The 114,873-nt window shown below is 32.9% G+C and overlaps 2 protein-coding genes across 2 annotated transcripts; both read left to right on the top strand.

Annotated features, from left to right (window-relative positions):
• The first annotated feature begins 21,592 nt into the window (after window positions 1-21,592).
• Window positions 21,593-77,728, top strand: LOC145320036 (uncharacterized). The gene is made up of 23 exons (XM_080162475.1): window positions 21,593-21,665; window positions 23,639-23,719; window positions 27,155-27,203; window positions 48,421-48,485; window positions 50,680-50,768; window positions 51,638-51,727; window positions 51,915-52,002; window positions 53,360-53,540; window positions 53,733-53,889; window positions 54,309-54,421; window positions 54,903-54,997; window positions 55,288-55,373; window positions 59,335-59,454; window positions 59,728-59,818; window positions 61,447-61,527; window positions 63,518-63,610; window positions 65,266-65,328; window positions 68,851-68,955; window positions 69,167-69,225; window positions 70,757-70,842; window positions 76,994-77,107; window positions 77,401-77,533; window positions 77,650-77,728. Exons 1-23 carry the CDS (start codon window positions 21,609-21,611, stop codon window positions 77,726-77,728), a joined length of 2,175 nt encoding a protein of 724 aa, XP_080018601.1. The 5' UTR covers window positions 21,593-21,608.
• A 146-nt stretch (window positions 77,729-77,874) lies between these two features.
• On the top strand, window positions 77,875-114,414 carry LOC145318887 (uncharacterized). Its single transcript, XM_080160557.1, has 24 exons — window positions 77,875-77,955; window positions 78,340-78,446; window positions 78,601-78,787; window positions 79,224-79,263; window positions 79,820-79,914; window positions 80,198-80,251; window positions 80,497-80,538; window positions 81,677-81,737; window positions 82,279-82,327; window positions 83,034-83,162; window positions 83,487-83,589; window positions 83,944-84,021; window positions 84,579-84,627; window positions 103,934-104,047; window positions 107,371-107,452; window positions 108,327-108,436; window positions 108,799-108,861; window positions 109,066-109,127; window positions 109,277-109,362; window positions 109,674-109,732; window positions 110,114-110,185; window positions 110,417-110,646; window positions 112,626-112,670; window positions 113,104-114,414. The coding sequence occupies exons 2-24, from the start codon at window positions 78,342-78,344 to the stop codon at window positions 113,220-113,222; spliced, it is 2,034 nt and encodes a 677-aa protein (XP_080016683.1). The 5' UTR covers window positions 77,875-77,955; window positions 78,340-78,341; the 3' UTR covers window positions 113,223-114,414.
• Window positions 114,415-114,873: the final 459 nt, after the last annotated feature.

A 114,873-nucleotide genomic window follows, 5' to 3' on the forward strand; every position in this document is an offset into this window, starting at 1 on the left:
TAATCTTAAAATGTATGGTTGCATAAGCATTTTTGAACCGATCTAAGATTTTAATTCTAGTATAAAGTGGGTTGAATTGCTACCTAATCATATAGCTTTACAGGATTTTAGGCATTCTCATTTCCTGATTTTCCTAGACTCATTGTTGGTATTGCGATTAAACTAATAAGATTTATTATATTTTAGGCGACCAACTCAGTCAATCTGGAGGAACACTATACAAACATGCTAAGGTTTAGCCCACCCAATTCTGGAGGGTCTGCAGAAGGATCCAGCTATAGTTCATCCCTATGCTTGAGTCGAATTGATTCCCCATCTGCAGCGGACCTTTCAGCGGTAAGTTTGCTACATTCGTTTAATATTATTAGTCGCCAGAACTACGTGACATGAGGTAAAGAAGTTGGTGACTTTAGCTATGCGTATTTACAATAAGTTATTTTAATCATGGTGCTATTTCCGTTCCATTGGTTAGCATCATGACTTTAGCAGAATTAATAAAAATTTTCTAAAAGTATCAAGGCTGCTCAATTATCTATATGGGTAGACATTATTATATTTCTCCCTGATTATTTGTTAAGATTTTCTATTTTCACTAATATTTACTTCCCTATTTTAGGAAGCGGAGAATACCCTTCCTCTGGTGAACGTGTTCGAGATCGATATACCATCCAGCCAGTTCGGTTCCATGGGTAGTGAGATTCGGTTCCCATTGCCAGAGAGAGTGGTTGGAGGTTTAGAGCGGCTGCGTCTTACAGTCGAGACTCCCACCCCATCTCTTCCACCAGAGACTGCCTCAGAGACTGCTAGCCTGACCTCAATTGTGCGTTCGTCGGATAACAGCAGAGAGGAGTCCGATGCTGAAGGTGTCCCTCGGCGACGGGGTTCTGCTGGCCCTAAGCGTACGCGTTGAAGTGGCGAATGTTAGCTTGGTCATAGACATTGTAAATTTTATTAGACAAAGACTGCTCAGACACGTGTGACAAAATTCTTAATCTATGTAACTAGTCAAAATAGTGATTACTATTCAGTAAAATATTAGACGTTATGACTTTCATACTGTACAAGACCAAATAATTTACACCATTGTTATTTTGTTATATCATTACACGTTAGCTTGTAAGGAACTTAGTATGTAAGGAAATAATGGTATAAGGTTGTATTTTCTTTCCCCTAATTTAAAACTTCGTGTAATCTCAATTACTTTCGTCATAGTCGAACTAAATTTCTTTTCTCAATATTATATTTACAATTTTAATTTTCAGCCTTATATCACAATTTATTCATTCTTGTTAGCTTTAAGGGTTATGTATATAGATATTTTAATCGAACTTGCGCCTCAGTACCTTTTCTCTGATCTTTCATTTATATCCATCCCTGTGCATTAATCGTGAATTTTAATTGTGCTGTGATATATATAGAGGACCTGTAAATAGCGTATATTTTTTTGTAACCAATATCTAAGTAGACTGAAGGACTGACGTTAGACAGAGCTTATTCAAATATGCTTATTCAAGTACTTATAAGAGAGATATGTAAAGACTGTCTGTAAATTTTAATATTTGAGCAATTAGAGTAGTTTCATTGATCGGGTAATTTTATTAAGGAAGATTATTTAACTTATTAAGGTTTAGAATATATATCATTCCTCTTCAAAACTATAGAACTTTACATCCCTTTAATTCTTACTACAATAACCGTAAAACTTAAGTTTCGGGGTAAAATTTTCTTAGGCCTGTCATTAAAGTTAAATCTAAAATTTTTTATTTCCACTAAATAGAATTTTCCTAATTCAAGTAGAATCGTTGACAGGCTGTGTGCCTATATATATGTATATAAGTTTTTGCATTTATTGCTCAATTATTTTTAATGATCTCGGAATTTTTCTTATGTGCCAATATACAGCTTAAGTCCAAAAATTATTAACTAAATTTGTTAAAACTTGTCAGAAATCTTTCGTATTATCACAATTTTGTTTTCCAACGATTTTTGTTAAATGAAAGTTTATATTCTGTTTTCAAAATTGTCTTAACTTTATAATTTTCACCAAAGAGAAATATTTGTCAAATTTTTATACCTTTTCTAAAGATTATCTACTTTTGTTAAAAAATAAATATAGAGATTTTTAAGTAACATACATAATTTGTTAATTACTGGTTTAACATATGTTGTATAAAATTACGTAGCTTACTCTATAAGCGTTACTTGTTTGTTTGTCACGTTAGTAGTGATAATAATTAAATTAGATTGTTACCTTTAGGAAGCATTTAGCCTAGTTTTTAAAGCTTGCTTATTTTATGACAATTAAAATGAGTAATAATATTACCTACTATGTTCTTTTGGTATCATAGTTACTATATATGTGGTTTATTTTCTTACCGTTTCTATCATTACCCTTTTAGATAACTCATATAATAATAACGTGGAGATTTTTATGAGAAACATACAAGAATACAAGTACAATATTGTATAGGTAACTACGAGAGTATTATATTTTCCGTTTGGCAAGGTCTTTTATATCATTGGGAATGTCCGTTAGTCTTTCCATCTGAATGCCTTAGAAGTTAAGTCATAGGAAACATGTCAATTTGTATATTTATCTAACTATTCTGTTTGAGTTTCTAGGTCGATAACTAGCGGTATGCGCGGCGGGGTGACCTCTCCTGCCGTAGATTACCGTTAGGTTATGATGATGTGCGTCTGGTCGTTGAGGGACAAGCGTTCTACCGCGTATACGCAAACTCCTCTGAAATGCTCTTAATATTCTTTTCAAGAGTCTGACTAGGAATGTAGTGATCCTGTCTAATATTATAACCATGATAATTGTTATTGATACGTATATAGCTATTTCTTCTATGTGAGCGAAGATAGTTCTAATGGTCAATGGTTCTTTAGGTTTTGGTGGGCACAGTGCTTCTGACGCAAATGGTAAAGTTCGTGCCGTGGTCTGTCGGTCATATCCTAATGCGAACTGTGCTATTGTATCTCCTAATGTGAGATTATATGATCCTCCTGTTATAATAAAAGGAGTGGATGTAATAGTTATTGATGCATTCTCTAAACTGCGATTAGTATTTTCGCTCAAGCTAGTAAAGACAATTCCATCTTGCACATGAGTGTAGGGATAAGTCTGTTTTGCCAAAGGGCAGTGCTTGGTTATCAATGTTTCATTAACGCTAAGTAGTCCTTTAAGGCACTGGTCAGCTTCAACCGGTAGATAAGCGTTATAATAAGATTGTCTGTAAACTCTTTTGGTTTTATCCAAGTAATAAATGGAATCGATATAGCACTCATCAAAAGGAATTGGTGCGTATCTGTAGATTTTTATTGGCTCAGAACTTAATTCCATGGATAGGATAGTGGTGAATGATGTGGTGCCACCACTTAAACGACTTTGGACTTCTAATCCAAGATTATGAGTATAGTCCAAGTTAAGTTCTTGCCTTACAAAAGTTTTAATAGAGTCTGTGATGTCTGTCTTTGCAAGATCTTGAATTAGAGTAAGTCTGAAGTTCAAGTCTGCTTTAAGATCTTCTAAGTTCGTGATGGCTAAGTTGCTCAAGCTATCAACATAAGAGTATTCTGCTGTTTGCACAAAGTTAGCTGCTTTGGCATGAAGGATTATACCACTTACAATTTGTGGTACTATCTCCGCAAGCAATAACTGTGTAAAGTCAAACTTATCATGATCTAGCTTATAAGAAAGCTTATTCACGTTATTAGTCACTTCAATGCGGTTAGAACTTATTAAAGGAGTTATTGTTTCAATAGCTTCCTTGATGTTGCGAATAAGTTTTATTACTTCATTAAGCAAGTCCTTAATCTTTTTGGTATATAACTTGCCTATAAGTTTAGTTTGTGCTGAAGTGAATGTGCGTCCATCGTAGCTAATGTCTAATTGATTCTTCAGGCCATCATAGATTGCTATTTCAGGCGCTGTATTGTCTACAGATATATCAACTTGAATGGATCGAATTGCTACAGCTGTGTAGCCTATATATTCTCCACTTTGATAGTGAGTGGGTATCAAGTCTGTCATTGTGTCTGCTGTTGTACTATAGTAGTACATACTTAGTATTATTAATATTATCTTAGAATACATTGTTAAACAGTTAAGTTTATTTACTAGATGCTTATATCCACAATCAAAAGCTATTTTTCTGACTGGTACACTTACACTAATAGTTAAGGTCTTCACTGCTTGGAGTTCTATGATAAACTGACTTATTTTTCCAAAATCTATTTATTATCCCACTTTCGCTACTGCTAGATCCTGAGTGGGCGTTTCCGGTTTCAAACTATAATTAAAGTTTTTGACATATTTTTTTTTGTATGTAGATTGGTTATAAGCTTAATAACTAATCAAGTTCATCTCAATTCAAGGCATTTATATATAGGTTGTCTAATAATGTTTTTATGCTTGTGTGATTTACATAGAAGTATTAGATATTTTAACTTTTAACTCAATTTTGTATATTTTGGGTTACGCAGTGACATGCGTATATTTGTACAGTTTGTATTACTCGTTTGACTCTGTTTAGATTATACAGATTCAAAACTTATACATATACAATTTTCCTTTTTTATATATTTTTGTGTATAAAAATTTTTGAAGGGATCGACTCATTTAGTCGACATGTATTGTATATGGTTGGTCTCCCCCTGTCAAGAGAGAAGACGGAAATATTTTACCACTGGATATATAACCTTGAGTGGGAAAATTCTACATAAATTATGATATCTCTGTTATCAGATTAGAATAACATACTATTATATTGTTCCCGAGTTTACAGGGTAAACGGAAATGCAAGTGATTGTTATTGGATTTGATTTATATCTCTCGAAATTTGATATTATAATTTATGTTTAATGTTTTATAGATATGAATTCTGTACGTGTGCAGAATTATAGGCTTCGTATTAATTAAGTTTGCATTTTGTTATGATGATAGTCATTATGTTGCTTATTTGTGCATAAAGGAATGACTTGTGCACATATTTTATTTTTTTTGTCGCAGATTTTGCTTTGGCCAAACTTATAAGCGGAAGCGTCTCGCTTAGTTAGTTATCTTTTAGTCCATGACTTTATTGTAAGACTTTATAATTACTCTTTTGTATTCTCTATGAAAGTGTCAAAATATTAGCCAATTGGTTTGAAACTCTTTGATTTTGAAAGGGTATTTAACTTGTCTGTATTTATATCAGATCTCCTTTCAACCATGTTTATTTTGAACACTTGCAATTTATTAATATGTGAGAGGGTATGTGTGATATTAGGATTGGTCTCACGTGGAAAGTATTTAGTTAATTCCATGAATTTTCTGTAAGTTTACCTTTATATATATTTTTTTTTATGTGATTTTTAGTTGTAATCTTATCTTTAATTAGCAATTAAAACAGGTTTTGGCATTTTTTTTTAAAATAGATATAGGGGAGTTTTATTATTTAAACTTTTAAATATCCCTGTTTTATCAAAAATTGCGTACAGCATATAATATTGCGTAAGGAAAGAAGAGTAATAGTGTTCCCTTCTTATAGTATGAGCTATAATTAGTTCATATGGTTTATAACTTAAATATTTTATGGCATTATTATTAGTTGTGTTGCTGTTATAACAGTTCAAATCTACTTTGGTTAGAATTGTAATATACCTGTTATTCATTTGTTGACAAGATGCATTGGTATTTGGGTTATATTATAGTTCTGAAGGAATTTTCGCTTGAAGTTTTAAAGTTTTAAAGAAGTCTGAGTACAATATGCAAGAAAGAAAAACTTAATTTTGTTTTGACTGAAATTTTCTTTAAGGGTAGGCAATGGTTTTTGCTTAATTACTAGATCTTTAAATAAAATCATTGATAGGTGAAATTGTGGCATATCACAATATATACTGTTATTGTGTTTTCATAATAAAAGTATGAAAAGTATAGTTTTGTTCGTACAGACCTTAATCAATTTTGTCTTTATCACTATTATATACAAATTGGACATACCTTTGTCGCAATACGGTTTTGGGCATATAGTCATTATTAAAGGCTGATGGGTTAAGTATCCGAGATGTGTTTCTTAGACTTAATATTAACTGCAAGGTTACTTGGGAATTATAATTCATAGGGTTTTCGAGATAATCAAAATTTAAATTCAAGCGATTCAATACTGTTTTTCCTTGCTTGCAAATGCAATGATAAGTTTGGTATCTTATCACCAGGGGTGATATAGTATTGTATGCTTATATAAAGATTAGATCAGGTGGTAAAAGTGGTTTGTGAGTTCTAATAATGCAGTTTATAATAAGACTATTACATAAAAGCTAGAGGTGGTACTAGCTTTATTTGACAGGGTTATTTTACATGTCAATGTGCTAGTTAATTCTACCAAAATTGGTCCAATTGCCAAACTTTCATAGTGTCCTCTAAGTTTCACCGTTGTGCTAGGATTGAGACAAAAGTTCATCCAACCCGAAGGTATAAGTGAGATCGAATGTGCTATTGGTTCATTTATGCCTATTGTTATGAATATGCACATAAAAAGTTTTTTTTTTGTAAAAACTGTAAGTTCATATATCTTTTGAAAACTGCTATGCTTGTTTCAATTTATACTGCAATAGACCTGTAAATCTAGAGCCAAGGAAAAATTACAACTTCTCAAGGTAAGTGAAATTTTCTCAAACTAAATTTTCTGTCTTTTATGTGCGTATTTTCCACAACTTTCTTCAGAATATTCAAAATATATGTTCAGTAATTCTGACTTCGTTTTTAGATAGTTCCATCAATTTAATGATACTCCCTAAGCATACTGGGCTCCTGGGGTGGAGTGTACTATCTAGGTCATGTCCTTAATATATATTTTTGTTTTACAATTTTGTCTTGTCTGTCTTAGGGTGAGTCTTAGTGTAAAGTTTGCTTCACAAGTAATGATAGTCTTTTAGACAAAGTCCCAGTGGTATTTTTTTGCACTGTTGATTGTTCAGGACTTTTCTGTCTACATGTGAATGTATGAAGATTTTAGAACTATGCCATAAAACATTAGCTATATTACTATTCAAGTTTTTTTTTTCTCTTTTTTTTTTTTTGAAATAGTATTGTGTGAAATTTTCAATCTTGACCATACACCTTAACCTAATTTCTACATCATCATCTATATGTTCAATGAATTTACTGTATTCAGGCGTAGATGAGACTGGAGTTTTTATTTAGCTTTAAGATGATAATCAGATTAAGATCACTCATGATATGTGAGTGCCCTGTTTGATAGCTGTATGAATTAAAGTGTATCTATCAGCTTAATAAGTTAATCAATGTAATAATTGATTTTGTGTTTCAAATTGGTATAAAAGTATTATTGGGTTGGCTACTAGTAACTAGAGTGATCTAATTAATAGCTGGCGTGTTTCGTGCTATGGCAAGTTGATCCAATTCATCATCAGATTCGTTTACTTCTGGTAGCATAGGTAATCCATATATGAATGATCCTGAGAAGTCAAAATCAACGACTACCTCCCTGACAATAGATTGGTCGCTGGACTCTATGTAACCAGTGATAACTGTGTTGGTGATAGTGTGATCGGAGTTGTTGATTATTAAAGCTCTGCCACTGAGTTGTCCATCATCATTGATAATGAGTTGTGTTTGTCCAGGTAAGATTTTGATGCCTGCATTTTCGTTTGAAATATGATCGTCGCTGAGGATTACTTGTGTTCCAGGTGCTAGGTTGAAAAAGTGGTTGATATTCATTACTATCACTTGGGTTTCTTTAGCTTTGATCTTTTTAACTACTCCTGTACAGAGCTGGAGCTCAAGTTCAGAACAGAAGATACTGCTCAGCGGTCCTTCAGGGTGAAGAATGGAATACAAACACGGTGCTAACCGGTATTTATCTGTGACAGGCGTCCATGTTAGCTGTAGGCTTCTAATACCATTTAGTCCAATTATCATAGGTGCGACATCCTCATGGTTTTCAGCTACAATTGAGAAGGGAATTGGGTAGTGACGGCTTGAGAATGATGTGGGGCGAATCATGAGAGTTACTTCTCTGGGTTCGGGGATCTTGTGATCTGCACGTGTAACTGGTAGATCATGACTTTCTTCCAGCTGATTTTCATCATCGTTCATTACTATACCGAACAACTTGCTATAGTTCCTGGCTGATATGATGTTTTTATCTGTTGCTGAGTCAAGTAAAGCTGTCATGCGTACATCATAGTCATATTTACAATCTATTTCTTCTGGCATACAACCAGAGCAATGGAGGTACAATTTTCTTTCTTCCTCTTTTGCTGGTGTAATGTTATCTCCTACTTGATCTTTAGGCTCATTGGGAACTATTTCTGCTGTGGCAGCTGTGATTCCACTGAGGTTACAATCTCTAGATGATTCCTCAGCATTGGCTTTAGCCCAGTCTTCATATGTTTGCCTGAAGACACCACTAGGTCTCACCTTACCACTATGGTATAATTCCATCATGGCTGGCCTTCCAGGACATAAGTGTCGAGAATGGTATAACTCTTTACCATATGTCTTATAACAGTTTGTACAGAAAGCTGATGTCAATACAGTTGGGTATAATCGCCCTGTATCATCACATAATAATCTACATCCATCAGATATGTCGTGAGAATATTGTCCACATGCTACACAGTAGCGTCCAGGTGATAACCTATAAGAAGCCTGATAATCCCGTTTGGTATTCCTCTGTGAATGCCTGTCCCTGTTATCCCTGTGATGAGGTTTGGGATTGGGTGACTTTGTAGCCATTTCTTTAACGGTGGATTTTCTTCTATGATAATTTGAGATGGCCTCTATTTTGGCAATTTGTCTGTCTCTATAGTTAGCTCTTCTCTCTTTAGATTTCGAAGTGTTGGTGGTGTGGATTCTCTTGTGTTCTATACTCGTTGTACAGTTTGTGCAGAGATGCCTTCCAACTTCAAGTGAACCACTCGTATTAGGTCTACCAAGTTGTATTGTGTTCAGTTTCTGCGAGAGTAGAAGTTCTTCTGCTGGTTCTGCTACTTTTGTCCGCCTGTGGGAAACAGTTTTCCATGAGTCTGATAAGTTAGCTTGTGTTGCTAGTGAGGCCAGAGATATCGCATTCACCTCAGGGCTCATATTCCTTTTGTCAATTTGTTCTGACTCTTCTAAATTGGATATTTGTATTTCCTCATAAGCATCGGAGTCTCTAATGTCTGTATTAGCTGAAGGGGTGTTCATACCAGGTGTTGTCGAGCGTCCCCGACAAGGAGTGGTTTCCTTACCAGCTTCATCATCCTGCTGGCCTTGCTTGCGGGCAGATGACATGATAATAGTTGTAAAGTCTTAGAACTAATTATAAGTTCTTTTAGATGCCAGTGGAATGTTGTACTATTTTTATGATAAAAATAGCGGAAGTTCGAGAGGAGTACAAATAATGGTTATAGTTTAAAACAATCAAGAATTTGTTTAAGTTAACAGTTCTTTGCTTTAAATTGTGTTTAGCTATAGATGGGTATGATATATGCTTCACCTATAGTTGTTTCTACGTCGTATATACGTACGTGTGAGCTTTTGATTGATATTCTAAAGATGTGCGCTAATGCACCCTTATCCTAAATTAGGCTCAACTGTAGAAACACTCCTACTTAACTTTTATATAGTTTTATTTATGGAGTCAATTTGAGCTAGTTAGCTATTCAAATTGGTTATTAAGTTAAGTAATGTTTGCAGCGGAGTTAATTTGGGTATGCTTATATACTATCACAAATTAACTTTTAGTTTGCTCAGGAGTCGACTTTCCTAGCAAATTATGGTTGTCGAGAAAAGAAACAGCAATTTATAATCCTTGTCGAACTCTTACTTCACTCCAAGGATATGTGTTTATAGCTTACGATCTACTTATTCCTGTAAGGCTATTATGAATATAACTTACTAAGGTTCACTCCCAAAGGATCGTCTATATTCTAATAATATTGCAACAATTTTGCCTGAATGTCAAAGATCTCGCCACCTCTTACTTATAGTTGTATTAGGGGTTTCCTTCCAATCCTATAACGTAATTTGCGCAAAATTGGGGCTTCACTTATGACTTCAATTCTTATAACTGTAGTGGGATATACAATTTAGATATACCTATATTTATATATGTAAAGATTGTTTTCAAAATTACCTGACCGGATGTAATCTAATTATGATTAGTAGTATTACAATATTCAAGTGCAAGTTTACTCTGAGGAAGTGTGAGATCCTACACTAGGTGGCCAACCTATAATGTGGAGGTTGTCAATCAAACTTCAAAGGAGCCTATCAACTTTGAATTACGCAGTACTTATACTTTTTTTTTTCTGAGAACTAATCTGACTGATTTTTGTGCACTTTTTTTTTTCTTAACTTATCTAAAAGTAATTTGTTAGGTTATAAGAATTCTGGGCTATATGTAGACACACTTTTATGTTACTTGGTTATAGTCTATGTGCTAGTAAGCCTAAGTAAACATACGTTTCTCGATATAAAATTTTATGATTCCGGATATTTAAAGACAGTAGGGTACTTTTCCGTAGTACTTCTGCTACTTCTTTTAGAGACGTCCTACTCTCCCAAGGTAGGCTGCTGCAACCTCCTGCTGCGTTTGGTGTATAGAACTTTGTCTCTTAAAGTGTGCTATTCAGTACATATAGGGCCTATATTGTTGACTATACTTTTATATCACTAATGGTCACTATCACTAGTAATTAACTTGTCTTTACTTTCACTGCTGAATCCTGGTGGTACATGAAATAGAAATTTTAGCATTAGCAAAGCAAGTAAAAATTTAGTTTTCATGTCCTACTTATTGTTGAGTGAACTGTTTATTGTATCTATGTATGTGTTTGTAAGGAACATACAAACAAAAGATTTTCTAAGTTAAGATTGAATTAAAAACTTTTTAAGTCAAAATAAAATAGAATCACTCTAAGTCCAAAGTTGGAAAATTTTGACTAAGTCCAAAAAGTTTCTAATGAAATTATTCTAAGTACAAAATCAATAAATTTTGGCTTAGGAAAAAAAATCAAAAATTATCTTAAGTACAAAAAGTTAGCAAATTTTAACTAAGAAAAAAAAATTTTTTTTGAAATTATACCAAGTACAAAATTAGTGAATTTTGACTAAGTCCAAAAATCTTTCAATGAAATCATGCTAAGTACAAAAATAGTGGAATTTTCTTGAGACAAAAGAAATAGAATTACTCTAAGTCCAGACGTGGAATATTTTGTCCGAGATGAAATTTCCTAACAGTTCATTCACAAAGCTACTTTAGAGATTGCCTATAAGTCAAAAGAAGTAGAATCACTCTAAGTCCACTATTGGAATATTTTGACTAAATGCAAATCTCGCTAAGTTAAGGATTTTAAAATTATAAAGTATTAGAGTGTTAGAATTATCCTTCACCAAAAGAAGTAGAATCTCTCTAAGTCCATAATTGGAATATTTTGGCTAAGACAAAAATACTCTAAGACAAAATTTTTTTTTTTTTTTTTTTAAGTGTGGAAAATGAAATTTGTTAATCTAGTTGGAAAAATCGTAATTATTACAAGTCCGAAATTTTGGTAAATTTCCAACCAAGTTCACAATTTCATAAAAATTACTATAAGTCCAGAAATTCGAGATTCTCTCTGTAACAAAAGAAATAGAAACGGTGCTAAGTCCAAAAGTGGAGTATTTTGCTCAGAGTCTCAGGAATTATTTCTCTGATTGCATACAGCAATTTGTCTACACTTATATCATTCCAACCGATCGATGTTGAGAATATCTTTGAGACTTTGAAATATTTTGTTTAACTCAAAAAATTTTTTTTTTTTTTTTTTTTGGAGGCTATGGTTATTTTGATACATCCGCGTATAAATCAGAATTGCATTAAGAATATAAGTCCTAGGCATGTATAAGTAAGTGCAAATCTCAGAAAATCGGTTCTAACGGCACCAAAGTATTAGTACAGTTTAACTTGAGTATAAATGCTACAAGTTTGTAATAATCTTTTGGCCCTTTACTACGACTCAAGAGTACTAACTGCTTTCGGCATATTGTTTCAGAAACATGGCTCCAAAGACAATATGTATCCCAACTAACAGCGTTTCCCGTGTTCTATAGGATTTGCTCCTAAGTTTTCATTTAATAAGGCAGTTCAAAATGGTCCTTTACAAATAGTATTTTGATAGCTTATAAATGAAAAGTTACTCCATGCTTGATTCTTAATAAGTTCTGGTTTAAGTATCAAAGATTCAAGTATTTCAACACTTAGAGAACTTTCGAATAAGTAAAAATCATACTAAGTCCGAAGATTTATATATATACTCCGCCACCTAGCACAACTCCTAAATTTCAAAATTCTGACTAAGTCCAGAAATCAAAATTTTGCACATAGCTCAATCATAGATTATTCCAACCCAAGTGTTTTACTAAAGAGAGGCGGACATGGAGGTGCCGGTGTGCTGGTATTCTCTAGGGCCTCTAGAGTGTCAACCAGTGCGAGTGTCCTTATAGGGCGGCGACCAATGGCCACAAATATGCTAGCATTCTCTAGGGCCTCTAGAGTGTCAGCTAGTGCAACTGCTCGTACACGAGGCTCTCAATTGCATTTGTGTCGTGCCTTTCAGTCCCTATCTCTTCAAACGCCTCATAGTCCTAACCTTGCTCTCAAATAGTATCACAGGTTTTGGTAAATCCGATTTTGCCATAGCTACAATTATTCGATTTTGGTAAAAATACCTGCCTTAGGCGGTTCGGGTACGGTAAGGAAAAAAGAAAAAAAATTATGAAGTAAAATTTTTTCTAAGATACAACCGGTAAGTTGCACCATTGTGTGTGCGAATGGGGCGTTTGTCCATATTTAGGTATGGAGACCGCTCTTCTATGAGTACTACTAAAACCTAATTTTAATGCAATACACATAGACATTCTCATCGTCGGTTCGCTTATTTAGAATGCTTAACCCTCTATTCCCACAAGTATAATACGAATTTGGTTGAGCTGGTGGAAGCTCAACAAAAGACCCACGCGAAGTATTATGTTGCTTTAACCTAAGAATAAATGGTTGGTTTTGATATTCGATCGGAATCATATAAGTATATTGAGTATTAAGGAAGGAAAATGTTTTTATAAAGTGTATTTATATCACAAGTGCATAAGTTAAGTATGGAAATATTTACAGGATAAGTGTTAAAATTATAAGTAGAGTAGGACAGAAATGTGCCCTAAGTCCCAAGCAGTGAATTGTGCTAAGTGTTAGATTTCTATTATAAGGCCTGAGCTCAATTCATGCTAAGTACTAAGGGGCCTAAATTTAAACTACAATGCATGCCAAACAACTAAGTCATTACCTTTTAAAGCCAGAAAGAGAAGTTGATGGTAGGAGAGTTAGTAAATAACTGAATAAATTCAAGAGGTACATGCTATAACATTAGCTCTGGACCAGGATTTTAGTGTTTGTCTGTGCAATTAAATATCTGTGTGTTAATATGTGACGTAAATCAGGCATAGTTGTAGGCATACATATATGTACTGGTTGTTTATATGATTACATTAACTATAAACATAATATCTTTAATAAACATATACTATTAGCAAATCACATACAGATTACCATGAATAGGCTTTCGTTACCCATATATGGTGTCATATAGGTAGAGACAGGCCTATGAATGCATAAATTGATACAAATAATGCCTTGGGCCTAGCTAAAGTAATTGTGTCTTGCCCCTGAGTGCTACTAGTTAATTGCAGGGCACGTGTCAATCAAAGGTTCATAATATGATCTATATAGTGTTGATTTTATATCAAGCATAGATAGATAGTTGTGGATGCGAAGCATTTCTGTAAAAGTCTCATATGTACGTTCAAAGAAGTTGAAAATTGAGGATCGCATCTCCAAAAGTGTCTATCGAGCACAGAAAGTTCCCCCTTTCATTTTAAAATAAATAAAAAGTAAGGTTGGTAGTGTTTCGAGTGTTATTTTTTTACATTAGGTTAGGTTAGTTAGGTTGTATTGGGTAAAGGGTAGCCCAACAGTATTAGGGCGCCAAAGGTTAGGCGGCCAAGCAAAGTTAGCACCCCTCCAACATTCACAGGTAGTGGGCATAATTATTTTTTAATATATTTTCATCTTTTGTATATATCAATTTGTATAAAAAGAAATAAATATAATTATTTGCAGTTTTTTTTACAATTGGACGACAAATTTTTCTAGTAGCTAAGCTTCTCTATAGTCCGTTCGTTTTTCTATATCCTTGATCATGTATTTGGCTAACAAAACAGACCTTTTTCGAGTTACCGAAATAGTTTCTTTACAAGCCTAAGAAATCTATAGAAACATATTTTTATTTATATTTTCTCTTATTTTTAAATTTTGACCCTGTTCAATTAACTGTTTTTAAAGGGATTTATGCATTGACTGTAAAATAACAAAATATTTGGTAGAGATTAATTATATTTTCAAGGAAGAAAATTCATAATTTTAAAAAATAAGAAATTCGACCCCTATCACTTCAGAGGACGGCTGTCAATCTCCAGATTTCAGGATATACAGTGTGTTTTTTTTTATGAGAACTTTTTTGAAAGCAATTTTACCCCACTTCTAGTTATCAGAATTTAATGATTAATGACTTATTTTCTTCGTTTTTTATAACCATTTATAAAACATCAAAAAAATATTTTAGTTTTTATTAAAAAAGTGCAGCAAAATCAAAAATTCAAAACCTAGGTGTCAACATCTAAAAATAGTTTTAGCGCATTTTTCTCATGCTTAAATCTTCTACCTATTGCAAGAATGGCTGCAAAACGCTTCAAAGTAGAGTTATAGAGGTAAAAATTTATACAGATACTTTTGGAAACATGTACTAGAATATATCAAAGTTTGAAGGTAATATCTCAACCAGGAAGGGAGTACTGGTCCCCCCAAAGTCACTACTGAAAATCCAATTTTTTTCTTGCAAAGGGTAGAAGATTTAAGCTTAAGAAAAATGCGCTAAAACATTTTTAGATGTTGACACCTAAGTTTAGAATTTTTGATTTTACTGCACTTTTTAAATAAAAACTGAAATATTTTTTTGATGGTCTATAAATGGTTATAAAAAACGAAGAAAATAAGTCGTTAATCATTTAATTCTGATAACTATAAGTGGGGTAAAATTGCTTTCAAAAAAGTTCTCATTAAAAAACACACTGTAGTTAAAACATATATGTATATAGTTAGATAATTTTTTTTGTATTTGTAGCATTCCTTTAAACAGATACATACTATCAATCTTGTAACTATAAATAAGAGTTAATCAAATCACTTGGAAATATATGCTCGCCCTGTCTTTAGAATATTTCCTTGTCTATATATTATTCATGAGCTTGGTTTGTAGAAGAGATAATTATTCTGAAATAGAGACTACCTAGTAAATTTACTTGTCAAGCTGACATTGTAACATCAGATTCAACTATAAAAGAAAACTAGGGTAGTGTCTCTGTTTACGCGTAATCCAGAATATTTGGAAAAGCCTTTGTTAGCAGGACTATTGTCTAAAATTCTTGATTTTGTTTGAAAATGTATTAGGCCTAGGCATTTCCTACTGTTTTTAAGTGCACTTCCTGCAATTGAAGTCTTAGACTGAAGTAGAGAAGGTACCATTTCTAAAGTCTCTTAAAGTAGAGCAGAAAAGACCAAAATAATTAAGATATAATTCCTGTTGTTATGCCAAAAGAGTGACTTCAAGGGGAATGACGTAGAAAGGGAAATTAGACTATATATTATGCTTGTCCTTAAAGTTTTATAACCACGTTCTCTCATGTGGTGGTTAAGAACTTTGAGTCCTTTTATCATAACTTGATTTGTTAGTTGCACAAACTAGCAATGTCCAATCTTTTCAACCGAAGATTTTAATCTTAAATGATTCGTTTTTGTTGATCATAATTATTTTATTCCGTAGGATTCCGTCTTGCCAGCAAAAATTTTACAATTTTAATTATTCTAACCTTTATCTGCATTGTTTTCCAGAAATCTTGTTCCATTCTTGAGTTGGGTTAGGACTCTAACTTTTTAACTTTTAAGGAAATGCCTTTAATCTATAATGCAATTTTAGATATTATTCAGAGTAATAAACAGCCAAGATTTGACATCTTTAAAATAAAGTAATGGAAGGGGGGAGGACTTTCCTTTCCTCAGCATTTCCAGGACCTCTAGAGACCTCTAGGGGCTTAGCAGCTAGGGTAGGGAATTTAAAGGTCATGAAGCTTCCCTGAAAATTATAAAGTACAACCCCTTCGGATCAGATAATTCCGAGATTAGGATAATTGTGTGTACATATTTTTGGCAAAGTAAAAACGTCAAATACCCAGGGATAGGGGAGAAATTGGACTGTAAATTACAATGGTTCCCAAAGTTTTACAATCTTGCTCTCTCATTCAATGGCTGAAATACTTAATTCTTGTACCTACAGTTCTAATCTACAGAATGGCTAATATCTAAATTCATTTAGGATGCATATCAATTTCTCGTTTATTGTCTTATTCCTAAAGATCTTTTCATATACCCCAAAAAAAGTCTTAGGGAAACCGCTTCTTAATTATGACGGGGGTAATTACACTTAACCTTATTACTCTTTTCAAAAACTCTTTCTTTGCACATGGAATTTGCACTATAGTGTTAATCTGATGATTTACCTTGACTACATGATCAAGTAGGAAAGAGTACAATTACCTCCTCTTTTTTATTATTCATAAAAAATATACAGATAGAAAGAAAAGGGGATTAACAGAAAATCACGAAACCTTTATACATAAAAATATGTCTTAATATACTTCCGAGTAAACCAACAGACCAATTAAATTTAATACTGGATGCTCATTTTTTCGGAAAATCTTCACAAAAATTTCAGCTGTTTATCTTAAAGGGTGCCTACAAAATCAAGCTTCCCCCAAAATTGTTTTAATCTGATTTAAAGCCTTTTCTTTTCAGTCCATATCAGCTTTAAAGCGAAAGATTTTTTAAGAAGATTTTTCTTGTCTGTTATTACTGCAATTGGCTCATTTCCGCATGTCCGTCTGTCTGTTCATACTATCATGATGGAAAATATTAAGTTGTTATAAGAGCCTTCTGCATCTAAACATATTGACAGAAGATATCGTCTAAATAAACTTTATTTTGAAGCAACCTGTACATGAAAATGCATTCTCGCCTACTCTCCCCCCTACCCCCTCACCAACCTCATGTCAATTTAACCTCATGTGGTAATCTTTATATTCTTCGAGGCCCAACAAATAGTGTGTGTTTGTGTTTGTACTGTGCTTGTGTTGTGTGTGTGTGTGTGTGTGTGTTTATTTGTTAGAATAAAGCTTTCTACACCTCTTATTATTTCCTTTAATATGTTTATCAAAAAATCATTTATTTGAGTTTTTTTTTATTTATAATATGTTTAAATTTAAAAGATTTATTTAAATACTAATAAGATAATAGCATAAATAAATAATTAAAAGAAGACCTACATTTCAAATATCCCCCTCCCTTCAATTAAAGAAATCCTCTCAAATATTTGCCTTCCCTTTCAATATATTACAATACCCCAACTTTTGGTTAGTATTAAGTCCCTTCCATTTTCATGTATTCAATGGTATTTAATCACTTAAACAAAAAAAAATAATAGCAAGCTAAACATTTTTTAATACAAAAATGAAACGAGATCAAGACCTTGGTACAAACAGACATAAATCCCACCTCTTTTCTGTTAGATCTAATTATTATTCTATTTAGGAAAACAGTAAAAGTGTCTGACTATGAAATCAGAATAAATTAACAATTAACCAATGAGAGGCCGCTATATATTTTACCATTGTGAATACTGGCTTCTCATTGGTTAATTGTTAATTTTTTCTGACGTCATAGTCAGACACTTTTACTGTTTTCCTATTTAGCCAATGCACGTATTTCAGTATTTTGTAGCATGGCTGAAAGATCAACGGACAAAGTAAATTACACACTGTGTGATCATTTGAATAGAATATTTCAAAAAAAAATTCAGCCGTTTATCCTTAATTGCAGATAAAAAAATTTATGGTCCGACAGACTGAGTGAAAGATCACATCGATATACTAAAAAAGTTTACAAAAATTACATTTCTCTACTTGTTTAAAATCTAAAAAATTATTCCTAGCTGTTTTATACTATTATTTTTCTTGACTGCAGGATAATTTTTCATATGAACTTTTGAAGTAATGTTTCAGCTAATTTTATTTTTCCAAATTTACATTTAGTTGTATTGTATTTATACACACCTCTCTACTTTTGATTTAAGGCCTTATCTTCTCTCTTTATCTTTCTTTCTCTCTCTCTATGTGTGTGTCTCCTCTTTCTCTCTGTATCTCTCTTTCTTTTTTCTTCCAAATGCAACCATCCTCTACTATAAGGCCTTTTACAATCTCTTTTCATATCAATTTCTCCCTTTTCTATACCTTCCCCTTTCAAGGTTGGTATAAGCTGGGATCATCTGATTTCATGCCCTCTATTTCCTTCCTTTTATTCCGTCTCTCTTAGTGGCTGTGTATAATATAGAGAGAGTAGAGTAGAGTATAGTTGTACGATGTCAGTTACGAGGCCTGGAGTAAGATATGAACCCACCCACAATATTAGTACAACAACAACAATGTTAAATAAAAGTCAGCTGATATTGTTAAAAAGTCACAGATTTTCGAGAAAAAAATCATGTTAAATCAAAAAAAAATTAGTGATATTAAATAGTGAAAAATGATTAGAATTTATTACAGAAAAATTGTATATCTTTTGGTGATAAAATATTCGGCCATAAATAACTTGCAAAGATTTATTTGTGAATTTTTTTTTGTTTTTTTTAGAGCTGTTAAACTATACTTGCATTGCATCCTCCCTGTATTCTGTATTAGTATATGAAGACAATTACAATTAAGTAATAAAGGCTTTATAAAATATTCCTTCATAAGAAAATCTATTTTATAGTAATATAAGGTTATATAACTTCATAATATGATTTCATTTTGTTAAATTTTCCTATTTTCAATGTAAAATGTAAGGCAAGCAATTAAACTAAAATAAATAATAAAATAATCAGAGATATGGAAGCAAAGTAGTTTACAGGGAGAGAGGGGATAATTTTGTTTATTATAAATGGAAATCAATTTATTATCCAATACCATACCCATTATGATTACCGAAAGTCTAGAATAGTATATTATCTAAAAGGCGTACTTTTGTTATGGATTTGTGAGTTATAGTATTTTAAAATTTTTGTTTATTTTAACAACACTTTGACATTAAACGAGCATTTGACAGTCACGCGCCAATTTTGAAATATATGTATTTTGAGAAATAATTACTAGAAATTTTATCATGCAAGTTTGATAGTATTAGCGGTTGTTACCGTAACATCTAGGGGATAAGTATTAGAATAGAACAGAAAAATAGCTTAAAACCACCCAAGTACTTTTGTGAAGCTTCAAAAAAATGGAGTGCTATATAAGTTCAGAAGTTATCGAAATCAGAGACTACAGACAATAAAAACCTTACTACTTAATGTCAATATTTACTACGAATAATTTTAGTTTGAAAAATATCTCAAGAATTTCTTAATTGGGCATTCAAGGAGGGTATATAACCAGGAACTCAGTTATGGCCATTTTATAATTAATTTTAATGTTAAACTGTACCAATATTCTTATGTGTATTTGTTAATTGTGTATTATCCAAGCAAATTAGCTTGCCAGAAAGGGCGTTTACATTCAAACTCCCCTTAGTTTCAAATAAATTGAAAATAATAAGAGGGAAGATTTTTTCCATTTTTAGGTCATGTTATATTTTAAACTTTGTAGCCCCGAAGGGTTAGGGCACCGCAGTTACATGCCTCTTAGGGCCAGGCCCCCTCGTAAAGGTTAGAAATAAAATTAAAAAGTATGATAGATATTATATGAATACGTAACCATTTTGTGCAGACTGATAAACCTTAATTATAAAGAAGCATATATGTCCAGTGATTAATGTTAAAGTCCAAAACCTTTTCTATTTATATGCAAACTAACTTTGTAAACTAGGAGATAGAAAATAGAATTATTAATTATAGAGTCACATTGCTTCAAAGATCTAATTATTCAAACTAAGTCTTTTCCACTCTGGCTTAGCGTCCTATTTTCTGGATTAAAACCGGTTCTGAACCATACTGAAAAAATATGTTTTGATTGTGTATATGGCTTGCAGTTGATAGTGAATGCCTTAGCCCATAAGCAGGTGCAAATAATTACTACGCATAGTAACATTAGAGTTCTAACATCAGACCTCTATTGATAAAATCTTTACTGTTGTGTTTGTGAGTTTGTGTGTGTGTTGAGATCAAATTCTAGGATTATAAAGTTTTAAGTCGATTCAATTTAACGAATTCATACGAATTATTTTCAAATGGGCAAAATATTTAGGTAAATGAAATTTAAAATATACAAAAAATTTCCAGATTTTTCAGCTTTTTATCTTCACATTTTGGCGTAATATGTAAACCCTTCGTAACAGAAAGAGCGATTTTCAGGGAAGCTTAAAACAGTCAATATAAAAATATGACAATCCCCATGAGTCTATGAAAAAAACCACCCACTTGATTAGTAATATTGTCTGTAATGACTGATCAAGTAAAAAAAAACCCTTAGATGTCATCTAAGAGTTTTTTCACATGCTTGGGTGGATTAACTGAAATGAATCAGTTGAGCTTAAAAGAATAAGTTATGCATATATACATGGAAGTACTTATATTATCACCTTATCTTTTTCATAACACTTTTTTCCAATACTAGATTCTTCTCCCCATTTTCTTGGGGTGGAAAATAATAGAAAAAAAACAACCTTAAGAAATTTATAAGGCTAACCTAAAGATTACAATCAATTCAGACCATCAATTTTTTAGATCTTTAGCTTTAGATAAAAATAATCTTTTAACTTAATAATACAGTGTGTTTTTTTTTATGAGAACTTTTTTTGAAAGCAATTTTACCCCACTTATAGTTATCAGAATTTAATAATTAATGACTTATTTTCATCGTTTTTTAGGGCAATTAATAGAACAACAACAAAAATATTTCAGTTTTTATTTAAAAAGTACAGTAAAATATAAAATTCAAAACTTAGGTGTCGACATCTAAAAATGGTTTTAGCGCATTTTTCTTATGCTCAAATAATCAACCTTTTGCAAGAATGGCTGCTAAATACTTCAAAGTTGAGATATAGAGCTAAAAATGTATACAGATACTATTAGGGACATGTACTAGAACATATCAAAGTTTGAAGGTCATATCTCAACCAGGGAGGGAGTACTGGCCCCCCAAAGTCGACTACAGAAAATCTATTTTTTTAAGAAAAATGCGCTAAAACCATTTTTATATGTTGACACCTAAGTTTTGAAATTTAGATTTTACTGTACTTTTAAAATAAAAACTGAAATATTTTTTTGGTGTTCTATTAATTGCCTTAAAAAACGAAGAAAATAAGCCATTAATCATTAAATTCTGATAACTATAAGTGGGGTAAAATTGCTTTCAAAAAAGTTCTCATAAAAAAAAACACACTGTATATTATAAAAAAAGCATGTTAATTTGTTTTCCAGATGCCAATGTTAGTGACAAAATGACGAAGGAGTTGGTTATAGAGAAACGACTCCGACACCCGAAGGGTGGGGTCCAGGTATGCAGCTACGCACTTCTTCCTTCTTATTTTATTTGTGATTAATGATACGTAAACTTTTGTTATTGATACACAATCGAAATCAGAAGCGTGCAGGAGGGGGGGGGGGGGGGTTATATATTCTTACATCCCCCTAGCAAATTTAAGAGGGTTGGATATGTTCTCCTTACCCAAACACACCTGTAACACACCACTATCAAAGGACGCATTTTCGACTTTAGAGAATTATTGATTATGTATGGGTAAAAACCTAGGGAGGTGTATTCACCATCCTGACAATTAAATAACACCCTCCTGTTGTCTGTATTACACCAACTTAAAGTTTACATCCCCCTTGGTTTGGTTTAATGGAGGTGTTAAAATTTTCAAGTGTGCTTCACGCGCCCCCTGACGAAACCCTGTGCACGCCGCTGTTCTAAATATAGTAACAGCACAGGAAAGAAAGAAAATTATAAATAGAAAAATGTTACCGGAGTTTTCAGCCATCAAGTTTTTTAGTGTGCCATTCCTCTAGAATGGGTCATTTTTAACTATAAGTGACCCAACCCCCTCATTTTTATAATTTTTAAAATTTGCATTTTGAGCCTTGGCAAGGGGATTTCTTAAAAAAAAACTTACTTAAGACAAAAACAATATTTTTTAAATGGCTTGTTTATCAAAAATTTCAAAATACCACTGTTATATTAGTCCTACCAATTTGAAACCTCTTTGCTTGATAATTTTCCTTCAGAATTTCTCTCTTGCTTGTAGATAGTGCAGACATACATTGTTATACTTTGTTTTATACTAGAGGCCTCTAGGGGGACTTGAGGGGAGGGGGTTGCTTTTATTTTGGGCGGAGGGAAGTAGTCGAACACCCCAAGACTAGCTTAAAACCATCACAGGACCAGTAGGTATATTCCCTGAAGAGTAGGTCCCAATCGGTTGAGTGGTTACTGAGATCTTAAGCTTCAGAGACAGACAGACAGACATCGTTCTACTTTATTTTTATAAATTTCAATCATTTTCAATATTATTTTAGCTTATCTTGTCTACAATTAGGAAATAAAACCTATGAAGGGGAAAAGGTATATCTGAAGCAAAGCATGTGGGATTCTTTTTCCATTCATTGTTTTCTCACTAAAATATGTAGAGAGATATGTGTCTAAACAAGTTTATCTTGAGTTTTGGATAATAAAGTAAAAGAATGTTTGTTTGTATATTTATTGTACCGAATGGAATTCGCTAACTGCTGAACCGATCGGGTTGTCTTTTATAGGGTAGATTCTCAATGGTCTTGGGAAGGTTTATAACTATTTGGGGGATTATTCCACCACCCTCCGAAGAGATATCGCCCCTAAAAGAAAATAATCCCATTCCCAAGATTAGGAAGATTACAAATTTAAGTAAGTGTGTCCAAACTGTATGTCTTTAAATTTACCTGATTAACAAAAGAAATGTCGAACCATCCAACAATCTTAAAAACATATCAACTCCATAATCTTGTGAAGAATATTTCGTTTTAATTCAGAATTACATATGCTAAGAAATTTTACAATAGTGTTTGCTTTGCCTTTATGTGTGTTCTTATCTTTGTTGTCTATCGATGAGATATTAAATAATACATTTTCATTATTAAAGTTTTTGCTGAAAAATAAAAATTTTAAATTTTATATTCAAATCTATCTTATATAATAATATTCTTTTTTTTTGGAGTGAAAGAACACAAAACTTTTATCTTTTGAATATTTGTTTCAAAATTTAAACATTTTTGTTTGTTTGTTTATTTCTTCAGGTTATGTTAGGTTATATCGAATACTAGGGAGCCCCGCAGGGTTTAGGCAGGTATAAATGCAGCATAGTAAGGGTCCCCCACAGGGTGAGAATAGGAAAAAAAACTACTCACCTCCCCCCCTTCCACTTTACTTTAATTTTATTTCTAGACTAAATAAGCACTTTGTAAACTCTATTGACATATTAATTCTTGTTTTTAGATGAAGGACAGATGTGTAGATGATATAATTTTATCAAGAACATGGCAGCTAGGAGGCGGAGAAGCTGTTACTAAAGAACAGGTAGATAGTTTACCTCGTTGTTGCGGGATTCTCCCTCAATTTCAAGAGATCAAACATCATCCGCTTGTAATGGGATGAGACACTATAACGCCCACTATGGGATGTTAGGTTAAGTAACATTCAACAAAACAACCAACCCTTTGATTGCACGATCGCTGTCTAGAAGTCCCAACTGTGATGACTAATGAGTTTTGACTGTTTATGAGCCAATGTATTTCCTGTACTTTCACTAAATTAGTGTCACATGTCATACATAGAAACAGTAGGTGCCATTTTAAAATATATAGAATGTCGCTAAGTGGACCATACACGAACCCGACACCTTCCCGACACATAGCAGATCATTTACGCTAATGCTACGGGATTTAGTTAGATACATAGATAGATCTTACGTTAAAGTAACAAGAGTTCAACATTGTTGAATTCAAATGGATAGAAAGATAGATATTGATGACGTCGTACAGAAGGAAATGCAGCTTTGTGGTGAAATTCATATGACCTTCAGCTTTTCTATCATACTGTAAAAATCCTAAATGTATGTTTGGTAAGATCTCTTGAATCGCTTGAAACATATCCTCATTTTAATTTTGTATCGATGTTTTTCGGAGGTAAAATTACTCTTCAACATAAAAAAGTTAGATACAAACACAATCCCCATCATTCCTCTTGTAGCCAAGCCCTGTAAGCCAATAGTTATCAAATTACAAGGACAAGACAATAGAATATCAACAACAGAACACCAAACAGACATATCTGAATCAAAGAGCAGCTTTGCTACGAAATAAATTGCTCTCTATTTTTGTCACAGTTTTTGGTTAATAGTATATTAAATGTCTGTTTTTGATTTTTTACAGTAAAATTTATGAAAGTGTGTTTGTCTGTGTGTGTGTGTGTGTGTGTGTGTTTGTGTGTGTGTGAGTGGTTTTTGCAGAGTAATGTTAACAGGAATAGTAGTGTTAGTAATCAACTTTAAAACTAGCAACTTTAATTGGTTAGTTTAAAACTAGCAGTGTCCAAACGTTTCAACCAATAACTAATCTAAAAAAGGGTTAATCTTTTTTAACATCATTAGGTATGTATTTAATTTATCGTGCATTAAGACTTAAAATCAACAATTAATTTTCTAGGGGTTTAATTTATTGAATTTTATATAAATTACAATTAGGCTTTCAAAGACCTGTTTCTATGAGGCTTTTATTATTGGATTTTTCCTTAATTCAATATTTTCTGGTAAAGTAAATACTTTTTTTGTACTACATATCTACGAAAAGATACTCTTCTTGTTCTCTTATTCCTGAAAATAAGAAGCATATGTAGAATATTTGTTCCTACTTCAACCAACAAAATTGCATTTTTCTCGCTGCCAAAAAAAAAGAAATGTTAATGCAGCTAAATTTTTATAGCGCAGATACTTTATGATTAATATGTATGTGACGTTTTATTGAAAAGAAAAAAGTGTACTTTATCTAATCACTTTTTGATTTTACCTCAGCCTCTAGGGGCTATGTAATATAGTTTTGTTAGGTGTTCGAGTTTAGCTACAAATAAGGTCGATGACAAATTAATGCCACGCTGTATCATGGGATGGGGGCGTGATTGAAATGTGTAGTATACTCCTTTGATTAAACTCAATTTACGGGTTTTTATATAATTGCAACGTAGTTATAAGACTTTTGGTAGCAATAAATTGAGACGTTGGGTATCCCTCTAACTGAACCGATTTTTGATTAGTCAACGGTCTAAATTTGTCTCGGCCAGGATATGATTAAAAGCCTAAATCGGCCAAGGAATAGCCGAGTACAATATTTTTAAACTTAAAAAATTAAAAATAAAGAGCTAAATGATTTATTGCGTCTTTCTCTTTTTATCGACAGACGCACTTGGATATATTATTTTCATAATTAATTATATGTATTTCCCATGTTAACGTCACCTTATGTGTAAATTTGGTGAGCTACATTATTGAATAGCGTTGTTAAGTTAGGATGGAAGAATTTTGTAATGAAAGCAAAAGTGGGGTAGAGGATAAGGGATGGGGTAAAACGGGTTATCATAATGTTTTATTTTCTTGACTTTAAGTTAAACTCTATCACAAATAAGAAGATACAAATTTATGGGGTAGAAAATTTGTAGAAACAATTTTATTTGGGGTGGGGTTGAACACCTACCATACCCCCCCCCCCCCCAGGGGCGTCCAAGCTTTTTATTTTGGGGGGGGTAAAAATTTTTTAAGGGGGGGGTAATTCGGTTTTTTGGGGGGGGGGGTAAAATGGCGCAAATTTTTTTTACCCCCCCCAAAATTTTTACCACGGGGGTAAAATTTGCTTGGGGGGGGGGGGGGGTAATTACCTCCCCCTGAAATCTGTTGGCAGGGGTAAAATTTGTTTACCCCCCCCAAAATTTACCCCCGGGGTAAAATTTTTGAGGGGGGTAATTTAAATTTTATCAAAAATTTAGTATTAAAAATGCGCGCGAAGCGCACAAAAATTTTTTTTGTTAGAGATTTGGGGGGGGTATTTACCCCCACAAAATTGTTTGGGGGGGGTAAATACCCCCTCCTAAATTCCTTTGGGGGGGGGGTAATCGCCCCATTACCCCCCCCCCCCCCCCCCCACCTTGGACGTCTATGCCCCCCCCATACATTATAGCCTATAACTAGTCAAATACCAGTACTAAAAATTCGAGTGATTGGTCGAGCGCTTTACGAGCTCTTAGAGTACATACTTACACTTATCTATCAATATGATTGAATAATTACACTTTTTTTTTGGATTTTCTTATTCTTGTTTATTTCTATAAAACAATTTAGAAAATATGATTATAACAAATGCATTTTTTACGTGCAAAGAAAATAAAACATAAAAATAAAATTTATTTGTAATAAAATAATTTTTTTGAGAGGTTGGAAGGTTCTAATTTTAAATTTTGAAGATATCACAAAAATTTAGAGTTTAGGGGTTTATTAGACGCATTTTTAATAGAAAAAATATCCAATGAACATGGCAATCCAGAGTCAACACTTTGAAGACTTTAAGACAAAGGTCATATGATCAAAGGATCAAATGTTTTAAGCGTAGATTGCATAGACATTCAAAGCGTGTTTTATAAAAGTTATGGCCTATAATCTAGGTAAGTAAGGCATGTTTTATTTTGTTATTATCGGTTTTAATTATGGACTGAATATTATAATTTTTATATTGAAGTTGAAGCGATGGAAAGTGTCATGTGTGACGTCTTCTTTCCACTTTTCTTCTTATCCCTTCTTTCAGGCGTATTTTTATGACGTAACACATGACACTTTCTAGAGCTTCTTGTAGTTACAACTTATTATCGGCTATGGATTCCGTTTAGTATATAAAATTATTTTATCTTTGCGTGTTTAACCGTTTTCGGTCTTAACTATTTTATTTAAAATGATAATTTTACCGTTTTCAGGCCTACCAGAGCTTACAGCGAGTGAAAGAAATTCAGAGAGTAGCTTCAGGTTCACTTTTTATACATTTTTATGCAATCAAGGAGTTACAATTGACTGTATATGTTGCTGTTGTTGTTGTTGTGACTGTATATTATACTGGTATTCAAAGTTCTTTCTTTTATTGTTTTTACACCTTGATTGGGATATACAAACTTGCATGGTACGAACATTTACACCGATAACTTTAATGTGCAGAAGCTGTAACAGGGGTTATACATTAATTTATTTCCATGGTTTTATCCCTTAGATCACAGATTTTTTTAAAGTTTGCGAATTTCAAACAAAGGGAAAGAAGATCCCATTAACCATTAAAGTGTATGTTAACATAATAATATCAAAATTAACAGGTACAAATAGATATAAAAAAACCTTTCTTGGTGTTTAGCAAGACTTAATTTAAGTTCATAGAATTAATTGGCTTAATTCCAACTACTCGAGAAGTTAGAACGAGTGTCTAAAAGATGACAACATTCATAAAAGCGAAGCTCTAAAGAACAAGACAGTCGAACAAACATAAATTAAAACCTATATAATTTCAACACATAAAAAACTGGAATAAAATTTAATTTTTAAACGATGTTAATCTATCTCAAAATTGCATTTATAAAGAATAATGAAAAATATTTTACATTAAAAAAAGATGCTTTGCATTTCAACTAATCCTCAAAAAAATATCCTTAAAATTAAAATGATATGTAAAACGTTGGTCTTAAAATAACAAAAAAATTTACATGAAAATACTGATGGATGGTCTATTAATGGTTAGTTAGTTGCTAGACTTTCTTGATTTTACCTCAATTATTATGAACTATCATGCAATGTTTGAAACCAATAGGACGATTATAATATGCACGAATTAACGAAACCATTTTGGAAGTATGAATTAACCCTAAATGTAGAAAAGGTACGCTTTACAAAATAATTATTACAACTAATCTGATTTGATAGAATAAAAGTCGTGAAAATATTTTGTACTTGTTAAACTTATCTTTTTAGTAGCGAAGCTTTTCTACATGTAAGGAGGCGTTGTACGTCCTTTCCTTTATAACGGATAGCGCTGATCGTCAATTTAGGAAAGTTTTTATTATTTTTATTATTAAAATGTAATATATAATATTCACTGTTTAAAATACAAAAGAGGACCAAGCTCGCTGAAGCAACCTTGTATAAAAAAAGACAAATCGTATAGCTGTTTTAAGATCTTAACTGTCAGACAGTCCCTAAACATTACAATGATTGTAATAGTAATTTATGTTGTGACAACCTGTACGAAATGCAATATTTGATTCCAGGTTGTTGAACCCTTTTCTTCATTCCATCTCTCTTTCCTACAAATTTTAGTAGCGCCGCTGATATATAACTATGTAGTGTCAGTACTTTATACACTTTTGACACGCAAAAAATATTTATAAATCTTACCTACCCTCAATCTGTTTCTATGTATTTTTTTAAAAACCTCTTTTTTGCTTCTCAAATTGTATGAATTTTTGAGTACTAGCAAAAATTTTCAGTAAAATTTTGTCCCTATCTATTTTAAACTTTGTATGATAATTCCTAGGACAGTTAGGTACAATCATTTTAAATAAAAGTATTTTTTTGTTTTTGAGGTTTTAACATAATTTTTAAATAATTCTTTCTTATTCCTGTGGCTTTTGGGGATTCTTAGACAAAAAGGCACCTTGTTAACATAAAAAAGTACAACAAATTTAATATTCTAGTTGAGTTTTATTATTTAAATTTATTTAGGCGAACTTGATCAGAATAGTTTTATTGAAAAAAACATAAAAAATAAATTTTCGAAACCCTCTACAAACTATAGACCTCAAAAGTGAGATAATCGTATGTTGTGCAAAATTTTACAACATTCTATCAAGTTAACTTTGTCCCATAGAAATCTGTATCTTAAAGAAAATTTAGCAGAAATGTATTAATTTCAAATCATATCCTGCTAACGTAAAGATATTGTATTAGTTGTTTATTGCATAGAAATATAGACAGCTTTCCGCGGATACTAAAATGAAAAATTTTATGATTAAAACCATTTTTGTCAGACCTGGGCTAAAATAACTAGTTTTAATCTAATGATTTTTTATTTTAGTTTTCGTGAAAAAATTCTGTAATATGTTGCTATACATGGTTTTTCAGTATTGCTAAGAACCGGTTGTAATCCTGTGGATTTGAATTGGTTTCGAATCCATACTGGAAAATAGGTTTTTAAATTGTTAAAAGTACTCATTACGGAGATTTTAATCATTTTGGTTACAAAGCTTGGATACTGCTAGTTTGAACCACCTAATCAATATCTAATAAAAATAAAGTTTTTTCTTATCCAACAAAGACGAAATGTTTGGGAAACAGTATAAAACCAGTATGATTTACAGTCTAATGTCCCCTCCCTTCTTGAAAATATCTGACCCGATTTATATTTTAATAGTTTGGCTCATATTAGACTGATAGGAAATTGTGAAGTTTTGTAAAATTTGTAGCTTATATTTGGTGATAAATGATGTCAATTTGGGTTCACCAACTTACAACATCAGATGGATAGATATAAATATGTTTGTTGACTATACAGTATACATTTTGGGTTAGGTAAACAAATGATTTACTGTGTTTTAGGAGTGTTAATGAATAATTATATCAATTGATCTTGGTTTTAAAGATACACTTTACTAAATCTTGTTTTACAAACGAATTTGGGGGTGCTGTAGGCACTTTAAATTTACCCCTACCCAGGGGTTCCGTAAGCACTCCCAACCATTTAGGAGGGGGTATTTACTCCCCCCAAACAATTTTGGAAACCCCCCCAAAATTAAATAATAAACAAATTTTGGGGGGTTTAAAAAAAAATTACCTATGCCAAAATGTTTACCCCCGGGGTAAACATTTTTTGAGGGCAAAAAAATTTGCAGCGCGCTTCACGCGCTATTCCCCCCCCCCAAAAAAAACCCAAATTACCCCGTTTAAAAAAATTTTACCCCCACCCCAAGAATGTAAAGCTTACCTATCAGTGAGAAATCAATCGGTTCAGTCGGTTTTGAGATCTTTTGTTTTAAACAAAAAAAAATTTATACAACTTTATAGTAATACTAGCAGCTTCGCCCCTAGCCTCTAGGGGCTTTGCCCCAAGAGGTAATTAAAAAGATGTAGTACATGTGGTGGATCTTCATCATATGCATTAAAAAAAAAAAAAAAATTAGGATCCTCATCTTTATCATATTATAATTATACATCATCAAAAAAGAAAAGAAAAAAGAAAAAAAATGAGGGTAGAATCCAATCGGTTCAGTGGTTACCGAAATCTTAAGCTTCAGACGGATGGACGGACAGACAGACAGACAGACAAACATCAAGCGGGTACATGGCGTTCCTGCAAATGGCCGAAATACATCTGGATGTATTTTTGTCAAAATGTAAAAAACTCTGCCAAAAATACAGTCATACTTAAAGTAACCGCCATAAATACATCTAACACAGGCATTTATACATCCAAAATTGTCAATTTTACATCTACTTCTTGCCAATTTTACATCTAAAATTTTTTATATGTCATAAATACATCCTATACAATTTAATTAATAATAAACAATAGTGAACTGTATAGTAGACATTTATTATCAATACAATACAGCAGGGCTAGGAAAATGCAGCAACCCATTTTTAAAAATATGATCTTCCTCTATTGGGACTGTACAAAAATAAAGAATTTAAAAAGATAGTTAGATATTTCTTTAATTCACTGATTAGATTTTACGTAAGTATTATCTATAATTCTTACACTTTTGATAACTATAATTGTAACCATAATACAAGGAATGTACATACTATTTGTTGCACATGATATATTTTACTTCACTAATAAACTTTTACCTTAATATCAGACTTTATAATAAACTAAAGAAAACTATCATAATCCTAATTATATATAAATTTTACAATTTCACCGCCATAGAGTTTAATATATGAGTAAAATATTGTACAAATTATTGATGTTTCTTACAAAAATGTTTATTTCCATGTAATTTTTAATATTATAGAACTATAACCAGCCCTATCCCCCTTGTAAAATATATTGGATGTTTTGTTTATATATTTTTGGTTTTGCAATAAAATATTACTTTAATTAAGAAAATTTAAGGAAGCTTTTATTAAATGATGTACCTTTTTCACAGTAAATAACGGAGCCAATTAGTAAATTTGATTTTAACTATCCTGTTTTTTATTCCATGGAACTTTGCTTTTCAGTTTGTACAAATATTTAATTTTCTTATAGTTTCTTATATCAGAGTTGTCCCCTCTTGATTTTCAAAGATCTAATCAGTGTGTTTTCAGTGTTAGATATGCACTTTATGGGAAAGCATTCTATACCTCACTTTTTCCATCCATCTGTTTTCCTTTCCTTGCTTTTTATTAAATATTTCTTGTTGAAGTGAAGCTATTGATTAATTAGAAAATCTCAGGAATCTGTTATTTTTACTTTCTTGATATTTTGCTAATGCTAAATGATTATATTTATCTGTGCTTCGCTACTTCGATCTTGACATCCTTGTTTATTACAATACATAATTTAACATTATGCTTAAATATTTTCTTTGGTTTTTAAAGATTAAAGGTCCCTCTCTCTCACTTCCCTTTTCTTCTGTATTTTTTTTTAATTTCAATATTTTTATTTAAAAACATAATTATAATTTTGCCTATCTTTCTTTGAAATATTATGGGATCCAATATTTTTTTATTTTAAATTATCGTCCTGAAATGTACAGGATGATATATAATATGACATATAAAAAAGTTTAGATGTGAAATTGGCAAGAAATAGATGTATAATTGACAATTTTGGATGTTTAAATGCCTGTGTTAGATGTATATTTGTCAGCATACCTACGATATATAGCAAATTACTGTCAAATTTACATCCAGACAAACAATTTTGACAAAAATACATCCACTGTATTTCTGCCAGTTGCAGGAACGGCAACGTCCCCATCAAGCTACTTTGTATTATAGAGGATATTTCACACAATTAGTACGCATAATTGTGCAGTGGCGTGTACAGCCCCCTTTCTTCACGCTTCTATTGTTTAGTTATATAAGATTCCAAGAACCTTATATCATGTAACAGAAGGGTGTTGATAAATTTTTATGTAAAAAAAAGAAGGACCCCGAGGATAATAATTTCTTGTGATTCTTAACTTTAACAATATGAATTTAAGCCTGTTTTTCATAAGGTGTCGTTTAGACCCACAAGATAAAGTTACCTCATCCAATAGAGGGTCAGTATACAACCTAAACAATATTCTTGAGGTGGAGCTTTTGATGGTCTGCCCATTAAAGCATTTTGCAGTTTTCATTTAACAGGCCACACTTATTTATCCCTCCTTAACAATTTTAAGTTCAGCTGTGTATCCGTTATACACAATTTAATCAGAATGTATTATTATTTTTATCGTAAATATTTTATTTTACTTCTCAATGACGATTATTTTGCTTTCTGAGACTTACTGAAGTTTATTTTTTTTCTGTTGTTATGAAGAAAATGAAGTCATTCCTAAAAAGGACAGAAATTCCCTTCCTTGGGTATAGGAAGGCTATTTACTTTCCTTTTTCTTACAAATTCTCAGTAAGGAAGGTGATTTCTGTCCACTATCTTACAAATTCTCACTAAAGGAAGGTGACCTCTGTCCACCATCTTACAAATTCTTCCTAATTCTTAGAAATTCTTCCTTTTCCTCACTATTACAACTATGCTTAATAAATCTACCCTATTTACCCAAATTCTTACTTATTCTCAGAAATTCTACCTTAATTACACAAATTCTCCCTTATTCTAAAAATACCTACCTTATTCTAGCAAATTCTTCCTTATTCTAAGAAAATCTACCTTTTTCCCTCAAATTCTTCCTTATTCTAAGAAATACTTCCTAATTCTATGAAAATCTACCTTATTATAAGACATTCTTCCTTATTCTAAGAAAATCTAACTTATTCTAAGACATTCTTCCTTATTCTAAGAAAATCTACCTTATTCTAAGACATTCTTCCTTATTCTAAGAAATTCTTCCTTATTCTAATAAGATCTACCTTATTCTAAGAAATACTTCCTAATTCTATGAAAATCTACCTTATTATAAGACATTCTTCCTTATTCTGAGAAAATCTACCTTATTATAATAAGATCTACCTTATTATAAGACATTCTTCTTTATTCTAAGAAAATCTACCTTATTCTAAGACATTCTTCCTTATTCTAAGAAAATCTACCTTATTCTAAGACATTCTTCCTTTTTCTAAGAAATTCTTCCTTATTCTAATAAGATCTACCTTATTCTAAGAAATACTTCCTAATTCTATGAAAATCTACCTTATTCTAAGACATTCTTCCTTATTCTAAGATAATCTACCTTATTCTAAGACATTCTTCCTTATTCTAAGAAAATCTAGCTTATTCTAAGTAATTCTTCCTTTTTCTTACTAATTCTCTCTTGTTTTCAGATAACCTAGCTTATTCTATGAAGTTCTTCCTTAATTCCCCTAATTCTTCCTTTTTCTCAGATAATTTTTCTAATTTATATTGGGATATCATAACTGAAATAGAGGTATAGAGAATATATAAATTCTGCCTTTTCACCTTCCTTATTCTCTCAAAATCTTGGTTTTTCTCACATATATTTCCTTATGTTTGTTGGGATATCAGAACAACATGTGTAGGATAAGTTTGGGTTGTATCTTTTGACCTGAAATATTTGTTTGTACTTTAGAGGTGGAATGTTCATAAAGTACATTTTAATAGAAGGAACCACAGTCTGTAAAACAAGTATGAAATTATCTTAAGAAATAATAGTACATTCAGTTTTTTTTGGTTGTATCTTTTGACATTTAGTGTTTAGAATCCTTCACTAGCCAACACATACAAATATTAGACCAAGACCAAAAAAGCAATAATTTCAAAAAAATTTAAATATTTTGTATATTTTACTGATATTTTTTTCAATAACTATATGTAATTATCAATCCTTTTATAAAAGTAACAGGATGTTTGTCTGGGCTCCCAAGAGAAATTGCTTAAAGAAAAAGTTCCTCCCCTACCCATCAGAAGAAAATTAATTTCCTTGTCAAAAATAAAATCTCAGGCTTAGAGTCAGACATTTTTATTTGATTAATTACCCTAAGTGTCCATGGAAGCCTCTAGTGGCGTAGCTGCTAGTCTCAACCAATGTAATGTTTTTTTTCACATTCTTATTTATGTGGTACAAACTCTATAGAAGGTTGGCAACTTATTTTTTTCGCCAGAAGTGTTTGAACTCAAACAGCTGATAATTATGAAATCAATTCAAGGGCGTACATTGAAGTTTTACTATTTAACCAAAATGGGGGTAAAAGTTTAATACATAGGTAATAGAAAAAAATAAATAGAAAGTAGTAATTAATTAATTAAACTTGGAAATTAAAATCATTTTACCAGCCATTATCTTATCCCTTAGATCTTGAACTCTGGTTTTCACATATTATCCACCCCATAAACTGCATACAGAAGCAAAGGTTTTCTATAATTAGGGTCGTTCCGTCCATGTGTTAGCTTTTTTCGTTTATTTAGACATTCAAAACATGCGGATTTTTTTACAACTTTTTGTATGAAACTAGCGGCTGCGTCCCTAGCCTTTGGGGGCTTTGTATTTCAATGGGTAGAAAAGAGCAGAATAGACTAAAACCATCCCTAGACTTAAATTAAAATTAAAAAGTTGCCTAAAACCATCCTGTACCTATGTAAAGGTTCTCTAATCGGTTCAGCGGTTAGCGATATATTCTTCTTTACTTTATATACTTGGAATAGCGGCTGCGCCCCTGGCATATAGTAGACTCTTTCTGTTGAGGGGTAAGGAGGTGGAAGAAAAATAGCCTAAAACCATCCCAAGGCTTAAATATAAAATAGCCTAAAACCATCCCGGGACCTATGGGAAGGTTCTCTACAATGGAGAACCTAATCGGTTCAGCGGTTAGCAAGATCCTTTGTTACAGACCAAAAAAAGCTTACTACTTTATATAATACTAGCGGCTACGCCCCTAGAAGCCTCTAGGGGCACTGCACTGGTAGGAGAAGGAAAAGTCGACCTCATCCTATTTTAAATTTGAGTTTCCAAAGAGTTATACAAATATTTTTTTGGGGGGAGAGGGGGGTTAGGACACCCTCTCGAAAAATAGTTTAAAACCTTCCCAGGACCTATAAGAAGCTTCACTGTAAAGGAGAACAATATCGGTTCAGCGGTTAGCGAGATCCTTTGGGACAGACAACAAACGCTTACTACTTTATATAATAGGACTAGCGGCTACGCCCCTAGAGGCCTCTAGGGACACGTAATTTTTTTTCTCTTATCAATCTATTTTAAAATCAGCTATTTACCAAAAGTATTTTTTCGCTGATAGATTGTGTTAGTTATGTTTTTTTCCCGGGATATATGAGAAGCTACCCTGTTAAGGAGAACCCGATCGGTTCAGCAGTTAGCAAGATCCTTCGGTACAAACTTACAAACACAGAGACATCCTTTTACTTTATTATAAGGATTTATTTATATATGTAACATGGGTTATTTTTTTACATTTTATTAATGGAAGACAATTGTTTCACTATTAAACAGATCATCGGTTCCAATTAAAATGTATTGTATAAAAAGAGTTACATCTTTATATAATAGGATAATTATCCTATTCATCATACTTTGGGAATAATGATTCCTAGGACAACAAGGTACAATATCATATGCAAGGCATCTCTCTAATCAAATCCTAATAAAAAAGTACATATATATAAACAGTATCCTGTATTTAACAGTTTAAACATTTTTACAGTAACACATTTATAGTCGGATTATTTAGTTCTGACACTCTAAAGTTTCAATGTTCTTCTTTCCCGCCGTTTTAGAGCTTCGGTTTTATGGATGTTGTCATCCTTTTTAAAACTAAAATAAGGGTTGTGGGTTGACCTCCCCTCACCTTAGGTGCCCTTAAATGCCTTGAGGAGCGCAACTACTAGTCAATATTCAAAATTAACATTGTGTGTTTGTGTATATCTGTCAATACCTGGATTATATATGTATATCGAAAGATCTCGCTAACTGCTAGACCAATTTCTGGTTCTCCTTTGCATAAATTGGGGAAGGTACCCACACTCTCCCAAGATAAATTACTTAGAGAAAGAGGGTACAATGGGCTGTTCAATAATAGTCCCCAAAGTTTTATTATAATGATTCTTATTCGTTGGCTTATTAACTTTGTGGAATATAGTGAATTTTGATTTTTTGATTTTTTGTGTTCAAACGTTTCAACCACAAATTTTTAAGGAGTAATTTTGTGTATCATCATTGGGTTGTACATCAATTTAACGGCCATTGTATTATCCCTTTACATCCCTGGAAAAATCAGAGAAGAAACAACTTTAAAATCAAATTAACCAGCATAAAAACTAAAGGCTTAAAAATAGTTCCTACTATGTCAACTGCGCGACATTAATAGTTAAAGTATGTAGAATGCCTTGGCCCCAAACAGTCACAACTCATTACCAATCCCATTTAGGACTTCTCCGACAAAGGTTTTGCAATCAAAATGGTGGTTGTCTGATGGGTGTTAGTGTTACTTAACCTAATACCTCGGGTGTTTGGCCAGTTATTTTGGTTTGTTGGACCTGGCGTTTGAATTAATTGATAATACCCAGGGATCTAAAGGGATAAGATAATGGCTAATAAAATTATGTAAATCTCAATGTTAAAAAACAAAATTACCCCTTCTGTAGATTACAATTCGGGGTTAAAACATTTGGACACTCAACTTAAGACACCAACCAATTAAAATTTATTAAAAGTCCACAAAGTTGTTAAGCCAACTAATAAGAAAATGTTATTGTAAATATTTTTGGACTTGTGTAATTAACAGCCCAATGTCCCCTTTCTCTCTCTCTCTCTGCAAACACCAATATTCTCTGTTTATGTAATACTTTTTGAACCACGGTAGCGCGTAACTCCCCAATGATGATGCACAAAATTATCCCTTCTATAGATTAAAATTATTGGTTGAAACGTCTGAACACTTAATTAACCAACCAATAAAAAATAAAAAAGTGCGTAAAGTTGTATAAACTTACAAATAATAAAACATTATAATAAAACTTTGGGGACTAGTGTAATAAACAGACCATTGTCCCCTCTCTCCCTGAAATAATACAAGTATAAACAAAATTAAACATGGATGACAGCATCCATAAAAGTGAAGCTCTAAAACGGTAGGACTTACGGACACTAACACATGTATAGTGTCAGAACTGAATAATCAGAATATAAAACAAGGATGACAACATCCATAAAAGCGAAGCACTGAAACGGTAGGACAAACGGACATTAACACTTGTATAGTGTCTGAACTGAATAATCAGAATATAAAAGTATAAGAGTCGAAGCAAAAGTGTAAGTAAATTTTTTGCTAAACTGCTTGATACAGGATAATGTTTATGGACATACTTTTGCTAAACTGCTTGATACAGGATAATGTTTATGGACATACTTACATTTTGATGACTTGATTATAGAGTTGCTTCGCTTATAAAATTGTTCTTTGTTGTCCCAGGAATCAATATACCAAAAATCAGATCAAACGGATAATTAGATCACATAAAAATTTGTTGTTAAAAAAGTAGAAAAATCAATATGTTTAAAATGGACGTACGGACATTATGGTAATGATTATAGAGTTGCTACGCTTTCTAAATCGTACCTAACTACTACAGGAATCACCATGCAAAGTTTGAAATCGATAGGACAATTCTAACATGCCTAAATTAACGAATAAAAGCTATCTATCTCGGACGGACGTACGGACGGACCGACCCTAATTATGGAAAAGCTTCGCTTTTAAAAAGGAGTCAAAGCAAAATTGTGAGTAAATTTGTTGGAAAAACTTCTTGATAGAGGATAATGTTTATGGACATATTTAATTTTTTGGACTTGATTATAGAGTAGCTTTGCTTATAATATTGTACTTTGTTGTCCCAGGAATCACTATACCAACAAATTATAACAATCGGATTATTAGATCACATAAAAATTAGTTGTTAAAAAAGTAAAGAACCAACATGTTTAAAATGGACGTACGGACAATCTGGTAATGATTATAGAGTTGCTACGCTTTCTTAATCATACTATCTACTAAAGGAATCACCATGAAATCAATCAGGATAATTCTAACATGCCTAAATTAATGAAAAAAGCTATCTCTCTCAGACGTACGGACGGACGGACGAACGGACGGACTAACCCTAATTATAGAAAAGCTTCGCTTTTTAAAAAAATGACAACATCCATACAAATGAAGCTCTGAAATCAGAAGGACCTCATTGTTATAGGAATCATCATGCCAAGTTTAAAATTGATAAAACAATTTTAACTGTTTAAATTAACGAAAAAAGCTAACTGTTACATACAGACGGACCAACCCTAATTATAGAAAACCTTTGCTTCGACCACTTTGAAGTCTCAGGGATCTAAAGGGATAAGATTATGTGTTCAATTTTTCAACTATAAGTTAAGTCAGTATTTAAATTATGTATCGTACAGACTTTAAGGTTAAAGAAAACATTCACATTTTTAAAAGAAAATATACAATTTAACATTAGCGATTGGGTGTGGGTGAGGGAGGGTAGATAGATAGATAAATACTATGCTATTTTTTGTACAGTTTACATGATTTGTAATTTACATAATTCTAATCTTACGTAACTCCAGTCTTGTATATTTTAATGTTTTTATTTGCAATCTTAGTTCGTTATCGATAAATAATTGCTATTCTGAATAATTTTACACATTGCTATCGTGTTATATAAAGATAAATGATGATCACTGTTCAAAAAGTTTAATTTTAAATATTTCTGGAGAGAACAACAAAAACTTTCTTTATACCCCAAATAGTAAAAATTCATAGTACGCCCTTGCATCCATTACATAATTATCAGCTGATTTATAGACAGACTGAAAATTAAGTTGCCAACCATTTGAGGGGGGGGGGGGGGTTGTACTTTTCATTATATACAAATATCTGACTCTCTGCCTGGGTTTTTATTTTATTATTGTAAAGAAAAAATTTTTTTCACCCATTTTTTTCCATTTTGGTCTAATATTTGTATCAGTTGGCAAGTAGAACAGATTATTGATACAGCTAGTGTGTTCTTTAATCCTGATTATCAAGAATTATAACTAAGAAGTTTATGTAGTATGCAGCTGTTAGGGAGATCCTTCAGTGCACACAGATAAACAGACAGACAGAGATTTTGTTTATCTCTAATGACTGGGGTTTCTAAATTTTATTAAATGTACTTACACTTACCTGTCCAAATGACTGGGGTTTCTAAATTTTATTAAATGTACTTATTACCATTCTGAATGTACTATTTGTATGTAGGAAATAATTTCTTATTCTTGTTCTGATATCCCAATATAAAAGGATCAAAAGGTCAAAGGATACAACCATAAATGCACTGTACAAATCCTACTTATTATGTACTTATATATTCTCTATACCTGTATTTCAGTTCTGACATCCCAATATAAATTAGGAAAATTATCTGAGGAAAAGGAAGAATTAGAGGGATTAAGGAAGGTGTTGGTAGAATTTGAGGGAATAAGGTAGATTTTCTTAGAACAAGGAAGAATGTCTTAGAATAAGGTAGATTTTCTTAGAATAAGGAAGAATGTCTTAGAATAAGGTAGATTTTCTTAGAATAAGGAAGAATGTCTTATAATAAGGTAGATTTTCATAGAATTAGGAAGTATTTCTTAGAATAAGGTAGATCTTATTAGAATAACTAAGAATTTCTTAGAATAAGGAAGAATGTCTTAGAATAAGGTAGATTTTCTTAGAATAAGGAAGAATGTCTTAGAATAAGGTAGATTTTCTTAGAATAAGGAAGAATGTCTTATAATAAGGTAGATTTTCATAGAATTAGGAAGTATTTCTTAGAATAAAGTAGATCTTATTAGAATAACTAAGAATTTCTTAGAATAAGGAAGAATGTCTTAGAATAAGGTAGATTTTCTTAGAATAAGGAAGAATGTCTTAGAATAAGGTAGATTTTCTTAGAATAAGGAAGAATGTCTTATAATAAGGTAGATTTTCATAGAATTAGGAAGTATTTCTTAGAATAAGGTAGATCTTATTAGAATAACTAAGAATTTCTTAGAATAAGGAAGAATGTCTTAGAATAAGGTAGATTTTCTTAGAATAAGGAAGTATGTCTTAGAATAAGGTAAATTTTCTTAGAATAAGGAAGAATGTCTTATAATAAGGTAGAATTTTATAGAATTAGGAAGAATTTCTTAGAATAAGGAAGAATGTCTTAGAATAACTAAGAATTTCTTAGAATAAGGTAGATTTTCTTAGAATAAGGAAGAATGTCTTAGAACAAGGTAGATTTTCTTAGATAAAGGAAGAATTTCTTAGAATAAGGTAGGTTATCTGAGAATAAGGGAGAATTTGTAAGGACAAGGAAGAATTTCTTAGAATAAGGTAGATTATCTGAGAATAAGGAAGAACTTGGAGGTATTGGATTAATTTTCTTAGAATTAGGAAGAATAAGTGAGATTTAGGAAGGTGATTTTTATCCTCTTTTTCAGATATGTGAGAAAAAGGAGAGTGATTTTTGTCCTTATTTGAGATATCTGAGAAAAAGGAAGACGATTTCTGTCCTTTTTGGAAGGGAATTTCTGTCCTTTTTAGGAATGACTTCATTTCCTTCATATGATCCGTTTTAGACTGCACTTTAACAAGTTATATTTTCCTAGGGGGTTAGAGAACCCCTTTGCTTAGAAAAGGATAGGAAAAGTGTTTTTGAAGAAAAAATGGCCATCATATAAAAGCATCCAAGTAATGTTCTGTTATGTCAAACTCTTTCATGAAGAAAAAAAACATTATCATCAACATTAATAGTGCCATTTAATAACAGCATGTTGATAAATAACAGCCAAGATATTACTAACTTAGTCAACACATTGCTACTAAGTATAACAGAGTGGAAGTGTTGAATTGACCTAATTTGATGTTTGAAAGCATCAAACATGCATTGTGGAGATTTGTATTTGAATAAATATGGATAGACAGATTTATTATATGTATATAGTGGGGAAGTAGAGTTATTTATGTTTACTTAAGATGCTATTTTACAAAGATAAAAATATTTAGAATATGTTATTTATAGTGAGGGTCTTGCGTTAATTTAGTTAAGCTGCTATCTAATTAAGTTAAGCACATTTATAATAAGATACAGCAAAGGCTATGGGTGTTCATTTTTTAAAAGCGAAGCTTTTCTATAATTAGGGTCGGTCCGTCGGTCCGTCCGTCACGGATAGCTTTTTTCCGTTAATTTAGACATGTTAGAATTGTCCTATTGCTTTCAAATTTTGCATGGTGATTCCTTTAGTAGTTAGGTACGATTTAGAAAGCGTAGCAACTCTATAATCATTACCAAAATGCCCGTACGTCCATTTTAAACATGTTGATTTTTTTACTTTTTTAAATAGCTTTTTTCGTTAATTTAGGCATGTTAGAATTGTCCTATCGATTTTAAATTTTGCATGGTGATTCCTGTAATAGTTAGGTACGAGTTAGAAAGCGTAGCAACACTATAATCATTACCAGAATGTCCGTACGTCCATTTTAAACATGTTGATTTTTTTACATTTTTAACAAAAAATTTGTATGTGACCTAATTCCGATTAGTCTGATTTTTGGTATACTGATTCCTAGGACAACAAAGTACAATATTGTAAGCGAAGCAACTCTATAATCAAGTCCTAAAAATGTAAGTATGTCCATAATCATTATCCTGTATCAAGCAGTTTTTCAACAAATTTATTTACAATTTTGCTTTGACTCTTATACATTCGCATTCTGATTATTCAGTTCTGACATTATACAAGTGTTAATGTCCGTTTGTCCTACCGTTTCAGAGCTTCGCTTTTATGGATGTTGTCATCCTTGTTAAATAAAACTTTGAATTGCTATTCTTCTTTAAAATTAAAGATAATGATAAACTTTTAGGATAAGAGTGGATTATATTTACTTAAGCTACAAACATTACATATGAAATAAAGATCTATAGCAGTAGGTAACGTTGCCGAAATAAAGGCTTCTTTGAAGAGTCGAAACTAAGAACTTAAAATATTGGCAGCTAGCCATAAAGCTGAATGTATAAGTTCTTTTCTTCCTGGATTTATGGATTAAAATAATCTGTGTTAGCCAAGGTTTATTAATGCACCTCATTAATCTCATAAGACTCACTAAAATAATCTCAATTTAATCATGTTTTCTTAATTGTATGTATAGACCTTCTTGTTTATAAGTTCATACTTCTGTCCAATAATGGCATATAAAGTTCTCAGTTTCTAGACAAGAACCACAGTATATTCACTGGTCTTTACTAAAGCATGTGAAGACTTTCGTAGTTGTCAAACTGTTTTATTTGGATTTGAAAGTAGGATATAGATATAACATTTATATACAATATGATATTTTATACAAAACTGATGGCTTTGCCCTATGAATACCACAAAAAGAACACAAAATTACAACCTCAAGGAATTACATCATTTCATAAAATAGCCATTATATAGCTGGGTTAGTAATTAGGTTTGTTAAGTTTTGTTTCACTTAATGCTGGTCTAGGCTCCCTGTAGAAGCTAGAGGTGTGTATAGTTTGCAGAAAGTGGGGGTTTTAGGTTGGACTATTGGCAATAACAAGACTTTTGGTCTAACTGTGTGTGGGTCTTAATGTTTATATTTCTATGTTTATACACAGAATTAGATTGTGTGTGGGTATGTGTGTGTGTGAGGAAACATAAAAAGTGCATTATATCCTAGATTAGGAACAAAATTAGTGCAAATTCCATGCAAGGGCGTGTTTTAGGGAAGATATCCCCCATCCCGTCCAACGATTTAATAAGATTCTAAACCTCTTTGTATCATGTAGAATATATTCTGATGAATTATTAATTTACAGCACCCTAAGCCATTATGAAACACCCTTACCATTATATTTAATTGAAATTTCTTAAATTGTAAAGAAGGCTTTACAATTTGTTTACGCTTTGCAAGTCCCCCCGGTAAAATTCTAATTATCGCCTTAACCTTTTGGACATTATAAATCTCGAAAAAGACATGAAATGCCTTTAAGTTTGTTATTATACTTCAACAGAAATTTTTTTAGATATATCATTTTACATAAATATTTAGATTATTTGTCCATGCGCTCCTTCCTTTCATTAATAGACATTATATCAGTTCCAATTTTTATAACATGAAAAATTCTTATAAGATATCATATTTCTTTTTCTATTTTCTTCTTCCATATTTATTTCTAAGTATATCAAAAGATTGACTACTCTAAGTATTTTGTTTCCTTTATATGTAAGGTTTTTAACAAATTGCTCTTAATGTATACAGTCAAATGCTTTCCATATATCGCATTTCGTTCAAATCGTTTTTTTTTTGGTTGACTTGAGGTTTTTTTTCAAAAAGAGGTGCATCTTGTAATAATTTAGTTTACAGCTACCCTACTTGTTCAGTCCGAAACTTGATTACTATAAGTGCATAATGCATGGAAAATCGCTATTAGAAATTATCCGTAGTAATCAGGTTATGCATATAATAAACGCAAAAACTGAAAGGTACTTGACTTTAAAGGAAAAACTTTTTCAGTAAAGTCTTTAGATTACTCATAGGAAGCATATGTATACCATAAAGATTAAAAGTAACTTTGGATTTTAAATATAAAAGTAGTAAATTTCAGCTCTTATAATAGTCCAATTTTTATCTGAACTTATTACCAGAAAAAAAAAGGAAATATCTTATCAAGAGTCAAAATTTTCCAAAGGGTCAAAGTATGTGACCATATATTCATTAATCACAGATGTTTGGGTGTTTTCTTAAAACTACACTAAGATTTTATAATTAAAAAATGTTTTTTTATTAGTTTCATAAAAACAAAAATTTCATTTAATACAATTGTTCTTTTGTGTTTTATGTAAATTGAAAAAAAATTTAGCATTGTTTCTATTTTAAAAATCTGTAATTTGAGGAAATTGTTGAACACCAAGAATATCAGATTAAAAAAGGGGTGGGAGAGGTGTAAACTAACAAACAAGAATGAAAATATCTATTAAAAGGAAGCTTATCAAGTCATGCGACAACTGATTAACACTGACTGGCATTATCAACTTGAATTTAGAGATGCTTCATTCATAAGGGTTGTGCCCAATGGTTATAGGAATCACTATTTCAAATCATTGTAGGAAATCTACACAATGTTGAAATTGTACAGTAAGATGTCTAAAAAGCTAAATGTTTAAATAGACTTACAGAATTTCAACGCTTTCAAAATTAAACCAAACCTTTTAAAGAATCATAATGCAAAGTTAAAAACTGATGTATAGTTCTAAAAAGCCTAACTAAATAATCAGATCTGATAATGTGGATGGACAGACAAACGCTAATTGTAGAAAAGACTTGGCTAATCTAATGAACAGATGCATAGTAATGTTAGCATATTTCTATTTATAGGTTTATCTTCTCCTTAACAAGGATGACAACATCCATAAAAGCGAAGCACTGAAACGGTAGGACAAACGGACATTAACACTTGTATAGTGTTAGAACTTAATTATCATAATATAAATTTATAAGAGTCAAAGCAAAATTGTAAGTAAATTTGTTGAAAAACTGCTTGATACAGGATAATTTTTATGGACATACTTACATTTTTAGGACTTCATTATAGAGTTGCTTCGCTTATTAGATTATACTTTGTTGTCCCAGGAATCAATATACCAAAAATCAGATCAATCCGATGATAAGATCACATAAAAATTTGTTGTTAAAAAAAGTAAAAAAAATCAACATGTTTAAAATGGACATACGGACATTTTGGTAATGATTATAGAGTAGCTACGCTTTCTAAATCGTACCTAACTACTAAAGGAATCACCATGCAAAATTTGAAATCGATAGGACAATTCTAACATGCCTAAATTAACGGAAAAAGCTATCCGTTACGGGCGTACGGACGGACGGACCGACCCTAATTATAGAAAAGCTTCGCTTTTAAAAATGGGGAGGGAGATGTTGTAGAACAATTAACACCCCAAAGATTGCTGGCTGGCCACCCCTTTTGCTCTGTCCATATTATTACTACTTGGAAAGTATTCCTTTAAAACTTCTAATAATTTGCAATAACAAATTTATATTTGAACAGCTGTCTCTTACATTAGAAACATTTTCCTTTAATTAATAAAACCTGACTGTAATCTAAAATTTTGGAAAATAGATAACCTAATTGTTATGTAGTTAAATAGTTCTTAAAAGATAAACTAAAATGTTAGCTATGTCTGTTATGGATGTATGCTTATATTTAAATCACCAATATTGTGGTGTTACAGTGCTTCGATTTTTGTTATATATTGTACTTTTAAATTAGCACTTTAATGTGTTCAGTGTTACTAATAAAAGCTTCTCCTTATACCAGATTTGTCATATCAATAATATTAAGGATAATACATATGGGCATCATGCTTAAGAAACAGGGTTTAACTAAATGTTTTATTCTAATAATTTGCAGCTTTAGAAAAACGTTTGAATATTTGACTGAGATAACATAATCCGTTACAGTTTGCTTGCAGACATTAAAGTGATAGGACCTGGACATTTGAACGTCGAAAGAAAACTTACAAACAAAGAAATTATGAATATCAAGAAACTATTATGTATATGTCCAAAAGTATGAAATAAACTATGATTTCTTTTAATTGTAATATTAGCAATTAAGAGGAAATTCATATTTGTTTTATTCTTTTGAATTTCAACGAATTAAGATATTTATTTTGATTTTAAGGGTTAAATGAATCATTTCAAAAAAGAACTCCTCCTTATTATATTATTCAGATATTGATTTTATAATAAGTATCAGTTCATTTACTACAGAAGTGAATTTTATTTATACCTGATTAAAAGATAAAGAAGAAAAACTTGAAATTTGGCCTTTTAGAAGCAGTAATCTATAATTTTTGTGTTTATTATATTCATATCGTTAATATTGATTGTTTTTATTTATATGATAGTATTTGATTCAAGATAGTTAAAATAATTTTTGAAAAAAATGTTTCTATAAATTTCTTTGTTTTTTGTTAAAGACATTTGAAAAGTGTTAAGAAGAATAAAAGAATAGATAAAATGGAAGGGGTTAAAGGGAGGGAGTAAAAATGAAAGGGATTTACCAGTAGGGGAGGGACATTGGTGTGCATGGTGATTTCCCAGGGGATGTGAAATTTTAGGGGAAGGAAAAAGGGGAAGGTGGGTTTTTCTATTTTAAGAGGTGGGTTTACACCCCTATATGCTCCACCACCGCAGGCCACTATGAGGGGGGTAGGTGAATCTTAAGGGGGTGTAATAAAGTGGAAGGTAGGTCTCCCAAATGTGTTTATAAGGGGGATGAAAACACCCCCCATTTAACCCCCTGGAGTAAAATCTGAAAAAGGAGAAGTAAAAAAAAAGTGGTAGGTGGGAGGGAAAAAAGGGAGGAGAGGAAGGGATGGAGAGAGAATAAAATCTGTGAGAAAATGACAGGGGGTCATTTTTGTTTCTTAGGGGAATACATTTACTACTAAATATTTTTATCATAACCCTAAGGATTGAAATCTGAGAATACTAGGTTTATATATGAAATAAAATTATATTCCTTTTAATAGAGAGACATTGGGGAACATTGGCTCCCTGCTGGTCTCTTAAATAAGCGTCTTACACTACATCGGCGTAATATTAAAAAAAATGACTAGTAAATTTCTGAAACTTGATTACTATGTTCATCTTTAAAGATTATTGTTAAAGTATTATACTAAATTTCTAAATTCAAATGAGTAGGGAGGAGATTGATTGAGTTTAAGTGTAGATAATATTAGTAAGGGGAATTAGCATGAAAATTCAGAAACCTATCCTAAAATGCAGCAAGCAAACCTTACTTCTCAAAATCTATTTCCTATTTGCTGTATGAAATCCCTTTAAACCCTATTTCCCAAACATGAACATACTGACAAAGTAATTTAAACATAATCATAGTTACTTAAGGAAAATAAGTAAAAGTAAACAATTCTGAATGAAGAATACATAACAAACATAACTATCTTTTAAAGTATTGTTCCTAATATTTTTTTCTTCTTACAATATCTCTATAATTTTTATATATCTATATTTAGCTTTGAGATGTTGCTGGGTTGATAAAGTTGTGCTTTTCAGAAAAGCTTAGTATGGAATGATGTCTCCATAAATATAACAAAGATAGCACCATTCCAGGGGCGTCCAAGCTTTTTTTATTTGGGGGGAGGGGGTAAAATTTAGATGATAACAATTTTGGCTCATTTTTTTTTGGGGGGGGGGGGGTAATCTTTATTTCATTGAGGCATTTTTTTTTATTTATGGGGGGGGTTAAAAATTAAAAATACATGATTTTTTTTGGGGGGGGGTAATCACCCCATTACCCCCCCCCTCCCCCTTGGACGTCTATGCACCATTCATCTAAGCAAAAATAAAACAAAGGATGACAACATCCATAAGTAGGAAAGCATAAAAATCGTGAATGGGAATACGGACAGGGAGATTTTAAGAGCATTTGTTAAAATTAGGAATCACGAAACCTTTCTCTTTTTTCATATCTTTTAATATTTATATTTTGTAGCATTACTGACAGACTGACGTACAAAGTAAATTGCATAATGAATGCTAGTAATATGGAAATATTTAACAACAACAAAACAGCCGTCCATTTTAGAATAACATTTCTCACACAGCGTTACGAGTAACTGACTGACCGACGGACTGCGTTTCTACGCAACTAAACAGTACACATACAAAGTTGTAATGATTGAATAGTTATTTCTTGCATTATATTATAAACAGCTTTCTGCGAATGTAAAAATGTAAAATTATAAGATTATAACCAGTTTTAACTCTAAGCTGCTGAAGGCTCTGGTAAAAAAACTGGTTTTAATCTTATGATTGTACATTTTTATATTCGTTGAAAACTGGATATAATACGAGGCTAGACATAATTTTTCAGTATGGCTAAGTACCGGTTCTAATCATTCTTTGTAAGAATATTTTCCGTTGTGCCCCTTTCCTTTGTCAATATCTGATTATTACAATATTTCAGGATTGCAAGCTCCTGTCTCTCTTCTGAATTCTGGCCATGGTGTCCCACCTTTCAATAGAAATCAGGTATTCAAAATTCTTTAATTTTTAATTTTTTTGTTTAATCCTTTGTCTTTAACATGAAGTTCAAAATATTTACCTGCTGGTCATAATGCAGCGTAATTCAGCACTGTCTATCAGTGTATATTTTAGCGGGTCATATCATATCACATGCCTAAATCACCCCCCCCCCCCCTAGATATACCACACTTTTCTGGGATCTTGCCAGATCAAGTATCAACTGTGGGGAATATCAAAGGATGACTCCATGCAAAATTTGAGCCTGATCCGGCCAAAACCGGCCGTGATTTTTATAAAAAAACGTTTTTTTTTAGGTTTTTAGGGGGTATCTGTAAATCGATTTAGCTGGAGCAAAACCGGTTAAAGATACAAAAAAATTTACTACACATGAAATTTAGCCAATGTAATTGCCTACAAAAATGTACTTTATCATCAACTTGATTGGACAACTCTTTCCCCTCCTAAATGTCCAATAAATTCTCGGAAACGGCAAAAATCGCCAAAAATCACGCCTTCGGCGTCGAATAACGGCTAAACTGTCAGCCGGAGGCGAATCAAACATAAGTAAAGAAATGTCCGCCTCAAAAAGTTGTTCAACATCAAAGAGATGCTTAAAGTCTCTAAAACGACTCCTTCCCCTACTATAAGGGGAAAAACTGAAAAAAACGTGATTTTCAAAAGTATGCCCACTTCGTGGGTGTGGGGGGCACTGACCCCGTCACCCCAGGGTCACCAAATATAAAGTCTAGGCGGCCCACAATGCTGAATTTTCACCAAGTGAAAGTCTTGTGTCATTATCTCTTATGAGAAAAAAGTTATTAATTAATTAAAATTTCAAAATGTGATTTTTTGATGGATTTCTTTGATGAAATGACAGACCAGTCAATTTTTAGGCCATTTTTTGCAGTTTTTGGCCCGTCATGCCCAAACGGTTTGAGATAATCTCATGGGACCTTTTGCCCAACCTAAGTCTGGTTATTTGTGAGGTCTAGGGAAAAAAATCAGACTTACGCAAAAGATTATAATAATAATCTTTACACAGAAAAATGGCACAAGGTGAGGGTTTGAGGGGGCAAAATGAGCCGACCAGCGATTTTTGACGGTGCGCAGTGACGTCGTTCTACATCCAATCCGGGATTTTTTTTTTTCTCAGACCTCACAAATAAACAGACTTAGGTTGGGCAAAAGGTCCCGTGAGATTATCTTAAACCGTTTGGGCTTGGCGGGCCGAAAACCGCAAAAAATGGCCTAAAAATTGACCAGCCTGTCATTTCATCAAAGAAATCCATCAAAAAATCACAATTTGAAATTTTAATTAATTAATAACTTTTTTTTCATAAGAGATAATGACATAAGACTTTCACTTGGTGAAATTCAGCATTGTGGGCCGCCTAGACTTTATATTTGGTGACCCTGGGGTGACGGAGTCAGTGCCCCCTACACCCACGAAGTGGGCATACTTTTGAAAATCACGTTTTTTCAGTTTTCCCCCTTAAAGTAGGGGAAGGAGTCATTTTAGAGACTTCAAGCATCTCTTTGATGTTGAACAACTTTTTAGGGCGGACATTTCTTTACTTATGTTTGATACGCCTCTGGCTGACCGTTTAGCCGTTTTTCGCCGCCGAAGGCGTGATTTTTGGCGATTTTTGCCGTTTCCGAGGTTTTAATGGACATTTAGGAGAGGAAAGAGTTGTCCAATCAAGTTGATGATGAAGTACATTTTTGTAGGCAATTGCATTGACTAAATTTCATGTGAAGTAAAATTTTTTGTATCTTTAACTGGTTTTGCTCCAGCTGAATCGAATTACAGATACCCTATAAAAACCGGTTTTTTATAAAAAATCACAGCCGGTTTTGGCCGGATCAGGCTCAAATTTTGCATGGAGTCATCCTTTGATATTCCCCACAGTTGATACTTGATCTGGCAAGATCCCAGAAAAGTGTGGTATATCTACCCCCCCCCCCCCTCCTACTATACTTTAAACCTAATTTGAAATGAAAAAATGTTTGCATCGCGAAGTTTAATAATTCCACCTAACTGTCCATCTATCTATCAATTATATAGGAAGTTGACTTGCATGGAGCTTTGTTCTTAGCCCAGCTAGAACACAAATTCTCTTTGGTTAACCATACTCAGCTATCTATCTATCTATCCAAATTTATTTCTATCAGCTATCTATCTGACTATCTATGTCCGTAGGGTGTTGACTCGCACGGTGCCCTGTTCTTGGCCCAGCTAGAGCACAAGTTCTCTTCTGTTAACCCCACTCAGCTAGATGATATTCCTAGGTGATTATGTTTTTTATATCACCACCCAAAATACCCATAATATACATATACTGTATTCGTTATATCAAAGCTAAATGTAACAGGGATACACTTGTTCATAAGTATCAGAAATATGTTAAAAAACAAAGAACTGTAAAATGTAAAAATATATGTATAGAGTAGGCGAACCAGTAAAAATGCGGTTTCAGTGTTTACTACTGATATGCTAAAATTTTCATATCATAATTTAATTTATGTAATAAATTACTTTACACAGAGACAATGTATTTTAAAATTCTTAATATTTCTACAAGGAATTTCTAATAAAAGTTTAGAAAATTGATTTTTCTGTAAATTGGGGTCATGTAAATTGAATTATGCTTGTGTGTTTGTGTGATTGCGTGTGTGTGTGAAAGTTGACATTTAACTTTGGAATTCAAACTTTGCCTTAGAATAAAGGTATAAGATAAGTATTAATATTAATAATATTTTCATTTGTTACATGATTCTACACCTTACACACATACACAAAATAAAACCCTCTCACTCTAATTATTAGATAAGTGAAATATGAAATTTTTTATGTAAATAACGGAAAAATCACATTATTTATAATTAGTTTTGTCCATATGTCATACAAAATTTTAGGAAAGTGGATGTGCCTTAATTCAATTTCTCTGGTACTTATCTATTTCAATTACTTAATCCCTCCTCCCTGTTTTTGCTTGCTTGGGTCTCGTTTAATTTGTAATTGTATCGTCACTAAATAGATAGATAAATTGTACTGTAAATGAGTAATATGTATTAATAAAGTACACGACAGACAGACAAATTAGTCTTGTATTATAAATAGTTTCACTCAAAAGAATGTTCATTTTCTTTTGAAACAGGTTGCCAACAAAGAAATTACGCTTGAAGAATCGAAAACCGGTTTCCAAATCAGCTGATTCATCACCCCCTGCCCGAGTACCTGCTATTAGGTAAAATAAACCAACTTCAGTTAATAATGAGTTAAGCATATTCATAGCCGGTTAGGGAGGTGTGGTTTGTTGCAAATTAGCAAATTTATCATAGGTGGGTTGGGCACTTGAAAATAAGTTGGTTGGGGAGAGTAAAGATTGTCATATGAAAAGGTTTGAGGTATTAAAATAAAAATAATTTTTAAAGCTTGAATGGTGAGATGATGAGTGATGGAAGACAAGAAGTATCCAAGGTTGTAAACAGATCTACCCACAGTCAAAACAACATTAATTCAAGGAACAGAAAATATCAGATTGTTGTTATGATATGCAAAGAGCGTTTGACACACTCACACATAATACTACAAGAGAAAATTGTTTTCTTGTTGATATGGAAAAAAACACCAACTTCTAAAATTTTGATTTTAAAGAAAAAATAATTGATTTTGTACATATGCCTGCCATATTCGTACTAAGCCTGCTTTTAAGTAAACATAGGTTTACTAAAAATACTTTAGCCTAAATCCGTGCCAGGTTTAATGTCTAAAGAAAAGCTTTACGTAGATATTATGTCTCATTTTTCTAATATTAAACTGTTTTGTCGATGAAATGAATTGAATTAAATTCTTAAGTAGTAATTACACTTGGCTGTAACCATTAAATTCTTTAAAATTTTTACTTTCAGACTTCGATTGCTAAATTACAAATCTTATTGCAAAACACTAAGTAATGTTTTTGCTTAATCTTGTCTCAGATGATACATGATGAAGAACTTATCTTTTTTTGTAAAACTAAAAATAACTGTATTATTTGGATTTTGATGACTACTGTAGCCGATAGTGCTCAAAATCGATTAATGCAAATGTTTTCTGGCAAATTTTTATCAAAAGTTTAATACTTAATTTTGCCCCCTACCCCGCCCAGGGTGGTGTAAAAAGATCACTTTATTACAAATGGGAAATGTAAGTTATTATTCACACTTTGTTTACATATGTCAATATATATTAGCATACATAATTAATTTCCATAATATATATATTTTTTGATCATAGATATAAGGAACACCGAAAATTGGGCATATTGGAATTGTATATTAAATTACAAACACAATTTTACGTTTTAGTTACTTAATTGCAATGATATTAGGCAACTTCTTGCTGAATCATGTCTTTATGAGTAAAATATGAATCTCATATTCTAGAACTAGGTTTTTACTTTTTAGGAAATAACCATTCGGGTAATACCACAGTTATTTTCTGGAAGATGATAATACCTCTCTTCCATCACAAAGTAAATGTAGGACGAAAATCCACTAGAAACTAGTGGCGAATTATACATTTATTGATTTTCCTATTCAATTATTGAAAATCTTTTTTTGATGAAACTGCATACATATCATTTCTTTTATCCGTGTATTCTACATTTAATATGATTATTTATCATTAATGCTTATTTAGAAATAACAATGTCTGTAGTAATTTTGTATTTTATCTATCCACCTGTAATTGTTAGTTATGTTGGAGAATTGTGAAATCTAAAGTCTTTGATTTCAAAACCTTTGTCTAGTAGTCATAACGGTACATGGTAATGATTTTTGCAATAAGCTAGCGAGACAAAAAAATTTATATATCTGAAAATTTTGTTTTCGTCCACAGTAGGCTAAATGACTTTATCATGCGAAGTGGTTCCCCGACCGCCTACCAAAACTCTGGGTCCCCAACTGCTTATCAGAATACAACTACAAGCTACCAGAATGTTCAATTGTCCCCAAAGATTTTGAGGATCTTTGACAATAATTATAAAAGTTCTGACCACCAAAATTCTCATCAACATGGTAAGTAACTAAATTGAATTTCTAATAATTGTTTTCAATATTAAAGTAAGATTTAAATGAAATTTACGGAAAAGGGCTCAAATGTTATATATCAATTGTTTTTTTTTATTACAAACAATTAAATTCTTTTCGTTTAATAATTTAAGTTTATTTTTCTCATATTCTCTGGTTTTAAATTGTTTGCTTTTCTAGGAATGTCACGTGGTATGTCTGGTGACATAAACAACATAAAGTCGTCTTCACAACAACAATTTGGCGGGAATATGATCTCCAGCCATGAAATTGTTCAGAATGGAAAACATCTGATCTCAACAGGCCAAAGTCTTCTACAGAATGGCAGTGATAGAAGGTAATAAATTTATTTTGTATTTGGTGTAAAACATTGTAAAGTTTCTTTATTGCTAGAACAATATTATTCTCATATTAAAGTAACATGATGGCTGTGAATCTGAAAGTATGTCTATATGGACCATAGGATCTCGCTAACCGCTGAACTGATATGGTTTACATTTACATAGCAGCTTCTCATGGGCCACTAAAAATAAACCCTACAAAAATATTTGTCCTTTACCTTATCTTTTTTAGAACTTAAAGGGCATGGGGCACCTTCCCCCTCCCTCCCTATTTCAGATGACAGGCCTTTATACGCAGAGCAGCTAGAATGTAATAATGTGGTTGGTTTGCTGCTTCATAAAGATTTTTTAGATCAAAACAGTGACACATTATTTTTTATATTAATATATATTATTATAGACATATAATATTTAGAACCCCAGTAAGATTCCAACTACCTGGTACCTATATTTCCTCTGGTGGCGGGGGGAAGGGAAGTGGTGGACCACCCCATGACCATCATCATCAAATTGACCAACGACTAGGAGGCAATGACCAGTATATATTCAATTTTATAAAATAAATATCTATGTATAACACCTTTTTGGAGATATAATCGTATTATTCTATCCAAAATTACATAATGACTTTTCCGGTCATACTTAAGACTTTGTTAAAGAGATGCGTCGCTTATAAAATGCCTAATATTCATAGGAATCCATATTCAAAAATAGAATGGTTATTACTCCAAACAAAATATGCTTATAAAAGTTGCTAGAAATGTTTAAGTTTAAAATGTACATATTCTGATAATAATCATATAGTTACTATGCTTCATAAATCGTACCTAACTTTTAAAGGAATCATCATGCAATGTTTGGAATCGATAGCACACATAAAATATGCATAAATTAACGCAAAGAGCTAACCTTTACTTGAAAAAAGCTAACCGTTACGGACGGACGTACCGACCCTAATTATAGAAGCTTAGTTTTAAAATGATATAATTATAATGGTGATTCCTAATAGGAAGTAGCAAACAGCAAGCAACCATGCTACCTAGTCCGAGACAATCTGAAAACCTGCTTCTTAATGCCCAAAAAGAGCTCGAAGTCTTACTCAAGGTTTGGATCTTTTTAGTTGCGCAGCTACACTAAATTTTTATCATGAAAGTCAGTCTGTTCATTTGAAAGCTTAGTTAAAGGAAATGTATGTACTATAATCTTGTTTTTATTAAATTCATATAAATTTACTGATTAAAATAGATTGAAATAAAACATTTTACGTACTGCTGAGGCCTCTCGTAGTCGTTAGTATGATAATGTCAAAAGGGTTTCCTTGTTTATAAAAACATAAAAATTTATCTTGGGAATTTATTTGTCAATGTTGAAGGTAAATAATAATGTCTTTTTAGGGATGTGATAATGTTTGGACAATTTGTCCTGAACTTCTGAATTCAAGTTCCATAGTGACCCTACAACTGCTGGACAGTATTCTAAGGTAACTTTAGAGAAGCTTTGCTTATTTTGGAAAGGACAAGTTCTTTGTTCAATCTTTTTTCAAAATAATCATAGAAAGAATGTTTTGAATAAAATAAAATTATATACCTGGAGTAATAAGTGTTTTTTGTTAGCCTGTTAAGATTTTAAATCTTAATCAGTGGCGTGCACAGGGTTTTTCCACGGGGTGTATTTTTGAGTGAGCGAAAAGGGGATGTCAGGACTTCTCAATGTCACGTTTGAGGGGGATGCTGACACCCGGCCCACTCCCGCACGCGTATGTCTTCAATTCAGGGAAGCCTTTTTATTTGTTCTGGGCAGCTTTTGGTTTCCACCATTTGGTTTTTGGTGTGGGGGCGCATTATTTCAAAATGAAGATAGATTTTTTGTTCTCTTAAGAACAATATCTAGTTTTTGATTATCTATATTAGTTGTAAAGAATTCAAAGCCTTTTTTATTAAATACAAATTTTAAAAGCCCTTATAAACTCTTTGTAGTAATAGATACAGGAAAACCGCCTAAAAATTATAGTTTTTCTAGAATTTTGTAATAGAACCATTAATTATTGATCATTAAAAGTAAAGCTTCTAAGAAAAGGATAACTGAAGCAAACTTAACAGACAAATAGGTAGATAGGCACACTATGAAAATCGATTTAAAAAAAAGTAAAATGCCTTTCAGTTGTCTTTGATGTTAAAAATGAAAAATTTGCTTACAAGCCTGATCTTTTACCCCTGAAGTTTAAACAAACATTAAGGCCAAGTACTTTAACAACACAAATTTAAATTATCCTCTTAGAACTATTTGAACAAACTCAGCCCCCCTTCCCTTTCTCACAACATCCTATTAATTTTTTAGTAAGAAAGGGGTATTGTTTTCCAAAGGAGATTTTTCTTGGAAGGGTTAACCTTTTTAAAATAGCTATAATCCTTTCCTGGACCTAAAAGAAGCTTCACTACAAAAGAAAATTTATCGGTCTAGTGGTCAGCGAGATCTTAAGCCTCAGACACACAGACAGACATCCTGAACTTTTATAGGAGGTTATACCGAAAATGATTGATGTCTGTGTGTGTGTTCATTATGAGATTAAATCGAAAATTTTAGAGAAGCTTATTATTGGTTCTTCGCAGTATGTAAACTATACAGGGATCTTAGGGGATAAGACAATGTACGATAAATTAATATACATCCCCAATTACCATAAACGAATAACACTTTCGGGTATAGTCCTTTCCACGACATCCCTCCATAAGGAGCGATTAGTCGCATTTCTAAAATGACTTTTTATAGGTTATTTTAGGTTAGGTTAGGTTATATTGTGTTAGGTGATTGCCCCACAGGGTTAGGTAATTGGCCCCGCAGGGTTAGAGCCCCCCACAGGGGCTAGAAATAGGAGAAAAGCTACTGTGAAAAATACGAAGAATCGCTCCTTATGGAGGGATGTCGTGGAAAGGACTATACCCACACTTTCTATAGATTGAAATTATTGGTGGAAAAGTTTGGACACTAAATGTGTCTACCATTTAATTCAGATTTATCAAGATTCAGTCAACGAATGTGTTTATAAAACTTTGGGTACCATTAAAATTTATAGTCCAATGTCCCCTACCTCCCTGTATAACATACCTCTGGTACCCAAAGTTTTATACTGGTAACCAAAATTTTACTCTGGTACCCAAAACCAGAGAACATGTTTGTGTGTATTGTTCTTTATAAATTGTGTTCATTTTAAATTTGTTTGAAATTATTGAAGTACCAAAATTGTGTTGTGTGTTTAAAATGAATTGTCTAAAAGAGGCAAACATTATCTAAAGGCACATACAAACATTTTCACGGATATTCCTATTCTAACCCTCAGAAAGAAAAGTACCTATTTATCAATGACTTAAGTAAAAACCAAGATAACATCCTTCAGACAATAGTAATTTTTGTCATAAATTTAATTTGTCATAAAGGTACGTTAGTCATAAAATACATTTGTCATAAAGTTACGTTTGACATAAATTACATTTGTCATGAAAACATTTGTCATAGGTACAAGAATAAAACTTTCGGTACAGGTATAAAACTTTGAAATTAAATTTATGACAAAAATTACTATTGTCTGAAGGATGTTATCTTGGTTTTTACTTAAAAGGACTCTCCACAGAAAAATCAACTTTGGATTTTTGAAAATCTAACCTGAAACTATTATTCTCTGTTCAATTTTAGGCATTTTTTGTTTTTGTGGCATCGTGATCGAAGCCCTTTGAAAATTTTGTCCGCCACCTATTTGTACTGCCGCTATAACAATATATACTACACTTTCCTCCACTCAATATATGTTCGCCGCTAAAGAACATTTTCTCCATTGCAACCGGCCGCTCTACGATTTATCCTCTTCCTTGACTGGACAATCCTGCCGCCTCCATTTTGTGTTCGCCTCCGCCAAATATAACCATCTTTTGCCGCAGCTGCCGCATTCATCGCCCTTCTCCGCCGCTACTCCGCTATACATTGCGTACGTAGCTATACACAACACCCCCAGCCTCCATTTAATTTCTGAACAAGGGAGAGGGGAGCATGTATTAAAAAGCGACGTACAGCGGAGTAGCGGCGGAGAAGGGCGATGAATGCGGCAACGGCGGCAAAAATAGAAGCTAAAAATCACTAAAGCAGCACAAATTAAATGGCGGGAGGATTCACTTAAAGGAGGTAAAAAATTTCAAAGGGCTTCGATCGCGATGCCACAAAAACAAAAAATGCCTAAAATTGAGCAGAGAATAATAATTTCAGGTTAGATTTTCAAAAATCCAAAGTTGATTTTTCTGTGGAGAGTCCTTTTAAGTCATTGATAAATAGGTACTTTTCTTTCTAAGGGTTAGAATAGGAATATCCGTGAAAATGTTTGTATGTGCCTTTAGATAATGTTTGCCTCTTTTAGACAATTCATTTTAAACACACAACACAATTTTGGTACTTCAATAATTTCAAACAAATTTAAAATGAACACAATTTATAAAGAACAATACACACAAACATGTTCTCTGGTTACAGAGTTGCAGAACTTTAAATAAATGAGCCACTAATAAAGCATTAAACAAAAAGAAAATAACATGAGTAAATCTATATTATGCTGGCGGCATAAACATAAAATAACAACTGACTAATTCAATGAGAAAGCGATCTTTATACAATAACAAGGATGACGACATCCATAAAAGCGAATCTTTGAAACGGTAGGACAAAAGGGCATTAACACTTATATGGTGTCAGAACTGAATAATCAGAATATAAATGTATAACACTCGAAGCAAAATTGTAAGTAAATTTGCTGAACAATTGCTGGATGCGGAATATGTTTAAGGACATACTTACATTTTTAGGACTTGATTATAGAGTTGCGTTGCTTTTAATATTGTACTTTCTTGTCCCAGGAATCAGTATACCAAAATTCAGATCAATCGGATAACTGGATCATATAAAAATTTGTTGTAAAAAAAGTGAAAAAATCAACATATTGAAAATGGACGTACGGACATTCTGGTAACGATTATAGAGTTGCTACGCTTTGTAAATTGTACCTAACTACTACAGGGATCACCATGCGAAATTTGAAGTCGATAGGACGGACCGACCCTAATTATAGAAAAGCTTCGCTTTTAAAAATAATAAACATAATAGGAGAAATATTTATGAATTAAAACAACATTTAAAGCTTTACAGACAGAAATAAACCTAGATAAACAAAGTATGTGTTCGAAGCTCTGAGATGAAACAAAAATAGTAGTTGTATTCAATTGATACACCAATTATTATTTACACATATATAAATACCCCACGGACAGAGTGAGAGAGGTGAAACTCTATACAATATATTGTATTTGTATTTGGGACTAAGCGAAATCATTCTCGATTTTTTTTATTTTAGAAAGAAAGAAAAATATTACTTATTAATATTATAGGTTACACTCTATTTTCAGGACTGAGCTAAAACAGGCAGAAGAAGCAGATTCTGGACTTGATAGCACCGATATCAACATCAAATTAGACTTGAGAAGACAAAAAGAAAGTAAACTGGCACATCTACAGTCTTTGTCCAGGTATACTTTTTATGCTAAGTTGAAGAGATATAATTGCTATGAAAATTATGAATTTAAATTGAGAATGTGAAGCTTATTTTATAGTGCCTGTAAAAATGATGTCATAATGGCCTAGCATTGGTCAATTCAAATTTATACTGATGATCTGCCATTAGTAATGTAGTCTGTGTATTGACCTATCATTGGTAATTTGTATTGTATGACGTAATTAATGCATACAGAAAAGTCGAAGATTATAATGTGAGACATTTTTTGTAATATTTTTGTTGCTAGGTTGGTAGAAGATATGTGGAAGATGCGAGAGTTGTATGTTACAAGCTCTGGTCAGTCTGCTGTCAGTCTTGACATACAACATAGGATACAGGTATGTAACAACCTCTGGTCAGTCTGCTGTCAGTTTTGACATACAACATAGGATACAGGTATGTAACAACCTCTGGTCAGTCTGCTGTCAGTCTTGACATACAACATAGGATACAGGTATGTAACAACCTCTGGTCAGTCAGCTGAGCAGTCTTGACATACAACAATGGATACAGGTATGTAACAACCTCTGGTCAGTCAGCTGTCAGTCTTGACATACAACATAGGATACAGGTATGCAACAACCTCTGGTCAGTCTGCTGTCAGTCTTGACATACAACATAGGATACAGGTATGTAACAACCTCTGGTCAGTCTGCTGTCAGTCTGCTGTCAGTCTTGACATACAACATAGGATACAGGTATGCAATAACCTCTGGTCAGTCTGCTGTCAGTCTTGACATACAACATAGGATACAGGTATGTAACAACCTCTGGTCAGTCTACTGTCAGTCCTGATATACAACATAGGATACAGGTATGTAACAACCTCTGGTTAGTCTGCTGTCAGTCTTGACATACAACATAGGATACAGGTATGTAACAACCTCTGGTCAGTCTACTGTCAGTCCTGATATACAACATAGGATACAGGTATGTAACAACCTCTGGTTAGTCTGCTGTTAGTCTTGACATACAACATAGGATACAGGTATGTAACAACCTCTGGTCAGTCTACTGTCAGTCCTGACATACAACATAGGATACAGGTATGTAACAACCTCTGGTCAGTTTGCTGCCAGTCCTTACATACAACATAGGATGCAGGTCAGCTACGCCACACATTCTATTTTATAAAGTTTTATTAAAGGTTATTATTGTTTGTTCATTAAGATCTGGCTAATTATTTATATTGAAATGTTTGTATTCTCCGATAAAAGGAAACCGTGGAAGGTTTTTATGATATCTATCTGCAATATTTTCTTCCGTACAAATACATATACCATGTATACTATCCTGATGAAGTAAATAGTATTTTTGATAAATTTGAGTTAGTTTTTGTATTCTAGACTAAATCAAAGGGTTTGATACATCTGCGATTTTGAAACTTTGCTATAATCACCACAAATATTATTAATATGATAAAGTTAAAGAAACTTTACTAGAATTAAAAATATAAAATGTAATGGAAGCTCTATATTATTTATGCATCCCTAGCATATGAGGGCTATCTATTAAAAAGAAAGGAAGGGGGGCAAAAAAAACCTAAAACCATCCCCAGGATTATATATAAAAAAAATGTAATAGCCTTAAACAACTCTGAATCAGTTCTCTAGTTATTGAAATCTTAAGCTTCACCTAGACAAAAAAAATCTTATTGCTTTATTTAATAGGATGTATAAAATGAATCCTTAAAGAGATAAAAAGATGTTACAATTATATTGAAAGGCTTCAATATTTAATCAACAGATTAACATGTAGATAAAATTTAATATTCATATTAATTCATATATATATATATAAATATTTCTAGCCTAGCCCCTAGCTTCATTGATTTGGATTCACATTTATTTTCTATTTTAGAATTATCTAAATTTTTATTTTTATCTAGGGCGCTTTCAATGCTCAGTAGGTATTTTTATTTAAAGCACCAAAATTTTATATGTGTTGCTTAACATATTTGTTTTAGAAATTGTTGTCTACCTTGTATGGATTTGATGTGCAACTATCAGAAAGAAAACTCGAAACCAACCTAGCCATCATTCAAAAGGTAATTTTTTATGCTACAAAAAAATTAAACATTAAAAATTAATCTTACTAATGTTCTTTGCTTGTTTTAACGCATTTGAAAAAAAAATAATTGCAATTGTGTATTTTAATGGATTTGTCGACAATATTACTTTTATAGAAAGTGGCTAGGGGTGACATAATATAGACATATCGACTCGGACAAACTAAAATTGTGAAGCTTTTTATAGTGCCTATAAAAAATGATATCATACTGGCCTACCATTAATCAATTAAAACAAATTATGGCCCGCCATTGGTATTTTAGTCTGTGTATTGGCCTATCATTGGTCATTTCTACTGTAAGCTGTCTTTTTTCATATGTACACCATAAACAGTTTCTAAAATTGGGAATAAAAATACCACGTACCTCTGCTTAATATAAAGCATAATATTGCTATTAAAACGAAGCATAAAGGGTTGAAAATAGCACCATAAAACAGGTAGTTTTTGCAGTTTTATGATATCTATTTCCCTTTCCTGCTTGGTCTTGTTTACACAAAGGTTTTAACTTTCATATTTAACTTTACAGCTTTTTCATATATTAACATATGCTTATATCCAAATTCTCATTTTTAGAACCTCTTATAATATCTTGTTTAAATAGCAAATCCAAAATAAGTATGCGACAGACAACCAAGAAATGCAAAATAGCTTCGCCAATTTAAATGAATAAAACGAACTATTTTATTTTCATAAATTTTATGTCATTACTTTTTCCAATAAATGACAAAAGGATTTGCTCCAATTTTAGATTGATACTATCTTATTTTACTTTTTGCCATTTTTTGTACTTTTTAAATTTTCTGATTTTTTTAAGAGTTTACAGATGTATTAGTAACGAAGCTACTCTCTGTCTGTCTCTCTTCAACGCCAAATTATTTTGCTTTTTTTATTACTTCGCTATTTCTTTATCTTCCTCTCTCTTACTCTCTCTCTGTTTCTCTCTCCCCCTCTCTATCTATTTCTTTAACTCTCTTGATTTCTCTCTCTATCTCTTTTCTGAGTCTTAGTGTATTTGTGTTCCTTTTCATTATGCCTTTTAAAAAGGCATATAGTTTTTAGTTCTTTCACCAATTCAAACATTTTATTTGGACATCTAAAATAGTAGTCTCCATAAAATTTGTCTGTCCGTCTGTTATCACTTTTACGCAAGAATAATTTGTGTAAATTAGTAAAATTTGATTGTGAATAATCCATTTGTCTGTTTATTGTTAATTTCCACTTTATTTTGAATAAAAGATAAAAACTCATTAAATAACCAGGTTTGTTAATAGAATTTTCTTGTATTAAAACTATCAAAGTTATCCCTTATCCTATTGTATAAAGTAGTAAGGATTAAGCTATCCATTTAAGGGAAGGTATAAATATTGCTTCTGAGTTTTAATCTATTTTTCTACATCCCCCAGTTCTCCTAAATGTTAGGGGCGTAATATTACATGCCACAAAGCAATAAAAAAACAAAGAGACAGACAGATTGATTTGTGTTGTGAATTAAATAAATTAATCGTCTATTTTTACATACTCTTTATCTAAAAATTCATTTGAACTAAATAGTTAAGAGTTTTATTATGGAACTATGTATAAAAAGTTCAATAGAGGGAGATATGTATATAATTGATGAACATTGTAAAGAATAAGCTAAATTGAATAAAGAATAATACACATTTTTGAAACCTGGACTTACAATTGTAATATATTACATTGATTTATTGCATATATTACTACTTTTTATAGTTGACTTACTATCGCGACATCTAACTTTGGTTACTTTTTTTCAATCTTGATTGGGTGATACAAACTAGCAGTTCCAAACTTTTCCACCAATAATTTTAATCTGCAGAAGGGGTATTTTTGTCAATATAAAGGGTATAAATCATACATTTTCCCTTAAGATTTCTTAGAATTACTAAATAACAAGTATCATCATGGTTCCCAGAAGTATAGCTAAATGTTAATACAATACTATATAGGAAAGTATCCAAGCTAGCGGGCTTTGTAACAAGGATGATTCAAGAGCTTTGGAGCTGAGCAGAATAACAACTAGGATTAAAGAGATTCACGAGGTAATTTAATACTATTTTTTTTCGTTATGACCTAATTTTTCATATACATGAATGAAATCGCGATATGTCTGTTTTGATAAAAAAAGTCATGAAGAGTGTGAAATAGTTTTCTTTTTCATGTATTATCCCCTATTTCGGATAATAAGATGCAGATGTCTATTTGTGCATTTCAATATTTAGAAGATCCAAATGATGAAATAATGTATTTTGTGAAGTTTTTTTGCAACTGGCGGCTGCATAACTTTTCCATTTTTAATTATTATTCAGATTAGAAAAGCAAATTTTAAAAAATCGACAGTGGCCTTTTTTCTTTATTAAAGGGGTTGTAAATGATCTGAAATTTGGCCAAGACTTATTTAAACATACCCATGAAATTTTTAGAATTTCTTTTTTTTGAAATTAAAATGAAAATACAGTCACATCAAGCATCTTATGTCAAATATATCTCAGGGGTTTTACTTTTAGGGTCTTTGTAGATTTACCTCTTCTATGAATAGCATAAAAACCACCTTGTAACAATGCACAGTACAAGCTACCTGACTCTCAATGTACAAACAATAGTTTATAAAACCAAGAAATAATGTTTAGAAGCAACAATAAGAATTTTCAACAGAGAATTTCTTTGCCGTTCAACGACCCCGTTTTCATTTCAATTTTCCTTCCAACCAAATTGCTGAACATATTCTAAAAAAAGCAAAATATTAAGTTACTAGTAAGGGAGTTCCTAGATGCCACTAACAGTTTCTTTTAGATCATATCTATCCCCTAAGGTTTAACTTAATAATTTCATTGGGTAGCTTCGTCTTAACTTACAGAAATACAGACAAACATCCTAACTCTAATCAATTTATAAACTAAATTAAAACTTACCTTATAAACTTAAAATAGGTACTTAGATTTTCTTATTTGTATTTGCTCATTTTTTCTAGCATTTAATCCATATGAGCTGGATGTTAATCACCTCAAAGATTAAAAAAATAAAAGATATTATAAATTAACAATTTTATTGGTTAGTTTGAAAACAATGCCAAAAATTGTGAAGAATTAAACCAAAAATACTTTGAATTAAAGTTGAAAATATTACAGGAATAATGGAAAAGGTCACAATTTTAACTTACAAACTTAGCTAAAGTAACAATCCTTTATTTTAACAGGAACTTTTTGTGATCGCACCTAATATGCAGACATAGGCTTTAATGCATATGACTTATCACTTAATTTAAATATTTTCTGTTAAATCACTAACTTGTAATTTTCGGAAAATTTACTTATTGCTTCAACTCTAAGATAATGAGGAATAACAATTCTATCAAATTGTTGAAAGTTTTTATTTCTTGAAATTAGGACTACTGCTTCCTGTGAGTCCTGTAATTATAAGGGAGGGAAATAAACAGGTTTAATATTTATCCAATTGTAGAAGATAACTAAAGAGCTAACAGAAAACTATCCCTTTGGTTACAGGACCTTTTTAAAATCTGTTCCTTTATTTTTTTGTTTTAAACAACCACAGAAATTACAATTTTGAGCGTCTTTAGTGTGTAGCGGAATGGTCCAGACTCGAACCCGACACTTTCTCGACGTTATACTCTTACGCCAGTAAAAGAGCTCTTTTCATTGAAAAATATAATGTAATGCTAATTCTTGCTCTGTTTTAGGAATTGGAAGATCTGGGAAGCAATCTTGCGGGATTCGAACATGATCTACTTATATTAAGACAGGTAATATATGTACAACTAGCGGATACATCCCTAGAGACCTTTAGGGAACCATTGATGGTTGGGAAGTCGATCCCCCATTTTTTATTGTAGTTTTAAAAGGAAAAGTAAAAAAAAATATTTGAGACGAGGCCAGGGGTCACTTTTTCTAGTGGCAATTTCTCTAAAATAGTTATAAACCTTCCCAGGACATATAAGAAGCTACCATGTAAAGAGAACTAAATCGGTTCAGTGGTTAGGGAGATCCTTCGGTTCACACAGACAGAGATTCTTTTTCTTTGTTATAAGGATTTTCTTTTGGTATTGAGATATTACCCGCCAAGAAAACATGGATTAGTTTTTTGTTACAGGAATAAGGTGTAGAAACAAGTGAAATAAATCTGAAATTATATTTAGGGGTAAGTTAAAAGGTCTTCTTAACTTCGAAGTGTTGCCCCTAAAAAAAATCAGCTGAATTTACTAAATATACCTTCGATTCGAATTGATTTAGTTGTTGGTTACATCTATAATGGTTAAAAAATTCTTTAAAAATTATGCAGTTTTTAAATAAGTAAAATTGCACATTTTGTTCAACTTACAAGAAAATTATTATGATATGATCAATACATTAACGTAGTTATACTGTACATTTAAAAATAAAAATAGCTTTTTAAATTTACTATATTAACTTTCACAAAAGAAAAAAATATTTCGAATAATGTAAGATATTTAATAATAAAGTAGCTTTACTTTTAAGGACCATATAAACATTTGTTTTAACCTGTAGTAAATGTATTTCTAGCTCCTGTACTCATCATTGTTAAAAAAACACTACTAAGAAGCACATAAAAACATTTTTGAAATCTTCTTTCTGCTGAATTGAAATTACTAAACGTTGTGTACTTTTCTCCCGAGTCCTATTCTTGAATAAATTAAAGAATAAATCTTACACAGCAAAGTTTCGTAGTCCAGTGAACATGATATTATCCCTAATATAGCTTAACCCTTAACGGTCGGGGGGGGGGCGTTGAACGCCCCCCCCTCCGGTTTTTTCTATCTCATTTTCTGTGTGTGAAAGATGAAGAGCCCAAACTGCTTGACTTTTTAAGTATGGGTATGACACATAACTGAGAGTTGGAATTTTTTGAATATCTCCATCCTGGCGGGCACAGGATGCCAGCAAACCTGGCAGGGTCATCCAGGTAAAGAGCAAAAATATTTTTTTGACTAAAACAAAGCATTTTATCATACCAAAATACTAAAAAATCCTCTAGTAGTACATCCTTATATGAAATACAGGTGTTCAAGTCACTTTCAGGTTCCAGGTATGATCCTGCAGGTCCTGATCCTCCAGGTCTCCAGAAATCTTTAAAAGGCTTCTGTGGCCGCAATTTTTGACTTAGAGACTTCAAATTTTAAACTTAAGCTTTTCTTAGATGTCTACATAACATATTAAAATTTCATGAAGATCCGCCGCCGTTTTCCCGCCGACCGCCGACTGCGGCGGCTGGCAGCTGCCAAGTACAGCTGCGGCCGCTGAAATTTATATTTTGATATTTCTAATGTAAAATTTACATAAAGATAAACATTTTCTGGAAAAAAAATTTTCTTCTAGCTTTAAAAATAAGAAAATTACAGTCGTTTGAAATTTTTAAGTAAAAAAGGACCTAAAAACAAAGGTTGTTAAATAAAAGGGTGAAGGAAGCGAAAATTGACTTAGACTTATAAAAGGTCGGAAATTCATTATCAAACAGGGGACTTGCACAAAAAAATTTAGCCCTCTAGCTCTAATAGGAACTGAGATAATAAGGGGGGGCGTTGAACGCCCCCCCCCCCCCGACTGATTAAGGTGCGGCAAGGGGCCCGACTGTAAAGGGTTAATAGACAACCCCATACACCCCACCCCCTCTTTCTTATTGGGAGCAATGTTGGTAATATAATTTGGTCATTTTTATCCTCTGTTAAATAAATTTTTTTGTACCTTTCCTATATTTAAAAAGCACCTTTTGACAGCAGAAATTGACGCTTTCTTTCTTTCAATAAGTTTTCTTGTGGTCCATTTAACGTTAGATGGATGTTGCTGTGAATATTATGTATGTGCAGAAATGAAGAAATAAGTAAGATGGTCTATATCAAATATTTGATGTGTGTTATCTACTTTATATCTTCGTTTTATCGGTATATCCGTCCGTACATTAAAATATTATAATTGTAATCATTAAGAAAGTTTCGAAAAGACTTATTTTTTCGCTAAATCTTCGCTCCTTTTTAATATCAATGTGGAAATATACAGAGAACGAGAATTTATTTCTATACCCCTGTTTGAAATTTGTGCCATACATACATATTGTGCATTCACTTCTGCATAATCAAAAAATCATTCGATCCACGTATTATTAAAACTGGACTTTTTGGTCCATATGCCTCACCTACATCAATAATACCCCCCCCCCCCCCCCACCCTCGCTGTGATTTATTTATTACTAGTGGTAACGCCTAAAGATGCCTCGAGAGAGATTCTTGGGGCGATTTGTCTTGGGATGGTGACAGTAACCTACCCCAAAGTAGTTATAAACTTTCCCTAGACATATAAAAAGCTATTGTTTAACGGAGAACTATTCAAGTTCGGCGGTTAGCGTGATTTTAAGCTACAAACACAATTACACAGACAGACATACATCCTACTGCTTTATAATGATTTTGTCTCTTACGATGTTGAAACTTTTTTATTTTGTAATAATAAGTAGAACTGAACATACACTTATATATATATACATATTACATAGTTGTGAAAAATTTGTTCACATTATCATACTGAATATCAAAATGTTATACCTACAAAACTTTCATATATTTTATTAACACAGCTATTTCCTAAATGTATTTTCTACCTAATAATATTAATCTACAAAAATTTTAATTATGTTGGAGGAAGGGGTTTATATGTTTATCGTCCATCGTTCTATCCCTTAAAGTTTTGTTTTTAAGTATTATTTCGGTATTATAGTTTAAAAATGTCTATTTGTCGTACTTTTTTACCTATGGACATAATCATCCTTCTTTATGATTTAAATTTGTAGCACATCTTTAAAGTACAAAATATATACAGCTGTAGTAAGGATAAATTTTGTCCTAATTTTCTGAAAATCTTTTACAATATGTATTTACCATAAGAAAAGGAGTAGAATGTATTTATGTGAAATTTGCGTATCTTGTCTTTTTGATTGAAATATTTTTAGCTTAAAGTATTATATTTTTTTCCCTTTCCCAGTAAGGTTTTTAAAACCGATTAATATCCTTCGGCACATCAGGGCTAACAAATTTGGTTGTAATCTTATAATTTTTTATTTTGATATCCGCGGAAAGCTGTCTATAATACGATGCAATAAATAGGTATTCTAGCTGTTCTACTGAGAAAAGGCAGTAACTTTTTTTTTCATTTTAAAAAGTAATCAGTTTAATTTAAAACTGGTCTTGTTTCATCAACACTATTTCTGCGCCACTTATTATCGTATTGAACCCAGTTTATAATTTTAATAATTTTAGGATCTCCAAAAGACTGCTCAGCAATGTTTGGAGAATCCAGATATGACCTCCATCCCATCCCCTTCCTCCCAGCAAGTTCTGGCCATTGAAAACTCGCTTAAACAGGTATCATAAGATCTCAGAAACGGCAAAGCTATTTAGATAAGAAATAAGTTTACTTTCTTATTAGTTGTTATCATTCTTGAAAATATAAAATTCGCAAGTAGATATTCGATATGTACCTAAATTTATTAGACTAGATTACAAATATGCTTTACTTATTGATTTGAAAAGAATAGTACTAGGAATTTCCATTTAAAAAAAAATATATTTTTAGGTTCAAAAACGAGCAGTTGCCCTTCATACACGAAGACAAGAATTATTACAATCTTTAAGGTAAACTAAATCTAAATGTATTACAATTGGGTAAAAAGGGCTAAAATTATTCATGCAAACAATTGGACTTTAAGTATGCTGTCAAATTTGAAGGATATGTTTTTTGTCACTTTACAAGATATTTGTAGTTTAAAAGTTAAATTAAAAAAACATAGGTTGAAAATTATTGTGTCATATACAAAGACTTATTTTCAATAACTCCTAATTTTGAGAATAATTAAACTGTTTTTAACCTATTTTTTTATCATATATCAAAAATATACTATGACACCAGTAGAATCAGACTGCAGAGCCCAAATTTGAATTAAGTCCCCAATAAACTTTTTTTGGGGGATTTAAAAATCAATTTTATATGTTGCTGTGATCATTTTGATGGAAGCAAAAGCATTTTTTAGTTTGGGGTTAAATTGTTTCTTACAGAACAATTTGATGTGATTCAGATTATATCAATACAATAATAAAAACTCTACTCTGTTCGATGCAAATAATTTTTTTCTAAAACAATAATTTATATAGAAGAAATTTAACATTAAAATAAAACATATTATTCTGAAGTCTGAACCAATTAAAAGTCTTGTTTCATTTCAGTTTTTTACAATTCAAAAAAGAGTGTTTTCACAAAGTGACTTATTTCCAATGTAGTTAATTTTTATTTAATTAAAATGAAAAGAATGAAAACTATACACATAAAAGATACATGCTTTTTAAAAATATTTTAAAAAAATAAGTTTGAATAATCTTATATTTTATCATATTTGTATATGTGACAAAAAAAATTTGTTGTATTGCGTAAACGTTTGTTGTCATCTTTCACTATTTAACCCTTTACAGCCAATTTTTTTGTGTTTTAAATAAGTGATGGAAAACAAGCACGATAAAGTTAATTCATTGATATATTGTAAAGAATTAAGTTTTTAATGAATTAATTTAGATGAAATCAAAAGGCCTAATTTTACTCTATACCAGAATACTATATATATGAAGCAAAACACTCTAAAAGCTACGAATTTTACCCAAATAAAAAAAGACCTTTTGCTCTGATCAAAAAAGACCACAGCAACAGTAAAATTAATTTTTAAATCCCCTCAAAAAAGTTTATTGGGGACTTAATTCAAAATTAGGCTCTGCAGTTTAATTCTACTGGTGTCATAGTATATTTTTGATATATGTTTTAAAAATAGGTTAAAAACAGTTTAAAATCTTTAAAACAATAAAAATCATTTACGTTTTCTGTGATAGGATTAAATGTTAGACTGTGAATCATAATGGTCCTTAAAGTTTTATTAACATATTTGCTAATTCGTTGAGCTAAGTACTTTGTAGACGTTTGCAAAATCTTAGTTAAATTTTACAATAACAAAAACACTTATAGTGTGGCTTCGCTACTAAAAATCTGCTTAAAATAACTATTTTTCCGTATTGCTTCGTAACCTATTAATAATAACATTAAAACCAGTTTTTTTAGCCCCGAGATGCTGATTGTATATTTTATATCCGCGGAAAGCTATTTATAATAACCATTAATTTTCAGTCAAATGAGAAAATCACCGAGTTTTTGGGATTTTGATTCACTGCTACAGAGTTCCATTCTGAACAGACCAGTTCAACATTTACAAGGTTACTTTATAATTTGTTTGTTCTTGAACTCTATGTTTCATGTTATAATAATGTTAATTGATATGTTAAGAACCATTAACTATAAAAAAATGATATTGTACATCGATGATCGGAATGTAATAACTTGTTCAAATTTAATTTTAAATGTTGATCAAGTTAGTCAAACGCCTTGTTAAAGTTAAAGTATCTTAAATTGAGAAAAGGAAAGCACCCATGTCCCTTGCCTCTAAAGGAAGCCTAAACCTTGCATGTACCTAACCACTGCACTGGACTTACCTTAATTAACTATTGTCTTCACTAAAACAGCTAAATCTTTGATTGCAAGACCTTTGCTTGGAATTATTTTATGGGTGATGCATTCACAATACTTTTAATATTGATGCTAGGTGGTATATCTAGCAGCAGTAAGTACATTTTTATATAAAAATCTAATTAGTATGAAGTTTATATTATTATTTATTGTTCACTGGTTATCCTTCCATATATCTGCGCTCCTAGCATCTAGAGGCTCTAAATTAAAAGTGGTCAGAAACCTTTTAAAAATAAAATTTCCTAAAAACCATCTCTGTAAAGCTCCCTACATAGAAGAACTCAATTCAGTAGATATCGAAATCTTAAGAAAAAACTTTAAGTAGTACAATTTGTCATCTATTTTTTTAAAATTTACATCTATCTATATATCTATTCTAAGAATTGTAAAGTGTTTACTCTTCTCTCATTGTACAAATACAAAAATGATCTCAAAATTGCAAGAGTAAACCCCATAATACCCTCCATCCCTAATATTTCAAAGGTTTTATATATTACATCTTCAGTGGTCATTTTATTTCAATTTGGGTCCTGCAGATTGCCAATACTACCCACAAAGGTTCATTTAAAGAAATATAAACATTTATTTTTTCAAGGGGGGAAGGATTGTTTTTCTCCACTTGTAAATTACTAGATATTACCGACAAATAAATTGAATTTGCAACATTTTGTACTGTTGAAAATTAGATATTGCAAGGTTAAAAAATTTCCTTACCTCAAAAGAATTTCAAAATTGATATATTGTAAGGTGGCTAAAAATTAAGATTTTTCAATGCCACGCAATCAAACTATCAGGTTTAATATATTAAGTTTAAAATCAATTTATGACTTTTCAGGATATATTGATCTTGATATAAATAATAGAGCAACATGCATCAGTATTCATTCACTAGATTAAATTTTGATTAGCAGGAGGAAGCAAAAATTTAATAACATAAAGTTTGTCTGCAAGTCCTAACTTCGCATATTGATAATTATTCTATCTAATAAGTTCTTAACTTTACAACAGTATTTACAATTTTTAACATCACTTAAAAGGTCCTCGCTCGAACTAACAAGTCCAAGATACAAACTGATAGCCAATTACACATTTACACATTTTTAAATATTTCAACCATATAATATATTTTTGAAAATGTTATCATGACAATAAAGTCTATATCACTGAACTGTTTTATTTGTTCTATAAACTTTCAAAGTTACAGGGATGTAGATAATTATTCTCTAAAGATAGAACAGGGTTAGTACAATACAAGATAATAATTTTGTTGTGAAATATTATTAGGTTACTATATGGCTATTCCCCTACAAGCCTCTAAAAGGGGGGAGTACAACAATCCCATTTTTAATTTAAGATTCAAAAAGAAAAATTTAGCAAAGAACTTTTTTTGGGTGGGGGGTTGGTGGTTTTTTTGGGGGGAGGCTGGAGATACTCTCAAAATAGTTAAAAACCTTCACTGGGTCTCTAAATAGCTTCACGGTAAATGAGTAAACATACAGGGAAGTATATCTGCAATTGTCCTATCCCCTCAACACGAAACAAAAATTTTCTTACCTATTAAATTAATTTTCAAATTATTTAGCTTGTTAGATAATTCTTACTTCTTGTTGTTTTGTTTTTCAGAAAGTTTGTACGTTATTTTTAGAATATAATCTTCTTTTCATCTGTGTATAGAAATATATAGACTTTCAAACATTCAAAAAGGTGTCCAAACATTGTTGGGATATTTGATAGAAATAAAACTTATTTTTGGAACAGCCAATAATTATAAAGCAAAATGTTATAAATATTATTGTACAATTTGATTCTGATAGATATCACCTTACATACTAAAATATTTTTTATCATTAACATGAAATTTTTTGATGGTGATTTATCTTGTTGGTTGGATGAAACCCCTTTTATTTCTTTTTTGGGACCTATAAGAAGCTTATCCATATGGAACCATATCGATTGAGCGTTACATTTGCTACAAGCAGACATCCTGTTACTTAAAAAAAAAAAAATGCAATGAAAAGAGTTTTATGTTCATGAAATATTACTAGTTAAACGTAGGAACTCTAAAAATATACTTTGAAAGATCCATAGATAGGATAAACTCAGGGATATAGTATAGAGACACCCTTCCTTGATGAAAATAGCTTCAGCGGGCTCCTGAGATACGGAAAGTGTCATTTGTGACGTTATAAAAATGCGTCTAAATCCATCTTTTAGGGAACTAATAATGTGTTTATAAAACTTTGGGTACCAGTGCAACTTTTATTCAAATGTCTCCTCACCCTCTAGTCTTAAGATTATTTTAGTTTATCTTCTAAATATTTTTCCCTCCATCTCTGTTTGAGAGATATGATGGAAAATATGAAATTCTATTTATCTCAAACGTTTAGAAAGTCAACACTATACAACTCAATTCTCATAAACATACCCTTCCTGTAAAAAAAATAAGAAAAGTTTCATTAGAATATTATTTATAAAAATCTAATATTATGTCATATTTATGAAGGATACTAGAATTCAGATATCTTAATAACAAGTTATCAATAGTCACTTTAATTTAATGCCATATTATCATCTTTAATAATAACAGTATAGAACACCAACTATTTCTAAATTGTAATTTATTGTTAAAAAATCTTCATGCAAAATTTGAAATCGAAAGTACTATAATGTCATGCGGATGCCTATATTGTTGTTCAAAGAAATTCGGGATCTACTGCAGTTCACGGTAACAATATTGCTGGTAACGAATATTGCCAAAAATCTATGAATTTTAAAGGCTGCTAGCTGCCAAACGGCTGAACGTACAGATCATACCCGCACACCATTTTAAGCGGTATAAGAAGGCCTACAAATAATCTGGAATAGCCAAGATCTAATGATGCACAGGGTAAGCTTCACTAAAGAAAAAACGCGTAAAATAGGCCTTTTTCGCGCATTTCTCTGCATTGCGAGATAATTATGCATTATTGATTTATGGCTATTCCAGATTATTTGTAGGCCTTCTTATGCCGCTTAAAACAGTGTGCGGGCATGATCTGTACGTTCAGCCGTTTGGCAGCTAGCAGCCTTTAAAATTCATAGATTTTTGGCAATATTCGTTACCAGCAATATTTTACCGTGAACTGCAGTATATCCGAAATTCGCTAATAACATACGGACGGACTATAATTATAGAAATTTTTTTTTAAGGTCAGTAATTAATAGAAAAGGAAAGACAAATATTAATTGTATAAATAAGTAAACTGTAGATGAAGTAACAGATCTAAAGCTGGGTAAATACTTTGATATTCCTTCAGAGAAGGGTTCAATCCGGGGATAGGTTTTCTGAAGATAAAGGGAAGGACTAAAGTTTTTCCTTTAGTTCATAGAATATTTTCAGATTATAATTTTGTATTTAGGAGGTCGACCTACTACAACCTCCCCACCCCTATGCCGAAAACCTACCAAGGATCATTACAAAGTTACCATTACAAATTTTGACTTGTCAGCTAGTGGTTCTGCATACCTTACTAAACGAAATCATTAAAGTAAATAAATTAAATTATGATTTTTTGAATGATCTTTAAATAAAGTTAAAGATTCCTTCTTATTAGCTTATCCTTGATTAAATTGAGTTGCAAATCTTCCAACCCAGGACGTCTAATGGGTTTTAAAGTATGATGTTTTTCCCCTCTCCCCCCAAAAAATAAAAAAATAAAAGCTTGGACGTCCTTGCCTATATGATATATAGAATAAGATTACACCTCCCCCTCAAATGAATTTGGGGGTAAAAAACTTTGAATTTTGATTTTTTCCCCAAAAAATGAAAAGCTTAGACGCCCTTGCTTCCAACCTAAGCTAAAGCTAGATATATTGTGTCCCTCAGTTTCCAACAAAGTAGTTAAATTATCAATGACCTTTAATTTATTAATTTATTATTCTCATTAAGCCTTTGAAACAATTCTTTAACCAATACAAATTGTTTAGTCATCGTCATTTCTATACCCCTTTGGACTTTCAAAATAGAAGTCTTCAAAAAATTGTCTGCTTGTCTGTCCTTCCCAATGTTTTATTAAAACTTATATTTACGTGAACTTTTGTTTAATGAAATCTTCAAATTTTCAACATTTACAAAACATCAAGATCCATGACAGATCTATATAGGAAACAAATGTCTATATATGAGCTCAAGTTTTCCAAGCGAAAAATGTTTAAAACTCATAGTGCTCCAATAATCCATAATAAACTCTCATTGACCAGAACAATAAGACCCATTAATTTTCTGTATGAAGAATAAATTCATTTTTTTTATTTCATGTTCTATTTGAATTATATTGAAGTATTAAATTTCTATCCATAAAACAGAAAATTTCAATTTATAATATAGTAAATAAAAGAAAACTTAGTTTTAAAATAATTTGATACTAGCGATATGTTCGTAATGTTGTCAGATATTGAACTAAAATTTAACAGTTAACTAAACATTTTAACTCTTTCAGAACGATAATTTGAAATAAAAAATATTAAGATCCTAAAATAGTTTAAAGAAAGAAATCGTCAGGGACATGATAATGGAAGAATAGGGTTACTAGTCAGAATTCAGATAACCAAAAGAAAGTAAATGAAACATTGAATAAACCTAGCCAATAGCAAGATAATTATATCGAGCCCAACTCTAGTATGTCATATAACTAACTACTAAAGATAGAAGAATGGTACTTACAGTTTAAAATCGTCTAATGGAGTCCAAGAAATCTAGGACACTAAAGGGCGAATATAGGTTCGATATGATATGAGCTTATATCAAAGGTGCAATTCCATAGATTATAAATAACTTAAAAATATTGACATATTCAATTGTATAAGTCTGTTTATAGCTTAAAACCCGTCAATCTCGAAGAAAATATTTTGTAATTAGTGTGGTTCCCTAAGAACTCAAACACCCTAGCATCACACAAGGCTTCGTGGCAAGGTTGAATTAAAAAGCTTTCGTTAAATGATAGTCATAATAACGTGGAAACCAATTAATCAGGGGTAAATATACCCTCTTTCTACCTTCATAAAGTAAATTATTTAAAAGTTAAAAAAAAACATCAAATAATGTAAAAAGTAAAAAAAAATAATCGATAAAATTTTCTTGGAGGAAGAATGATTTCAAATCCCTGTTTTTTTGTGGCTGTGTGTGTGTGTGTGTTGAAAATGCGTACACAAGGGTTGTTTATATCATCATGAATTAATCAAAGATCTCTGTACAGGAAATAAACTTTAAGACGTATTATTTACCCTGTCAATACTCCTGACGCCCTTCTACGCAAATTATTTTTATGCTTTTTAAAAAATTAAATAAACTAGTATATAATCTAAAATAATAAACATTTAAATTATCTTTTAAGGTGCGTGCCAATGTAATAGTCAATCAAACTTAAGCAAAATAGTCAAAAAAAAGTCTTGTAAAGGGCTAAAATAAACGATTTTGTCGGCAATCTCATTTATTATATGTTCAATTGAAACAGAAAATTGCAAAATCTACTTAAGGATTTTTTTGAATTTTTAAATTTGGCATAGATATTCTAAAAGTATGTAATGGCACCTTTGATATAAGCTCATATCATATCGAACCTATATTCGCCCTTAAGGACGTCGGCCGCACGTCCGTTTGAATGTAGGCCTGTCCGTCTGTCCGTCCGTAAAAGTAAGTTAACGCAAAAACTCTAATTTTGGCTTTCGGAGAAATAAAAAATTGTTAATAATCAAACACATCCACGACATGAATTGCTGCGGAATTGAGGTCACATACATTTTTAAGTATGATTTTAAAAATTTAAACAAGTTCTCATAGTATTTTTTTTTATTTTGTTTCAGATAGTCACAGGTTGACAGGGACCATGGGTTCTAGCTCCGCAGTAGTTAGTAGTAGTTACCAACGACCAAACTCCCCAAGCATGCACCAAACTACCCGTCCTAATATTTATACAGGTAAAAAATTGTAGAATACACAAAATTGTAGGGAAAAATGTCGTCAATTTAACTTGCTAATATGGAACTCGTTTATTGGTTAGTTTGTTCGTTTAGTAGGTGTGGAGATGATGGGTTAAATAGTGGAATTGTTTTTTTAGCCTGCTGCATGTATCACTTTATTAGAGAAAATGAAACTGTGGTGTAAAATTTCAGTAATAATATGTCCATATGTGTCGTGCTTAAGATTTAGTTAGTTAAGCATAAAATCAATACTCATTTTCTTATTGATAAAATTGTTTTTTTATTTTTAGGACCAACTACTCAACAACCACCAACTGCTAAAAAGGCTGTTGACCCCCAGCAGCCCACAACAACAACAACCTTGACCAAGACACAGTCAGCCAACTTATCTGCACAGAGTATCCTGGCAGATCTAAAGGCAAAGTATTCCTTATTTTTAAACTTTCTAAACTTTAAATATTTTTTTTTAATTTCTGTCCGAGAAGAGAAAAACGGTCAAAATTGGCCCAAAACTCCTACAAATGTTTCATATTTTACAGAATGCCTAGTGAAAAGAAAAGAATTTCATTGACAATTTGTGACAATGTTATGCTCAAAATTAAAATTGATAAATCTTGACAAAATATTTTGTTTTCATTTATATTTTGTTGTAGTTTGTTTTATGCTTTGATGGGAAAAAATAAATTAAATCCAAAACTAGTTTGCAATGGGAGGGGGATGTTTGCCATATTAGTTCATTACTATAATTTGAGATTATTCTAATTTACAGAGTCAGTTTAATCAGCTGGAATTGGACATCAGCCAAACCCAGAAGGCCAACGCATCAGCTCGAATCAGCCGCAATCAGGAATGGCCTCTTAATTAGATTTTTATGTTTTTTGAATTAGATTAATCTACTTTATAATCACATAAAATTGAAATTAAACTTCAAACATTCAAAGTATTAGGTATGTTCCAGTTGATATGGGGTCTTTGGACTATAAAGTATATATTGGTACCCAAAGTTTTATAAACACGTTTTCTCATTCTTTAGCTTCATAACCTGGAGTCCATTGATAAACCTGAGGGGTTGATTCAAACTATCAGTTTCAAACTTTTTAACAAATTATTTAACTCTATGGAAGGGGTAATTTGTGTCTCATCATTGGGTTGTACATCAATTTATCGAACATTGTCTTATCCGTTGATATCCATAGTAATCTTTAAGAAAAAAATTAAGACCAACTTTTAGATGATGGCGTCTGCAGCAGCCACGAACCCATTTTTGACTAACTCCACGTTGGCATTGGCGGCTACAACGAATACTGACGCTGCTACTGGCAGCAGTTGGCAACAGGTCAGCTGCTTTTTGCTGTTGTCATATCAAAATAAAAAATGTGTACATTTGCGATTTTTACGTCAAATATAAATAGTCATAAAAAACAAATTATAAAATAAATTGGTAGACGAAAACTTAGAAAAAAAGTAAGTTCACAAATGTAAAATTTTAGGCAAATGTGATAACCAACCCTTTCCTTCAAACCACGTGTACAACCAGCCAACAGCTTCTAAACAGCAGCCAGCCGCTACAAATGAGCAGCCAACAGCTACCTGTGTCTGCAAACCCCTTTGTCCAAAGCACCCAAAGTATACAAAGTTCGAGCCTCGCAAATGGCAGCCAGTCTATGATGAAAGCAGGCAAAGATGATATTAAATTCTAAATTAAAGATGTCGTACTTAATTTGTCCTTAAAGTTGTTGAAAACTCCCAATCATTTTGATTTTAAAAAGGCTTGAATAAGGATCTGAGAGTGTTTTAGGCTATTTTGATTTTGGTTTGTTAATAAATAAAAGTGACAAAATTGTAGAAAGTGTGTAATACTGTCTGTTGAGTATGATCTTAGAATAGGCAGGATAAATTAAGTTTTACTTAGAAGTAGTTCAATTGCTTATAGATTTAATAGTACAAATTTTTCTTACTATGGTAGATTTGTATTGGTTGTTTGCAGTTCTATTTGCGAGAACTTATCAAAAAATGACAAAATAAATGTTCTCAATATAGGTAGATCTATATAATTGATTTTTTAAATTATTGATATATTTTCTATGTTTACATAATTCATCTTTGATGGTAGGTTTACAGAATAATTCAACAAATATTTCAACAAGTTCAGGGAAGATCAAACTTGGATTGATACAAATTTAAATAATGATTTAAAATTTTTGGTGCTTTAAACAGTGCCCAGCTGAAGTTTATTAAATAAAGACGAATCTGTTGCCTCAACGAAATGTTGAAGTAAAAAGCAATCTCTATTACATAAATATTGTAGCTCATCTGTTTATACGGATACAAAGGTTTTAGACCATTTCGTTAAAGGTGAGAAAAGTTGTTACCCTTCCTCCCAAACAAGTTAGGAAACCCACATGCTTTCCCTCTAACTCAATTTATATATGAGAATTTTACATTTTTAACAATTAATGATTCATACCACATGTTCATAATAATATTATTTAATATTCCACTTTGTACAAAAAAAAATTGTACATTGTATTTGTGTTGGATCCTGCCTCTAGCCAACATATACATTGTACAATGTCGCAGGTTACCTTCTACCCTCTACCCTTCTAACTTTAAGAGCCTGCAATATAACAAATATGTATTCGTCTGACACCATTTAGTGCACAATTACTTAAATGTGTTTATCAATCTGAAAGTGAATCATAAAATAGAAAATACATATTTTACAGCCAACAAAGGCAACCCTTTTCTACAAACACTGGCCGATACTGGATCTGTGAATGGACAGCAGCAGTCAGCAGTTTCGGGTTAGTTATCTTACTGGTTACTCAATATTTCGATGTCTGTCTGTCCGCACACATGTAAGGTTTTGAAATAATCATCTATCTATCTAATTTTTAATAAAAAATCTATCAGTCTGCTGTTTATTTATTTATATTTATTGGGGGGGGGGGGGTATACAAATTTTCAAAATTGAAAAAAATATTTCTATCAATATCACTATCTATCTATCAAACTACCTATCTATTTACCAATCTTCCAACCTGTTTATAAACCTGTCAATCTATTTATATATCTATCTATGTATAGGTGCAGGAAGCCATCAGACCATAGTGACAGGTACAGCTGGACAGATTATGGTCACAGGAAAGAATTATTGTTAAAAAACTTTGAAAAAAGAGATACAAATTTTAATTGTTCTTTATAAGTAATCAAGCTCTTCTCTTATTTGAATTATGGAACTAAATGGTATTACTAGAAGCCCTGAACCTCTGATAGAATTTCAAAAAAATTGTGGATACCTACAGATTGCCTACTGTTAATATAAATGTCATGTTAGAAATATATTGCAATACTACATTTATTAGAAAATTAATAATCCTTGTTGCCAGGTCATGGAACTGGTCAGCCTGGACATACTATAGTCACAGGTAAGTAAATAATCCTTGTTACTAGGTCATGGAACTGGCCTGCCTGGACATACTATAGTCACAGGTAAGTAAATAATCCTTGTTACTAGGTCATGGAACTGGCCTGCCTGGACATACTATAGTCACAGGTAAGTAAATAATCCTTGTTACCAGGTCATGGAACCGACCAGCCTGGACATACTATAATCACAGGTAAGTAAATAATCCTTGTTACTAGGTCATGGAACTGGCCTGCCTGGACATACTATAGTCACAGGTAAGTAAATAAACCTTATTACCAGGTCATGGAACTGGCCAGCTTGGACATACTATAGTCACAGGTAAGTAAATAATCCTTGTTACCAGGTCATGGAACTGGCCAGCCTGGACATACTATAGTCACAGGTAAGTAAATAATCCTTGTTACCAGGTCATGGAACTGGCCAGTCTGAACATACTATAGTTACAGGTAAGTAAATAATCCTTGTTACCAGGTCATGGAACTGGCCAGCTTGGACATACTATAATCACAGGTAAGTAAATAATCCTTGTTACCAGGTCATGAAACTGGCCAGTTTGGACATACTATAGTCACAGGAAAGTAAATATTCCTTGTTACCAGGTCATGAAACTGGCCAGCTTGGACATACTATAGTCACAGGTAAGTAAATAATCCTTGCTACCAGGTCATGGAATTGGTCAGCCTGGACATACTATAGTCACAGGTAAGTAAAAAATCCTTGTTACCAGGTCATGGAACTGTCCAGCCTGGACATACTATAGTCACAGGTAAGTAAATAAATCTTATTACCAGGTCATGGAACTGGCCAGCCTGGACATACTATAGTCACAGGTAGGCTATATTTTTACTCATTAAAGATGTTACTTTTAATTGCCAATCAAAAATTGTTCAGTTTATTCAATTGATGACTTCATTTTAAAATAAAATATCCCTAGTGTGTCCTCATTAAATAAAAATCGTTCAGTATGCCGCGTACTTCTAAACTTGAAAAACTAGCCAATAGGAAGCTGGCAAGCTATTCCGCACCAAATATTTAGTTAAATAATGTTGACGTTTCTATGCAGCGCAAATTCAACGTTTTGCAACATGTCTTTTATACGAAAATTTTATGTGAAATTAATTCAAAAATATTGTCAGGGACTGCAGGACAAACCATGGTATCAGGAACTGGACAGCCTGTGCAAATACCTGGTGATATCAGGGATAACATGCTTTTTATATTTAATTCTGATTGAAAACTGTTAGGTACAAGCTTATATGCCCCTAAAGGCCTCTTTGGGAACTTGGTGGAGGGAGGGCCAGTCAATCCTTCATTTGTTCAATAAATTTTTCTTGTAAAGTGAAGAAATAAGGAATAAGGATTAATTTTTTCCAGTGACTAATCCCTCTTTGCTTATATCTAATATCAATTATATTAAACTATTACAGTTTACTGTTTTAGCTTGCTTTTCTTGAGAAAATGTATGCTTATTGTTAATACGCTTCTTGTGGATTTAATTGTTCTTGTTTTATTCAAAGAATTTGCAATTACAAAATAAAATTTTGAAAATGAAAATTTTAAATCCGGATTTAAATAAATGAAAAGAAAACTCATTTTAATATAAATTGAAAGTTTTATAATAGTTTTTCTTTAGTTGCATTTGTATATTTTATTAAGAAAGTTTAAATTCTATATATTTAGATAAGTTAAAAAGTTCATATTTATTAATATAACAAAAATAAAAGAAATGTTAAAACTACAGGGAAGAGCCAACCATTCGACCATCTGATATTGTTAGGTTGAAAAAGGTAAGGCTAAATTTCTATATTGGTGTTTTTCATTTTAACTTTTTCAACTTTAATCTTCTTTTAAAAAGCGAAGCTTTTCTATAATTAGGGTCGGTCCGTACGTCTGTCCGGCCTTTACAGTTAGCTCTTTTTGTTAATTCAAACAGGTTAGAATTGTCCGATCAATTTCAAACTTTGAATGGTGATTCATATAACAGTCAGGTATGAATTATAAAGCGCAGCAACTCTATAATCGTTACCAGAAAGTCCGTACGTCCATTTTAAACAAGCTGATTTTTTTACTTTTTTGACAGCAAATTTTTGAATGTTAAAAGTATCCTATTCATCTGATTTTTTGAATACTGATTCCTATTGCAACAAGGTATAGTGTTATTCTATAATAAAGTCCTAAGAACACCAGTATGTTCTTAAACAGTAACATGTATTTAATCAGTTTTGCAACAAATTTACTTATAATTTTATATAGATAGACAATAGACATATGCATTAATATTCAGTTTAATCAGCTCTGACACTCTACAAGTGTTAATGTTCGTTTGTCCTTCCATTTTAGAGCATTGCTTTTATGGACGTTTTCATCCTTGTTTTAGTAAAACTATATTATACTGTTTGTCAGCTTTTAATTGCTGTGAGAATAAAAAGAATAAAAACAAGTTCATAAAAATGCTACTATTATTGATTGTAATCGTTCTTGCTATTATTCTAGTTTGAGACCTCCCTTGCTGAGCAAACGAAACAAGTGCCTGCGCCTGCTCCGACAGGGACCAGACCTGGCAATAACACCCTCGGACAACCTGTCTACACTGTAGTCACTGCTAATCAGAATTCTGTTCAGGTGGATAGATAGATAGATTGATAAATTTACAGATGTGTAGAAGATAGATAAATAGTTGATAATAAAGCTTTTATGGATAGACAGACAAACATATTTCGTATTTACAGATAAATACGGAAAAACGGAAATAATTACATTTGTATTTTCGACAGATAGACAGACCAAAAAAACAGACAGACTTACAAATAGACAAATTAACAGATATTCAAACAAACTTACATTCATACTGATAGGACATAGATAGACATGTAAAAATGTCCCTTTTAATTGTATGATTAACTATCCTGACTTTATTTAGTACTTATATCAACTCTTTTATTAAAGACTGAGATATTGTTACCAACAGTGGCGAAGGTTCAGGAAAGTTTTCAAACTGTGTCCTCCATATTTACTAAACCTTCAGCTCCTGGCAACATCCAGAATCCAGGTATATATTAGAAAATGCTGAAATTTAAGGTCCATATTTTTTGAAGCAGCTTATACCCTTATAAAAATGACGTCGTACAATACGAATGACCAATTATAGGCCAATATACATTGTATTTGACTAATTGTAAAATGTATACTGGCTTATCATTGGTTGTTTGTATTGTATGATGTTATTTTTATTATGCACTATAAGCTGCTTCTTTTTTTCTTTAAAGGTTCTACGGAGTTTTATGACGTTAATGATTATCTATTTAAGCTACTGATGTGAGTAGCACACCTACTTAATTACTAGATAAAAAAAAGCTCGGATGACATAAAACAATAAAACTAAATCTAATTCTTTGATTACTAGGTGTCCAGGGAAGCTTACCTGAAAATATTACAAACACTTTTCATCACTTTAGCAGCGAAAAACCTTTTGGAAACCTAGGTAGATTTTTTTCTTAAATATTTGAAAGCGGTATTCTCACATTTTTAGTCAAATCATACCAATTCTCTTAGGCTAGCTTAGGATTTTGGGTTACCTAATTTACATTTCTTTATATCTTTCAAAGGTTAAGGAAATGCTACCTTCAAGGGCCTAGGCTAGTTGGGAATAGTCCCTTTCGTGACATTGCGCCTTAAAGGGCGATTTGTCGTATTTTTAAAATAGCTTTTTATAGGTTATTTTAGGTTAGGTTAGGTTATATTGGGTTAGGTGACTGCCCCACAGGGTTAGGTAATTGGCCCCACAGTGTTAGAGCCCCCCGCAGGGGCTAGAAATAGGAGAAAACCTACTGTGAAAAATACGAAGAATCGCCCCTTAAGGCACAATGTCACGAAAGGGACTATACCCGGCTAGTTTAGTAAATTTTACAGGATTTGCCTCATACACATGATCTTTTTAAAAATGGATATAGCTTATAACCTTTGAAGGGTCTTTTAACACTTTTTTTTTATAAATATTCTTTCTTGTAAAAACAATTTTGAAGAAAAACTTCTTTTCAGAAACAAAAACTGGTGATAGTCTAGCTTCTTGGTTTAATATAAACACAAGGTAAATTATTTTTATTTCACTCACATGGTAAATACTTTTAGATATTGTTTGGTCGTTGGTTTAATATTAGTTTGCTTTGTATTATAACTGAATACAATAGAGGATAATTCATTTATGTGCTCTGGTTTCTCTGGCTCCATGATGTCAAAATCTGTGGATACCTTAGTATTATATGTACTCTACAATATAAAAAGATATAAAAGATGCCCCTTTTTTTGTCTGTGTTGATTATTTGGCATGCATACAGAGGCTTTGGAAAAAAGTTGTTCGAACACTTCCGCACAATGCTTTTTTATTACATTGCCAAAGTCATAAGTTCTGCCAAATAAAGCAGAAACTGCCCTTTCTCCTTGCAACCACTGCAACAACTTTAGCTAGCTTTGAGCTTAAATTATGCATTTTTGCGGAAACAATTACACAAAAATAAATTAATATTGTCGAAGCATAATTAATGAGTATGGTGTAAAAAAGGATGAATAAGCAGATATTAAGTTTTAGCTATCTAAATTCTGGAAATTAAATATTTGTAAATTCCTAAAAATAATTCTTCCTTATTCCCCCCTCCCCAACCAAAAAAAATATTCTAGATGAATCTCTCAGAAAAGAGTTTAATAAATAAAAACACGAATCATTTGTTAGATATTTGTTTCTATTTCTATATTTTCTCCTGCTCTCGATATATTTATGGCAGTTACTAAAAAAAAAATAATGTATTGTTAAAATACTCTATTTTTGTACTTTTTTTTATCCATAATTTTATATCTTTTCCCTCTGTGTACCACTTACATAAAACAGATGCAACTATATGTATAAATCAATATTGCGAACTTTAAATATACTACACACAAAATATACAGATTAACATTTTTTTATAATCTAATTTTGCATAATACATATTGATTGAAATAGGGTCCTTCTCGAGTTTTACTTATATTTTGAAAAAAAATTTACTTGCAGAATATATGAAAATATGTTTTGTATATAACATAAATTTAATACTATTGAACATGATTAGTAAAATACATTATTTTTATTGATAAGGGAGAAGTCACTTGCAGTTAAATACTTTATATGGAATATTGAAGTTGCGATGCTAAAGTATTATATATGTTGAAAGAGAAAGGAAATTGACGTTATTTTGTCTGTTTAATTAATCTATGACCCCTTTTTTACTCCAAAATTTTCAATAACCTAGAACAAAAATCTACATGAAGAAATATTTCTTCTGTCTATTCACTGTTAAAATTAATTTTTTTATTTAGTATCAATTGATACTCTGGAGAGTATTGGACCCGTAAGTACCCTACAACTATATAATTAATATATAACACTATGTAATACTATATAACACAATAATTATTACTATACAGAACCCATACATTTTTTTAGGTGGAGTCTAAAAGGGTCCTGAATGTAATTTGGTCTATCTCAAAAAACGCAAACTCAGTAATGTGCGACATTTTTAATGAATTAAATTAATCAACTTTTTTTTAAAGAAAGCTTTTCTATAATCACTAAAAGTTTAGCTTTTGTATAGTTGAGGTTGGTCCGCCTTTCTGTTGGTAACAATTATCGCTTATTGTTAATAAAAAATCCTTGCGTCCATGTACACTTTTTAATTACATTTTTTATGATACTTGTGTAAATAAAAAAGCTTATAAATGGTCCGTTGGTTGATCTGTTCATAACGGATAGCTTTTATTGTCATTAGGAATTTTAGAGTTGTCTAATTGATTTTCAACGTAGTAGTAGGGTGCCTGTACGATATAAAAAGTCAACCAGAAATTCCAGACGTTCATTATAAAATGCAAATTTTTTCTTTTTGACAACATTTTTTATGATTTTATGATTGGGGTTGGGGTGGGGGTGGGGTTGCGTTCAACGCTACCCTCTATTATCTCATTTCCTATTAGAGCTAGAAGGCTAAAAAAAAATTCTGCAGGTCCCCTGTTTGATAATGAATTTCTGACCTCAAGTGAATCAAAGTCAATTTTCGCTTCCTTCACCCTTTTATTAACCAACCTTTGTTTTTAAGTCCTTTTCTACTTTAAAATTTCAAACAGCTGTAATTTTTTTATTTTTGTAGCAAGAAGAACAATTTTTTTGCAGAAAATGTTTATCTTTAAGTAAATTTTATATTAGAAATATCATAACATAAATTCTAGCGGCCGCAGCTGTACTTGGTAGCTGCAAGCCGCCGCAGTCGGCGGAAAATGTTGGCGGATCTTTATGAAATTTTAATACATTATGTAGACATGTAAGAAAAGAAATTTGAAGTCTCTAAGTCAAAAATTGCGGTCACAGGAATCTTTTAAAGATTTCTGGAGACCTGGAGGATCAGGACCTGAAGGATCATACCTGGAACCTGAAATTGACTTGTACACCTGTATTTCATCTGAGGATGTATCACTAGAGGATATTTCAGTATTATGGTAAGATAAAATGCTTTGTTTAAGTCACAAAAATATATTTGCTTTTTACCTGGATGAAATTTCCAGGTTTGCTGGCATCCTGTTCCCGCCAGGATGGAGATATTCAAAAAGTTTTAACTCTCAGTTATGTGTCATACCCATACTTATAAAAGTCATACTTATAAGTTAAGGGTTAACAGTCGGGCCCCTTTTCAGACCCTAATCTGTAGGAAGGGAGGGGGGGTGGCATGAACACCCTTGCTTTTATTTCAGCTCTTTTAAGAGCTAGAGTCCTAAAAAGAATTATGCAAGGCCACTGTTTAATAATGAATTTAGACTATAATTCAGTAAAAGTATTTTTTTTATTTTTAAGGTAGAAAGGCAAATATTTAAGAAAATGTTTATCTTAATTATACTTATAATTCATATAGGGATTTACTAAAAGAGGATATTTAGTATCTTTGTAAGGTAAATTCTTTGTTTAAGTCTCTGGTATATGTTATATCCATATGTAATAAGTCACTTATTTATGGTTTTTAATCTTTTACACATGAAAAACTGAAGGGGGGGGGGGGGGCATTTAATAACATAATAAAATTTCATTATGATCTGCCGTAGTTTACCTGATGACTGCGGCAGCTGGCAGCTGCCAAGTACAGCTGTGCCCGCCAAAATTTATGTTTTGAGATTTGTAATACAAAATATACATAAAGATAACATTTTCTGAAAAAAAAATAGTTTTCTAGCTTCAAAATTTAGAAAATGGCAGCCTTTTAAAATTGTTTAATAAAAAAGGACCTAAAAACAAGGATTGTTAAATAAAAGGGTGAAGGAAGCTGAAATTGATAATAAGAGGGGGGGGGGGCGTTGCACCCCCCTCCCCTTCCCGACTAATAGGCGCAGCAAGGGGCCTTACTTTTAAGGGTTAAGGATGATAAGAACAAAGGGTTATCATTATCAAGAAATGAAGAAATATGTGAAATAAGAAAAAGTTACTTGCCCTGTCATCTACAGATACCTTACAATGATGGAAAATTCAATTTTAATACCCTTATTTACTGAAGTTTTTAAAATCAGACCACAAAAGATACCATCGGGAAATGTGAAAAATATAAAAATAGCCAAAAAAAACCTATTAAAGATTTAATCTAAAAATACTAATATCGCTTAGATATTGAAAAAATAAAATTAATAGAAAATTTTAACATGTCTAGATTAACAATAAGAGCTGCTTGTAACGTACAAAAGTACAAACGTACAAACTGACATACAGACGTAAGGAGGGACTGATCCCAATTATAGAATGGCTTCGCTTTCAAAATTATCTATTTTAACTTTTCTTATCATAAAATTGTAAGTAATGTATCTATTAAATAACAAATTAGATGGTGGGTTCATTTCCCCCTTTTTGTTTGACTATAAGTAGAGCCCCCAGTCTTGTCTTTGTTTCCATGAAAAGGTAATAAAGTACATATTAATATTTTTAATAAAAAATGTTATTGCATAATAATAGTTAACCGAAATTCCGTATCATAATAAACAAATAATTTTGTCACTTATAATGTTTTTTTATCATATACTTCCTTTTTTTCATCTCTTTATTTATGAAAAATTTACGTTATTTCTTGTTGGGAAAATTATAAAAAAAAATTTTTAATATAAGCTTTTCTAAATTAAGATTTTATTTCATCAAAATTACCTACAGTTTAATTGAAAAAGAATAGGTAATAAATTAATAATTAAAAATGTTTTGATTGATTTTTTCATTTCAATTAAAACACCCTTTCTCCTTTTCCCACTGTTCTACATGCATAGTTTGAAATAGATAGAACAATGATGGACAGACGGAGCAATCTTAATTGTAGAAAAGCTTCGATTATAACAAGGATTTCATATTTAAACATGTGAAGCTTATTAAATTAGACTGCCTGATAAGCGAACTCTTTAAAACTAGGAATATTGTTGAGAAAAATAGATATATTTTGACTTAAGTCCATGCTCCTAGCTAGTACCTCTTTAAAATACCTATTCTAATATGACTAAATCAAACCTAACCTAAATTAATTGTTGTCCAATTAGGTTTTAGGATTTTATCTTATATTATAAAGCTTGATAATAGAAATTCTTTGTATTATAACATAATGCCTGACCTGCAGTAAAACAATTATGACAACATCCATAAAAGAGAAGCTCCATAACAGTAGGACAAACGAACATAAACCCTTGAGTGTCAGAACTAAATAAGCAGAAGAATATAAATGTATATTTGTCAACAAAATTGTAGGCAAAACTGCTAAAATACATACACTGTTTAAGGACATACTTACATTTTTAGGACTTGATTTTAGAGATGCTTCGCTTATAACATTATACCTAGATGTAATAGGAAACGGTATTAAAACAAGGATGACAACATCCATAAAAGTGAAGCACTGAAACGGTAGGACAAATGGACGTGAACACTTATATAGTGTCAGACCTGAATAATTAGATTATAAATGTATAAGAGTCGGAGCAAAATTGTAAGTAAATTTGTTGAAAAACTGATTTATACAGGATAATGTTTATGGACATATTTACATATTTAGAACTTGATTAAAGAGTTGCTTTGCTTATAATATTATACTTTGTTGTCCTAGGAATCAATATACCAAAAATTAGATCAATCGGATGATTAGATCACATAAACATTTGTTGTTAAACAAGGATGACAACATCCATAAAAGCGAAGCACTGAAACGGTAGGACAAACGGACATTAACACTTGTATAGTGTCAGAACTGAATAATCATAATATAAATGTATAAGAGTCAAAGCAAAATTGTAAGTAAATTTGTTGAAAAACTGCTTGATTCAGGATAATGTCAGGACATACATACATTTTTAGGACTTGATTATAGAGTTGCTTCGCTTATTACATTATACTTTGTTGTCCCAGGAATCAATATACCAAAAATCAGATCAATCGGATGATTAGATCACATAAAAATTAGTTGTTAAAAAAGTAAAAAAATCTTTATGTTTAAAATGGACGTACGGACATTTTTGTGATAATAATAGAGTTGCTTCTAAATCGTACCTAACTATTAAAGGAATCACCATGCAAAATTTAAAATCGATAGGTCAATTCTAACATGCCTAAATTAACGAAAAAAAACATCCGTTACGGACGAACGGACCGACCCTAATTATAGAAAAGCTTCGCTTTTAAAAAATAAAATTTGTTGTAGAAAAAGTAGAAAAATCATTATGTTTAAAATGGACGTACGGAAATTTTGGTAATGATTATAGAGTTGCTACGCTTTCTAAATCGTACCTAACTACTAAAGGAATCACCATGCAAAATTTGAAATCAATAGGACAATTCTAACTTGCCTAAATTAACGAAAAAAGCTATCCGTTATGGACGGACGTACGGACAGACTGACCCTAATTATAGAAAAGCTTCGCTTTTAAAAATCAGATATAAAGATTGATTATAAGATATAAAAAAAAACATTAAAAAGGTTGGACGTGCGGACTTTCTAGTAAGGATTATAGAGTTGCTACGCTTCATAAATCTTTACTTAACTGTTATAGGAATTATCATGCAAAGTTTGAAATCGCTAGGACAATTCTAACATGTCTAAATCAACAAAAAGAGCTAACCGTTACGGACGGACTGACGGACAGACTGGCTTTAATTATAGAAAAGCTTCGCTTTTAAAAACAAACAATAAACTACCCCGCCTTTTTGTCAAATAAGAGAGAGTTTTGTAAAATTAGGGTCGGTCCGTCCGTAATGGTTAGCTCTTTTCGTTAATTTCGGCATGTTAGAATTGTCCCATCGATATCAAACTTTGCATGATGATTCCCATGACAGTTAGGTACAATTTATAAAGCTTAGCATTTTGACAACATGTTGTTGTATAATATGCTTCTCCTATTCATCTGATTTTTGGAATATTGATTCTTAGGACAACAAAGTAAAGTATTATAAGCAAGGCAACTCTACAATAAAATCCTAAAAATATAGTATGCCTTTTTATTTGATCCTATATATGTGCAATTTTGCAACACATTTATGTATAAGTTTGTTTAGACTTAAAAATTAATGTTCTGCTTCTGAAACTCTATAAGAGTTATTGTTTTAAATAGGTAAAATAGTTAAAACCTTCCCTGGACTAATAAGAAGCTAAAGACAAAAAAGCTTACTACTTTATACAATAGGATACATCTGTGCTTCGCTAATAACGGATGTTGTCATCTTTGTTAATTGTGAATTAACATTTTTAGTAGTGAAGCTACTCTATAATTTGAAATGTCCGTCTGTCCGTATGTCTTAGTTTGGGGGAAACATGATTTTCTCGGCTCCTATAAAAGATAAAAGGCTGAAACTTCTTGTCAACATTCTTATACTTGATTATTAGTAGCGAAGCTACTCTATAATTTAAAATGTCCGTCTGTCCTTATGTCCGTCTGTCTAATTAGTTTAAGGAAAACGTGATTATCTCGGCTCCTATAAAAAATAAAAGGCTGAAACTTTTTTTCAACACTTTTATACTTGATTATCAATTTGCATTAATTATTACATTGTTCCTAAACGTCCTAAAAATCAACGTTTTAAAAATCATGTTTGAAAGTGACATACAGACATTTGTTAAAGAGTATATAAAGTTTTTTAGAGTTGCTACGACCTATAAATAATGCTTAAAAATTAAGAATGATAATACAAATTTTGAAATTCATAGGGTAATTCTAGCATGCCTAAATTAATTATCGGCGTTTTTTTCTAGCTAGGCAGGCAAGGGGGCCGAGCGCTGCGGCTAGGCAGGCAAGGGGGCAGAGTGCTGCGGCTAGGCAGGCAAGAGGGCCGAGCGCTGCGGCTAGGCAGACTAGGGAGCCGAGCGCTGCGGGCTTAGGGCGGACAAAGTAACCATAATTTTAGAAATGCTTCGCTTCAAAAGATTCATAATGATATTAATTGTTCTATTCATTGTCCTTTTCAATATTAATGCGATATTCTTAAATATCTTATTCCCATTATTATTAAATTTTCTTTAAAAAAATAGCTCATAACTTTTTTTGTCCATTTCGTCCATAAAGTGTTAACACACTATTATATTCGTGTTCCCCACCCAACTATAAATTCCAAGTACACCTCTCATAGTACAAAACTGTATAAAAAGTCGTCAAAAAAGGAACACGTAAAAATTCAAGATATCTGACAGTACAAACAGGACATTCAGGACCCTTTTAGACTCCACCTTTTTTTAGTATCGATTGATACGCTCTAGGGTACTATAGAATACGCTGTAGAAAAGTTTATAAAAATAGTAATATTTTATACGTTGTAGGGTATCGGAAAATACGCTGTAGAAATGTTTCTTGATGGTTTATTATAATAGTAACTATTCATTCGTTCTAGGGTACGAATCTGTACTGTAAAGAATAATTAAAACAGGCACCATTCGTGCACACCTCTCATGGAAGTGTTTCAATGCTTGGTCGTTTTAGACAAAGATGAAATGTAACTATTTATGCTCAGATTTATAGTTTTGTTTTTTGTAATTATGACTGACCATAGTTTTTATTTTTAAGGATAATGTTTAGTCCTAAACATCTTTAAAGTAATTTTTTTACTAAATTTACATTTAAATTAATGTTTTATGGCTCTGCTTGGTATGTTTGTTGATATAACAAAATGTATATGTACATATAATAATCATATATTATAAACTGATCTTTCATACAAAGTAAAACAGTTTTATTCCCTACAAAGTATAAAAAATTATGATAGAGGGTAACAACAATTGCGAAGGAGGGCAATGAAAAATTACTTCTACCGTATTGAATTATATTCCCAAGAGCGTATTAGACAATACTATACAGACAAATACATTATTTAGTACTACGTGTTACTTCAGAGAACATTACCTAATACTTAATAAAGCATTGAAAACTTCCTTGTATCGTAATGAGGTTTTTTTCCTACTACGTACGGATTGATACTATACATTAATGTGAAGAATATAGAGTATCATCTGATGCTAAAAAAAAAAATTATTTTCAACAGTGTTGTCCTAACCCCGAAGAGTATATTTAGTAATTATTTATAAAATATGTCTCGTGTAGTTTACAGCTCTATACACTGTTAAAAATAATTTTTTTTTTTAGCATCAGGTAATACTATATATTCTTCACATTAATGTATAGTATCAATCCGTACGTACTAGGAAAAAAACCTCATTACGATACAAGGATGTTTTCAATGCTGTGTTTAAGTATTAGGTAATGTTCTGTGAAGTAACATGTAGTGCTAAATAATGTATTTGTCTGTAGAGTATTATCCAATACGCTCTTGGGAATAAAATTCAGTACAGTAGAAGTAATTTTTCATTACCCTCCTTCGCAATTGTTGTTACCCTCTATCATAATTCTTGATACTTTGTAGAGTATGAAACTGTTTTACTTTGTATGAAAGATCAGTTTATAATATATGATTATTATATGTACATATACATTTTGTTATATCAACAAACATACCAAGCAGAGCCATAAAACATTAATTTAAATGTAAATTTAGTAAAAAAATTACTTTAAAGATGTTTAGGACTAAACATTATCCTTAAAAATAAAAACTATGGTCAGTCATAATTACAAAAAACAAAATTATAATTCTGAGCATAAATAGTAACATTTCATCTTTGTCTAAAACGACCAAGCACAAAACACTTCCATGAGAGGTGTGCACGAATGGTGTCTGTTTCAATTATTCTTTACAGTACAGATTCGTACCCTAGAACGTATGAATAGTTACTATTTTAATAAACCATTCTCTTGCGTATTGTCTGATACCCTACAGCGTATGAAATAGTCTGGTAAGCCGAGCGTACTCGGCCCACAGGGTAACGAGTTCGGATTCAACGGGCCCTAGCCTTTAAGTATTCTACCAAACAAACAAGCAGGATTCAATCATACAGAATTATATATTTAAACTGAATAATATTTACAAGTTATGTTTACTATATATATACAACAAAAATATGACAATAGTTAGGTTTGAAGGGGGTGTGGGGCGCTAGGGCTTAGCGCCCGACGGTAGACAGGCTGTGGGGGCAGCGGTGGTAAAAGGGGAGGCAGTGCCTCCCGATTATATAAGTGCATGATGGACTCGTGATAGTTGCATGTTCAAGTCCCCTCCCCACATTTAGGCAGGCTTAGTTTGACCGCCGGGTGCGGGGTTAACAGCGGTCATGAGATGGATAGTGATATAATAGGATTAGTGCGGGGGGTTTGTTATCATAAGTCACAGCGAAGCAACTCTGTATTCGGCCTGTCCGTATGGGTGTCGTATTACCACAACCTCCCCTTCAAGGGTTGTGTGGCTCCTGAGCCACCAGGCCTTGAACCTGGGGATACGACAGCCGGCTCATGCGCCGGACAGGCAGTTCCTGGGGCACAGCTCGATGGAGGACAGCTCGGGCTACACAGGCTCCTCGGGACACTCGTTGCTCGGTCTGACTGTGGTTGGTGATCAGCATTGTCAGCTCCTGGTTGGCTTCTAGGCGTGGGTTGGCCACGGCCAGGCCTCGCCGCTGGAAATTTTGCCTCGTCTGCAGGATCAGTTCTGTCTCGGCTGGTAACTGGACACGGAGGCCTAGGCAGATTCTGGTGGTTCCTAAGGGTGGAATGGTGATGGCAAAGGGCGCATAGAATTCCATGGGGGCGCCTGCTTGATTCAGGTTGCTTGGTCTCCTAGCTCCTACCCGGATGGGGATGGCTGTCATCAGCAGGGGGCACATGGCTTCTTCTTCTTCTTCTGGGGCGGCTTCTTCCATCGCAGTGGCTGGCTCTTCTTCTACAGGTCCGCTGCTGGCTGGCAGGTTCTCCATGTCTGCGTCAGGGTTCCAGATGGCATCTCTGAGTGGCTCTTGAGCGGGCGGCGGTGGTTCGTTGGGTTGCTCCTGCAGGTTTTCCTCCACTGGGTCACGATCTTGGCCGCTAGGCTGTGGGGCGGCTGCGGCTGGCTGGTGCACTGGGAACTCTCCTGGGTTGCTAGCTGCGGGCGCCGCCGCTCCAACTGGCAGCTCGGTGGCATCCTCGTCGCCGTCCACGTCAACTTGGATGTCTTCTGGGATCTGGTGGGCAGTCACATCTCCAGTGTATTTGCGCAGTCGGCCTACATGCGCGGTAACTTCTGAGATCCTGGCTACTGGAGAGGCAGGTTTGATGACATAATGGACTTCTGTAGCTTTCCTCACTACTTTCCAGGGGCCAGTCCATCTCTTGGTAATCTTGGCTGCCTTTCCTGGCACCAGGCGAGGGGCCAGGTACCAGACCAAGTCTCCAACCTCATACTTGGCCGTGCCTTCGTAAGCTGCCGCGCTCCTCCTGATGGCTCCCTCCTCCTTCTGCTGGATGGCATCATAAACTGCATAGTAGCGCTGCAACAGAGCTTGGACGTTGGCTGGAACTGAAGCATATTCGGTCTCTGGCAGCCGTAGCACCATGTCCACCGGAAGTTTGGCCTCTCTCCCAAAGAAGGCCAGGAACGGGGTCACACCAGTGGATCTACAGGCCTTGGTGTTGTAGGCAAAGGCGATGGCAGGCAGGTGGGGCTCCCAGTTGTTATCGTCTCTGTCTAGGAACAGGCGCATGCCTGTGTTGAGCGTCCTATGAAACCTCTCCACTCGGTTGGACTGCGGATTGTAGGGTGGTGGATGTGTCAGGCCAATCTCGAGCCGGGAGGCCAGTTCCTGGAATACCTGGCCGGTAAATTCCATTCCATTGTCGGAATGGATCTTCAGGGGGCATCCGAACGTGGCCAGGTGGCGGTGCAACAGGGCTTCAGCCACCGTGAGGGTGCGCTTGTTGGGGATGGCGTAGAGGCTGACAAACCGGCTAAATCCATCTTGGCAGGTGAGGATGTAGCGGTTCCCAGCTGGGGTCTCTGGCAGTGGCCCCACCAGGTCGATGAATAGGACTTGCTGTGGATACCCCTGGCGGGAGGGCACGTGGATCCCCTGCTTCAGCCTCTCCTTGGTAACTTTCTGGACACACTCAGGGCAGGTTTGTACCATCAGGCGGACGTCACGGGCCAGGTTGGGCCACCAGAAGTGCATGGCAACGCGGGCGATAGTTGCGTCCATCCCAAAGTGCCCAGCCATGGGGGTTCCATGGGCTAGAAAGAACGCATCCTGCTGGAGGGCCGAAGGCAGCAGGTATCTTGTCCTCTCTCCTGTCAGAGTCTGGTCAGTGGTGGTGAGGCAGCCATGCTCGTCAAGCCCCAGGGCTGAGAAGCGGCTGGCGTACTGCTGCTCGTCTCGTTCCTTGCCACGCAGCTCAGCCTTGGTTGGGGCCTTGCCATCAGCCACCCATTGGCGGACACGGAGCAGGAGGGGGTCCTGTGTCTGGGCTTCCAATACTCTAGCTGAATCCAGTCGGGCGGCAGGAGGCCGGCTAGCTGCGGGCTCCCCTAGCTGGGCCAGGTTGTGGATATACTCAGCCTGCTCTGCTAATTCTTCGGCGCTAGCCGTTGGCATGTTGGCATCTTCCCGGCGGCTGAGGGCGTCGGCGTTGGTATTCTGGGTGCCAGGCCTGTGGCAGACGGTAAAGTCTAAGGCCGCTAGCTCCTCCTGCCAGCGGGCCACCATCCCTGTGGATGTGTTCAGTGATTTCATCTGTAGCAGGGCAGAGGAATCAGTGTTGATCTGGAAGCTGCGGTAGGACAAGATGCCGTGGAATTTTCGGATCCCATAGATAATGGCGGCCATCTCTCCCTTCCAGGACGGGTAGCGCGTCTCAGGGTCGGTTGTCTTGCGCCCCACGGCGGCAATCAGCCTCTCCTTGCCCTCCTGGCATTGACTCAGTATGGCAGAGATGGCGCGGCTGCTGAAATCTGTGGTGAGCTGGAACACTGCTGGTAAATCAAACCTGGGCGGCGCTCGGATGGGGGCCTGTCGGAACTTGTCCTTGAGTTGCAGCAGCTGGGCTTCCATCTCAGGCGTCCAGGTTAGGGCCTTGGCCGTCTTCTGCCGATTCATCTCGTAGGTGAGGTCTGCATACTCTGGGATGAACAGGCGGTAGTATCCAAAGAAGCCCAGCAACGCCAGCAAATCCTTGGGGGTGCTAGGGGCTGGCCAGTCCAAGATGCGGTCAATATAGTCCTCTTGCATGGCTATCCCCTCTCGGCTGAGGGTGTGACCCAGATAATCCACCTTGGACCGGAACAACTTGGTCTTGGCTGGCTTGAGGCGGATCCCTCCCCTGCGGTGGGCTTCCAAGACCTCTCGGAGCCTGGCCAGGTGGGCCCAGGTATCCTGGTGGAAGGTCAGGACGTCGTCAAGGTATGACTGGAGGTTGGCTGTGCCTAGTGGGTTTAGGACCCCTGCAATAAACCTGGAATAGACAGACGGTGCCGTAGCTAGGCCAAAGGGCATCCTTTTCCATTGGTACAAGCCCCTGGGGGTGGTGAAGGCGGTGCAGGGCCGGCTATCCTCAGACACACGGATGGTGTAGTATGCGGCCACCGCGTCTAGAGCACTGTAGACACGGTGCCCGCCAGCTCGTTCCACCAATTGCTGGATCCTAGGCAGGGGGTAGCTGTCCAGCTCCAGACACTTGTTGAGGGCCCTGTAGTCGACGGCCCAGCGGGTGCTCCCGTCCTTCTTCTTGATGGGCACCAGGGGGCTGCTCCAGGCGGAGTCCGACGGCTCTATGACTCCTTCCTGCAGCCAAGTGTCCAGTTGTTTCTCCAGTTCAGCCTCTTGCCGCGGGTTCAGATCCCTAAATCTCTGGCGGATCGGCTGGGTCCCTGGCTTGAGGCGCAGCTGCAATTCAACCACATCTGTGCAGCCGGGGGTAGAATTGGAGAAGACGTCCCTGTACTCTGACAACGTAGTCCAGACCTCCTTCTTGAGCAAGGGGTCCTTGCGTAGGAACTCATTGTCTTCCATCTCCAAGGCCTCCCACAACTCTTGCATGTCTATAGGCTCAGCAGGTTCTTGGATCGAGTGGAGACGCGGGGGAGGTGTATCAGAGACCTCCAGAATGTCAGGTTTGACCAGCTCCCCTGCCACTGGGAGGCCAGCATCCAGCAAGAGGGGCACCTCCCCCTCATTTACCACCAGTACTCTAAACACAGTGGCAGAGCCAGGCCTGTGGGCATACAGGCCCTCTGGAATAACAAGGTCCTCCCCAAACCTCTGTTCTGGGGCAGCTAGTTGAATGGCATCCTTGGTGCGATGGCCTACTAGCTCAACAGGGACTGCCATAACCCCGCGGCCAGGCAGGACCACTCGCTTGGCTGTGCGGAGCTGGGGTAGTTGACCGTCAGTTGGAGTGACAGCGCTCAGCCTATACGTGGCTGGTGAGGGGTCAGCCTTGGCTCCGGGACCCACCGGCCGCGACTTGACGGGCTCGGCTTCTGGAGAGGCTGACGTGTCGGAGCCAGGCTTGGCTCCGGGGGCGTCCGGCCACGATTTGACGGGCTCGGCGCTGGGAGAGGCCAGAATGCTGGGTCCAGCTTTGGCTCCGTGGGCGTCCGGCCGCGACTTGACGGGCACGGCGCCGGGAGAGGCTGGGGCCTGAGAGTTGAGTGTGGCTCCGGGTTCATCAGACCGCGACTTGACGGGTCTGGACTCGGGCTTGGCTGGTGGACTGGCTGGAGGTCCCAGGTAGAGGGGGCCAGGTGGACACGGCTGGCCGTTGATAAAAATGTCGGAGGAGAAGATTGGTTCTGGAGGGCTGGCAATCTCAGGAAACGTTGTTGGCAGGCTCTCCCTTGGCACCTTGGGCACTGGGGGCAACCCCATGGCTAGCAGGTTAGCTCCCTTGTGTGCGTTGAGCTCAGCGTCCACCCAGTGTGTGCCTTTCTCAACCACACGCGGCTGCTCAGGCAGGGGGCCTGGCAGAGGCCCCTCATAGCTTAGCTCTCTCTCGGCTGTCTCCCGGTCAATGGGGACGCCACGGAGTGGGATAAACTCCCCACGCGCCCACAAGCAAGGTGGTTGCATGTCGAAACAGAGCCTAGTTCCGAACTCCTTGAGAAAATACCCTCCTAAGTTCAGAGGGTGGGAGAGATTTCGGACCACAGTCACGTGGTATAGATGGAGTATAAGAGTGTGTGAAACTGCCATATATAACTCTTTTAATTTTCCAATTACCTGGAGGGGCTGGCCTTCCTCATTAGCAGTCAGGATCTGGGTGTTGTCCGGAATCAACATGCGTTGCACGCCCATCGCGTGCATGAGGTGCTCAGAAATTACAGCAGACCCTGGTACACGGTTGCCAGAATCAACCATGGCATCAACCTGTACATGCTGGGCAGGGTCAGGAGTAGGAAACCTCACCCTGATATGGCAGGGGAAGTGGAGGTCCTGCCCTTGAGACAAGGGGGCCTCTCGTTCGGCTGGGGTTGGCAGAAACTTTGGTGGTGGCCGCACCGCAGCTATGGTGGTATCGCTTACCATGGTGGCTTAGACTGTAGCTTCGAATCACTAGAGCTTATTAATTATCACTTGGTCAACAATTTTATATTTATTTTTATCACTTGGTTGACTTTTTATACACAATGATGTGTTGTTATCACTAGGAGCTCTAGGTGTGATTCTGGAAGCACTGGCAGCAGGGAATGTCCGTCCTGCAAGGTTCAGAGGGGTGACGGCGGTAGGGAATGACCCGTCCTACAGCGCCGCTGGTTCGAATCCCGACAAATGGCGGCAGGGAATGGCCCGTCCTGCAGCGCCTCGGGTTCGAATCCTGGGAGGCAGCGGCAGGGAATGTCCCGTCCTGCCGTGCCTGTGGCTCAAAATCTGCTATCCGTTGCAGTGGTAGGGCTTACTTGTGTGCTGAAGCTTCGCAGCCACACATTGCCTTCTTAGGGAGACCAGCACACAGCTGTCTGTCTCGTAGGTTTGGCCTGGGTGTCCTGGGGCTTGTCCCAGCTACACTTGCCAATTTAGACTCAGTTTTGTAGCCGTCTGAGCTAAATTATCCGGTTGCCGTGGCTGCGCACCTAGCGCTACTCCTACACGACACGGAAAAAGCGTCTTAACTGGCGCTTTTAGCAGGCTAAATCTGCTTGCCGTAGGCCAGAGGCCCACATATTGCGTTCAAAATGATGGAAATTCGACCTAAAAAGGCCGTCTCACGGGTCAGTTGGCGGCTGATTGTCCCCTTACTTGCCAAAGGGTCCAATCAGAGGTAGAATAGGCTAGTTTCTGTAAGGCTCGATTGAAACACGCTGACACCAAGTTCTGGTAAGCCGAGCGTACTCGGCCCACAGGGTAACGAGTTCGGATTCAACGGGCCCTAGCCTTTAAGTATTCTACCAAACAAACAAGCAGGATTCAATCATACAGAATTATATATTTAAACTGAATAATATTTACAAGTTATGTTTACTATATATATACAACAAAAATATGACAATAGTTAGGTTTGAAGGGGGTGTGGGGCGCTAGGGCTTAGCGCCCGACGGTAGACAGGCTGTGGGGGCAGCGGTGGTAAAAGGGGAGGCAGTGCCTCCCGATTATATAAGTGCATGATGGACTCGTGATAGTTGCATGTTCAAGTCCCCTCCCCACATTTAGGCAGGCTTAGTTTGACCGCCGGGTGCGGGGTTAACAGCGGTCATGAGATGGATAGTGATATAATAGGATTAGTGCGGGGGGTTTGTTATCATAAGTCACAGCGAAGCAACTCTGTATTCGGCCTGTCCGTATGGGTGTCGTATTACCACAATAGTACTAAATCAAGAAACATTTCTACAGCGTATTTTCCGATACCCTACAACGTATAAAATATTACTATTTTTATAAACTTTTCTACAGCTTATTCTATAGTACCCTAGAGCGTATCAATCGATACTAAAAAAATGTATGGGTTCTGTATAGTAATAATTATTGTGTTATATAGTATTACATAGTGCTATATATTAATTATATAGTTGTAGCGTTCTTACGGGTCCAATACTCTCCAGAGTATCAATTGATACTAAATAAAAAAATTATTTTTAATAGTGTAGTCCGATTAAGGTGTTCCTGTACAACAACATATTTAAACTACATAGGTTAGAGGAATGTTAGAGGGAATGATAAAATAACTGAACTACGTTATCATGTACAAAAATGTACATTAGGATTTTAGGCTCATTAGAGAGTTCTTAATAGAAAAATGCAAAGTCTTACTAATTTGTGCCTTTCTGGGTATGTTTGGGAAGAATATAGCCTAAAACAATTTTAGGACTTAAATCTAAAAATAGAATAGAACAACTATCCCGTGGACTTTCAAAAAAGGAGAAATTTATTAGTTCTGTAGTTATTGGAATCTTTATCTTTATACAAAACTGTTTTATATCAGTACCTTTTTGTATTAGTGTGTTATTAGAGCTATTCTCAATTGCTACTTTGGCTATTGGCGTTGTTTAACGACACCCCTCTAAATTCTGTTCAAGATTGGTCTAACTTGATGTCCCCCTAGTCTGAAACATATTATTCAAGGAGGGATGGGACAAGGACTGAGAATGATATTTGTTCCCAAAGTTTTATTCATTAATTGAGTTGTACAAACTAGCAGTTTCAAAACATGTCCATAATTTGTTCCATAAAGAGTTTTTTTTTCAAAATTAGAGGTGTATGGTGGATTTATTATAATTATATTTATTATTCTTTAAGATTAAATTCGATCTGAGTAGTATTGGAAGGGGCATGTCAGTATGTAAAATTACAACTAATTTTTGCTCAATTTCAACATTATTTTTCTAAGACTATGTTATCCAAGTAAAGAAATTTTATTAGTTTTTAGACTATTATCTTGAAGTTAAGGTGTCTCAAGGCTAAAAACCAATAACAATCATGGAAATGCTAATAATTTCTATGTAATATATGACCCAATAATTTGGGATTATAAGGGATCTTATTTTTTGTCTTTTTAAAGTCTTTTAAGGTATGTAATACATTTATATTTAAAAAGTGCATTTGACCCTAGAGACATTATTGTCATTTCTAAATAAATTAAACAGACAGTAACTAACAAACCTACAGAAGCTTAGCTTCAAAAATTAGAACAACTTCCTAGTGCAAAAAAGCAGAAATGATATGTATGCAAATTAAATAAGAAAATATTGGGGACAAGTGCATAAGTGTTCATTTTCTTGAAACAGTAAACTAAATTATATTACTCAACATATAGAATATACAAATCGGTATCTTTCTTTTTTAGTCATAAAATTGTTCTGAGTGATATTAAAGGTTTATACCGAATATATGGCTTTAAATATAAAAGGCCATGTCTTACATATAATATAATATTGTTCTAATTACATCTGTATAATTATTGTTTAATGTAGTAGGATGTATGTATGTTTAAAGGTCATGTTGCTTATAATGCTAAAGCCAGCCTTGATGAAAATTCACATCGAAATCTTACCAAATCTTAAATTAAAAACAAATATGATTTTTAATAAAGTAGTGGTTCATAATATTTCTTATTGAAACTGACTTTACTTTTAATCTTCTTAAAATAGTTAATGGTTTTTGCTATTTAGTTAATATTGTTTATTTTGTGTAAACATATGATTTCTAAAAATATAAGACACTGCTACAATTAGATGTAATGCAGATAGCCAAATTTATGCTTTTTTTTTGTCGTAGTCTGTATTTATTTCTGTATAAAAAACAAAGCTTCTCTATAATCATAGCTATGCTTAAGTAATGGTAAGTTGTCTCCACATGTATTTAACTTTGTCTTTATCATACAACAAAGCAACTCTTATTATTGATATAATTAATAGATAAATATATCATAATCTTGCTGTCTGTATGTCTCTCTTTGAATATGTATCAAGTAGCAAAGCTACCTTATAATCACAAAAGCTTTGTCCTGTTATATTTACAAGTAATGCTAAGGGATAAGACAATGGATAATACATTTTTAACATCTCCAATATTAAGAAAAAAATCACCCTTTAAAAAAATTAAATTTATTTGTCTTAAAGTGTGAAAAATCAGTTTTTTAAATAACCTTTCATAATTCATAAATGTGTCAACTAACGAGGGGGCATGTTTATAAAACTTTGGCCACCGGTGAACTTTATACTCCAATGCCCATTCCCTTCCTAAATTTTACATTATATAAACTTTTTCCTTTTCCTAGTAAAAAAAAAATTCTGAAAATATCTATTCAATATTCTAGGAAAAATAAGAGAATATTTTTTTTAACCTTTCCTCTGTCCTTAGATGTTATCAACCTTGTTTAGTAGCGTAGCAGCTTATACCAATAACGAAATTAATTCGAAAAAAATCACGAAACCTATATGTGATTTTCAGCTGTCGTTTGGGGGGAATACTTAGTATAATCGGCGACTTCTTTATCTGCCTCCGCTTATTGGCTATACAATATTTCTGGTAGCGTAGATACTTCACAAAGTTTATTGATCAATGTTATTCTTATAAAAAGCTTGACTGTAAAGAAAGTCAACAATTTTTAAGATCTTACAATTATTCAGTCAAATGGTGTGCACAGGGTTTTACCAGGTGAAAACGTTGAGAACCCTCTCCCAACAAAATCAAGTGGAGTGTTTAGGAGGGTGTAATATAGATTAGAATCAAGAGAGTTTTTTTTATGATCGTCAGGCACGCAGATAGACACAAATTAAAACCGTAAAATCTTACTTAATTAAATGGATGGCTAATGTTATATTTTAAGGGGTTTTGAAATATTTACCTTAACACTCCCCCTAACTGTCTCAGGTGGGTGAATTCACCCCAATTTATTTTTCCAGAGTATTGTATGAACCCCTCTATAACCCTTTTTTGCATACTTCTACTCATTGAAAAGTACTCAACATTTCTCAAATGCAGATTCTACAAAAATGAAAATTGGATCTGGAAAATTGGACCAAATATTTTCAGGAAAGAAGGTGATCAAACCGATGGCAGCGTTGCATCAACAGTAACAAGTTGTGGCGCGCCTCCCGGCTCCCTGGCACCTCCCACTATGTACAATGTCCTGTCTGGAGCTAACTGGTAAGTTGACCGAATCGATCGTATGCTAGCTGAAGTGGTTGTAAAAATTATCTAAGTTTACTGAAAAGTAAAGGGTGGGGCAAATAAGACCGGACAAATTCTAACTTCTAAACAAATGAACATAAAATCGTCAATTTTAAAGATTTTATTGAATTTTAAAAACTGGCATTTAAAATAGGTTTATGACTATTAGATTATTAAATATAATCGCCGCAAGCCTTAATTACCGCCTCTACCCGCCTCCTCAACCGCCGGCAGCTCCAGGTCAAAATGTACCTGTCCAAGCTAGCATAGTTCTCTTTGATAGTGGCAATGAGGAGGTCTTTGTGGTATGAACACATCTATTGGTGCATGCTTTAAAGTAGCCCTAGGCCCAAAAGTCCATTGAATTAAGATCGGGCTGCTGGGAGGCCAAATTTCCTTAGGAACGTGAGTAACCGCAGGATCCAAATTCGCCCAACTTTTAAGCTACCCTTAGACACGTAGGCTCTTATTTGGACCACAGTTGAGCTAGAACGACGTTCTTTACCTTTTTAGAAATGGAATGAAGTTTCAGCTAGGGTTGCCAGCGCAACCCATAGTCTAAAAGTTCAATATGGGTCCTTAAAGTCAAGAACCGAGAAATATTCACTTTTTTTACATCTCAAAATCTGCCCCGTTTCACTTTGCTGGAGTACTACGGCCAAGCCATTTCAGATAGAGCTCTAGTCTTTTCTAGTGTCTTACTTATGTATCTAACAGTATCCCCAGCAATTTGCTAACTCTACCTCACCTACAGATGGGCTGAGGTCAGATATAATGGGCCCTAGTCGAGAATCCAGATTAAACCACCGGCGCATTTGGAATCTGCCTTGTTGAACATATGCGCGGCCAGCTGATGAAATTGCCAGCCAAATTAACCCTTCCCCACTTAATCCGTGCGACTTTATTCCTGATACAGACAGTGTATTTAAGCTAAGAGAAATAAATATTCATGTTCTTTTTAATTTAGTGAAAAAAATGGAAAATAAAAAGAGCTCTGACATGTTTGGATTATCAAATTGTTTATTAAAACAAATTATAAATAGTATTGCCGTACCTCTTGTTCACATTATTAACCAATCTATTAAAACAGGTCAAATTCCTTCACAATTAAAAATTGCTAAAGTTTTGCCAATTTTTAAATATAGTAACAGCTCTAAAATGGATAAATGTAACCCTGGCAATTATCGTCCAATAAGTTTGCTACCTATTTTTTCAAAATTGTTAGAAAAAATTGTATCTGAACAACTCACAAGATATCTTGAATTTAATCAAATTATCTATGAACATCAATATGGATTTCAAGCAAAAAAATCTACACTACATCCTATGATTCACCTTTTGAATTATCTAGGACAAGCAAAAAATGAAAATTTAATTACTATAGGGGTATTCTGTGATCTTGCTAAATGTTTTGATACAATTTCGCATACAATTTTATTAAAAAAACTTAAAAAAATTGGTATACATGGATTAGAATTAGAATGGTTTAAAAACTATTTAAGTAATAGAAATCAGTTTGTTTATACAAATGGCGAAAAAAGTGATTTATTAGGAATCAGCAAGGGTGTCCCACAGGGAAGTATTTTGGGTCCAATTTTGTTTCTAGTTTATATCAATGATATTAAAAATTGTACTAGCTTAATGACACTACTCTTTGCAGATGACAGTAATTTTTTGATATCAGGAAAAGATTTGAATGAGATAATTGAAATACTCAACATTGAACTTAAAAATATCTGTGATTGGTTTCGTTGCAATGAAATGTCTCTTAATCCAACTAAAACTAAATTTATGATCTTTAATAAAAGGGAGGATTCCATAACTTGGGAACAAATTAAAATTAAATTAGATTTTAATAATGAAAATGAGAATGATACAGATAAAATTAGATATTTGGGTTATATCAACCAACAGAGTGAAATTCCTGCAATTAAATTTTTGGGTGTGTTTATTGATTCTCAACTTAACTTTAAATACCATATTGAATATTTAAGGAAAAAAATATCTAGAAGTCTGTTTTTAATCAATAGAGTTAAGCATATATTATGTGAAAAATCCTTAGTAACACTATTCCACTCTTTTATAAATAGCCATTTATTGTATTGCTTGCCAGCATGGAGCTGTGGCTTAGAATCATCTATTAAGCCTTTAGTAGTTCTACAAAAAAAGCTATTAGAATTATACACAAATCCGCTTATAACAGCCATACGCCACCTTTGTTTAAAAAAATTAATGTTTTGCCTATTAAGGAGCTATCTATTTATACAAAACTACTATTTTTTTATGATTTTATTCGCTGGAGGCTACCAAATTCTTTTGATGGTGTATGGATTAGAAATAATCTAAGAAATCAGAGACAACTAAGAAATTCTAGTGAGTTTTATATTCCAATAGCCAAATTTAAAAAAATTGAAAGGTTTCCATTATTTTCATTCCAAAGACTATGGAATAATTTTTGTCATGAAAAAGATCTTTTAAATGAGAATATTCCTAAAAAAACATTTGCATTAAATCTTAAAGATGAACTTTTTAAATCTATATGTAATATTGAAGAATGTAATGAATGTACTTAAAATATATTGATTTGCCTGGATTTATTAAAAACCTTGCATCATTAATTACAGAAATGGTTTTAAAATTTAAGAAAAACTAGCCTTAAAATTTGTTGTAACCCTTCTTTCCTTCTCTTTTTCCCCTGTCCATTTAATTTTACCTACACTTATTTTGACATTATTATTTCTTATTTTTCTTATTAACCTAATGCCAACCTAAAAAAGGCAATGCAAACATCTCGGATACGCATATTCCTACTTTTAGGGAAGCCTAATCAGTGCCACACATAACATCTAGTGTTAGTCATGCAATTTAAATTTATAAATATTATGAAAAATTGTAAAGTACACCTGGTACTAAGCAGTAGCTTGGTGTACTATTGTATGTACTGCTTCGTAAGACGGGGCGTAATCTGTCACTGAATAAATGTTTTTTATGTTTTTTTTTTTTTTTTTACACGTCCATCTGCGTCCAAAGATTTTTTTTGATAGGTCATTACCTAAGCTTTTTATAGTTTGGTCAAACATCCTGATTGGTCAAGTATTTTTGGCGCTATGGCCGTTTAAAGTTTGTCCGGTCTTATTTGCCCCAACCTGTAAATTAGCACATAAACAATTGCAATCCTAATGAATAATCTTACAAAGATTGTACAATTGTACTGAAAATAAAAATAAACTGCTTTTATCACAATACATTTGTATAAACATTGCAGCTTTTTTTCAATGAATTTTTAAATTTTTATTTAGTTTTGATCCAGAAAATCAGCAATATCACTATATAATTAACCAAGAACGGCCGAGCAGTCAAGCCTCAAACCAGTCAAACCAGGTAAACAATGTCAGTCAAGAAAAAAATATTTTTTTCTGCAAACACGCAGCTTTAAAACGTATTGTAGAGGAATTGAAGGACTGACTATTTGTAAAAGTTTAATAGCGTTAAGGTAATTGCACTCCATTAATAGTTAGAGAAGGAAAAATTTCTTAGCCACAAAAAGGTGTTGTACATTTAGGACCTACAGGCAAAGATTGTAAACAAAAATTTGGGTGTGAGCTGCTCTAGAATTTGGGGGATCTTATTATAAGGGGGCAGGTGTTGAAATGAAAAAAATGACAAACTTTAATTATATAAAAACAGCCGAAATCCATCCTGGGACCTATGTGAAGTTTACCTAATCAGAGAACGTAACTTGTACAGGGGTTAGCTAGCTCTTAACAGAAAAAATCTCACTGATTGGATATTTTACCATGTTTGAATGTAAACCACAAAGAAGATAAAGTATAGAATATAATCCAGGTAAAAAATTCTGCCTGGAATTTGGAACTTTTGAAAGACCCAAAAGTAATTCTAGCTTTTTAGTAAAATTGCATTTCAGCCAAAAGGATTGTAATTCGGATATTTTTGTCGAAACTTTATATTATGTGCAAAACCATGTACAAATCTGAATATAAACGTAAATTTAGTAAAATAATTACTAAGAAATATTTGGACAAAAATAATGATATTAGCATTTTGATATAAAAAGTATTATTTCAGTTTTGTCCCAACTGGACTGTTGTACAGTTCAAGTTGTTGATAAGTTTTTTATTGCGCAAGAAGCGCTCTTCAATTTTCCAAGAAATATTTGAGGTCTTCAATTCTATACTTTATCTTCTTTGGTAACCAAATCCCATGTACGTGAATTAATAAACAATTTTTCTTTTAGTCTGAAGAAGAAATGATAGCTTTGATAGATGAAATGACAAGTAGCATGTTTAAGCCAGGAAATGATCAAACAAACCAGCCAAGATCAAATTCTCTACCCAGATACCAGAGGTAAGGTTTTATACTGATCATAAATTAAAGTAAATTTTTTTATCCTAAATTTTAACATAAGAAAATAGATTTTAGATGAAGGTTAATTTTATTTCTTTAAAAGGGGTTTAGTAGCACAAATTAGACAATAGATGACAAATTGATGAAAGTACATCTCAAATGAGGATAAACAAAATTACCACTTATGGAGATTGAAAGTAATGCTTATTAAAATAACCTAGCTAGTTATTTAAAGAGAGTACCCAACGATATTAAGAGCGATACAAAACAGTCAAAAACTAATTAATTTAAAGCAGTTTGATTTAAGGAAAGTGTTTAATATGAACTTAAATATGAATAATAAAAGATATGAAATATTTTAGTGGTTCTAGTGAACCGTTAGCTCCCCGGCCTGGCAGCAGTACTGGAGTTCCTACACAATCCAGGTATCAAAATACCTATATCTTATTTTTTATGAGATTATATGTAGATAATAGCGGATTTTTACTTGTTTAATTAATCAATTAGAAAGGCTAAAGATTTTAACTTCTTAAAGCTTAGACATCCTAACCCATAAACGTTGCTCAAAACGTCGTCGTGGAGGTAATAGGTTCGAATTTTGGCTTATTTCTTATTTTATCTTAATTTAGGTCCTCGAGTTTGAATCGTCAAGAAGGAAAGATGTCAGCCTATCACAGACTTTTTGGTAAAGGTAAAATATATTCAAATTAAAAAACAATTTGAATGTTTTTTTATGTCAACTAATCACTTAACAGCTCTAAATCACTTTATCACAAAAAAATACCAACATAATTTTATGTATTTTATCTTTGTTCTTTATTATTAATTTTCCTTGTGTAGATTCCGCCGCCGCTAAAGATATGGCGGGCACCGGTAAGAAGAAAGTACCTGATTTTATTCAAAAAGCACCCAGACGTAAAGACAAGGTACAGACAATTTTCTAGTGGCTTAAAAACAAGGCCGATTTAGTCCAAAGGCAAACAATATTTTTTTAGATAAAGAAAATATGAAAGAAAGATGCTGACATATATTTGTGAAATTACCTTACACTGTCGAAAATACACTCAACTTAATATTTTAAGTTGTAAAAAGAAAAGTAAAGCAATTTTGTAAGGATTTTTTTATATTAAATGCAAAGAAGATTTCTTTAAACTTGTTGAAAATTGATACAAAAATTACGTGGTAAAATTTTATAATGATCAGACAATTCTTTCTACATGTTAATTTATTGTTGTAGAATGAGCCAACGAATGTAATGCCAGCCGTAAACCCTCACTTTCAAACTTTAGGATTAAGGTAAGAAGAATGTGTTTTTTCTTGATTTTATATTTTACGGAAGGTAAAGGTCTTGTACGAGAATCTTAAGATCACAACAGTTATTCTCAGAGGCCTAAAAATAACGTATACTGTTAGGTAGCCACGCTCTGAACGTATATTTTTTCGACAGTACTACAAAATGTCACCAAAAATGTATTGTCTTTTAAATAACATCGAAGTTTATGATTTCCTTTTATGTATGTATTATATTTTAGATTCCATAAACGGAGTACATAATCAGTTTAATATTTGACGATATCTTAACGACCAATCTAAAAAACCTTACTTCTTTATGAAATTGAGTTTTAGATTTTAACATAGACTTTTTTGATTTATCAAAGTTTACTGTTCTTTTCTCAGGAAACCTACAAATTATCCCAACCCTGTTGATACCTGCCCTTCCTATCAAAAAGCTTCACAGCCAACTGAAAAGTAAGTTTTCTTTGCAAAAACTTGAATATCCCACTTTGTTGCATCTTGTCATATTTCAGTGGAATACGACCTTTATACACGGTTTACTTTCTTGTAAGTTCTTATACAATAAAAGGCTGTCTTGTTAAGTCAATTTTTACACTTGATTATCTTTGCAATTTTTGAATGCGTATCATCTGTAGCAGTGGTGTTGGTTTATCTCACTTACTATATTTTTTTTTTGTTCTTTAGGAAAGTAGATTCAACGTCAATAGACAAACTGTTCGGAGCACCTGACAAAATAGAAATACCAGAACGGTATGTACCCGAAAAGGAAGCTGCAGAAAGTGCCAGCAGCGGCTTTGATGGCGGTGCGGAACGGCGGCGGAAGATGGAGAAAGTTGAGAGCATTCGAAGGATGCTGGGCGCTCAGGCGCCGTCAACTGCCGGTGGTCCGTCACAATCTGCTATTAATCTCAATGAGGAAATTTATATTTAAGAATTAATACCTGCACTATCTAGTTTTTTCTTGTAATGCTCATTCTTGTATAAGATTGGTAAATTAAAAATTAGGAAAATTTTAGGTCCAATAAAGGGCTAGATTTCCCTGCAGGGGTACGAGTAAAGACCCAAAGCAAGGATTAAAATCATGTTGTCATAAAATAGTTGTATTTGTAGAATATATGAACCGACCAAACAATAAAGCACTGGATACTTCGAGGTTTGCCAACTTTGCGGAGATTATTCCTAAAAGACTTTTGAGTTTTCCTTGCCCATATAAAATATGTATTACAAAATTTCAAAAAAGTTGGTTGAAATAATTTATATAGATACTTTTATCATTTTTGTTTATAAAAGTTTCATTTATTGTTTTTTTCTTTTAAAAAGCTAATAATATTGAAATAGAGAATGATTGTTTCAAGATAGAAAAACATTCTGTTTCTTCTTCTTGTATGTAAGTAAAATTTTCAGGAATAAGAGGACATCGCATCGATTTTTTATATGAAATTTAAAAGCTATATCATATATCCTATAATATTAAGTAGTAAGGTTTTGTTGTCTGAAGCTAAATATCTCAAAAGATACTGGTCGAAAGGGTTTTAATTTTCAGGAAATCTTTATTATTTTTATGCTGGTTTTTGGCTTTTTATCTGACCAACCCCACGCTCCCCTAGATTCTAGGAGCACAACCTCTAGTATATTATAAACCGACTATTTTGGTATCAATAACATGTACTTACATATGATATGTTATTTATCAGGCCAGGAGTTGATTTTTTAGTCTTGGTTTTGTTCTGTTTTGAGAGAAAGCCCTGCTACAAGAGCGATTATTTATTGTCTTTTTATTCTTTTTGAACAATTTTTATGGCTAAGAGCTTACAAAAGCTATTGTTTCTTTGACAATAATCTTCAGTTCTTTTATTTATACAATATGTTTTATATATTAGAATATATGTGTAATACCTTTAATCCCTCAAATTTTCTTTGAAATTCAAATTCAATTTTATTTCTCAATTTTGTTTTAGTTACAATAAACTTAAAGTTTTCTATTTATAAACTAAAAACAAGTGCAAAAGGTATTTTTTGAGTAAATAAATTAAAATTGATGTTCCAATCGAATTTCAAAAACTTCAATTGGTTTTGTCTGATTTTAAGAAAATTTAACTTTAATTTATATCTGACGATAGTAAATTGTACAAAAAGTATAAACTATTTTAAAATCTTACTAGTAATGAAAATAAATTGTTACAATATTTCATGAAAATTGTTCAATTAGACAACTGTTCATTAATTAAATTAAGCAATTTGCAAAATGTCTGATTTCAAGAAAAAAGAAAATATTTCTTTTAATTTTAACCCTTAACAGTCGGGCCCCTTGCAACGCCCCTCCCCCTACTATCTCAGTTCCTATTAGAACTAGAGGGCTAATTTTTTTGTGCAAGTCCCTTGTTTAATAATGATTTTCCGACCTTAAGTAAGTCAAAGTCAATTTTTGCTTCCTTCACCCTTTTATTTAACAACCTTTCTTTTTAGGTCCTTTTTGACTTAAAAAATTTCAAACGACTGTAATTTTCTTATTTTTGAAGCTAAAAGAAAGGAAGAAACCTGAAGTTATTACAATAGCACAATCAATCACTATTGAATAACTGTACTCAAATTATAAAACAGCCCTTTCTTCTCTTCTGTTTTTAGTAGTGCAAACTTAAACCATGGTTGGTCCATCCGAGTAGGTCCACAAAAATAAAAATTTCAAAGTTGTTATGAAAGATAGAGGTCTTTTTTTAGATTTTCCTACATAGAGAACACAATTGACTATTCTACAACATTAGCAGCATAACTGGTCCATGGCTGGTTTTTATCCTTCTCGTATTCTTTGTTTAAATTTGTTTTGAATGCAGTTAATATGTTAATATGTAAAAAGACTAAATTTTTTCAGTCTTTAAATGTAAATTTGATCAACAGATAATTGCTAAGCAAGTTAAAGAACAAAGTCGACGTATAGCAGGTAATATAGATATTCTATTAATTTGATTCTAGAATAATGATTCCTATAATAATTAGATACAATGCCAAGCATTTCTATGACCAATTTTTAAATTGTAGTTGTGTCATATTAAATATAATTTTTGTGATATATGTATTTATAGATGATAATGGTTTACTTTGATATTAAAGGTTTTGTTACCCTACAATTGTTATTGTTCGTATTGTCTGTTATTTCAATATATTTATTTTCTAAATTTTATGGATATTACATGTATATTACAATTACGAGTTGATTATTCAATGTTAAAGAAAATAATCAAATCAAATAAAAAATAGCAGCTTTACTTGCACAATCTGATCTTCACACAATATTCGAATTTATTGTGCACAGCTTGTTATATTGTATTGACCTATCTTAGTACCCCTGAATAATGTCAACATTTTCATTTCAGAGGAAGCCCATAAGAAAAACTCTCGACTGGACCTAGATAATGATTGTCCTGGCGTCCCTGACCTACCCCACGATATGCCAATACCCTTCAGCCAACAACGAGAAAGTTCACTTCTTTAAATTTCATTTTTCTCTCAAGAAGCCGCCTATCCTTTATTTCTTGAGCAAATCAAAAAGAAAAAAATGTGTAAAACATTGAAACTATCAAACCTAAACAGCATAGAATTAAAAGAAAATTAATTAGAGACTAACAATTACTTTTTGATTTGCTCAAAAAATTTGGATATTTTACTAATGATAATTCCAATCAAAGTGTAAAAAAAACTTTGTAAAAATCCTATCTCTGCACTTATATACCTCGCCAAATTATCTCTAAAAAAACTAAATTCAATTTAAATAGATTGTATATACAAAATAAATTTAAATCTAAGCCAAATTCATTTTAAGCTTAAGGTAATTTTAAATTTCAAATTAACAAAAATCATTCCCTTTCTGGCACTTTTCTCCTCTTCCCCTTCACTGCCCTTTTTCTACATAATAATTAATAATATCATATTAAATCTCCTAATAGCATTATTGTATATCTCTCCTAGTATATTGCTTGCTGAGCTTCTATGGATGTCTACATCCTTGTGTGTTTGTAACAATTCTAAAATTGTGTAAATTCATTTTTTTCTGTATGTGTAAATTTTATACATGTTTTTAAAAAGATGAAATATTATGTTTTAGCTTAATTTCATAAGACTAAACATTTTTAAAATTGCTTTAAAATGCCAAATTGTCAATAATTGTGTCAATAATTTTTTGAGTACATTTTTTCATTTTTTTATAACATTCGCATTTTAAACGACTAATATGATAATATAATTGTCTTTTTTAAATCGCCGGTTAACTAACAGAATCCACACCTACTTATTTTTTTAAGCAAAAACCAAAACAAGTTTTAAAAAAATGTCATTAATTATTATTTATTACATTTTGGCAACGACTATTATAAACATTCAGCTATCTAAAATTCTATTTGTCTTAATTTGAAAATAATAAATTTTTAGTGCCAATAGTATGCTACTTCAAAACTTTCAACAACAAATTTTTTTTTTGAATATTTATTCTTTTGCACATAAATGTAATAAAAAGCTAATTCCCTTTTTATACACCAAAATAAAAATGACAAGTATTGAAATGTTTTATTATGGAGTGTCTATTAAATTTTAATAATAAGAGCTTAAACTATATTTTACTGCACGCTATAATTATTTATATAAAAATTCTTTATTTATTACTTTTCTGCACAGTAGGTGATTTTTAAAATTTTATTAGAAATTCTATTAAATGTTATCATTTTATAATTGTTATATGTTTATTTAATAGCATTTTAAAATGTTTTTAAGGTAAAAAAATTAATTATTACTCTTTTTAAACCTATTTTACAAGATAAAAAGACAAAAATTTTCATTAAATCCTTTTCAATATTTTTAGTTTTCAATTTTTAGAACTAAAGATTTTATTTTAGATCTGAAAATTTGAATTTTCTTTTTTTATAACAGTTTTTTTCGTAGGTACCTAATGAAAATTAGATACCCTAGAGTTCATTTATATGCATTTATATTTGTTCTTTACCTTAAAAATATCCAATAACTAAAAAGTATGTGGTTGTTAGTAATTTCATTAAAGCAGAAGAATAATTTATCATTTTTGATAGTTATTTAATTAAATTTCATTGTTTTAATGATTTTTTTTATTATTGTATACATATTCATAATTGATATTT

The sequence above is a fragment of the Acartia tonsa genome, chromosome 5, assembly GCF_053477335.1.
Source record: "Acartia tonsa isolate MP-2025a chromosome 5, ASM5347733v1, whole genome shotgun sequence".
NCBI lineage: Eukaryota > Metazoa > Arthropoda > Copepoda > Calanoida > Acartiidae > Acartia > Acartia tonsa.

What these genes read in the sequence shown, in the direction of transcription:
- LOC145318887 (XM_080160557.1), top strand. Translation starts at nt 78,342, where the DNA reads ATGATGGCGTCTGCAGCAGCCACGAACCCATTTTTGACTAACTCCACG. An exon ending in AGCTGGACAGATTATGGTCA is followed by an intron (nt 80,252 to 80,496) that starts CAGGAAAGAATT and finishes AATCCTTGTTGC; the next exon opens with CAGGTCATGGAACTGGTCAG. An exon ending in TGGACATACTATAGTCACAG is followed by an intron (nt 80,539 to 81,676) that starts GTAAGTAAATAA and finishes AAATATTGTCAG; the next exon opens with GGACTGCAGGACAAACCATG.
- LOC145320036 (XM_080162475.1), top strand. Translation starts at nt 21,609, where the DNA reads ATGACGAAGGAGTTGGTTATAGAGAAACGACTCCGACACCCGAAGGGT. An exon ending in CATCTACAGTCTTTGTCCAG is followed by an intron (nt 59,455 to 59,727) that starts GTATACTTTTTA and finishes TTTTGTTGCTAG; the next exon opens with GTTGGTAGAAGATATGTGGA. An exon ending in ACCTAGCCATCATTCAAAAG is followed by an intron (nt 61,528 to 63,517) that starts GTAATTTTTTAT and finishes AATACTATATAG; the next exon opens with GAAAGTATCCAAGCTAGCGG.